General features: G+C 43.5%; 1 protein-coding gene across 1 annotated transcript; it reads left to right on the forward strand.

Annotated features, from left to right (window-relative positions):
* Nucleotides 1-28538: 28538 nt before the first annotated feature.
* LOC126106617 (speckle-type POZ protein-like B) lies at nt 28539-102639 on the forward strand. The gene is made up of 3 exons (XM_049912967.1): nt 28539-28597; nt 69074-69635; nt 100918-102639. Exons 2-3 carry the CDS (start codon nt 69076-69078, stop codon nt 101390-101392), a joined length of 1035 nt encoding a protein of 344 aa, XP_049768924.1. The 5' UTR covers nt 28539-28597; nt 69074-69075; the 3' UTR covers nt 101393-102639.
* Nucleotides 102640-144179: the final 41540 nt, after the last annotated feature.

Consider the following 144179-nt stretch of genomic DNA (forward strand, 5'->3'; position numbering starts at 1 on the left):
GCATCTCTACGATCGTCTCCATGGGAGAATAGCAGCCTGCATTGCTGCGAAAGGTGGATATACACTGTACTAGTGCCGACATTGTGCATGCTCTGTTGCCTGTGTCTATGTGCCTGTGGTTCTGTCAGTTTGATCATGTGATGTATCTGACCCCAGGAATGTGTCAATAAAGTTTCCCCTTCCTGGGACAATGAATTCACGCTGTTCTTATTTCAATTTCCAGGAGTGTATGATTCTGCGTTCAAAGTCTATTAAGGTCCGTCGTGCGGCCATAATCAACTTGGAAACTTTTTCACATTAATCACCAGAATACACGTGAGCTGCACCATTGCACTGCCCTTTCACACCATGTTTATTCGATACTACCGTCGTCTGTGTATGTGTCTATCGCTATTCCATCTGTTTTGTCATCTCAGTGTATAATGGAGATGCGGACCACCGACCACATTGAAAAACTTTACACAACTGAACCGTAAAGCAGTAGTAGAGCGAAGGGACGGGAAGCGACGGAGAGGGGGAGGGGGGAGGCGAGCGGCGTATCATACCCTGGGCACAACTTATAGAGAGGCACCAAATGGTCTCCAAGACAAAGAAGATTTTCCAGAATAATATTATCATTAATTTGCGTATTATATTACTACAGTATATACCAGGTGTTCAAAAAGTCAGTATAAATTTGAGAACTTAATAAACAACGGAATAATGTAGATAGAGAGGTAAAAATTGACACACATGCTTGGAATAACATGGGGTTTTGTTAGAACCACCCCATATTGCTAGACGCGTGAAAGATCTCTTGCGCGCGTCGTTTGGTGATGATCGTGTGCTCAGCCGCCACTTTCGTCATGCTTGGCCTCCCAGGTCCCCAGACCTCAGTCCGTGCGATTATTGGCTTTGGGGTTACCTGAAGTCGCAAGTGTACCGTGATCGACCGACATCTCTAGGGATGCTGAAAGACAACATCCGACGCCAATGCTTCACCATAACTCCGGACATGCTTTACAGTGCTGTTCACAACATTATTCCTCGACTACAGCTATTGTTGAGGAATGATGGTGGACATATTGAGCATTTCCTGTAAAGAACCTCATCTTGGGTTTGTCTTACTTTGTTATGCTAATTATCGCTATTCTGATTAGATGAAGCGCCATCTGTCGGACATTTTTTGAACTTTTGTATATTTTTGGTTCTAATAAAATCCCATGTCATTCCAAGCATGTGTGTCAATTTGTATCTCTGTATCTAAATTATTCCGTGATTTATTCAGTTTTTAAATTTATACTGAATTTATGATCATCCGGTATGTTTCTTGAGGGGGCGGGAGACGCCAATAAAGTGTCTGGGCGCCCATTATGTTCGCTACGGCCGGCCGTAGTGGCCGTGTGGTTCTAGGCGCTACAGTCTGGAACCGAGCGACCGCTACGGTCGCAGGTTCGAATCCTGCCTCGGGCATGGATGTGCGTGATGTCCTTAGGTTGGTTAGGTTTAATTAGTTCTAAGTTCTAGGGGACTGACGACCGCAGAAGTTAAGTCGCATAGTGCTCAGAACCATTTGAACCATTTTATGTTCGCTACGCTCCTGCCGTAAACAAACAAGAGTCTAAAAAATAGGGCGTACAAAGGGATGGTTGAAACATTTCTAGTCAGCATTGCAACTGAGAACCAAAATGTTGAATACTAAAAACAGCCGATACAGTTACTATCCCATCAGTAAATGAAATACAGCAAGCAATAAAGAAATTAAAGAATAACAAGACTTGTGGAGAGGACAAGATATACGCTGAGTTATGAAAGAATGGAGGCCCACAACTGTAAATAGAAATACAGGCGTTAATAGAAACAATTTGGGAGACAGAAACCATTCCTGCAGATTGGAAAACTGCAATTGTGTGCCCCATATTTAAGAAGAATGATCCACTTGTTTGTGATAACTACAGAGGAATTGCCTTACTGGATGTCACCTACAAAATCTTATCGAGCTGCCTGTTAAACAGGCTGATTCCAATAACAGAAGAACTGACTGGGGACTAGCAGTGCGGTTTCTGCAGAAACAGATCCACATTAGTTCACTTATTCATCCTAAGACAAGTAACTGAGAAGGCGTGGGAATTGAATGAAGATGTCTACATATTATTTGCAGATTTTAAAAAGATCTATGATAGCAGACACTGACAGACACTCCTAAATATAATGAACGGATTTAAAATACCATCAAAATTAATCAGATTAGTTAAAATGTGTATAGATGAAACTTTATGTGGCATAAAGACACCGGTAGGAGAAACTGAAGATTTGAAGGTGTAAACTGGACTGAGATAAGGGGATGCCATTTCACCTATTTTATTTAACCTTGTCCTAGAGAAGATCGGTAGAAAATTTTCTAAAACCAGTCCATAAGGGATCCAGATACAGGATGTGAACATTACAAGACTTGCCTATGCAGATGATTTAGCACTAATACGTAGTTCCAAAAGAGAATTAATCAGAATGATGCAAAATTACTACAAAATTGCTGAGAAAACAGGATTACATGTTAAATGAAGAAAAGACAGAATACCTGCCCATAAGTAAGAAAACCAGAAAAGATGCACCTCTGACTGTAGATGGATTCAGTTTCAAGACTGTTGACCACTTCAAGTACCTAGGAAGTCTTGTTAGTAATAACAACAGAACAGATATATCAACAGCAAACAAGACACTTTTTAGTTTCATCAAAATTCTAAGAAAAAGATCACTTAGCAGTAACTTCAAAATCCACTTATATCAATCGACCATTATACCTGTGATGTTATATGGATGTGAAACATTAATATTTAGAAAGGAAGATGAAGAAAAACTGTTAATATTCGAAAGGAAAGTACTAAGGAAAATTTTTGGACCTGTATGCGACGAAAATGACATGGAATGGAAAATAAGAAGAAATGAAGAATTTAGAGGGCTGTACAAACACCGTACCATCGTCGAAGTGCTCAAGAGGAGAAGGTTGAACTGGGCGGGCCACATAGCAAAAATGACAGAGAATATGGCTCAAATGGGGTTCTGAGCACTATGGGACTTAACATCTCAGGTCATCAGTCCCCTCGAACTTAGAACTACTTAGAACTACTAATTAACCTAAAGACATCACACACATCCATGCCCGAGGCAGGATTCGAACCTGCGACCGTAGCGGTCGCGCGGTTCCAGACTGAAGCACCTTGAACCGCTCGGCCACCAGCGGCCGGCGACAGAGAATAGACTAACTAGAATGTCATTCAGCAGAACAATAGATAGACGAGAGGAAGAGGGAGACCCAGAATCAGATTGCGGAATAACATTCGGGAGGACACAACTAGGATGAACAGCAACAGCAAGTGGACAAACAGCGCATTGGACAGGCAGAAGTGGAAGAGGCTCATTGAGCAGTCATATGGTCGATAAGGCCCTTGCCACATGTAAAGTAAAAAGTAAAGTAAAAACAGTGCCAAACGAGGGAATATTTCAAAAACGTGCAGGCAGACGGCGTTTCCTGAAGTGAGCGAAAAACTGGTATAATTCATTGTAAGCAATATCAACATGATTTGTAACGAACTGCTGTAGATACAGAAAGCAAGCCACATTGTAAATATGTTTCATTACAGACCACTGACGCCGCTTTATTTCAATAAAACGAAACGCATTTGGTGACCAAATCACGCATTTTGTTCTAGTTGCAAAGAAGGGTTCGAAATTCCTTCAGCAAATTTCGGAAATAATTGCCGAAAGGTGTAGGTTTCTTGAAAGAAATGTCAAAGAGCGGAGAGGGGAGGGGGGGCGAGAGTTGTATATACCAGCATTACACTGAACGTGAATAAAATGTTGCTTGTACTATGTTCATTCTTGTATGATATTACCCACAACTGTGTTATCTCTATTATTTTATATTTACTAAGAATTACTGTACTTTAAAAATGCTCAAGGGCGTCATGTTCCTACCATACTGAATGTTCATTATTCTCAGAGGAACGACCGTACTCTGGAGCAATGGTTCAAATGGCTCTGAGCACTATGGGACTTACCTTCTGAAGTCATCAGTCCCCTAGAACTTAGAACTACTTAAACCTAACTAACCTAAGGACATCACACACATCCATGCCCCAGGCAGGATTCGAACCTGCGACCGTAGCGGTCGCGCGGTTCCAGACTAAAGCGCCCAGAACTGCTCGGCCACTCCGGCCGGCTACTCTCGATCAAATCTATATAACTTGAATGTGGTCGTTGTGAGATCCACTTCTTGATTTATTTTGTGGGATGCTTCTTTCGAGAAACATGAGAACAAAGTGTACAAACAGCTGACATTTGTCACAGTCAGTGGCTAGGTGCCATTCCGCCAGACACGTTGTCATAGGTTTCGGGTAATTTCATTCAGAGACTACGCCATATTATTGCTACGCATGGTGGATATGTGGAAAATATCGTACTATAGAGTTTCCCAGACCGCAGCGCCATCTGTTGTTGAAAATTGTGACTACTGTCATTTCGAAAGTTTGTCCGCCTGAAAATGTACTGTTGTCCCAAGCATACGGCAACAAACGGTGTATTTCTATCGCTGCTCGTTTAGTTTTTATTGCCGTTTCAAATATACCGGTCATTTTTGAAACACCCTGTATGTGCTGGTATGCAAATAATAGGAACGAAAACCGGTCTTGCAGCGCTCTCTGCATGATAACTAGAAACCAGCGTCAAGTTCTGAAATGACTGTCGGCCGCACTGTGATCAACTCAGAGAAGGGACGCAGCTGTCTATTTTCGACTGCACATGCTCTCTTGTGACGTCATCCCTTCTGGCAGTAAGTGTGCTACATTGCTCACAGCTCTAGGTCTGTGTTTCTCTTTGAAATTGCGGGTAGCGTATTGTGGAAGCATAGACTATGACAACTTTTTTTAATAAACTGCTTTCGTGACGACACTGTGGGCGAATGGCGTAGAGCACAGACTGGTTATTTGTGGACACGGTTTGGATTCCCAATGATACCAATATTTTTTTAAAATTTTATTCCTCCGGATGTTAAACGAGTAACTACAAAATTTAAATACATTCGAAAAGCTCAATTTATGTACATGGTGTTTCCGCAAGGGCGTGCAGAAATAGAAGGCGATAGAGAATGCTCCACTGAGTAATTTGAGGTAGGGAACCTGGGTCGGAGAAGTCAGTTAAAGGAGATAATGGAAGTAAACTTGTCTACCGCTTTGCCTAGCTTTACTGTTTCCCAGCTTCTTTACAACTAACATGCGTACAAGTTTAAACTTACTGTGTTGTTTATTTACATGTGCAGTCTTTATTTCCTGCAGGGAAAGAGTTGGAACTGAGCTGCTGGAGGACTTACTCTTGACTGTTCGAGAGAGGATGTGGTTATAACATAACGGTGCACCTCTTCGCTTGAATGTGGATGTCTGTAACCATATCAGTTATGTATTATCTGATCGCTGGATTGGAAGAGGAGGTCATATTCCATGTCCTGCGAGGTCATCTGACCCGAATCCCCTTGATTATTTTCCATGGGGATATCTAAAGTCACTTGCGTGTCAGACTCCAGTGGATAAGGAGGTGGAATTAGTTGCCAGAATTGTGGCTGCCTGTTATGTGATTCTAAACACACCAGCGATCTTTGTCAGGGTTCGTCACAATTTTGTTCGCCGATGTCATGCTTGTATTGAGGATGATGGCCGTCAGTTTCAGCACATTTTCTAAGATACAGTAGAAATTTGAAACGTCCCCTTACAAAAATTATAAATGACTGTGCTTAAACTGACACACAATATTTTTAGCGCAACGCAATCTGACTTTCAAAAATCTCTACAAAAGAATGGCCCTGACTAACAATAACCTATACCTTTCATGAATCACTTATCTCACAAAAATCTTCGTTACTCAAACTACTGCAATACAGCGAGCGCCACTACTGCCAGTTAAATAAAAGATTCAAACTACTGAAGGCACTAACTACTGATAGGCATAGTTAGCAAATGAAAGATTTTGATAAAGAACAAACAATGTATTTACCTTAATAGTGTTCAAAAGACATATATATATATATATATATATATAAGTTCATGACATCCAGTCTTACAAATTTACTGTCCCTGATGGACACACGTCCAGATCATTCGCTCTCAGAACTCCGCCATCTCTCTCCCCACATCCACCACTGCTGGCGCCTCACCTCCAACTGCGCAACGCTACGCGCTGTTAACAGCCAACTGCCCAACACTACAATAGCAAATTCCAACAATGCAAACCAGCCACAGACTGCACACAGCACAGTCAGTGATTTTCATACAGAGCGCTACGTGGCGTTACCAATATAAAAACCCTACAGCCCTACTTACATAGCCCCCATGCTCCCCACAAAAAATTTTACAAATTGTTTTGGGCACTGGCCAATACATATTTGTTAAATTTTTTTATATTAACGCTAACAAATATATCAAATGCACACACTTATCGATACAATGTTGGTCAAAAGCTAAAATTTTCTCACAGTCCATAAAGACAGTCCTGATCATTCATCACAGTAAAATTGCAGTGTTTTTTTTTTTCTCAAAGTCTGAGCAGTAAAAGAAAATGCACACGGAAGTAGTGGATTTCCACGCAGTCTTGAAGAAGTAGTGTTGTCCTTCCAACGGAAAGACAGTGCTGACTCTTGACATGCAGACAGGTAATAGGCTACAACAGAGCAAACCCACAGCAGAGTCAGTCGAAGCTTTGAAGAATATTGGTAGGCAGGTGATCACAGAGTAGACCCACTGTAGTCCTTGTAGAAATAATGGTTTTGCTGGGCCATCAAAGATGCAGACCCACTGTAGTCCTTGTAGAGACGGCCAGCAGCCATCTGTTGCGACTGTGCAGGTGCACAATCACCATCGAAGAGTCTTGCGGACAATATAGCAAGTCCATGAACCACCACTTGTGCACTCACAAACAATTTTTTTTAAATGTCCTTAGAACCAGCAGTGCTGTTATCCGGTCCCTTGCTGAATTATTAACACTCGTGCAAACACTAACAGTCCCAACTTCTCATATACAGTGCATTACTATGACCAACAGAAATGTGTGCAGCGAAATGTAACTTAATTTAAAGAACTGGTGTCGATACAATTATAAATTTACAACATAAGAATACAATTACAAAGGTACAAAATACATCATAGTGCAGATGACATTTGTAGGAATACCGGCTTTACAAAAGAGTAGAAATAAACATATACATCAGTGTTACAGGAATTTTGCCATAAGTAAATTAAATAATGAGAATAGTTTTCGAAACATTAATTTCACACATGAGCATTGAAACAGAACAGAATTAGTAATGTCTAAACATCTTTACAAAGTAGCACATATGTCCAGATCGTCCGCTCTTAAAATTCTGCCATCTCTCTCCCCACATCCACCTCCAACTGCGCAATGCCACGCGCTGTTCACAGCCAACTGCCCAACACTACAATAGCAAATTCCAATAACGCAAACCAGCCACTCACTGCACACTGCACAGCCAGTGATTTTCATACAGCGCGCTACGTGGCGTTACCAATATAAAAACCTAAACAGCCTACTTACAAATTGTACGTTCATTCTGTCAGTGATGGTATTTGCAGTAAACTGTAACTAATGTAAATAAAAAAGAACACAGCAATGTGATTTTATTCCTACATTCTCCTTCAGCTGGCTCCTCCGACCCCGGGTTCCCTATTTCAAATCATTCAGTGGAGCATCCTCTATATCCTGTTAAATTTTTGCACGCCTGTGTGTAAAATTTATCTATTAATTTACTTGTGATTAATAGTCTTGTAAGTTAAAAGGCTATTGATGGTCGCAAAAAAGCGAGTATATGAGGAACTTCTGTATGAATGTGTTTTCTGTACATAATCTGTAGATAAATCTGCTGAAGAGGGCCTTTTACAGTAGTTGGAGGGGAAAGTGGGATTTAGAGAGTTAGGCAGATATACTTCAGATATAAATCTGACAACAGCCGGGCGTCAGACAAGGCTCGTCAATCTGGCTTACGTAACACTGAAAATTTCGAAATACTTGTAACATATTTTGATCAGCTTCTTAATTGTCCTGAAACAACCCACAAGCTCAAATATTCAAACATTGATGAAAATCTCGCTGGAGATTTAGTCCGAACTATCTAAAAAATTGAAGAAGTTATTAAAACTTTATGAAGCTACTTGAAAGATTCTTTTACAGCAGAACTTTTGAAATGCTCTTTACCAAAAATTAAAAGAAATTAGGTAGGAATTCTCTTTGAGGAACCTTGAGAAACTGAAAAACTCCCAGTATGGTGGAAGGTGGCCTTGGTACATCCACTGTATAAAAAAGGCAATAAACAATATGTTAGTAGCTACAGTGGAATTTCTTTGTAGTCACTTGCTTATAACATATTTCCCGAGATATTACTAAACAGTCCAGAAACAACACTGGAGAATGGTTTAGGTGAATATCAAGGTGGTTTTAGGAAGGGCAGATCATGTTCTGAACAAACATTTAATCTGACGTCAGTCATTTGCCACGGATTACTGAATTCAAAGGATCAGTATTTTTCTTTGAAACTTCGTGTTGTGTGTTGTGCAAGCCTAGAGTATGAGCAGTTTTTGGTGTGCTCTATTGTGAATGAGTGTTCTGAAGCGTAGACTGATAAATCACAGACTCGTGTTCGATTCCTGCAGGTACCAATATTTTTTTATTCCTCACAGTGTTAAATTATTGGTTATAAAATTTAAGTATGTTGAAACAGTTAGTAAATGTCTATATGTAAAATTAATGTACTCAGTTTTCTTACAATTACTACCAGTGTAGGCCAAAAAGCTTTAGACCACCACATCGTAGCACACTGGTATAATTTTGCAGCAGGTACAACAGACGTAGGTGTACCGAAGGTGGTCAGCATCTTGTGCTGACGGATTCCTGGCAAGTGAGTAACTAAGCTTGGTGTGGTCCGAGGCGAACCCAGGTACCGAGACGATGAAGAGCTAGGCACTGGCTCACGCTGAGCGGTCCACCTCAGTGGGCCTAGTTCGATGACCGAGAGGATCAGGCTAACCAACAGGACCACAGCAGCATCTAATAAGAGATGGTATAGACTTTGGAGGCCATCGAAGCTGCAGTGATTCAATAGCTGGAGTTGAAGTAAGGACGGAAGATGAAAGACACCAAGGCGCCGCCCGTAGATTCGTCAGAAGGCCAACATGACATCAGGACTGGACATTTCTTACGCCGGCTGATGTGGCACAAGTCCGTAGCGTATGTGATTTCCTCTGGGCTGGACGACCATATATGGTCATCTGGTAGGCGTTGCGAAAAAAAAAGGAAAAAAAAAAGAATTCCACTCGCTGTCAAATTCGCCTGAAAAGTACCGTCTCCAGGCGATGGTGTGTAGTAACCCAGCCCATTGTAGGTCATCTCATATCCCATATATCAATCATCACAACCTATTTACCTATTCACTCTAAGCGACCTTAATTTCCAGTTAAGGTGTCGTTTGCAAGAGCAATTGTAACAGGTCTACTGGAAGTTTGTTATTTGCATTCCTGGAATTTGTACATACTTTGGATGTCTCAAATCCTAAGCGGCAATTTCGAATCGCTTATTATTCGGCGGCAGTCTTTGGTCAGAGTAGTTGAGTCGCTGAAAGATATGTTTATTTTGTCATCGTTGGTTGGCAGCGAGGAACGCAGGAGTTGTGTCGTTAGAGGAGTAGTGAGACAGACGCCGAGCAGAGCACTCGTGGAAATGTGTTTAAGTAAAATGATTGTGTCTGAATACTTATGGTTTATGTTTGAATATTGTGAAACAGAGGAGGAGGATTTGATTAGTAATTTAGAATGAAAAGAGTATGAAGAGGAATGAAGGTAAGATCTTTATTTACTGGCACTGCAGTGAGGGGTAGTTAGAATCATTGCTGAATGAGACATCCGTATCAGGGAAGTTTATATTTTTCATTAAAGACAGTAATTTTGACTGCAAGGTAGGTTTCATGTTTATTAATGATTTGTCTGACTTTTGTGAGAGTAAGAGTTTGGTATCAATTTTGACCTTTGTCAATGTTAATGAGTGTTGTAACATGAATTTCATACAATTAATAATATATCTGATGGATGAAAAACAGTTCGTTACAGAAATATTTCACCTTAGAGCATTGTCCACACTCAAGTCATTTTAGTTTAAAGAGTGTCTCACTCAATGAGGTGTATAAAATAGTTTACTTGTCTGGAGCATTGTACTAAGTTCGTGGCAACTGTGTTTAGAAGTTCGCAGCTGGCACACTTACGGAAGTAAGCACCGCGTTTCCGAGCAATTACATTACGAGATAAGATTTTTCATTTCAGAATCACTTTGCCACGATAATCATCAGTGCACAGGGACCATTTCATGAACAGCACTATTAGGCAGATCATTAACGCACAGGGACCACATCGTTTAACTAACGAGATTAACAGTAAAATTAATGATTTAATCAGTTTGCACATTTGTGTTAGAAAGATTATAAAACAGGGCCATAATTACGCTGTATTCTCATAAGCGGATATATTTGGTTTCTCTCCAAGTTGGAAATGCACAAAATCACCCAAAGCTAAACAACGGCAAAGTTCCGACCAGCCAGCCTAGCCACTACGAGTTCAAAAAATCAAACGAAAAGAATTAATGAGCCCAGCCAGTACGACTTCAAAAAATCAATCGAAAAGAATTAATAAAAGAAAAGTTTCACAATTAACAAGGCTCATTGACAGACACTCAAGTACGTTGAACTTGATTTATGATGAGAGTGTTTCATATATGGTCAGCTGCATGTTGTCCTTTCGCGGACTGGTAGTTCTGAAAACCAATGCATACACTCACCACACACTATTCACAAAAGGCGAAATGTTTTGCAATTGTATTATGAGCAATTTTTTTTTAAATGTAAGAACATTAAAAACCAAAAACGAATATAGATGAGTCTTTTCCAATCGTGTTGTACATGATTTATTATAATTTCGAGCTCAATATCTTCAAAATGCTCGAAGTCGTAACGAGGAACCGAAATATGGACCCTAGCAATTCCCAACGATATCCCAGATTAGGATGTATATCCAATTCTCCCCCCCCCCCCCCCCCCCATGAACCATGGACCTTGCCGTTGGTGGGGAGGCTTGCGTGCCTCAGCGATACAGATGGCCGTACCGTAGGTGCAACCACAACGGAGGGGTATCTGTTGAGAGGTCAGACAAACATGTGGTTCCTGAAGAGGGGCAGCAGCCTTTTCAGTAGTTGCAGGGGCAACAGTCTGGATGATTGACTGATCTGGCCTTGTAACGTTAACCAAAACGGCCTTGCTGTGCTGGTACTGCGAACGGCTGAAAGCAAGGGGAAACTACAGCCGTAATTTTTCCCGAGGACATGCAGCTCTACTGTATGATTAAATGATGATGGCGTCCTCTTGGGTAAAATATTCCGGAGGTAAAATAGTCCCCCATTCGGATCTCCGGGCGGGGACTACTCAGGAGGACGTCGTTATCAGGAGAAAGAAAACTGGCGTTCTACGGATCGGAGCGTGGAATGTCAGATCCGTTAATCGGGCAGGTAGGTTAGAAAATTTAAAAAGGGAAATGGATAGGTTAAAGTTAGATATAGTGGGAATTAGTGAAGTTCGGTGGCAGGAGGAACAAGACTTTTGGTCAGGTGATTACAGGGTTATAAATACAAAATCAAATAGGGGTAATGCAGGAGTAGGTTTAATAATGAATTAAAAAATAGGAGTGCGGGTTAGCTACTACAAACAGCATAGTGAACGCATTATTGTGGCCAAGATAGACACAAAGCCCATGCCTACTACAGTAGTACAAGTTTATATGCCAACTACCTCAGCAGATGATGAAGAAATAGATGAAATGTATGACGAGATAAAAGAAATTATTCAGGTAGTGAAGGGAGACGAAAATTTAATACTCATGGGTGACTGGAATTCGTCAGTAGGAAAAGGGAGAGAAGGAAACATAGTAGGTGAATATGGATTGGGGGGAAGGAATGAAAGAGGAAGCCGCCTTGTAGAATTTTGCACAGAGCATAACTTAATCATAGCCAACACTTGGTTCAAGAATCATAAAAGAAGGTTGTATACCTGGAAGAATCCTGGAGATACTAAAAGGTATCAGATAGATTATATAATGGTAAGACAGAGATTTAGGAACCAGGTTTTAAATTGTAAGACATTTCCTGGGGCACATGTGGATTCTGACCACAATCTATTGGTTATGAACTGCAGATTGAAACTGAAGAAACTGCAAAAAGGTGAGAATTTAAGGAGATGGGACCTGGATAAACTGAAAGAACCAGAGGTTGTAGAAAGTTTCAGGGAGAGCATAAGGGAACAATTGACAGGAATGGGGGAAAGAAATACAGTAGAAGAAGAATGGGTAGCTCTGAGGGATGAAGTAGTGAAGGCAGCAGAGGATCAAGTAGGTAAAAAGACGAGGGCTAATAGAAATCCTTGGGTAACAGAAGAAATATTGAATTTAATTGATGAAAGGAGAAAATATAAAAATGCAGTAAATGAAGCAGGCAAAAAGGAATACAAACGTCTCAAAAATGATATCGACAGGAAGTGCAAAATGGCTAAGCAGGGATGGCTAGAGGACAAATGTAAGGATGTAGAGGCTTGTCTCACTAGGGGTAAGATAGATACTGCCTACAGGAAAATTAAAGAGACCTTTGGAGAGAAGAGAACCACTTGTATGAATATCAAGAGCTCAGATGGCAACCCAGTTCTAAGCAAAGAAGGGAAGGCAGAAAGGTGGAAGGAGTATATGGAGGGTTTATACAGGGGCGATGTACTTGAGGACAATATTATGGAAATGGAAGAGGATGTAGATGAAGACGAAATGGGAGATAAGATACTGCGTGAAGAGTTTGACAGAGCACTGAAAGACCTGAGTCCAAACAAGGCCCCGGGAGTAGACAACATTCCATTTGAACTACTGATGGCCTCGGGAGAGCTAGTCATGACAAAACTCTACCATCTGGTGAGCACGATGTATGAGACAGGCGAAATACCCTCAGACATCAAGAAGAATATAATAATTCCAATCCCAAAGAAAGCAGGTGTTGACAGATGTGAAAATTACCGAACTATCAGTTTAATAAGTCACAGCTGCAAAATACTAACGCGAATTCTTTACAGACGAATGGAAAAAGTGGTAGAAGCCGACCTCGGGGAAGATCAGTTTGGATTCCGTAGAAATGTTGGAACACGTGAGGCAATACTGACCTTACGACTTATCTTAGAAGAAAGATTAAGAAAAGGCAAACCTACGTTTCTAGCATTTGTAGACTTAGAGAAAGCTTTTGACAATGTTAACTGGAATACTCTCTTTCAAATTCTGAAGGTGGCAGGGGTAAAATACAGGGAGCGAAAGGCTATTTACAGTTTGTACAGAAACCAGATGGCAGTTATAAGAGTCGAGGGGCATGAAAGGGAAGCAGTGGTTGGGAAAGGAGTAAGACAGGGTTGTAGCCTCTCCCCGATGTTATTCAATCTGTATATTGAGCAAGCAGTAAAGGAAACAAAAGAAAAATTCGGAGTAGGTATTAAAATTCATGGAGAAGAAGTAAAAACTTTGAGGTTCGCCGATGACATTGTAATTCTGTCAGAGACAGCAAAGGACTTGGAAGAGCAGTTGAACGGAATGGACAGTGTCTTGAAAGGACGATATAAGATGAACATCAACAAAAGCAAAACGAGGATAATGGAATGTAGTCAAATTAAGTCGGGTGATGCTGAGGGAATTAGATTAGGAAATGAGACACTTAAAGTAGTAAAGGAGTTTTGCTATTTAGGGAGTAAAATAACCGATGATGGTCGAAGTAGAGAGGATAGAAAATGTAGACTGGCAATGGCAAGAAAAGCGTTTCTCAAGAAGAGGAATTTGTTAACATCGAGTATAGATTTAAGTGTCAGGAAGTCGTTTCTGAAAGTATTTGTATGGAGTGTAGCCATGTATGGAAGTGAAACATGGACGATAACTAGTTTGGACAAGAAGAGAATAGAAGCTTTCGAAATGTGGTGCTACAGAAGAATGCTGAAGATAAGGTGGGTAGATTACGTAACTAATGAGGAGGTATTGAATAGGATTGGGGAGAAGAGAAGTTTGTGGCACAACTTGACTAGAAGAAGGGATCGGTTGGTAGGACATGTGTTGAGGCATCAAGGGATCACAAATTTAGCATTGTAGGGCAGTGTGGAGGGTAAAAATCGTAGAGGGAGACCAAGAGATGAATACACTAAGCAGATTCAGAAGGATGTATGTTGCAGTAGGTACTGGGAGATGAAGAAGCTTGCACAGGATAGAGTAGCATGGAGAGCTGCATCAAACCAGTCTCAGGACTGAAGACCGCAACAACAACAACAACAATCCAATTCTCTCACATTCCTAACAATTACGAAGTATTGCTGGATTTGCTAATTTGTAATATATGTAGACTATACCCAGGCCGCTGAAACATGTCACTTCGTTACTCCCCAAGCGCCGTAAAGTTGGCAATATAACTGACAAACAAATGATGAACGCGAGGCGCTGCATCTTCTGAAGTAATCACAGGATCGAACAAAAGCCCGTTCCGGAGTCGACGCTACCACGTTGCCGGCTTCCGTGTAAACATTAAAGTATGTTAGTGCGGGACCGCCCGCTTTAGTGTTGTGTTACCGATTCGACTACAGTTTCTGTTTATGAAACGTCACCAAAACGATGTCGTTCACCAAGCAACAATCCGTTGCGCCGTGGAGTGCCATTAAATAGTTAGGCTTTGGAATTGCTACGGAGAACGTGCGACTTTTACGAGCAAGAAAAACAATGTGTTTCTGTTTGTGGGCATGCGTCGATTCCCTGCGATAAAGTTTTAGAGCGTACCTGGACTCTAGGACTCAGTCAAAGAACAGTTGTAAGGAAAGGGGTGCTACTTCAAGACTTACAAGACACTGAAGTAAACAGTGTGGAAGAAAGTTCCTGTGAGAAAAACAGTGTGTTTTTAAGTACCCCAGAAAGAAAAAAAGCACCCTTGTCCTGTTACACATATTGATTCTTTCCAATCCGATGCAATTCGTCGGCACATATACGGATATTACAGATGGAAAGAATACCCCATAATAGAGGTTGCTAGTTTCTTTAACAGAAAGTGAACTTTTCTTAGTGGGGAAAACGTCACTTTAGATGGCGTTAAAAAGTATAGGCTTCCATTTTAAAATGTTAAATGGACATAAACTGTTACTCAAAGAAGCTCACGTCGTTGCAGCTCGTACCATTTCCTTACACAAAACTGTAGGACAGGACGTACACTCAGTCATATGGTTAGACGAAACCTGGGTCAACGCTGGAGAATCGTTTGTGAAATGCTGAACAGATGCAGCGTTCATCAGCCAACAGGAAGAGGATGCAGATTAATTGTGACCCATACAGAATCTTCAAAACGGCTTTGTGCCTGAAGGACTTATAGTTTTACGATCAAGAAAAACCGGTGACTTTCATGAGAATATGGACCGCTCACGGTTTCTACAGAAGTTTAAAAAATTGTTGCTCCAGTTTAGTGTTCCGACAGTGTTTGCGACGGACAATGCACCATACCATTACGAGATTTTAGTCAAAAATCCCACCTCTAGTGACAGTAAAGAAACTATGGGGCATGACAAAGCTGTTGTTAAACTCGCTCGTAAAACATAATTAGCCTATGACGCCTAAATACGTTGTGGATGAAATTGCAAGCGAACAGGGTCACTTGGTAATTAGGCTATCGCCTCATCACTGTCATTATAATCCAACTGAAGTAGTTTGGAGTGAAGTCAAGGCGTACATTAGTAGCAACATCAAGACTTTTACTATAACAGAAGTGGAAAGACTGCTACGTGAAGGTCTTGCTACTGTTGCGCTACCTCATGGAGGAAGAAAGTAGACCATGTTGGTAAACTCATAAGAGAAGCACAGGCTATAGAGGGGATTATAAATGAAAACAAACAATTAATGATTTCTCTTAATGTTGATGATAACGGTTTTGGCGTCATTCCGATAATAGTGAAGGAGAACTTGATGGAATTGCGCCACTGACATCGTAAGTAGGTGAGTGTAAATGTATACAGAATTAATTCTTTCTCTCTGCAATCGAGTAGGCTATGTGTGTTTTGCTTTACTTATTTCTATGGGTGTAGATAGCGTGTTCTTTGGTATGGTTGGGACTACATTATTATAAGACATTTTGCATGCAGCTATTACGGTAACAATTTGGAACGATTTTTCATAGATATTGTCATTAACTTCGGTTGTTGTTACTTCCCGGTTTCATATACTATCAAACGCTTAGTCTCCGTCGTCGATCCCTCCATTGTTAGAAAAACTTACTTTGTTGTACCTGTTTATAAACATCGCTTTACAAAACGGCTTCGGAGCACCCACTCCACTACTCCACTCCACTCCGCACTCCACTGACACAGTGCTGCTCGAGATGTCGATGACAGAGGATGCTTTACTTGCGAAGGGTGTGGCGGATCGCCGCTCGTCGGGGTCAGCTCAGGCGACTGAGTTGATCCCGGTGGCGGCCCCATCCGGCCCCCCACTTATGACGAACCGGCTTTCGACACCTGACGATGACAGGACTGACTCTCCGGATTATGATGCGCGCGCTCGTGAGCGAGTGTTCATACTTATGAACAAACTCGCCCATGGGGGCCCCTACCCTGGACGAGAGGCCGACGAGGCGGCTATACTCGCCCTCTGTAAAATTCAGACGGCTGCCGCTCTACCGCACACGAGGCAGCAGGTGTCGGGTGTGCCACCGAGAGCCCCGCCGGTCGCATCGCACGTGCTTGCGGTCCCGGCGGTGGCGGCCTCGGCGGGAGTTGCGCCGCTGGCCTCGACCACTCGAGAGGTCGATGTGCCCCCGGTTGCCCCCCTGGCCCCAGAGACACAAGAAGAGCCCGTGGCTGCGCTAGCTGTGGCCACCGAGATGGAGGACATCGACCTGCCCCACGCAAATCTGGTTGAGGCAATTGCCGAGTCCGAGCGCCGTGTCACCGACCCTGACGCTGCCCGCGCGCCCAGAAAGCGCCGGGCTGTGACGAATGACGACTCAGACACTCCCTCTCAGACATCTGACGCAGCGAGGCCGCGGAAGAAGGCCCCTAGGGCCTCCCCCACCTCCACCACAGAGTCTGGGACGACTATCGCGGGCTCCTCCCGGAGCACCGCCACGCAGAAACCGAAGAAGACAGCGCGGCGGTCCACTCGTTCACCTGCCGCCTCCCGGCAGCCAGACGAGGATGGTTTTGTTGCCCCACCCCGGCGGCACACTGCCAGGGCTGCTGCGCTGCAGCAACCGACCCCGCTGCCGACCGCCAACACGTTTGCGGGCGCCAGCGTCGATGCATTGGAAGATGGCGCCGCGCCCCCGGCGCCTGACGCAAAAGAAGCCGCCGCCTATCGTCATCCGATGGGCCGGCGAGTACAAGGAGCTCCAGCACAAACTGGACAGGGTGGCCCCGTCCGCCGCTGTCAAGAACGCTGGCCGTGACAAGGTCACGGTGTCGTCCAACGAGGAGTACCGCGCGGTGATGGACGCCATCTGCAAAGATGGCCTCCCGTGCTACACGCACCCCTCCGAGCCGCTCAAACTTCTGAAGGTGGTATTCCGCCACCTTCCCCTCAAGTTTGGTGCGGACTACCTTCGCGAGGAGCTCGAGGACATGGGCTTCGGCGTCCGGTCCACCGGACTGATGAAGTCCCCGCGCACGCACCGCGACATGCCGCTATACCAGGTTGTCCTCGCTGAGCTCCGATCGCTCTTGCGGTCGTTGAGTCAGCTGCTCTAGCAACTCCCGGTGCTCGTCACCGCGGTCACGTCGGCCCTCCAGGCCGGCGTTGCAACTCCACCGCGCCATGGATAATCGCCATATCCATGGCCTCACCGTTTGCGCATTCAATGCAAACAGTTTGGTCCCCCAACAAGGGGAATTCAGGGAGTTCTTGCGCGACGAGGCGATTGACATCTGCCTCGTGTGCGAGACCTTCCTGAAGCCGTGAATACACGTGAATGTGGCCAACTATCGGTGCTACCGCACCGACAGGTTGACCCACGGTGGCGGGACGGCCATCTATATCAAGGCGTCCCTGAAGCATCATGATGTTCAGCTTCCGCCCCTCGCTGCAATGGAGGCCACTGGGGTGGCTGTCACCACGACGTTGCGGCCTATAGGCCGCCGAGGAGACTACTTCAGGAAGCTGACGTCGACGCCCTGCTGGCACTGCGCGGGAAAGTTTTCATTGCTGGTGACTTGAATGCCAAGCATCAGCAGTGGAACTCTCGCCTCACCAACGCCAGCGGCCGCCGCCTCCTTCGCGCCACACAACGGCATGGCGCTATTGTACTGGGGCCTTATGAGCACACCGTCTTCCCCCATCGTGGCCAGTCAGATGTGCTCGACATCGCCGTGCTCAAAGGTGTTGGGCACTTCACGTCTGCCACCGTTAGATGCGCCATGTCGTCCGATCACCTCCCGGTGATCTTCGACATGGACGTCATCGGTGCATCTATGCAGTCCGACCACCACAACTTCCGAGGCATAGACGAGGCACGCTTTCGTGTCGAGGTCTCTGGCCGCCTCGAGGGCGCGCCCGATCCCGCTGTGCAAGGGGCTGATGCAGCATTGGCCTTCTTCACGCGGCACACACTGGCTGCTGCGGAGGCGGCCACCCCCAGGCGGCCGGGACGACCGCGTGAGATGTCGCGCCAACTCCCGCCGCACATCCTCGAGGCGATCACAAACAAGAATCGCCTCTTCCGGGAGTGGCAGCTTACGCGGCTGCCCGAGACGAAGCGCCGCCTCAACAGGGCGAGGCGTGAGATTCGGGCTGCCATCGATGACCATCGACATAGGGACTGGGCAGGCCTTGTGGCCACCCTAACAACGACGGACGGTAGTGCTTGGCGCACCGCCAAGCGCTTCCTTCGTCGTCGCCAGCGAGTCCCGCCTCTCGATACGGGTGCGAACGTCGTCTGCGAGCCAGATGCGAAAGCCAGCATCCTCGCGGACACGTTCGCGGCAAACTTTCAGCCTGCTGAAGATGCGGTCGATCCCGACCACGTCCGCCTGGTGGAGGACCGCCTGCCGGTCTTCCTCGCTGCACGGGAGGACGACGACTCGATCGAGGAAATCACAGCAGAGGAAGTGGACCTGCAGCTCCGTCGACTCAACCCGAAGAAGGCGGGCGGCACGGATGGTGTCACTAACCGCCTGTTGAGGATGCTTCCGCCGGAGGTGCACCAATCTCTGGCGGACATCTTTAACAGCATCCTCCGCTCTCGGACCTTCCCTTCCGCGTGGAAACACGCGGAAGTGGTTGCCATCCCCAAGAGCGGCAAGGATCCACGCCAGGCCGCGAACTACCGGCCGATCAGTCTGCTCCCGTCCCTCTCAAAAGTGTTTGAGAGGCTGTACGCGGAGCGACTGCTACGCCATGTGACGGAACAGCGACTCATACCCGAGGAGCAGTTTGGTTTCCGGTGCGGCCACTCTACCACGCAGCAGCTGTTGCGCCTCGTGGAGCAGGCGATGCGAGCGCTGGAGACGTGGGAGTACCTGGGGGCGGTGCTTCTCGACGTCTCCAAGGCCTTCGACTGCGTGTGGCACGACGGCCTCGTGTACAAACTTTTTGCACACGGGGTACCGACGTCGCACGTAGTCCTGCTGCGCTCGTATCTCTCGGGACGCACATTCCACGTCCGAGCAGATGGAGGCATTTCCACCGATCGGCCGATTCGAGCAGGAGTACCGCAGGGGTCGGTCCTCGGCCCCCTGTTGTACTCCCTGTACACCGCCGACGCTCCGCGGGTGGCACGCGTGGAGTTGGCACTTTACGCCGACGACACGGCGTTGTTCACCCGCAGCATGAACGCGGCCGAGATGCGCCGTCGCCTCCAGCTCGGATGTGACGTCCTGGGCGCATGGTCCACGAAATGGCGCTTGAAGTTCAACGCTGCCAAGAGTCAGGCTGTAATCTTCAGCAGGAAGAGGCTGCCACCGGACCTACCGCCGGTCACGATCATGGGGGGCCCCATCCCGTGGTCGCGGACCGGCAAATACCTCGGGGTGACGTTAGACAGGCACCTGACGTGGCTGCCACACGTCCGAGACGTCAGAGGGCGGGCAGTGGGGCGCCTTCGTGCGCTTTACCCACTGCTCAACCCTTCATCGCCACTTCCTCCACGCCACGGCCTCACCATGTATCTGTCCCTAGTCCGGCCGGTACTGGAATACGCGGCTGTGGTGTGGGGCAACGCGGCAGCGACGCACATTGCGACGCTCCAACGAGTACAAAATAGAGCGCTGCGACTTGCGCTCCACAAGCCGCCTCGCTATCCGGCGAGGCTGCTTCATGAGGAAGCTGGCATCCCCCTCCTGCGGGATCGCTTCCGGCAAATCGCCAGGGTGTTCTACAGCAATGTAGAACACTCTGGCAACCGCATAATCCGTGGTCTGGGCCGCCAGGTCCACCACAGGCCGACGACTCGTTGGCCAGATCTACTGCGAGAGTAATATCTCGCAGGCTGCTGTCGCAACGAAGGGCGTCACAACAAACGACGCCCAGTGAGGACAGCTCACCCCCTTAGGTCACACTGCAACATAATAGATGACACCGCAGGAACAGCAGCTCCGCTGCTTAAACTGCCCCCACACCTGGCATAGGTAGCCAGAGTTTTTGGTGCGAGTGCGAGTACGGCTTCGGAGTTGTGGGCATGTGCGGTGGCAGCTATTGCAACCTCGCAATCACAGTATAGCCAACTACACGCGAGCTGTCAAGTGACATGTTTCACCGGCCCGGGTATAGCTGCCAAACCTGGCGCTTTCCACTTCTTCATTTTGCCAACTTTCTATTGGAAACAAAACCTTACATACTCTTGGAATAGACTCCGTGTGAGATGATCCTACGTACTCTAGGAGCAGCTGCTTTGGGTGTCTACAACGCAATTTTGTATAAATGTCTCTCTGGCAACTTCTCTTCATAGCCTTGTAGACGTCTGTTGGTTTCGCCTACAGCTGTTTTGCGCTTAGCAGCTGGAAGCTGTCAAAGGGCTGCCAGGTGCCAGGAATTTCCTTAAGCTGACTCGACTGTAGGAGTGTCTTAACTAGTAAAGAACAAATGTTTTAAAACTTCAGGCGTGATGTGGCAATTTTTCACACATCTCTCTGTTTGTGACACCACATCTCTTGAACAATGTGTCGTACAATGCTATCTTTGTGTAGGTACATACAACGGCGTGCTTGGATATCGTCTGCAAAATGTGCTGCGACTACAGTTAGTAGTAACGAAATAATAAATTTAAGCGTCATGTACGATGCGGAAGTTCTTCACACATCTACGTGCTTATGACGTCATATCTGCTGAACTTGTGTGGCTCTGCCATGATGAAATTTCGTAGGTACATGTATCGACGTATGTGGATACAGCCTGCGAAATTTATTGCGAATAGAGTTAGTAGCACAGAAGTAATAAATTTAAACACTTTGCATTATGCGGTAGCTTTTCATGCATCTCACTGTTTAGAAAGTCGTATGCCCTGAACTATGATAATTAGGTGTTACTTACGCTCGCAGCGATTGTTGCTTAACAGTACCGATATGTGTTTCAAGTTTAGCTGAAGTCAGACCAGTGATTTAGGAGGAGATGTGGAAAAAACATGCACACATTTTTACGAGGGTTGTCCAAAAATAATGCACCATATTTTTTACTAAGCCGAAAATAATGCTACGAGTGCGAAACGTTGCGTATGTATTACTTGAGGTCTCTTGAATGAACGCGCCACGTTTCCGTCACTTCCGACGGATGGCGTAGCTGCAGGGCAGTTTCAAAATGGCGTCTGTATGTGATGTACGTTACAAGCATGTAGAGAAAGAAACTGTGGGGAATATTCACAAACACTTGTGCAAAGTATGTGGAGCATCTGGTTTCGACGGAAGTACAGTTAGTCGGTGAACATCCAGATGAGGTAATCAGACGGCGGTGCGGCGGAGCTCCACGATTTGCAGCGGTCGGCAAGACCATCCACGGCTGTCATACCTGACACACCTGACCTAGCTCTCTCGGTCTTCCACTTGTTTGGGCCATTAAAGGATGCCATTCGTGAAACACATTTTGAGGACGACGTGGAGGTGGTTCACATAGTGAAGCACTAGCTCAGCCACCAGGCCAAGGATTGGTACCAATGGGGCATAAACACCCTTGTTTCATGCTGGAGGAAGGCCATAGAACGGGATGGAGATTACGTGAAAAAATAGGGTGTGTAGATAAAGTACCATTCTTTCCTGTGTGTAGTTCTCATAATGTTCAATATAGAATTGTTGAAGAAAAAAATGCGGCGCATTACTTTCTGGGCAACCTCGTATCATATGTATACATTCTGGACAAGGTCGCTACTCTCTGTAATTGTGGCGGCTGTTTATTCCTTTTCTCAACAGATACCGCCTCCTATCTGACCAGCTCGCAGCTCAACAAGATGTCACTCCAAATGCCAATTAAACATGGAACTGATAATTCATTTATTACAGCCTTGTCATTACTATAAGCAACATATTATGTACAGAAACCTTCCTCGTAAGTAAGTCTGTTATTGAAAATGTTATCAAAGTCCTCGCAAAATACCTGGTTTCAGCACATCGACCAAAATTAGATTACCTCGACACAGACTATCAGATAAAATGCGTCGCGCCAGAGGCGTACCACCCGTATGGTGCAAGTGGCTACCGATAAGCGCACAGAGCAGGAATGGCCGAAACTACACCTCTGTGACGTATAACAAATAACAGTAGTCGCGGTATAGGCTGAATATTAAGATAAATGTGCCAGAAACGATTAATGTTAGTTTATCAGAAATGATGTCTTCATTTGATCAGTTGTATATATCAATGCAGAAATGAAAATTGCTGTGATGTGCTTTCTCATTACCTTCAGTTGGTACGCTTGATAATGTTTTTGAATCTAGGTACACACGAAGTTGTGCAAAAAACAGATGTTTGTGGAAATCGTATTTGTAGGCAGTTTCATAAGTTTGACTATTTTTTTAAACAAAGTCTCAGTATCCTATATCTCCATAAAAATTGTGGACCCACCTTATGTTAGGAAATTTAAATTAATATCTAGAATTACTATGATTAATGTTAATTCACTAAGATATCATATTTCCTCTAGTGACAATAACGTCTTTTTGACAATTGAGAAGTTTGTGATTAATGTGAAACTAGAATCAAAATATAAATAACAGATACTAAATCTACCATACTCACAGTTATGACCCTTCCCAACACTTCATAGCACTCGTGATCATCATTTACATTAAGCACATTCTCCAACTTGAGGTCCAGATAAAACTGTCTGCTCGCTTCAGGCATGAAATCTGGTCGCTATGTTAAATTTACATGATTCAAGTTCCATCAAGTAGTTTTGTTAAGTCTTTGTCAAGGTTGATATTTGCATTCCATCTACTTATTTGGGCGCTATATCTTTTGCAAGGCATCTACAGGTTGTGGCGAAATGACAGACTGTGGTCTGTCTCGACGTGACTTGCAGAAAATGACGGCCTCCCACGACCTCAATGGAGACTATGTTACTTTAAATGACAGTTTAAGGCAACTTGCTGAAAACTTCATTGTTTTAATATTTCTGAGATTATTACCTTATTATTTCTGAGATTATTACCTTATAGTTTCGTAGTTAGTCCTCAGCGTCCACTGTACAGACTGGAATGCTGGAACCATGGAACGTGAGGTTCTCTGGTGGGGCATTCCTCCGAGAACTTCCAGCTTTCGTGAAGAAATGGCCGTCAGTATGGCCAGCGAGCATTCCTGTGGCAATGAAAATGTGTGCTTTGGGTCCATATAGAATTGAATATCAGAGAAATCTGTGAGACAGCTTTTTACAAAGGAATATAAAGCTGGTTCGCCGTAACATCAACATATGTCAGCAATGTGCACACATACTATAATCTCAAAATCGATAACGAGGTTCTTCGAGCCATTGTATTCCTCAGTGCTTCTATTTTGTTGCTGTTGCCACACTGGCGTGACTGTTTCAATATGATCCCTATGTTAAGATCGGCAGTCAGTGTCACTGCGAAAATTTACAGCGCACACTGAAGTTGTGAGAAAACAGTCTGCCACTTATTTGTGATGTATTCAAGGAAAATAAATAAAGTTTGTTGACACGGAACAGTGATCTAAGTGGCAACTAAAAAGTAAACGGTGCGTGGACTGAAAACGGAGCTATAGTCAGAGATCAATTGTACCACTGCCATAGTGGGAGGTACGCATAAAACATCATCCGAAATTGTGCTAAACGTATTCTCTGAGAATTATTTCGAGCAGTTAGTTTATGTTCCCACGCGAATGGTAAATGGTTGTGAAAACACACTTGACGTCTTAGCAACAAATAATCCTGAGTTAATAACGAGCATCAGGACGGATACAGGATTAGTGAACACATGGTTGTCGTAGCGAGATTGAATATTGTAACCCCAAAATCCCCCAAAAATAAACGGAAAATATACCTATTCAAAAAAGCAGATAAAATTCACTTGGCGCCTTCCTGAGAGACAATCTCCACTACTCCCGAATTAATGATATAATGTAGACCAGATGTGGCTTGAATTCAGAGAAATAGTATCGGCAATAATTGAGAGATTTATACCAAATAAATTAACAAACGACGGTGCTGATCCTCCTTGGTACACACAACGGCTCAGAACACTGTTGCAGAAACAATGAAACACGCTAGCTAAATTTAAACGGACGCAAAATCCCCAAGATTTACAGAATCTCGGAATCCGAGATGCTTATAACAGTTTTCACAGCGAAACATTGTCTCGAAACTTGGCAAAAATCCAAAGAGATTCTGGTAGTATGTGAAGTATGTTAGCGGCAAGAAACAATCATTGCCTTCTCTGCGCGATAGCAATGGAGTTACTACATAAGACAGTGCTGCCAAAGCAGAGTTACTAAACACAGCCTTCCGAAATGCCTTCACAAAAGAAGACGAATTAAATATTCCAGAATTCGAATCAAGAACAGCTGCCAACATAAGAAACGTGGAAGTAAATATCCTCGGAGTAGTGAAGCAACTTAAATCACTTAATAAAAGCAAGTCTTCTGGTCCAGACTCTATACCAATTAGGTTCCTTTCAGAGTATGCTGATGCATTAGCTCCATACTTGACAATAATATAAAACCGTTCCCTCGACGAAAGATCCGTACCCAAACACTGGAAAGTTGCACAGGTCACACCAATTTTCAAGAAAGATACCGGTAGTAGGAAAGATCCACTTAATTACAGGCCCATATCATTAAAGTCGATATCCAGCTTGATTCTGGACCATATATTGTGTTCGAATATTATGAATTACCTCGAAGAAAACGGTCTATTGACGCACAGCCAACATGGGTTTTCTAAAAACATCGTTCTTGTGAAACACAACTAGCTCTTTATTCGCATGAAGTGTTGAGTGCTGTTGACAAGGGATTTCAGATCGATTTTGTATCTCTGGATTTCCAGAAGGCTTTTGACACTGTACCACACAAGCGGCTTATAGTGAAATTGCAGGCTTATGGAATATCATCTCAGTTGTGTGACTTCCTGTAATAGAGGTCACAGTTCATAGTAATTGACAGAAAGTCAAACAGAAGTGATTTCTGGCGTTCCCCAAGGTAGTGTTATAGGCCCTTTGCTTTTCCTTATCTATATAAACGATTTGGGAGACAATCTGAGCAGTCGACTTAGGTTGTTTGTAGATGATGCTGTCGTTATCGACTAACAAAGCCATCAGAAGATCAAAACAAACTGCAAAACGATTTAGAAACGATATCTGAATGGTGCGAAAATTGGCAGTTGACCCTAAACAACGAAAAGTGTGAGCTCATCCACATGAGTGCTAAAAGGAATCCGTTAAACTTCGGTTACACGATTAATCAGTCAAATCTAAAGGCCGTAAATTCAACTAAATACCTAGGAATTACGAAACAACTTCAATTGGAAGGAACATGTAGAAAATGTTTTGGGGAAGGCTAACCAAAGGCTGCGGTTTTATTGGCAGGACACTGAGAAAATGTAAGGAGACTGCCTACACTACGCTTGTCCTCCCTCTTTCAGAATACTTTTGCGCGGTGTGGGATCCTTATCAGGTGGGACTGACTCAGTACATCTAGAAAGTTCAAAGAAGGGCAGCACGTTTTGTATTATCGCGAAATATGGGCGAGAGTGCCACTGAAATGATACAGGATTAGGGCTGACCATCGTTAAAAGAAAGGCGTTTTTCGTTGCGATGCAATCTTCTCACGAAATTCCAATCACAAACTTTCTCCCCCGAATGCGAAAATATTTTGTTGACAGCGACCTATATAGGCAGGAACGATCACCACGATAAAATAAGGGAAATCAGAGCTCGTGCGGAAAGGTATAGGTGTTCGTTCTTTCCGCTCGCTATACGAGATTGGGATAATAAGAGAATTGTGAAAGTGGGTCGATGAACCCTCTGATTTGATGTGATTTGCAGAGTATCCATGTAGATGTAGATGCAGAATTTATCCGTCTTGCGTATCACCTGGCAATGAAGTGTCACGTTGTGCTGACTGATGTTGTTGTTGTTGTGGTCTTCAGTCCTGAGACTGGTTTGATGCAGCTCTCCATGCTACTCTATCCTGTGCAAGCTGCTTCATCTCCCAGTACCTACTGCAACCTACATCCTTCTGAATCTGCTTAGTGTATTCATCTCTTGGTCTCCCTCTACGATTTTTACCCTCCACGCTGCCCTCCGATGCTAAATTTGTGATCCCTTGATGCCTCAGAACATGTCCTACCAACCGATCCCTTCTTCTAGTCAAGTTGTGCCACAAACTTCTCTTCTCCCCAATCATATTCAATACCTCCTCATTAGTTACGTGATCTACCCACCTTATCTTCAGCATTGTTCTGTAGCACCACATTTCGAAAGCTTCTATTCTCTTCTTGTCCAAACTAGTTATCGTCCATGTTTCACTTCAATACATGGCTACACTCCATACAAATACTTTCAGAAACGACTTCCTGACACTTAAATCTATACTCGATGTTAACAAATTCCTCTTCTTGAGAAACGCTTTCCTTGCCATTGCCAGTCTACATTTTATATCCTCTCTACTTCGACCATCATCGGTTATTTTACTCCCTAAATAGCAAAACTCCTTTACTACTTTAAGTGTCTCATTTCCTAATCTAATTCCCTCAGCATCACCCGACTTAATTTGACTACATTCCATTATCCTCGTTTTGCTTTTGTTGATGTTCATCTTATATCCTCCTTTCAAGACACTGTCCATTCCCTTCAACTGCTCTTCCAAGTCCTTTGCTGTCTCTGACAGAATTACAATGTCATCGGCGAACCTCAAAGTTTTTACTTCTTCTCCATGAATTTTAATACATACTCCGAATTTTTCGTTTGTTTCCTTTACTGCTTGCTCAATATACAGATTGAATAACATCGGGGAGAGGCTACAACCCTGTCTTACTCCTTTCCCAACCACTGCTTCCCTTTCATGCCCCTCGACTCTTATAACTGCCATCTGGTTTCTGTACAAACTGTAAATAGCCTTTCGTTCCCTGTATTTTACCCCTGCCACCTTCAGAGTTTGAAAGAGAGTATTCCAGTTGACATTGTCAAAAGCTTTCTCTAAGTCTACAAATGCTAGAAACGTAGGTTTGCCTTTTCTTAATCTTTCTTCTAAGATAAGTCGTAAGGTCAGTATTGCCTCACGTGTTCACACATTTCTACGGAATCCAAACTGATCTTCCCCGAGGTCGGCTTCTACCAGTTTTTCCACTCGTCTGTAAAGAATTCGCGTTAGTATTTTGCAGCTGTGACTTATTAAACTGATTGTTCGGTAATTTTCACGTCTGTCAACACCTGCTTTCTTTGGGATTGGAATTATTATATTCTTCTTGAAGTCTGAGGGTATTTCGCCTGTCTCATACATCTTGCTCACCAGATGGTAGAGTTTTGTCATGACTGGCTCTCCCGAGGCCATCTGTAGTTCAAATGGAATGTTGTCTACTCCCGGGGCCTTGTTTGGACTCAGGTCTTTCAGTGCTCTGTCAAACTCTTCACGCAGTATCTTATCTCCCATTTCGTCTTCATCTACATCCTCTTCCATTTCCATAATATTGTCCTCAAGTACATCGCCCTTGTATAAACCCTCTATATACTCCTTCCACGTTTCTGCCTTCCCTTCTTTGCTTAGAACTGGGTTGCCATCTGAGCTCTTGATATTCATACAAGTGGTTCTCTTCTCTCCAAAGGTCTCTTTAATTTTCCTGTAGGCTGACTGATACACGCCTTTAAATGCCTCGTAGGCGAGTATACAAGAGAGAACAGGAACGGGATGTGCGATATGACAAGATGTGAAGAGGTGACGAAACTGCGTAAGCATCCAGATAAGCTAGCGAGCCAGATACTGCATGTGGGAACATTTACTGTACTTTAAAGTGCAACAGTAAGCAGCAGTTGGCGTAAGCGCTTGGAAGACGGCCCGCTGAAGAACGTGGTAAGGTGAACGTGCCTAGGATTTTATAGTGCTTGTCTCAGAAAGGGCACACTGTTTACATCGCATGTGTGAACGGCTGCAAGTACGTGTCATGATCTAACATTCTGAACGTGCGAAGTAGCGTTTTTTCTCGAAAGTTATATTATTCGCTGTATAGGTGCTACATCCATGCGAGTATATTACACTAAAGGGCTTCATCCTATGGCGAAGATAACAAATCTTAAGAGTGACGAATAGAAGACAGTGGTGCTAGCTCCACTGTTTTATTTATTTTTAATTTGCTTGGCAACCAGCGCTAAATTCCGTCAGTTTAACGCTAGAGCGTAATATTTGCCGTATTGTTCGTCGTTTTCTGGAAGTAACACTTGCATATATACAGGGTTATTACAAATGATTGAAGCGATTTCACAGCTCTACAATAACTTTATTATTTGAGATCTTTTCACAATGCTTTACACACACATACAAAAACTCAAAAAGTTTTTTTAGGCATTCACAAATGTTCGATATGTGCCCCTTTAGTGATTCGGCAGACATCAACCCGATAATCAATTCCTCCCACACTCGGCACAGCATGTCCCCATCAATGAGTTCGAAAGCATCGTTGATGCGAGTTCGCAGTTCTGGCACGTTTCTTGGTAGAGGAGCTTTAAACACTGAATCTTTCACATAACCCCATCACTTCATCACTGAAAACAAGTTTCGCACTGAACGCATCCTCTTCCATGAGCTGTTGCAACCGCGCCGAAAATTCAAAGCGTTTGACTTTTTCAGGGCTTGTAGCAATAGTAAACGGTAAGGCTTCTGCTTTAGCCTTTCCCGTAAGATTTTCCAAACCGTCGGCTGTGGTACGTTTAGCTCCTTGCTTGCTTTATTCGTCGACTTCCGCGGGCTACGCGTGAAACTTGCCCGCACGCGTTCAACCGTTTCTTCGCTCACTGCAGGCCGACCCGTTGATTTCCCCTTACAGAGGCATCCAGAAGCTTTAAACTGCGCATATCATCGCCGAATGGAGTTAGCAGTTGATGGATCTTTGTTGAACTTCGTCCTGAAGTGTCGTTGCACTGTTATGACTGACTGGTGTGAGTGCATTTCAAGCACGACATACGCTTTCTCGGCTCCTGTCGCCATTTTGTCTCACTGCGCTCTCGAGCGCTCTGGCGGCAGAAACCTGAAGTGCGGCTTCAGCCGAACAAAACTTTATGAGTTTTTCTACGTATCTGTAGTGTGTCATGACCATATGTCAATGAATGGAGCTACAGTGAATTTATGAAATCGCTTCAATCATTTGTAATAGCCCTGTACATATGCATGCCTGGTTTGAGTACATACACCATAAGCATCTGGTTTCAGACCTCAGTTTCCTGTCTTGTGCAAGAAGGTAGTTAAGTGTTACGATGATTTATAAGAAGTAATTACTTCATCGCGCCCTTCTTTACCATTCAACGCACTCAGAGTGGAGGAATAGGACTTTAGAGACTTCCAGACTACTGCTGATACAGTTATCAGCACAACTAATCTACACATCAGTTCTGCTGCATAAATTAAAATAATTCGGAACAGCGCATATCAAAAGGACATTATGGAGAACGTTCATTTTTGTTTTGTTTGCGTGTCTTAAGATATTTATAATTATGTATGTTTTGTCAAACAGTGTACCATGAAATATCTGTTGGACTTAACATATTTTGTCTGAATAATGTAATGGCTAAGACACCGTCTGCTCTGAAGATTTTAATTTTCTTTTTCTGGACAATTCAATGCAATTTTCTACCCTCTTGCATTATAGTATATATTTCCTGGATAGTAATAAACGTTTAATATTAATAACTTGAATACACATTATTAATGTTCCACAACAATGTTTATTTATCAGTACATTATGAACCCGCTTTCCGCTCCTTCGGCCATCGTCTGATACCTTAATACTAAATAAATAGTCTACACAACTTCAGCGAGAATTCATAGCTATTCAAAGATTCCAACACAATGATATATGATATGTTATGGCGATATCGAAACGAAACACAAACATAACGTAACACATAAAGAGGCTCAAAACAAATAAATCTTGTATTATAGTATATTCAAATATTAAAACTATATGACTGTGCAAGCCAAAAATGTTCTATAAGTGAATAGTGGCAGAAGATACTGTATCATATGGACGAGTTGGTAAATATAGCGAACCGACCAAAGAAAGGGGAGGGGTGGGAGGGGAAGAAGTGGATGGAATGTGGGGAAACAGTTACAACAAGCTTATTATCTACTGGTCAGAGAAATCGCAAGTGGTGGCTCTTACTTAAATAAGAGTGAATAATGCAACTGTGTTGGTCATTAAGGACCAGGTCAGGATTCTTTGGTTGCTATTGATAAATGGCTAGAATTTTAAGTAAAGTTAGTTTCTGCTTTTAGTTCCTTTATGGAGAACATTACATTTCACATCATATGAATGACATTCATTTAGATTTAGTTTAGCAAAGGTGGAATCTTTCTGTTTCAGTCTCCAACCCATTTCATGTTCAGTCATTATAGTAGTTACAGCCCTATCTGACTGATCTAGATACAATTTGCTATACAGATTGCAGGAAATTCTATAAATTCCACTCTGTCCTAAGGATGGGATCTTATCTCTTCTGTTGAGCGCAGGTGGGAAAAAGTATTCTTAGTGCAAAAAGTTGGAGTATATTTCCCGAGTTTTAGTTTCCTGGCAAGAATCTGTGAAGTCCTAACCATATATAATGTGGTGGCCTATTTTTTATCAGTGTGGTTTTGTGACGTCTGAGGTGGATAAAGGAGTGCTGTTATCCGCCGGCCGGTGTGGCCGTGCGGTTCTAGGCGCTTCAGTCTGGAACCGCGTGACCGCTACGGTCGCAGGTTCGAGTCCTGCTTCGGGCATGCATGTGTGTGCTCTCCTTAGGTTAGGTTAGGTTTAAGTAGTTCTAAGTTCTAGGGGACTGATGATCTCAGATGTTAAGTCCCATAGTGCTCAGAGCCATTTTTTTGCTGTTATCTTCTGTCTCTTCTTTTTGTCGAGTATATTGTCAGTTGGTGTAGGACTACAACGATTGTTGTGTGCCATTTCTATATTTTCAATTAATTTTTCAAAATCTGATGTTGTTTGTTTTATAGATGGTAGATAGTGCAGCATGGAATGAGAGGCTGCATGTTTGTGGGTTATGGGATGCTGGAAACTTGCCGGTATTACTGTGGAGGTTTCTTTCCTGATTTTGGCTTATACATTCGTATAGTTTTAGTATTTGAATATACTGTAATATAAGATTTATTCCTTCAGAGCCTTCTTTAGATATTATTTATGCTTGTGTTTTGTATCTACATCGTCATAAAATATCGTATATCTTTTTATTACAATGAAATCTCGCCGAATTCTCGATGAAACTGTGTGAACTATCTGTGTAGTATACAGCATCATCTGCAAACAAGAAGGCTGCTCAGATTGTCTCCCAAATTGCTTGTATTGATAAGGGACAGCAAAGAGCCTATAACACTATCATGGGGAACGCCGGAAATCGCTTCTGTTTTACTCGATGACTTTCCGTCAATTCATACGAACTGTGATCTCACTGACAAGAGAGATTCGATCAACTCTTCGTTCCATGGATCCATATTAAGGAGATCCGTGTGGATGTTGAAAACGTCACATTTTTAAAACATTATATGATATTAATAAAAGGATACAAAATAATAATAATGGTAGTAGTAGTAGAAGTAGCACATTCAATACATGCTTATGTTTAGAAATTCGTTTGGAGTAGATGGATTTTGTCACAACAAAGTTTTTCAGGTTGCTCGTATACTAAATCTTGTTTGTAGCTTAACTGTTTCTGGTCGCTGGCAAGTTCTTGAAAATGTGTGTTGCTGAGCTGTGGACTCCTTTTCTTGACTACAGTAAGTGCCTTGTTGCTAGTATTGATTTTGTGAACTGGTTTATTTGCTGTAAATAGTTTATGTTATTTACAACAAATTTCATTAAGGACTAAGTACACTGATAAACACTAGCTAATATACCCATTTTCTTGAGGAGGCTTCGTCAAGATGTTCGTGAATTCACAAAGCAGACAGTGCATATTACACGCTTTAGGATTCTGAAAACTTTTGTTTGACTTACAGAGTTATTCCATAATGTGATACCGCGTGATATTATGGGAAGAAAGTAAGCAAGTTAAGCGAATTCTTTTATTTTTATGTCACCTATGTCCGATAACATCCGCACTGCAGCTAAGGACTTGTTTACGCGTTTCTGCAGTTCTGTAGTATGCTCTTTTCAACTGTATTTATTAAGAAGTCTTAATTCCAGGAATTTAGTTCCTAACCTCTTCTATCTACGCTTCCCCACATTTTCTTCGTTTGCTGGGTGGAAATGTCTTACGTGTTCTGAACCGCATGTAATGAGTCTCTTCAATATTTAATGTCAGTGACTTTGCTTTAAGCCGTTTATTAATGACCATGAAAGTGTCACTACCAGTCATTTCTAAAACCATGCTCAAGCAGCTTTTCATTGCAAAGCTTCTATCGTCTGCAAACAAAACAAGTTCAGCGTCTGGCAATGTCACAGATGAGAGGTCATTAGTGTTCACAAGAGAAAGCAATGGCTTCATGATGGACTCTTGTGGGACACCACATGTAATTACTATGCAATGTGATGACAGGTGACAGATCAATTCACTGGTCTCCTGTATCTCTTGTTCGCGATGTATGGCTATAATCACTTTTCAGCATTTCTGCAGTGTTCTTAGCCCTTTCGTTCCTCACGATTGAGACTGGTAAAACAACATGATTAACTGCCTTCTATTAACAGTTCTATGACGAGTGTTACTATTAGTTCTGTAACTACTGCTGTTTTACGTGTTTCTTTCATTTTGCCATTTCGTATATCTTAATTTTATTGTTCTACATCTACATTTATACTCCGCAAGCCACCCAACGGTGTGTGGCGGAGGGCACTTTATGTGCCACTTTCATTACCTCCCTTTCCTGTTCCAGTCGCGTATGGTTCGCGGGAAGAACGACTGTCTGAAAGCCTCTGTGCGTGCTCTAATCTCTCTAATTTTACATTCGTGATCTCCTCGGAAGGTATAAGTAGAGGGAAGCAATATATTCGATACCTCATCCAGAAACGCACCCTCTCGAAACCTGGCGAGCAAGCTACACCGCGATGCAGAGCGCCTCTCTTGCAGAGTCTGCCACTTGAGTTTGCTAAACATCTCCGTAACGCTATCACGGTTACCAAATAACCCTGTGACGAAACGCGCCGCTCTTCTTTGGATCTTCTCTATCTCCTCCGTCAACCCGATCTGGTACGGATCCCACACTGATGAGCAATACTCAAGTATAGGTCGAACGAGTGTTTTGTAAGCCACCTCCTTTGTTGATGGACTACATTTTCTAAGGACTCTCCCAATGAATCTCAACCCGGTACCCGCCTTACCAACAATTAATTTTATATGATCATTCCACTTCAAATCGTTCCGCACGCATACTCCCAGATATTTTACAGAAGTAACTGCTACCAGTGTTTGTTCCGCTATCATATAATCATACAATAAAGGATCCTTCTTTCTATATATTCGCAGTACATTACATTTGTCTATGTTAAGGGTCAGTTGCCACTCCCTGCACCAAGTGCCTATCCGCTGCAGATCTTCCTGCATTTCGCTACAATTTTCTAATGCTGCAACTTCTCTGTATACTACAGCATCATCCGCGGAAAGCCGCATGGAACTTCCGACACTATCTACTAGGTCATTTATATATATTGTGAAAAGCAATGGTCCCACAACACTCCCCTGTGGCACGCCAGAGGTCACTTTAACGTCTGTAGACGTCTCTCCATTGATAACAACATGCTGTGTTCTGTTTGCTAAAAACTCTTCAATCCAGCCACACAGCTGGTCTGATATTCCGTAGGCTCTTACTTTGTTTATCAGGCGACAGTGCGGAACTGTATCGAACGCCCTCCGGAAGTTAAGAAAAATAGCATCTACCTGGGAGCCTGTATCTAATATTTTCTGGGTCTCATGAACAAATAAGGCGAGTTAGGTCTCACACGATCGCTGTTTCCGGAATCCATGTTGATTCCTACATAGTAGATTCTGGGTTTCCAAAAACGACATGATACTCGAGCAAAAAACATGTTCTAAAATTCTACAACAGATCGACGTCAGAGATATAGGTCTATAGTTTTGCGCATCTGCTCGTTTCGTTTCAATTCTCTGCATGTTATGATGTGCTATATGATATTGTTTCACTGATACAGATGGTGGTTTTAACATAAATTAAACAAACGTAATAAATAAAGCAACAGAGAGAAGCAGGTACGCAATTCAAGTGCAATAGGAAGGATAGGGCTCACAATCAAAACTTACAGGAAACCATACAATGTATTCAATTCGTTAGACAGATTTTTCTTTTATGTTCTCTGAAAGTCGTAGGAGACCATTCTGCTCTTATTTCAAAGAACGAGCTACGAAACCTGACGGAACTTCCTGTATGAGAGTTAACGCTAATCTGCGAATACTCGTTTATCTTGCTTATCAACTGCTTATCGGCGAGTATAGTGGGTAGTCCCCGACAATAATCAGCCATTCCACTTCGACCGAGAAAAACACTTGAACGACAGCTTATACTGTCCTTGAGTGTGAACTCAGCTTCTGACATGAATAGTCCATTTGGGACTATGTGTGTATACAAGTGTTTTTATTGTTTTAACTTACATTTACTGCACTGAAAATGGCCACACAGTGACCGAATTCTAGATGTGGAATAAACATAATTGCGACTGATTGCTGTACTCTTTACTAATTGAAACGAATACACTTGCTGGGCACAACTGTTTACCTATAGAATTAAACATGATGAATTTAACTGTTAGGAAGGCTGTTCTCGAGGTATTCGTCTGGAGTGTAGCCCTGTACAGAAGTGAAACATAGATGCTAAGCAGTTCAGACAAAAAGAGAATAGAAGCTTTTGAAATGTGTAGATTGGGTAACTACTGAAGTTCTGACAGAACTAAGGAAAAAAGTAAATTACTTCACAACAACAATGTGACGTCTTCTATGACAATGTGTCACTAACATGCACGGTGTTAGGGGTATAAGTGAAGGTATTGTTATTGGTGACTGAGAACAGTGTACTGAACAATACTACATCAGTATTTACTTCATTTACAGACTAATGTTTGTAGCTATTAGGAGTAGTATGTTTTTAGACTGGTTAGTACCTGCAAGTACATGTGGCAAGAGCCAATAATGCTTATTTTCCGTAGGGCAGCAGGTCAGTTGCTGAAGTGCAGACACAAGGCCGAAAAACGGTTATCTATACTGACAGGCGTAGCCTGCTTAATAGCGTAATTGCAACTGTGCAGAAAACATTGGGTAGTAAATTACGTTACATGTTTCAGGGAGGACTGTGAGATGCAGATAAAAATAACCAACACACGGACGTTGGTACCTGTTAAGACACCAGTGGTCGCAATATTTGCACATAATCCCCTAAGACCCTGAATGTGACTTCTTCTTCTTAATTGGCGCTTTGGCCTGGGAGACCACATATGTTCTATACCGTCTCTCCACCAATCGTTTCTGTTCCTGACTTTCGTGGTCCACTCTCCTTTCCTCAGACACATCGCCTCCATATCCCTGTTGATATCATCTGTCAATCGTGTTTGCGGCCTTCCTTGGCACCTTCTTCTCTCCAAGGATTCTGAGTATGCTCCTGTCCGACCATAACTCTACATCTACATCTACATCCGTACTCCGCAAGCCACCTGACGGTATGTGGCGGAGGGTACCTTGAGTACCCCTATCGGTTCTCCCTTCTATTCCAGTCTCGTATTGTTCGTGGAAAGGAGGATTGTCGGTATGCTTCTGTGTGGGCTCTGATCTCTCTGATTTTATCCTCATGGTCTCTTCGCGAGATATACGTAAGAGGGAGCAATATACTGCTCGACTCCTCGGTGAAGGTATGTTCTCGAAACTTCAATAAAAGCCCGTACCGAGCTACTGAGCGTCTCTCGTGCAGAGTCTTCCACTGGAGTTTATCTATCATCTCCGTAACGCTTTCGCGATTACTAAATGATCCTGTAACGAAGCGCGCTGCTCTCCGTTGGATCTTCTCTATCTCTTCTATCAACCCTATCTGGTACGGATCCCACAGTGCTGAGCAGTATTCAAGCAGTGGGCGAACAAGCGTACTGTAATCTAATTAGGTGTCCTGCCCACATAAACATTCTTTTCTTCATCCTACTGCCAAAATGAGTCTGTGGATATCTACCAATTCCTGGTTGCTTAATATACTCTGACTAGCAGTCCCTATTGGGGGAAATTATTTTTCTTAATGCATTTCTCTGGAAGACTATGAGTGTTTTGTTCATCTGTCTTGCTTAATGTAGATGTTTCAGACCCACATAGGTTACCAGGAGAATTACACTCTGGTATAGTCTGACTTTAAGACATTGCTCTGGTATAGTCTGATTTATTTAAGACTTCTCACAACTGCTATACTTCACAGCACATTCTATAGCCAAAACTATTCTCTATTTACCACCGCGATCCTTGCTTTAATCTCAATTTCCATTCTATTCTGCTCGTTAAGGGGCTCCGGAAAGGCTCAAAATCATGAAAAGTTCAATTTTTACTTTTTTGCGTTTTCTGAGTCTGCAGACTATTACCTTTTAATAGATATATAATTTATTCAATTCCGAAGACTACAACTATTTTTAAATTTTTTTTGAAATGTGTTCTACATGGGCGTGACCCACTGTGGCGCTGTTAAACTGCTGTCAAATGGTGTTATTATTAACGTCCGTGTTCATCAGGTACTGAGATAAAGTATGTGTTGTGGCTAATCTGTGATGGTTCAATATATATCGCTGGTGTGATTTTCGATTGTTTCATGTTTATTTACTCTGTCGTTATCTCGAAAATATTCGTAATTAATTCTGTTTCTTGAGTCTCTGTTTTGTTGAAGTATAATAATGAGTAAAAGTAAAGTTGTTGTTGCGACTTTCTATGATGGCAACATTGTAAGGTGCAAGGTATTTAGAAATATGGGAATGAAGATAGGTTCTAACATGGTACGAGCGATGCTTGCTTTAGACAAGGAACGCCTTCGGGCTGCAGACAGGGCTGTAAAGAGTCTAGAAATACAAGCAAGAGTAAACAGGAGGAGGAACAAGAGGAAGCTGGAGGAGGAGTTTGCAGAGGATGATGATAATCCATCCTATGGACCTGGAATGCACTAAAAAGTTAATCCAATCTTTGTCGCTCGATTCCCAAAACTTTTATTTTCTCATACTAATTACATGTTTTCTAAGGATCTTCCAAACATATTTGTTTCAAACTTTCAGTAAACGTTACACAGTACCTTCTGCATAATTTAACACAGCCTTTTTCCAAAAAACTGTATATTTTTGAATATATAAATAAAAAATTGCAAAAAAATGTTGTGAATTTTCATTACAATTGAAAAAAAAAATCATCTTTAATAACTGAAATAAAATTTTGTAAAATCCCTGTGTTAAGTTGTAGCCCATATTCCAATAAATAATCTGTAAAAAGTTCAACTTCCTACCTCAAATACTTTGTGAGGAAAGATGTAATTTATAAGCGTTATTTTAACATTGCAAGTATAGGGCGTTCCGGAGCCCCTTAAAAATGCTGCCAAATATTTAAATACCTCTATGTATATGACTAGAATAATAAAAATCAAATTAGTGTAATAAATAAATTACTTAGAAGGAGCAATTACACTTAGGTAACAAAAGTCATGGGATACCTCCTAACATTGTGTCGCACCTCATTTTGCCCGGCACAATGCAGCAACTGGACGTGGCATTGACTCAAGAAGCTGCTGAAAGTCCACAGCATCAAATACTGCGCCTGTTGCCTCTATATCCGTCCATAGTGTTGCTGGTGCAGGATTTTGTGCACGAACCGACCTCTTGATTATGTCCCATAAATGTTCGATGGGATTCATATTGGGCGATGTGGGTGGCCAAGTCATTCACTCAAATTGTCCAGAATGTTCTTCAGACTAATCACAACAGTTACGGCCCATCACCACGAAGCACTGTCTTCCATAAAAATTCCATCGTTTTTTTGGCATAAGATGGTCTCCAAGTAGAAGAACATAGCCATTTTCGTTCACTGATCGGTTCTGTTGGACCAGAGGACCCAGTCCATTCCATGTAAACACAGCGCGCACCATTACGGAGCCAGCACCAGTTGCACAGTGCGTTGTTGACGACTCGGTTCCATGTCTTCATAGGGTCTGCGCCACACTCGAACCCCACCATCAGCTCCTACAAACTGAAATCGGGTCTAATCTGACCACGGCACACTTTTGGACCATAGACGTATGGTCCAACCGATACGGTCGCGAGCCCTAGGAGAGGCACTGCAAATGATGTCGTGCTTTTTGAAGAGGCACTAACGTCGGTCATCGGCTGCCATAGCTCATTTACGCCCAGATTTCTCCGCACTGTCCTAACGGATGCATTGTTGCTTGTCCATTAACACTGACACCTCTACGCAAACGCCGTAGTTCAGTGAAGGCCGTCGGCCACTACGTTGTTTGTGCTGAGACGTAATGCCTGAAATTCGGTATTCTCGAAACACTATTGACACTGTGGATGTCGCAATACTGAATTTCCTAACGATTTCAGAAATGGAATGCCCCTGCTTGCAGTTCCAACTACCATTGTGCTTTCAACGTCTGTTAATTCCCGTCGTGCGGCCATAATCACGTCGGAAACCTTTTCACATGAATCATCTGAGTGCAAATGACAGTTCCGCCAACGCACTGCACTTGTATACCTTGTGTACACGATACTGTCGTCAGTATATGTGCATATCTCAATACCACCAGTTGTCAACTCAGTGCAACTTAACTGCAGTAATGGGAGCCTCACAAATGTACAGGGCTATTACAAATGATTGAAGCGATTTCATAAATTCACTGTAGCTCCATTCATTGACATATGGTCACAACACACTACAGATACGTAGAAAAACTCATAAAGTTTTGTTCGGCTGAAGCCGCACTTCAGGTTTCTGCTGTCAGAGCACTCGAGAGCGCAGTGAGACAAAATGGCGACAGGAGCCGAGAAAGCGTATGTCGTGCTTGAAATGCACTCACATCAGTCAGTCATAACAGTGCAACGACACTTCAGGACCAAGTTCAACAAAGATCCACCAACTGCTAACTCCATTCGGCGATGGTATGCGCAGTTTAAAGCTTCTGGATGCCTCTGTAAGGGGAAATCAACGGGTCGCCCTGCAGTGAGCGAAGAAACGGTTGAACGCGTGCGGGCAAGTTTCACGCGTAGCCCGCGGAAAATTGGCTCGTGCCACAACTAGAGACCGACAGCGCCGACTTCATCTTTCAACAGGATGGTGCTCCACCGCACTTCCATCATGATGTTCGGCATTGCTTAAACAGGAGATTGGAAAACCGATGGATCGGTCGTGGTGGAGATCATGATCAGCAATTCATGTCCTGGCCTCCACGCTCTCCCGACTTAAACCCATGCGATTTCTTTCTGTGGGGTTATGTGAAAGATTCAGTGTTTAAACCTCCTCTACCAAGAAACGTGCCAGAACTGCGAGCTCGCATCAACGATGCTTTCGAACTCATTGATGGGGACATGCTGCGCCGAGTGTGGGAGGAACTTGATTATCGGCTTGATGTCTGCCGAATCACTAAAGGGGCACATATCGAACATTTGTGAATGCCTAAAAAAACTTTTTGAGTTTTTGTATGTGTGTGCAAAGCATTGTGAAAATATCTCAAATAATAAAGTTATTGTAGAACTGTGAAATCGCTTCAATCATTTGTAATAACCCTGTACTCTTTGGAGCGCCCACATGTTTGAACAACCGCTTGAAATAATATATTGTATAAGAAAAGCTCTTCTTTGATATTCTCCGAAAGCCACAAACTATTACTCTGATGTGATGTATTCGAAGAACTGGTTTTAAAGCTGATAAAAGTTAGAGTATGAGACCTAACTTGAATAATTTATCTTAGTTATCAGTCTCTTATCTCTGAGGTAAACAGGTGATCCCCCATTCCATTGCGACTGAGAAAACACTTGAAGGACAATTGATAGTGGGTTAACACTTGAGATTGACTTAAGCGCAGTAGAATTTCAGCCTACACTGACATAAAGTACGAGCTGAACCATTGTACAGCTAGCACTGGAATGGATGTTTTTACTACTGAATCTTTTGTGACGTCTCGTTTTCACTGTAGGCTTGTACAATGGGGAGCAAGGACAGAATGTTGGTGGTAGCTGGTATCCTCTTTCTATAACACAACTGCTCGCATGTATTAACAGGTTTCTTTATTAACTCAAACATGGAGCTACTTAAGATAGTCCAGGTGTTGTGACACAAGCTCTTCCTTAATAACCCACATTAGCCTCATTGCTGGTGAAGTACAAGTCCTGTTATGTACACTACTCTGATGCTAGGTGCTGACTGACTGAGCTAGAGGCTACGCTGTGACAGCGATTCCCACTGGGCTGGGCTGGATGACTGGCTGGGGCCTCTGGTCCGTGGCAACGATTTAAATACTGGCAGCCGAGAGGGTGTTGGCAGCACGTTTCTTGCGAGTTTGTCTTTGGTCTCTGTCCCGATAATGTCGCTTGCTTCAGTGCCTGCTATCAATCTTCTTGAAATCTCTTTGCTACCTGGTGTGTGGACGACAGCTTATGCCAGCATATTCCTCCCCCCCCCCCCTCTCCAAAATGCTGCACTGTTGTCGTGTAGTGAGGCTGTGAACGACACTGGAGAGGGAGGCAGGACTATGAACGTAGAGATGATCTGGGAGGCTGTAACCTCCCCCTCACTTTTCGACCTTAATGACAGCGAAAAATTAAACCGCGTGTACCTAATGGAAATTTGGGAAAAAGCAATCGTCACCGAAGTTAATCTGTCGGTAAAGAGGGAGGAAAGGGTTACATCTAAATGAAAGGAAAAATGCAAATGAAACTGGTGGAAATTAATTTTGAAAGGGGGTAAAGTTAATAAAGAAAGTAAATGTGTGGCCATTACGTTAACAATTAACTAGCGGTAATTAGATATTTGAGATTTGTGGGAAATTATGGTCGCCAGTCCTAAGGACAATTACTATAGTAACTGAAAAAGAAAGGTTATTACACATATAATTAGCACTAGAAGCGTGGCAACTGAAGGTTGACACGTGTAGTGTGAAAACTGAAAGTTTGTCAGAAGTAATAAATTTCGCTACACTCTGACTTAATTTAGCAAAAGAATTAATAAAACCGGAAAATCGAAAGTTAATTTAGTGACTGAAGTTAATAGTGAGCTTTCTTTCTGAAGCAAATCGATATTCAGTAAAATACGGTTAGTCTTGGACTACCTCAACAATCATTTCAAAAGCTACTTGAAGCTACGTAATTTAGAAATAAGAGATTTAACTTTGAACTTGAATTAAATGATTCTGAACAATTAACAATAGTAAAATTTAGTACGTACCAAGCTGAGCTGTAGTCACAGGTAAGCTAAAATACGGTAACAAAACTCGCACTCATAATTTGTGCTTGTGTAATCTAAATATTGTAGCCAGCTATGAATACTTTAACTGAACTTTGAAATTAAAGCAGTGGAATCGAATGATTCTGGCGTTTGAATTTCAACGACACTCGGGTTCATTCCAGAAAAGGAAGGGACCCTGCTTAGTAATGCAATTGGAACAATGAGCAACAAAGGTTCATGCTACGTTGCTGTCATTTAGTTATGAAAATGGATCAGTTTGAAAAGCTGAGGTCTGCCATACAGTTCTAAAACTTTACGTGCTTCCAGTCTTCCTTGTTGCTTGCTTGAAGGTTTGAAGCCGTCGATCGAGGAGGTGGCGACAGTCACTCATTGTCTGCCGTCGCTGTTGCAGAAGCTGGATGTTGGCGCGCCTTCTTCTGGACACGGTCACCAAGCGAAACGGGCTCTTGATGTGCGCCAGCTAATGCTTCCTGTCCGCGACACCGTGTCAGAAACTATCATGGCAAGTCGAGCGCAATTACATGCTGCCCAATCCCAGAAGCGCGGCAACTCGCGGGAGCGTCACACAACACACCTGCTCCACTGCACCACCCCAGCCAGACTCTCTCTCTCAGCCCGCGCTCCACGCGACAGAGTTAACACTACCAAAGATCCTAAACACTTTGGTTCTCCACACGACCTATCGATGTATTCGTTCGATAGCATAGTTTTCCCTAGGCCAGACCCAGTGTATAAATACAAATAATATTCACAAAACAAACCAATTATAAATCGACATAAATGCATATATATACAAATAGTAAAACAATTACAATATATAAAGACACAGAAATGTTATATCTTCAGGTAACAAAATGAAAAATCTATAGTACAATAGATGGAAATAGAAGGACATGCATTTCCGGCGTTACAAGGCGTAGCTTTGGAAGACAGCGTACTCTGACTGTACACCGCCATCTGGGTTGTGAGGCAACAGGAACATCCTCTGGAAAAGTGCTCACGGCACACGTCCAGGCCTGAGGGCGTGTCATGGGGCGATGACGGCGACGGCGACAGAAATGGCGCCTCTAGGTCCATTGGGTCAGCGAGCAGCGACGGCACGGGCAAGGGGGCGTCGTCCATCCGCTCCTCTTGGGGTGTTCTGGTGGCACCAGCGGGTGGCTGTGAAGGCCACGTGGTCCCCTGAGGCCATGAATTTGTGGGAAGGAAAGCAGCAGAATCATGGGGCAAATGACATGCGCGAATCTGGTTCTAGTGGTGGCGCTACAAACCATCAGGACCTGCAATGAAATACGTATAAGAACCAATCTGTTCTTGGATCATGGCTCTTCGCAGCGCCCATGGTTCCCATAAACACTTTAAAAATCAAGATCCTGTTACGCAAAGTGGTACTTGGGGATCAATGGCAGTGCCAGATGCTGTGGTGGGTGTAGTGAGTGTAGTAGCATCCAATGGTGGCAGTCATGCATAAGTTCCGTGTTGTGGGTGGGAGATATAGGAGGAGAGAATGAGTGCAGCGCCTGTTCTCGTGTGTGGGTGGTGTGAAGCTTGGCCGTCTGTTGCTTGAAAGTGCATATGAAGCGTTCTGCTTCTCTGTTGGACTGCGGGTGAAATGGAGCACTTGTTAGATGACGAATGCCCTTTCATTCACAAAACTGTTCAGTCGCGTGAAGAGAACTGTGGTCCATTGCCTGACACAAGCTCGCAAACCTTCTATGCAAAATATGGAGGAGAATACTTGAATGGTGCTAGATGTTATGGTAGAAGCCATAGGCACCGCAAATGAAAATTTGCTAAGAGAGTCTACCACTTCGAGCCAACGAGTGTTCTAAAATGGTTCTGCAAAGTGACTCTGCACTACTTTCCATGGCCATCGAGTCTTAGGCCAAGCTGAGAATGTTTGTGGTGGAGCGGATTGGTTCTCTGCATATGCGTGACGCTGTGTTAGCATCTGTTCAATTGTGGGGACCATGCCCTGCCAAGTACAGTACTTGCTCGCTAACTGTTTAGTGCGAACAATTCCCCAATGTCCTTGGTAGAGCAACTGCAACACACCCTGTTCCACCACTTTGAGAATAACCACATGGAATTATCCACTGTATTTTGAACTAGAATCACGCCGACGAGCAAAGTATCGGCGCACAGCTGAGTTCTGGATACTGTTCAATGAACGAGGCCGAGACTTGCGAACGTAAAGCAACAAAAACTTGAGATCTGGGTCTGCTTCCGTGGCCTGTGCAATTTTTTTTGTACTGCAAGGGAAAAGTTTCCAGCACTTCAGTGTCCTGTGCATCGACTTGGCAACAAGATGCGGCAGCTGCATCAAAATCAGAGTCTGAGCCAATCAGAAGTCGAGATAGTGCGTCCACATTGCCACTCTTTGGCCTAGGTCAGTACACAATTTCATACTGATACTGCGAAAGCAACGAAGCCCAGTGTTGCAATTTTTGAGCAGTGCGCGTTGAAACCGGCTTTGATGGATGGAACAAGGACTGCAAAAGCTTGTGATTTGTCGCTAAATAGAACTTGCGACCATACAAATAATTATGGAACTTGGTTACACAATAGTGAGAGCCTCTTTTTCTATTTGAGAGTAATTGCACTCAGTTTGAGTTAACAACTTGAAGGCAAAAGCAATAGGTCTGTCCCGTGCAGCAATTCTGTGCGAAAGCACAGCGCCGATTCCGTAGGATGAAGCGTCGACTTGCACAACCACTGGCTTTGCAGGATCAAAATGCACTAAACATCTGTCGCAAAGCAAAGCTTTTTTTAGTTTCTGAAATGCGTCTTGACAGCGTTTAGTCCACACGAAAGCTACATTTTTGCGACGTAAGCGATGCAATGGAGTCGCTATTTGGGCGGTATTCGGTATGATCCGAATGTAGTTTGTCATTTTGCATATTACTGACTACAGTTCAGACACATTGCGAGGAACAGGCAGGTCACGGATTGCAAGCAAATGAGATTGGAGGGGGTGCACACCCTGACTGTTTATCACATGACCTGTTGTTCAGTTTGAAAAAAAAAAAAGGTCACAATTTTCGAGATGACACTTTAGCCCTGCTTCTGACAACACTCGAAAAACAGTACGCAAATTGGCTATGTGTTCCTCTGGTCTGCGACCTGAGACGACGATATCATCAAGATAGTTTGAACAAAATGGCACTTTTGCAGTCAGCAGTTGCAAGTAACGTTGAAAATTGGCGGGTGCGGAAGCTCTGCCGAAGAGCAAAAGCAAATACTCGAACAATCCTAAGTGTGTATTTGCAACAAACACCTTCTGAGATTCTTCATCGAATGGAATTTGCAAGAAGGCGTCACGCAAATCTGTCTTAGAAAAGTAACGTCCTGCACCAAGCCTGTTCATGAGTTATGTCGTCCTGAGGGGGTGAGGTAAAGGGTAAGTGTCAACTATTGTCTGTGGGTTGACTGTAGACTTGAAGTCAATACAAATGCGAATGCGACCAGAAGGCTTAGACAACACAACGAGGGAACTTGTCCATTGACTCGATGAATGGGAACAATTACACCATTATCTTGCCATTCTTTCAATTCACTGGCTTTTCCCATTCCTTCTGAAAACTTTTCAGAAAATTCTTTAAGGATGCAGGATACCTATAAATGGTGCAAAAATCGAATTTTTTGTGACTTTATTAAATTCTATAGTCTTTCCTGATTACATTGATGTATACATTACAGGGTTTCAAATGGGAAATCTCCTATATATAACATATTTTAAAGTTACCGTCATGTATGCCACCATGCCCGCTTCATTTCTGTTACAGAAACCAGTATTACTTCGAAAATAACTGAGTTTCCTGTTTCCAGAGATTATACGTATGATACATTGTATATGTTGGTAACACTGCATGTTCTAATGTCTGTAAATGATTATCTTTGCTAGTATTTACTTTTGTTTCACTGAAGCAGTTTCTCCACGTGTTACTGAATGTTTGTTGCCCAAGTGCTACTTATATTTGTGGAAATACATATCCTTTAGTGTGCAATAAACACGAACTATGCCACGCATCAAGAAATTCAATAAAAGGAAATTTCGTGGTAATCAGTTCACAAACAAAGCAAGCCACACTGTTGAAAATAACCTATGTATCAGTTCTTAAGGGAAGAACCTCCCACATGGCACGCCTCCTGGTTATTCAAATTTTTGTGTTAACAACGATGCTGTTGTAGTGGATTTGTTGTTGTAGATATGGGCACCTTATCTTCTTCGATAAAGGAAGTGGCGAAATGTAAACAATGTGATGGTGTAGGCTGCCTGAAAATAACTAAACAACAAAGTAACAGGAAGGGTTTAGCGTCAAAATTAGTTGTTCTGTGCAGATCCTGCAATAAATCTGCCTCGAATATGACGTGGAACATTGTGCATAATTTATATGATTAGGGTTCCATACAAACTTTGTTATGTACGATGATTGGAAGTTAGTGGCAACTATTTATTCACAACCGATACAAAGGAGTTACATGTTTTCACCTGTTTCTGTTCTTCAAAGTAGTCACCAGCGTTGTGTAGAACCCGTTGACAGCGATGTGGAAGGCGTAGTATAGCGTTAGCAAAGCCTGTTCTGTTGACGGTGCGAATGGAGCGGTCTACTTACTGCCCGTCGAATCTCTGGAACAGTTCTGAAGCGAATGCCACGAAGTGGTTCCTTCATCTTTGAAATCTAATCAAAGTCAAAAGGACTTAAGTCCGCGGAGTACGGAGGATGGTACAGTACTTCCCAGGTCCATCGACTGAACAGAGCAGCCACAGCTTGCGCTGTATGCGCTCGCGAATTGTCGTGCAAAATGATGGGCGGGATGCTTAGAAAGTGTCGCCGCTTCTTTCGCGAAGCTGGTCGCAGTTGATGCTCCAAAAACCACCTCTGGCACATTCAATCTTGATGCAACTCCGTTGTTCCCGTTTAGAAAACATAGTGACGCCGTTACGTTAGACCGCTCACTCACAAGCGACTGTGTTTCTCTAGATTATGCGCACGCCGGTGACGTGGGACGGGCGAGTGCATTTGCTCGGAGGTAAGGTAGGCATGTCAACAACGTATGCTATCAGCTACAATAGTAGGTTCCATTGCATAGTGTCTCCACAGCAGTGTTGCCACTATTTAAGTTCCAAACTACTTATATAGACAGTTCACCCATTCACAGAAACCAAGAATATCGATGATTTTTTACTATTATCGACACTGGTACTGTCAAGTTTTAATTTTAAGTTTGAAGTCGCATAACAAACTACCAAAGAAATATTTTTTCGTGTGGTATAATTACAAATTAACAATTTCAGTATTGTTTCCTCTACTTCTATTGCGAAACCTTGCTTCTTCAAAATTTCATGATTGTACGTGAACGGGTAGCGCCATGTAGATTTTAATGAGCGACTTCGCGAGCATCTAAATATGTGACATAAATGGCGGTATCTTTTGACTCCGTTGACTTAGAAGCTTAAGGTTTTTCTACCACTAAGAAGCCACAGATTTTAGTATGTCACATAAATTTCAACTTCATAGCTCCATGCGTTCCTGAGAGAAAGTCGTCTTAACAGATGTACTGACAGAGAGACGGTCGGACGAAAAACGACAATTTTTCGCTAATATAATTACAAATTATCAGTTTCGGGTTTTTTCCTTTACCGGGACTGTTACATCTTACTTCTTGTCTGATTTCATGATTCTAGCTCAATGGGAAGTACCATATAGATTTTTCTGTGTGAAATTGCGATTAGCAAAGTAATTGACGTATATGACAGTATCTTCTGATTTCATTGCCTTAGAAGTTTAAGTTTTTTAGACCGCCAAGGGACCAAAGGCCTTAGTGTGTGGACATAAACTTTAAATTGTTACGTATATCCGTTCCTGAGTAAAGATGTCTTAACAGACGGAAAGACCACGAGTTGGAAAATAAGTGTTCCGTTTTTACTGTTTGAGGTACAGACCCTTAAATGAAAGAAAAATAGAAAAGAAGACTCAGTGTACGGTAAATTAATAACACAGTGATTTTCAAACGTTCAGAAATGAAGCTCTTGCCAGACTCGACTACACGATATAAAGCCGTCTATTATCTGACTTTTTCATCTTAAGCTTACTGCCGTTTAAGAGTTCATATGGTTCAAATGGCTCTGAGCACTATGGGACTTAACTTCTGAGGTCATGAGTCCCCTAGAACTTACAACTACCTAAACCTAACTAACCTAAGGACATCACACACATCCATGCCCGAGGCAGGATTCGAACCTGCGACCGTACTGGTCGCGCCGTTTAAAAGTCTTTTACATCGCAGGCACTTCGCTTTTACATACAAGCCATCATTAGTGACCGTTCTGTAAGTGTGTTGGACATAGTACACACTGAATAGTATAGCCTGATATTTTTGTAATGTACAAACAGCAAACTGTAAAAACGCATTATTTTCAGATCGACCACTACGGAGTACGGACGCCATGGAATAACCGTGTTCGTTAGCGCGCCGCTTCTCGCGCTCGGGGAGGTGGTTTTGGCGGTTTCTCACATCTAAGTAGGTGAATAACAGAATGGTAACGACGTTCCGCTTCAGTTACACGATTCGTAAGCATTTCGAAAACATTTTTAAGTTTTCGCATGGGCCACATCCGACCGACTTCTACCACTAACACTACAAAACCCAGATTAACATGTCAAAGCTGAGAACATTCGGGGTAAGGCCAGAAGAAAGAAGAAGATTCTGGAAGATATGGAAACCTTTTCGTTGGATTCTAAACGGTTTCCAAACCCAAACTTGTTCTGATGCGGAAATAGATGGAAGTCCGAGGTAGATATTCCAATTAATGTAGGTTAATTCTTACAAAGAACAAAACAGCAACCAGCCACTATTAATACTGCTATTTATTTAGGTAAATAGCGCCGTCACCGATTTTGAACTGGCAAGTTGCAGAATTGTATTTTTCGCAACTTCGCAACAAAATCGCGCGGAATTTTCGACGGCAACAACACACCAAAAATACTTCGCCGCAGTAGAATAATAAAAATCGAAAACGGACGATAACGTAAAATGTATCTAGAAAATCATGTGAACAGCGGTCTGATGATGAACTTGCCAGTTCGAAACCGGTAACGCCGCTATTTACATAAATAAATATCAGTGGCTGGTTGCTGTTTTCTTCTTTGTAAGAAGGGCTAGTAGAAACCCTTGGGTAACAGAAGAAATATTGAATTTAATTGATGAAAGGAGAAAATATAAAAATGCAGTAAATGAAGCAGGCAAAAAGGAATACAAACGTCTCAAAAATGAGATCGACAGGAAGTGCAAAATGGCTAAGCAGGGATGGCTAGAGGACAAATGTAAGGATGTAGAGGCTTATCTCACTAGGGGTAAGATAGATACTGCCTACAGGAAAATTAAAGAGACCTTTGGAGATAAGAGAACCACTTGTATGAACATCAAGAGCTCAGATGGAAACCCAGTTCTAAGCAAAGAAGGGAAAGCAGAAAGGTGGAAGGAGTATATAGAGGGTCTATACAAGGGCAATGTACTTGAGGACAATATTATGGAAATGCAAGAGGATGTAGATGAAGATGAAATGGGAGATACGATACTGCGTGAAGAGTTTGACAGAGCAGTGCAAGACCTGAGTCGAAACAAGTCCCCCGGAGTAGACAACATTCCATTGGAACTACTGACGGCCTTGGGAGAGCCAATCCTGACAAAACTCTACCATCTGGTGAGCAAGATGTATGAAACAGGCGAAATACACTCAGACTTCAAGAAGAATATAATAATTCCAATCCCAAAGAAAGCAGGTGTTGACAGATGTGAAAATTACCGAACAATCAGTTTAATAAGCCACAGCTGCAAAATACTAACACGAATTCTTTACAGACGAATGGAAAAACTAGTAGAAGCCGACCTCGGGGAAGATCAGTTTGGATTCCGTAGAAATACTGGAACACGTGAGGCAATACTGACCTTACGATTTATCTTAGAAGAAAGATTAAGGAAAGGCAAACCTACGTTTCTAGCATTTGTAGACTTAGAGAAAGCTTTTGACAATGTTGACTGGAATACTCTCTTTCAAATTCTAAAGGTGGCAGGGGTAAAATACAGGGAGCGAAAGGCTATTTACAATTTGTACAGATACCAGATGGCAGTTATAAGAGTCGAGGGACATGAAAGGGAAGCAGTGGTTAGGAAGGGAGTAAGACAGAGTTGTAGCCTCTCCCCGATGTTATTCAATCTGTATATTGAGCAAGCAGTAAAGGAAACAAAAGAAAAATTTGGAGTAGGTATTAAAATCCACGGAGAAGAAATAAAAACGTTGGGGTTCGCCGATGACATTGTAATTCTGTCAGAGACAGCAAAGGACTTGGAAGAGCAGTTGGATGGAATGGCAATGTCTTGAAAGGAGGATATAAGATGAACATCAACAAAAGCAAAACGAGGATAATGGAATGTAGTCGAATTAAGTCGGGTGATGTTGAGGGTATTAGATTAGGAAACGAGACACTTAAAGTAGTAAAGGAGTTTTCCTATTTGGGGAGCAAAATAACTGATGATGGTCGAAGTAGAGAGGATATAAAATGTAGACTGGCAATGGCAAGGAAAGCGTTTCTGAAGAAGAGAAATTTGTTAACATCGAGTATAGATTTAAGTGTCAGGAAGTCATTTCTGAAAGTATTTGTATGGAGTGTAGCCATGTATGGAAGTGAAACATGGACGATAAATAGTTTGGGCAAGAAGAGAATAGAAGCTTTCGAAGTGTGGTGCTACAGAAGAATGCTGAAGATTAGATGGGTGGATCACATAACTAATGAGGAAGTATTGAATAGGATTGGGGAGAAGAGAAGTTTGTGGCACAACTTGACCAGAGGAAGGGATCGGTTGGTAGGACATGTTCTGAGGCATCAAGGGATCACCAATTTAGTATTGAGGGCAGCGTGGAGGGTAAAAATCGTAGAGGGAGACCAAGAGATGAATACACTAAGCAGATTCAGAAGGATGTAGGTTGCAGTAGGTACTGGGAGATGAAGAAGCTTGCACAGGATAGAGTAGCATGGAGAGCTGCATCAAACCAGTCTCAGGACTGAAGACCACAACAACAACAAAGAATTAACCTACAATAATTGTACACAGCCACGGTCCCACCATGTCAGTTTTAGACAAAATAGCATGAGATATTCCAATTATTCATACCTAACACCATTCAGTTTCTCGAATGGCGAAGCATTTCATTTGCTGGGTACGTTTGTAATGAAACAATGCGCGTTACCCATTGCTTACTCCGGTGCACCTTTGCATGCAGCCTGTACAGAATACTAACGTGATATGTGATTGCTGGTGATATACAGTTTGAGAAGGAAAAATATAAGAGGAACTTCTTATAGGTCACAAAAAAATATTGACTACAACCGTCCCTTGATACAAATCCTACTGCAAGCTAATGTTCTACAGAGATTCCGCTCACAGTTCGATTGCTCTTGAATTTCCAGAGGGAAGTGGTGCGCCCAGGTCTCAATTTGATCACAAAATCAAAACTCTTTATCTACAGTTACATCATCAACGAATAATATTAAGGAGCTAAAAACATCACCTGTAGGACCATCAATATAAAAGGCCATTTCCAGACTGATTACCTCGTCACCGCCCAGATTAAACCACTACGGATAGAAACTTGAAATTTTGAGAGGCGTCGTTCAAAAAGCGATTTTTCGAAATTCCGCCCCTAAGGGCGTGAAATAAGGAATGAAAGGTGTTTTGAAAAAGCTATTAAGGCAATTTTGATGCTAGATCTCATAAAATTGCTATTTGGTTTCTCGATCATAAATAAATACATTTCAGAACTTTTGGAAATGGAGCCCCTACGGGGATGAAATAGTGGCTCAAAATCTGTTTGACAATCAAACATTATTAAAGAACGACTAAAGTGTTTTTAAGGCTAACCCTACCAAAATCGGCATTTGAATTTCCGGTCCCAACGAAAAAATACGAGTTTCAGTGTTTTTGAAAATAGAACTCCCTAAAAGAGTAAAATAGAGATGAAAAGTTTTATGAAATTATTTCATTATATAAGCATTTTCAAAGATAAATCTATGGAAATTAGTATTTCACTTCACGATTTGATGTAAAGAAATATGTCTTAGAGGATGAAAGTTTCTATAGAAATATCGTCAGAAGAACGCGAAAGGCATGATTAACAAAAGTCTTTGACTCCAGCTGCCAGAATCGCTTTTTCATTAGACGCGCTTTCAGGAAAGACCATGCTTCTACGGTCTTAATTAGCGTGAGAAGTTTAAAAGGTGTTGCAATTTCTGAACAACACAAAAATTCGACTGAAGAAAAACAAAATAAAAAAAATCCATCCAAATCATACAGTTTACAGGAGCGAAGCAGTGGGCGTTAAGCTAGTCTGTACAGAGGCATCCAGAAGAATATACACACTTTGATGTTTTTGTTGTTGTGGTCTTCAGTCCACACACTGGTTTGATGTAGCTCACCACGCTACAAGCCTCTTCATCACCGAATAACTACTGCAGCCTACAGCCTTTTGAATCTGCTTAATGTATTCATCTCTTGGTCTCCCTGTACGGCTTTTACCCTCCACGGTCCCCTCCGATACTAAATTGGCTATCCCTTGATGCCTCAGAACATGTCCTACCAACCGATCCCCTCTTATAGTCAGTTTGTGCCACAAATTTCTCTTCTCCCTAATTCTGTTCAGTACTTCCTCATTAGCTATGTGATCTACCCATCTAATCTTCAGCATTCTTCTGTAGCACCACATTTCGAAAGCTTCTATCCTCTTCCTGTCTAAACTATTTATTGTCCATGATTCACTTCCGTACATGGCTACACTCCACACAAATACTTTCAGAAAAGACTTCCTCACACTTAAATCTATACTCAATGTTAACAAATTTCTCTTCTTCACGAAACACTTTCCTTGCCATTGCAAGCCTGCATTTTATATCCTTTCTACTTCGACCGTCATCAGTTATTTTGCTTCCCAATTAGCAAAACTCATCTACTACTTTAAATGTTCATTTCATAATCTAGTTCCCTCAGCATCAACTGATTTTATTTAACTACATTCCCTTATTCTCGTTATGCTTTTTTCTATGTTCATGTAATATCCTCCTTTCAAGACATTATCCAATCCGTTCAACTGCTCTTCCAGGTCCTTTGCTGTCTCTGACAGAATTACAATGTCATCGACAAACGTCAAAGTTATTAGTCTTCTCCATGGATTTTAATTCCTACTTCAATTTTTTTTGTTTCCTTTTGCTGCTTGCTCAATATACAGATTGAATAATATCGGGGAGAGACTACAACCCTGTCTCACTCCCTTCTCAACCACTGCTTCCCTTTCATGTCCCTCGACTCTTACAACTGCAGCCTGGGTTCTGTACAAATTGTAAATAGCCTTTCGCTCCCTATATTTGACCGCTGCCACCTTCAGAATTTGAAAGAGAGTATTCCAGTTAACACTGTGAAAAACTTTACTTAAGTCTACAAGTCTACAAATGCTAGAAACGTAGGTTTTGCCTTTCCTTAATCTATCTTCTAAGGTACGTCGTAGGGTCAGTATTGCCTCGCGTGTTCCAACATTTCTACGGAATTCAAACTGACCTTCCCGGAGGTTAGCTTCGACCAGTTTTCCCATTCGTCTGTAGATAATTCGTGTTAGTATTTTGCACCCATGACTTATTAAACAGTTCGATAATTTTAACACCTATCGACACATGATTTCTTTGGGATTGGAATTTTATTCTTCTTGAAGTCTGATAGTCAATATTAATTGAACAATATGATACACCGTTACAGTTTTTGAAAGGGGGGGGGGGAACTTAATTCTGTGTGTTCAAAGCGACTCCCATTAGCGGCCAAACAACATCGAGACGGCTGAACTGTTGACCGAACTACGGCTGTCAGTCTTGCCGGTGTGACAGCTACGTAGGACGCGTCGATGACTTCTCGTAACTCTTTCAGTGTTGCTGACTTCTATTGATGAACGTCATTTTTCAAAGTCTCCCATAGGCAGAAGTCAAGAGGTTTAAGGGCTGGAGATCAAAGTGCGTACTCAACAGCTCCTCTTCGAACCATCCATTGTCCAGGTAGATGTTCATCCAAGTAGGCTCTGACGTCTCTGTGGTAGTGAAGCGGAAAGATATCTTGTTGTAGGTAAAATCTTTCATTTCCAAACAGCTCTAGGATGGCAGGTAAAGTCGATGTTTGCAGTATATGAAGATACCCCTTCCCAGTTACGGTACCTTGAAAGAAGAATGGGTCCAATCAAACAGCGCGATGACAGACCACAACACACATTAACACCCGGTAGATTAACATTTTTGTCCATGTAAACATTGGAATTTTCAGAACCCAGTGCACGCAGCCGCGGCGGTTTGCATTACCGTTCAGTTCGAACTGCGCCTCGTCAGACCAGATAACCATCTCTACAAATCGTTCATCCTCGCGAAGCGCGCCTTTAAACCACTCGCAGTGCTCCATCATTCGATCCGTATCGTCCTCGTTCAGAGCGTGCAGTGATCTTGGAATGTACACTTTCCACTTTGCAGCCTTCAGAATTCGTCGTACGCTTGATCGGATTACTCCTCTTTCACGTACACCCTGCTTTGCAGATTTTTCTAGGTGACCTAGTAAAATATTGCAACACAGCGTCGCTGGAAGCTGGACTTGCTGATGTTTTCCGCCGGCCGACCTATAGCTATGCGCATCCTGAACAGTAACGTCAACTTCGAATTTATCCCAAATACGACAAACTGTTGTACGTGTTGGTGGCTGAGTTCCGTACACATTAAGCCATTGCCGTTGTACCTCCGTCATGATTTTCGTACTTCCAGTACCACATCAATATAGCCTTGCATTGCTCAGACGACCATCTTATTTCATCCACTGCTGCACTGTCTTCTGCTGGAAAAGTTATTATGATTTTGAACTTTTCCTCATTACAGAGGCTTATCTCCAACACAATAATTTACTTGGAAATTACAATACAAACAATAAATGTTCTTAAACTATAATCTCAAAATATTTCTCCATGTGTTTCGATCTTGTGTGTCCTCTTCCTCTGCGCCCATTCTCCTCATTGTGTGCTGTACATTTTGGAGCCAGGTTGTCATAGGTCGTCCTCTTCTTCTTCTCCCCTCCGGTTCCCACTCCAGTATCAATTTTGGTATTCTGGTTTTCTCCATTCGTCGTACATGCCCGTACCACTGTAATTTCTTCCTATCCATTACGTCATATATTCTTTGTTTTATTTCCATTCTCCTTATTACTTCGGTGTTCCTTATCTTTTCTTTCCTGGAGATTCTTGCCGATCTTCTCCAAAAGTCCATCTCTAGAGCTTGTAATTTTTTAATGTGCTTCATGTTAATTGTCCAGGTCTCCGTTCCATACAGAACCACACTCTCTAATATGGATTTGTATATTAATTTTTGAGTTCTGCTCATTACATTCCTGCTCCATAAGACTGAGTTAAGCATCCCAATGACCCTCCGTGCGCTACTAATTCTTTTATTGATTTCTGACTCTGATTTTCCCTCGATTTCTAAAATGGATCCCAAATAACAGAAAGTGTTTATCTTTTTGATTTTCTTTCCTTCAATGTACAGCTCATCTGAATCATTAGTCAAGGATTCTGTTTTTTGGTAATTAATCTTCAAACCCCAAGTTTTGTATGCTACTGCTAGTTGATTGCACATATAGTTAGCATCCTCCCCATCTTGTGCTACGACTACTTGATCATCAGCAAATAATAAACGATGTAGGTAAACTCCATCTCTTATTTCTAATCCCATACTATTACATTTACGAGACCATGTTCTAAGGCTAATATCTATATAGATTTTAAATAATGATGGTGACATGGGACAGCCCTGTAAAAGGCCTTTGCTTGTTCTAAATTTCTGTGAAAGTTTATTACCAACTTTCACTTGGCAAATGTTATCTTTATACATCTGTTGTATTATTTTAATCAAGGGAGGGTATATGTTTGCCATATGTAGTGCTCTCCAAAGTAATTTTCTTGGAACAGTATCATATGCTTTTTCTATATCTATGAAAATTAATCCTATATTTTTTGATTTTTCTCTATGTTTCTCCAAAATCTGTTGTAATGTGAAAATATGGTCTACACATGATCTCCCAGCCGTGAATCCACATTGTTCTTCTTGGGTTCTAAAATTTTTTTCCAGTTCGTTTTTAATTACTTTCTGGAAAACATTTTCTATAAAAAATGAAATGAGCGTATGGTATCGTTGACTGGGAGGTACCATCCGGGAAAGTTCGGCCACCAAGTGCAAGTCTTATTTCAGTCGACGCCGCATTGGGCGACTTGCGCGCCGGTGATGAGGATGAAATGATGATGAAGACAACACAACACCCAGTCACCGAGCGGAGAAAATCTCCAACCCGGCCGGGAATCGAACCCGGGCCACCTTGAATGCGAGACGAGCACATTACCACCCAGCTAAGCAGGCGGACAAAGCTTTCCACGATCTGTTGGGATAACAATGTACTACGCTACGGTGCAAAATTGCAACGATATCTCATTTTGTTCCAAAGATATTCACTACCAAAGAGTGTCTATATTTTTCTGGACCCCTCTGTGCATATTCCTGATCAAAAAAGTGCTACCAGCCGCTGTGGCCGAGCGGTTCTAGGGACTTCAGTCCGGAACCACGCGGCTGCTACGGTCGCAGGTTCGAATCCTGCCTCGGGCATGGATGTATGTGATGTCATTAGGTTAGTTAGGTTTATGTAGTTCTAAGTCTAGGTGATTGATGACCTCAGATGTTAAGTCCCATAGTGCTCAGAGCCATTTTTGAAAAAAAAAAGTACTATACAACTTACTTTTACATATCTGTATCATCGTTTGAAAATGAAAACACGAACAGCAGTGTTTGATATTGGACTGCGTGAATGCAGAAGTGACACTGAATGTGAAAAAGTGGATTTACTCACATGTGTATATTTTTCTATTCCAGTTTCTTACATAATCCGACACCTTGTAACCTCCCAACAGTAAAAAATATAATTATATCATTCACATTCAGTGTAACCTAGCAACAGTTTGTTATTCAGTAACCACGCAATAATAACGTGACTAACCTCTCAATAATATTGTGGCTCACTTATAACCTTTCAATAATTAACTGACTGTGAATCTTAACTGGTAAATTTGGACATTAGCAGTGCTGCGTCATGGCCCTGAAAGATCATTCGGAATAAACTGATAATTCTTACCTCAATGAAGTCTGCTCCTATAAGAAATTTTCCCGGCACAGCCCAGTGCAATGCTGGCCGATAGATTTGTCGTGTATAAAAAGAAACAACTGATTTTTCTTTACAATAATCGGGATGACCATGCATTGAAGAAATTAGTAAATTCTTTAAATTGAGTTGAATGATTGTCAAAAGTTAATTTTTATAAGAAAGATTATTATTAAGAGATTTTTTTTAAAAATGGGACTTGATATAACAATAGTGCATATGCGCGAGGCTGCTTTTACCTTATACTACATCGCTGAGGCACCGCCATCGCTTCCCACGACCGGCCCAGCCAACTCCACACACCAGACTGCTACCCACTACTTACTACTACTGCCACACAGTTCCTACTGCATCCAACAGTGCTCTCTGGTCTGAGATTCTCTTATAGCTTACATATCGCAGGCAGCGCGTGAGCAATCCATCGAAATTACATCCGCTCGAGTGCGCTAGCAGTAAAATTCCTTAGTTATGGACGTCTTACAACCTTCACTCTGAAGACTAAATAGCTGTGCAACGCTGTCAGGTTACTGGAAAATGTTTGCTGTTCAAATGTGCTTCTTTCAAGCAGATAGAAATACAACAGTTAGTCGTGACACTGAAATATGTGTTGTTTCCGTCTGCACTGACATCAATACTCGGCAAGCCACCTTCCGGTGCGTGGCAGGGGATACTGTATGGATCGCTGTCACTTTCCCCCCTTCCCCTTCCAATCCTAGTGGAATGGAATCTCTCTAATTTTACCTCTTTTCGCGAGATAGACACTGAAAAGCCAAAACCACTGCCCATCCCGACGTTGGATGCCAGCCGCCTGGTGGCGTTGGGGCCGTGTGACGCGGTAACAGTAATGTCTAAGTGGAACAGACACAGATGTGGGACCACTCTAACGAAGATATGGGCTGCAAATGGGGAAATCCATTGACACAAGCAACGTTGACAAAGGGCAGATTATTATTACACATAACCTGTGAACAAGCACCTCGTGGCGGTGTGGCCGAGCGGTTATAGGCGCTTCAGTCTGAAACCGCGCGACCGCTACGGTCGCAGGTTCGAATCCTGCCTCGGGCATGGATGTGTGTGATGTCCTTAGGTTAGTTAGGTTTAAGTCAGGGGCGGGCAGGAATCCTGCACATGTGCGGTGCACTTGCACGCGTGCAGTTAACAGGTGTTCCACGTGCACACAGGGGCAAGCTGGCTACCCGCTTATCTCCCATCCCCACCATACCTTCTGTCCGCTCCTTCCTCTGTAATGCGTTTTGTTTCCTAGCTTATTTTATTGAGTGAATCAATAAGGTTAGTAGGAGTGCTTGAAAGAAATCATGGTTTGAAAGAGTACCTATTACCTACGATATGTTTTATTTAATTATCACAGGTGGAGTTTACAATACGTTTAATATCTGGAACAAAATTTCTACATACAGACAAACACAAACAGTTACGTAAATTTTCATCACTGATGTTTGCTCTTAACCGAGACTGATTAATTCAGCAAATGGTTTTCCAGCTCTCGCTATATTAAGCGCAGTCTTATAACTTGCACATACCGCTGGGCTATTATTGTTGTCGTCCTGAAAACTTGAAAACAGTGCTCCATAAAATGTTAGATCAGTTAGATGAGAGACATGACGAGAGAAAGTCGCAGATCTCTCGTGACAACAGCAACTACGACAAATTCAAATGGCTCTGAGCACTATGGGACTTACCTGCTGTGGTCATCAGTCCCCTAGAACTTAGAACTACTTAAACCTGACTAACCTAAGGACATCACACACATCCATGCTCGAGGCAGGATTCGAACCTGCGACCATAGCGGTCGCGCGGTTCCAGACTGTAGTGCCTAGAACCGCTCGGCCACTCCGGCCGGCCAACTACGACAGATTCATCTGGTATCGTCAGATCGGTCTTCTTAAGCTCAGTCAATTCCCCATGCGCTCAGGATCAGACAATAAATTGTACTCGTCCTTGTGAAATTTATTATAATGGCCTTCAATACTAAACTTCCGTTGACCAGCGAGAATACTGCCACATATTAAACATTTCGAATTTTCACGGTTTTGCACAAAGAAAAAATGATTCTCCCATTACTTTTTAAAAGATAGCAAATCTCCACTTCTCCGTTTCTTGAAATACAACGTTCACTACATAGTACTCGCTTCGCATCAACGTCCGCAACTTAGCCTGGCACTACACTGCCGCAACCTAATAACACTATTACTGTGATTTGCTTGATTTGTTGCATAGTTATCAGAGAAAGCAGCATCCTTTAGGCACCCTATAAGCGACAGGACCCCACAGGACCTATCCCCAGTTCCATTCTGTGTGAAGAGGGAATTTAATTTGATGAAACTTCCGGAGGGCTGTCTAATTTTCAAGATTGCATCGGCTGGTTAAAACACTTCAAGTCAAGTCACGACATTCCTGAGACTTAGACATTGGCAGAAAAACTGGCTGCTGACTCTTTCAAAATCAAACTGAGGGTGTGTTGAGGGAAGAGGATTACGCAATCGAAAACATTTACAATGCTGACAAAACTAGGCTCAATTGGAAAGATTGACTGCACGCGAGCAGCACACGTGCAGCGCTGTGCGCTCATGAGCCGCGTGCAACGTTTGCCCGCCCCTGGTTTAAGTAGTTCTAAGTTCTAGGGGACTGATGACCTCAGCTGTTAAGTCTAATAGTGCTCAGAGCCATTTTTTTTAGCACCTCGAAAACGGCGAAGCTGGAGGAATGGTCAATTGCTACCGTCGCGAGCATCTAGGAAAAGAGGTAACTCAGTCAAACAACCACTTGGCGCTAAATGGTTCAGCGTCTACGACTCTTCACGGAAAGTGGGGTTTGGGGACTTGTCTGCTCTGTAAAGTAGGATAGGTGGCGATCTGTGGCATCTCTGCCGAAACAGCACAATGCCGGTGCACGCAGAATTTTTTTCGGAGCACACTCTTCATCGTACATTGTTGAGCATGGAGCTCCGCAGCAGACCAGCCTTGTGTGTTCACAAGTTGACTCAATGACATCGCCAATCACGACCGCAGTGGACACGGAACCATCGGCATTCGACTGTGGATCAATGGGAAAGCATCTCCATAAAATCCGTCGTCGAGGTGAATGGCGGCTCGACACGTGCAGCGCCGCCAAGGACGCAGGAGGGTGGAAACAGTATTACGCTACGGGAGACATTCTCCTGCTCTCGCGTGGGACCTGTGGTACTAATACACTCCTGGAAATGGAAAAAAGAACACATTGACACCGGTGTGTCAGACCCACCATACTTGCTCCGGACACTGCGAGAGGGCTGTACAAGCAATGATCACACGCACGGCACAGCGGACACACCAGGAACCGCGGTGTTGGCCGTCGACAGGCGCTAGCTGCGCAGCATTTGTGCAACCGCCGCCGTCAGTGTCAGCCAGTTTGCCGTGGCATACGGAGCTCCATCGCAGTCTTTAACACTGGTAGCATGCCGCGACAGCGTGGACGTGAACCGTATGTGCAGTTGACGGACTTTGAGCGAGGGCGTACAGTGGGCATGCGGGAGGCCGGGTGGACGTACCGCCGAATTGCTCAACACGTGGGGCGTGAGGTCTCCACAGTACATCGATGTTGTCGCCAGTGGTCGGCGGAAGGTGCACGTGCCCGTCGACCTGGGACCGGACCGCAGCGACGCACGGATGCACGCCAAGACCGTAGGATCCTACGCAGTGCCGTAGGGGACCGCACCGCCACTTCCCAGCAAATTAGGGACACTGTTGCTCCCGGGGTATCGGCAAGGACCATTCGCAACCGTCTCCATGAAGCTGGGCTACGGTCCCGCACACCGTTAGGCCGTCTTCCGCTCACGCCCCAACATCGTGCAGCCCGCCTCCAGTGGTGTCGCGACAGGCGTGAATGGAGGGACGAATGGAGACGTGTCGTCTTCAGCGATGAGAGTCGCTTCTGCCTTGGTGCCAATGATGGTCGTATGCGTGTTTGGCGCCGTGCAGGTGAGCGCCACAATCAGGACTGCATACGACCGAGGCACACAGGGCCAACACCTGGCATCATGGTGTGGGGAGCGATCTCCTACACTGGCCGCACACCACTGGTGATCGTCGAGGGGACACTGAATAGTGCACGGTACATCCAAACCGTCATCGAACCCATCGTTCTACCATTCCTAGACCGACAAGGGAACTTGCTGTTTCAACAGGACAATGCACGTCCGCATGTATCCCGTGCCACCCAACGTGCTCTATAAGGTGTAAGTCAAGTACCCTGGCCAGCAAGATCTCCGGATCTGTCCCCCATTGAGCATGTTTGGGACTGGATGAAGCGTCGTCTCACGCGGTCTGCACGTCCAGCACGAACGCTGGTCCAACTCAGGCGCCAGGTGGAAATGGCATGGCAAGCCGTTCCACAGGACTACATCCAGCATCTCTACGATCGTCTCCATGGGAGAATAGCAGCCTGCATTGCTGCGAAAGGTGGATATACACTGTACTAGTGCCGACATTGTGCATGCTCTGTCGCCTGTGTCTATGTGCCTGTGGTTCTGTCAGTGTGATCATGTGATGTATCTGACCCCAGTAATGTGTCAATAAAGTTTCCCCTTCCTGGGACAATGAATTCACGGTGTTCTTATTTCAATTTCCAGGAGTTTAGAAGACACCCCGACAGCTGCGAACCATCTGCATCACTTCATGCTTGATGTCTTCCCTGATGGCGATGTCATCTTTCAGCAGTACAACCGTCCGTGTCTCGTAGCCAGAACCGTGCTACAGATGTTTGAGGAGCATTTTAGTGAACATACGTTGATACACTATGTGATCAAAAGTATCCAGACACCCTCGGATCATACGTATTTCATATTAAGTGCATCGTGCTGCCACCTACTGCCAGGTACTTCATATCAGCGACCTCGGTAGTCATTAGACATCGTGAGAGAGTAGAATGGGGCGCTCCGTGGAACTCACGGACTTTGAATGTGGTCAGGTGATTGGACGTCACTTGAGTCATACGTCTATACGCGAGATTTCCACACTACTAAACATCCGTAGGTCCACTGTTTCCGATCAACTAGTGAAGTCGAAACGTGAAGGGACACGTACAGCACAAAAGTGTACAGGTCGACCTCGTCTGTTGACTGACAGAGACCGCGGACAGTTTTAAGAGAGTCGTAAGGTTTAATTGACAGACAATTATCCAGACCGTTACATAGGAATTACAAACTGCATCAAGTTCCACTGCAAGTACTATGACAGTTAGACAGGAAGTGAGAAAACTTGGATTACATGGTCGAGCGGCTGCTCATAAGCCATGTATCACGGCGGTAAATGTCAAAAACGACGCCTCGCTTGGTGTAAGGAGCGTAAACATTGCACGATTGAACAGTGGGAAAACGTTGTTTGGAGTGACGAATCACGGTACACAATGTGGTGATCCGATGGCAGGGTGTGGGTATGGCGAATGGTCTGGTGAACGACATCTGCCATCGTGTGTAGTGCCAACAGTAAAATTCGGGTTTATTGTGTGGTCGTGTTTATCGTGAAGGGGGCTTGCACCCTTTCACTATCACAGCACAAGCCTACACTGATGTTTTAAGCACCTTCTTGCTTCCCACTGTTGAAGAGCAATTCGGAGATGGCCATTGCTTGTTTCGTTCTTGCCAAACATTAATTTGGCCAGCAAGGTCGCCGGATCTCTCTTTAATTGAGAACGTTTGGGGCATTGTGGCCATCGCTTCCCAACCAGAGGGGGGGGGGGGCATTTTGACGATCGGACGCGACAGTTGGACAGAATTTGGCACGATGTCCCTCAGGAGGACATCCATCAACTATCAATGAGTACCAAGCCGAATACCTGGTTGTAAAGGGCCAGAATTGAATCAACGTGCTATTGACTTGCTCCATTTGCGAAGCTCTTTCTACTGAATGAATGATCCTTTTTTTTTTTTTTTTTTTACACTGTAAACCCTTATTCGGCTGTACATGTACATCACATCTATGTTTTTCGTCTCATTCCTTCATGATGCACATTTTATTTTTTTTAATTCTTTTCCTAGAGTCTATTTATAATAACATGCATCTGTTCTATTATTCTGAAGTTAAGTACCGTAGGAAAGTATGTAGTGCAGCCTAGCAATCAAAACATATGTCATGTGTAAGCATTTTGCTTGCACAGCACATATGTGCAGAACTACCGCTTAAAAATCCTTTACTCTGGTCTGTCTAAGGAAGCCTTCCTGCTTTCGAGCAGCTACGTCACGCTAATTTTTCTGGACAGTTATCTGATACTGGTCACTTTCATCTTGAACTTCAAACCGTAACTACATCTAAACATGCAAATGTTTCAGAAGCAAAAAGTAGGTTTTATCGTCATTTTCTAGACCACCAGCGGATGAGACGGTGCCGGCGTCAGCTTTTTCAGTAACGAGTTTTACAGTTTCCTTATCCAGTATGATTTGGTGCTCTGGGTCTGCATCGTTGACACTCATCCGTTCTCCAACATTTTTTTCATCAAATTCATCGCAATTGAGTTCTTTTAGTATACTGAGTATTTTGGGTACATCATTCTGTTGGTCATTTTCAGGTAGATTTTAAGAACGCTCCATCATTGCCGGAATTGCACTCCAGGCTTTTTCCATATTCTGTTCCTTTATAGTAACCTATGTTGCTCTGATCATGTATGACGCATATTTCAAACCAATATTTTATTATTTCTGGACAGACTTCCTTCTCTCTGCTGTTCTGTTTCCAACAATAATTTATGTAACAATTCTTTTCTGTCATACCGTTTGAAAGTATCAATAACGCCTTGATTGCGTTGGTATAATAAAGACCTTACGTTAGGTGTAAGGAATATCACTTTCATGAATTCGTCCTTTTCGTTTAGCCGAATTGTTTTCTCCCTTTTGCCTTTCTTTAATTGGTGAACTTTAACAGAAGGTACAAAAACTTCCATAAACCATTCCATGAAAATCGTACTATTCATCCAGGCGCTCTTTTTCTGGGGTGTAAACAATAGACATCGCAGATATATTAACGCATATGAAACAACGTGGCTCCTTAGTTGTCGCAATGACGAGCGTAGGCAGTCGGTATTCACCAGAAGAATAAGCACACACTGAAGCAGTTATAGGATCTTTGCTTGCTTTAGAATTAGGTACTGCGAATTCACGACGCGAAGCAGTTGTTTGTCTTCACAAATCTTTCCAATTGAGCCTAGTTTTGTCAGCATTGTAAATGTTTTCGATAGCGTAATCCTCTTCCGTCAACACACCCTCAGTTTGATTTTGAAAGAGTCAGCAGCCAGTTTTTCTGCCAGTGTCTAAGTCTCAGGAATGTCGTGTCTTGACTTGAAGTGTTTTAACCAGCCGATGCAATCTTGGAAAATTAGACAGCCCTCCGGAAGTTTCATCAAATTGTATTCCCTCTTCACACAGAATGGAACTGGGGATAGCTCCTGTGGGGTCCTGTCGCTTATAGGGTGCCTAAAGGATGCTGCTTTCTCTGATAACTATGCAACAATTCAATCAAATCACAATAATAGTGTTATTACAATAAAGAAGATTGACAATACTTAACTTTGAATTTACAACAGTGTCGCAAGCGATGGGCGACATGCAAACAGTCAATGTCTTTCGCTGTGGAGAATGTCCATACAAGCAATGGATATGGATCACTAATAACTGTTATCATAGCACTTTCTGCTAGGTCGGGTCTAGTACTGTATGGCTGAAGTTGGTTTTTTTTTTTTCTCGTTATTGTGATTTCATTCCCCTGCCCCCTATGGGCAGGGGAGGGATGTCAGTGGCACAATCCGGCGCTCTTCAGCCGAGTCACATGACAACTAGGACAAGAATAAAATGTTACACACATAAGGCGATAAAAAAGGGGGACATAAAACAGAGTAATGGGAGATCATGGAGGTAAAAATATACTGACATGGAGACGTTCATGGGGGGACAATTAAAAAAGTCGACATAAAGTTAAAAAAAACACATTTGGCGACTCTTAAAACACAAAGAAGACACTGAAGGCACACGCAGGTTAAAAGTCGGCCACAGTATTAAAAACAATCTAGAACAGCACACTTAAAACCCACTTGGAGCACACACGATGAAGAATAAAACTGCCAGGTGGGACCTGCCGGAGCGAGAGGCCAGAGAGGATGGAAAAGGAGGGGAGAGCAAAGGGCAGCAGGGCAGGGGCCGGGTTTGGCAGGAGTGGCGCTTATACTCACTTTCTGTAGAGACCGCTCCTGTCGCGGTGCGGTCCTAGTCAGTGTGCTATTGGCTGAAGTCGTCTCACCGCCTTCTCTGCTCTTGATTTCTTCGTCTTCGTGCCAGCGCTTGTGGTTAGGCCGGAACAGCTTCTCCCTGCCATGTGTTTTGTGTAAGGCTGTAAACAGCATCATCTAGATCTGTGTACATGGCGAACTCCACTATTTAACAACTTACCAATCCCTCAGCAGACTCGAGCTTAGATAAAAAATTTGTGATGCTTGGCTTTTATTTTTCATATCAGTGATAGTCGACTTACCAACCGTATACTGGTTAGATGACATAGTTGCAGATTCACCTTCCTCTGACCTTTCATCAATCTCAAATGCATTTCTCGTAGAAACGAGAACACGTTTATGATTAGGCATTTTATATCGCAAGTTTACTCTACGCGGCAAAGTCGTTGGTGGTGATCATAACATAGCACAAACAGTTACTATGAGGGGCCATTAAAAAGTAATGCAACGTATTTTTTTCTCAGACAGTTTCGTTTGAAAAATGTAGAACTTGTTGTGATACATCGTGAAATATTCCCGCTTTGGCCCCTATAGTTTAGTGAAACTCCGATTGGTGCAGGCGCTGTATGTAGCCTTCAAAATGGCGTCTGTAACAGAGAAGCGTTTCCAAGCAGAGAATTGTCACTTTCTTTTGGAGGAAAAACCAGAGCATTTCAGACATTCAAAGGCGCTTGAACAATGTCTACAAAGAAATAGCAGTCAATAAAAGCACGACGAGTCGTTGGGCAAGGAGTCTGTCATCTCGCAACAAGTCACAGCGAGATCTCCAGTGTGCTGGCCTGCTGCACACAGGCGTGACTCCAGCAGTGCTGTAATGTGCAGACACTACTTCAGCGTATTCGTCGCCACAAAAATGCAAACATATTGCTCTTTCCGCTGACATTGCAGAGCGTCGTGCAGGCCTGCACACCCGAGAGGAGCTCACAGAACTTCATTGGGCTGTTCTTCTCATCCACCCTATAGCCCGGATCTCGCATCTTCCGACCCCTGTCTGCCCTGCAAAAGGCTGGACTCTGTGGGAAGCAGTACGTGGATGATGGGGAGGTTTCTGATGCAGCAAAGTGTAGCATCCGATGTCGATAAGCAGAGTGTGTAAGGGATCCGTGATCCCACGAACAGATATCAGTATCCGACACTCGGGTCGGTAGCAGACAGGAGTCGATTGTCGAGCGTAGCGGGAGGCAGTGAGACGAGTGTCGAGTGAGCAGCAGTACTGAGAGACGGGCAAGAATGGTGTTCGAGTGAGTAGTAAACGGTAAATTCACCGGAGTATGACAAATGAGCGCGTCTCCCAGATCGTCGTGGGATTGACCATCATCGATACCGGTTCACGAGTGATATAAAACCCAAAGTGACAAGTGCCGAATTACGTGTTTCGCGTCAACCGTGTCGTCCAGCAACAACCATGGATTGCAGTGAGGATTGTTGTGAATTTCAACCATCATCATTGCGTGTGACGAAGTACTTAAAATCAGCAACCAATAAAAGATATAACCGTAATTACACGTGTAAGGTGAAGGTAGCAACTGCCTGAGTTCTTGCTTGTTAGTAGAAAATACATATCAGTTAGTACATCGCAACCTTTGTGGTCTTTAATAATAGACAAACTTTCAATCATTAACTATTCCGTCTCAGAACAGCTGTACTCGGTTGAAATACCCCTGAAACCACAGCAGAAAAACCGATAGCCTTTCATCCATTAAGCACACACTCATATAATCATAATAATTAACTGTTTGCCGGCCTTGGTAAATCACACAAACTCCAATGAAGGACAAAACGGGGGTGTTTCAAGTGGTAATATGCAGGTATACAGGACTTCCACCAAGGTGTAAGGTCGTCACATTGAATGCTGAATATGTTAAAAAATATACTTTTGTAGCTAAAATAGTGGGGAATAATGTGGTATTTTGGAATCCTCAAAAACGGTTCAAATGGCTCTGAGCACTATGGGACTTAACTGCTGAGGTCATCAGTCCCCTAGAACTTAGAACTACTTAAACCTAACTAACCTAAGGACATCACACACACCCATGCCCAAGGCAGGATTCGAACTTGCGACCGTAGCGGTCGCGCGGTTCCCGACTGAAGCGCCTAGAACCGCTCGGCCACATCGGTCGGCTTGGAATCCTCAATAAAACCAAATGGCGCAGTGGTTAGCGCACTAGGCTCGCATTCCGGAGGACAGAGGTTCAAACTCACACCCAGTAATCCTGATTTAGGTTTTCTGTGGTTCTCCTAAATCGCTTCGGACCAATGCCACGATGGTTCCTCTGAAAGGGCATGGCCGACTTCCTTCCCAGTCAAATGGTTCAAATGGCCCTGAGCACTATGGGACTTGACATCTTAGGTCATCAGTCCCCTAGAACTTAGAACTACTTAAACCTAACTAACCTAAGGACACCACACACATCCATGCCCGAGGCAGGATTCGAACCTGCGACCGTAGCAGCCCCGTGGTTCAGGACTGTAGCGCCTAGAACCACACGACCACCGCGGCCGGCCCCTTCCCAGTCCTTCCCTAATTCAATGAGACCGATGACCTCGTTATTTGGTCCCTCCCCCGAATCAACCAACCAACCAGTAAAGTCAATAAGCTTCCAGAAAAAGAAAGTCTTGCATTACTTAGTGTGTGCAGCTCGTACTGTAGACTACTTGGGGGGTGAGCGAATAGAACTTCAGATAATTGTCGCTTTACTGCATATTCTAAGCACACTTTTATGCAGTTCTCAGCATTCAAGGTCAACCACTTCCCTTGCTAGTGTGAATCATTGGTAGTTGGACTGACTGTCGTTGTACTTTGGTTACACAGATGGCTGGGTCAAAGCTGCGGAGGGGCACTGTGGTCGCCGACTTCGCAGCACTGCTGGAGTCTAGCTATGACTCTGATGTTGTACTTTGATTCCAGAGATGGCCGGGTCGAAGCTGTGGAGCGGCACTGTGGTGGGCGACTTGGCAGCGCTGCTGGAGTCTGGCTATGACTCTGACATTGTACTTTCGTCCCAGAGATGGTTGGTTCGAAGCTGCAGATTGGCGCTGTGGTTGGAGACTTCGCAAAACTGCTGGAGTCTGGCTACGACTCTGACGTTTGGTTCCAGATATGGCCGGGTGGAAGCTGCGAAGCGGCACTGTGGTCGGAGACTTCGCAGCACTGCTGGAGTCTGGCTATGACTCTGACGTTCTACTTTGGTTTCCAGATATGGCCGGGTCAAAGCTGCGGAGCGGCACTGTGGTCGGAGACTTCGCAGCACTGCTGGAGTCTGGCTATGACTCTGACGTTGTTGTTTGGTTCCAGAGATGGCCGGGTCGAAGCTGCAGAGCGGCACTGTGGTCGGAGACTTCGCAGCACTGCAGAAGTCTGGCTAAGACTGACGTTGGACTTTGGTTCCAGAGATGGCCGGGTCAAAGCTACGGAGCGGCACTGTGGTGGGAGACTTGGCAGCACTGCTGGAGTCCGGCTACGACTCTGACGTCACCCTGGTGGCCGGCGAGGCAAGAATCGAGGCGCACAGGCTGATACTGTCCGCCCGGAGCCCTGTCTTCGCTGCCATACTGCGGCGCCACCAGCGCGAAGCCTCCCTCGAGATCCCAGACACGGAGAAGGACGTCCTACGCCAACTGCTGACCTTCATCTACACCGACGAGGCGCCCGAGCTGGTCAGGATGGCCCCACAGCTGCTCATCGCGGCAGACAAATACGACCTGCAGATTCTCAAGGACCGGTGCGAACAGCAGCTGATCCGGGACCTAAATGTGGAGAATGCAGCAGACAGCGCCGTCCTGGCAGTCGAGCGGTGCTGTCCAGAGCTGAGGCGGGCCGTCGTCAGCTTCATCAGGAGCCACTCTCTCAGCGTCATGGGCACACGCGGCTGGAGCGACGCCCTGCACAGCCACCCCAAAGCCCTTTCGCAGGTCTCGCGCCTGGTTTCAGCCCCAGCACAAACGGAAAGCAGGTCAGAGTATTACAACTCTACTCTGTGGACGTGCAAGAACTCTGCTTGTTGCTCATGTGTGGTGTTCGTCAGCCCCAGATCTACGATGTTTCCGAGCTGGGGCAAAACTTGATAGTGGCGCCCCCTCCCCCCCACCCTCCCGCCTCCTCCTCTAGCGTTTCAGACAGGACGGTAAAAATTTTAAAATATCGATTTTTCAAAAATATGTTAATTTTGTAGCACACATATTTCTGAAGAGTTTTATATAAAAAATTTGGAAATACGGAAGCGTCCGATCCCGCCCGTCTGCTTTGACCCATGACGTTACAAATATGGCGGAAACAAAAACACAAACACACACACTTTCCACAAGAAGCCTAATGACACTAACGGGACAAGCGCGGGAAATGGGTTGTTTTGGGTGGGGGGGGGGGGGGGGCAAACTAAATATAAACAAATTTAGACGCCTTGCGTAGCTACAACGTTTAAGTGAAGACAGCCATGCATGAATACCCACCCACCTCCCTCCCCAGGGGTCGTAACCCCTGCAACCCATAGACGATAAAGATGCTTCAGTAGCTGATTAGTGTTATTTGTCTTTTTAAAAAAAAATCTCACGAGATAAAACGAACAGATCAGAAAGATAAATATAATAAACTAAAACAGAAATTGGAGGAAACAGATAATTAAAATAAGTAATAAGCGTTTTTAAATTTAAAAAAAATCTCACGAGATAGAACGAACAGATCAGAAAAGTAAACAAAATAAGATAAAACAGAACTGGAGACAGCCACACTCAAACCAAACTCCGCGCCGTCATGACGTCACACACGACCTACACCCTTACGTCACGGGTCAAAGCCGTCGCGTGGGATCGGACGCTTCTGTCGACCCAAAAATTTAAACGTTTATTTGATACTACAATAGTGAAGCCATATTCACAGTACATAATTTTTTTTTCTTAAAAAAAGGAGCGGTTTCAGCGAACTACGTCAGCATTTATAAATGTAAAACATCAGTTGGAGAATATATAATGGGAATTGTGACCATACATCTGACAACAGTTACGAAAAATAATGAGACAAGGCAACTGAGGCAAAGGGCATAACTAAGTCGCTGCCAGCTATGCCCATGCCTACCCAACCGTTCATTCCATGTCCTAATGTAGAGCAAATGAAAGCTACACCAAGGTAAAATCTGCCAAGGATTTGTCCTGCTGTGACACGACGATCGTGTAGCTGATATGAATTCACAAATCGTGAGATCATCAAGCACAGTAAGCTTCCAAATTATGTACTGCTTTCCCTATGGAAGTTTGCTGTATTTGATACACTTGTGAATTTATATCAGCCATACAAGTGTTGTGTCACAGCTGGGCACATTGCAAGAATCTCTGCTAATTTTTACCCTGGTGTAGCTTTCATCTATTCTGCATTAGGACATGGAACGAATGGTTGGGCAAGCACGGGCATAAATTGCAGCTACTTAGTTATGCTCTTTCCCTCGATTGTCTGGTCTCATTATTTTTCGTAATTGTTGTCAGATGTATGGCCACAATTCCCATTATACTGGGTGAGTCACTAACTATTGCCACCAAGAATAACTCGGAAAGTATGATAGGAGCCGAAAAGTTTGTGGGACAACGGGGGCCATAATATGACATTAGTTTTCTTTTTGCTAGATGGGGTCGCGTCAGAGATACGAAATTCACTTGCTTTTTTTAATTTTTTTAATGGGCTGCTATAGTTTGGTAATTATTTTCTCATAGTGGCTATCGAGACGAATTCAATGATGTGAAACAGTAAGGTCTTTGGGAATGAGATTTTCACTCTGCAGCGGAGTGTGCGCTGACATGAAACTTCCTGGCAGATTAAAACTGTGTGCCCGACCGAGACTCGAACTCGGGACCCGAGTTCGAGTCTCGGTCGGGCACACAGTTTTAATCTGCCAGGAAGTTTCAGTAAGGTTTTTGAAGGTCAACGATGGTCAATAAGGTGGCACGAACGTCCGTTTACAGAAGGTGTTCGAAGTGATGACCTTTAGTATCAAAGCGGTGCTGCAATCTTCTTATCATGAATTGAGTGGTATTCCTTATCACATCGGCACTTATCGAAGAACGTACTCTGACAAGTCTCTCTTGCATATATTCAGGTGTAGTTGGAACGTCTTAATAAATAATGTCTTTTACGAATCCCCACAAGAAAAAATCCAGAGGTGTCACGTCTGGCTATCGAGCTGGCCATGACACATCTCCTCCGCGTCCAATCCAACGATTTGGGAATTGTCTCTGAAACTCATTTCTAGCCATCAGCGAAAAATGTGCAGGGTACCCATCGTATTGATACTACATTCTGTTCCTTGTTCCTAAAGGTATTTCTTCCAATAACAGACCTAATGTTTCTTGCAGGAATGGTGTGCTTCCTACCACTAAGATTTCCTTCGATGAAACAGGGGCCTATAATTCTGTCCTCCAGAATCTCACACCATACATTCAACGATCACAGTTTTTGGTGTGCAGCTTGGCGCAGCCAACATGGATTTTCAGTTGCTCAGTAATGCGTGTTATGCAAATTAACATTTCCATGGTTCGTGAATGTAGCCTAGTCAGTAAATAAAATCAGATTAAGAAATGTATCACCCCTCTGCATCTGAAGTTGAGCCCATCGGCAGAATTCAATGCGGCGCATACAATCCGTACAAGTTAACTCTTGATGGAGACTGATATGATAAGGATGATACTTATGGCGATGCAGAACACGAACAACACTACTCTGGCGCATGCCAGATTCCCTTGCGATTTGACGCGAACTAACACAGGGATCTCGAACCACAGTGGCAAAGGTACTAATTTCCGTTTCCTCGTTAGTAACTTTGGTACAAATGGCTCTGAGCACTATGGGACTTCAGTCCCCTAGAACTTAGAACTACTTAAACCTAACTAACCTAAGGACATCACACACATCCATGCCCGAAGCAGGATTCGAACCTGCTACCGTAGCGGTCGCGCGGCTCCAGACTGTAGCGCCTAGAACCGCACGGCCACTCCGGCCGGCGTTAGTAACTTGCCTTTGCCAGATATGTTTCTGATCCGTTAAAGATTCAGTTTTCCTCAATTTATCATACACGTATTTAAATGTACGACTTGTAGGTTGAGTATGTTGAGGATATCTTTCAGCGTAGAAGTCTCTAGCTCTCACTGAATTTCGTTGGCTTTCTCTGTGAATGAGAAGCATATCGATTTGTTCTTCGAAGGAACACATCATTCTCATTCGTGTGATTCGACTATATTAATCGTACCGTTACTATTTGTGTTGTATTGCGAAACCGTCGAAAGTGTTTACATGTCAGTGACTCGTTAGATTGATATGCCGTATTCGGCGAATATTTACTATTTGCACGATACACGAGAGAGAATTGTCAGAGCACGTGCTTCGATAAGTGCCGAAGTGAAAAGGAATACCACTCAATCCATGATAAGAAGATTGCAGCACTGCATTGATACCAATGGTCATCACTTTGAACACCTTCTGTAAATGGACGTGACCTTCGTTGACCTTCAAAAACCTTACTGTTACACATCATTGGATTCGTCTCGTTAGCCGCTATCAGAAAATCAAACTATAGCATCCCATTTAAAAAACAAATCTCTGACGCGACCCCACCTAGCAACAAAAAACCAACGTCATATTATGGCCCCCGTAGTCACATACAACATTTGTCCCACAAACTTTTCAGCTACTGTCATACTTTCGGAGTTATTCTAGCTGGCAATAGTTAGTGATTCATCCTGTACATTCTCCAACTGATGTTTTACTTTTAGAAATGCTGACGTAATTCGTTGAAAACCGGTTCATAACCCCATTTTTTTAAGAAAAAAATTTATGTACTGAGACTATGATTTCACTATTGTAGTGTCAAATAAACATTTAACTTATATGACATCTTGGGTTGTCGGGTGTTCTGCCGGATATCAGCGTCGTACTTGCACGATATTTCGGTCACGTAGCTCGTGGCCTTCATCAGGTGCGACCTGAGACTGCTCCTCGAGTGGACCTGGTCCAGTATTTATGCCTATGGCCTTCCCCCTCCACCAACGGCTGCAGGCGCTTCCTCTGTGGTCCGCGCCCATTCCCTGCGACCTGCTGGAGCGTTGCTGCTCCGTTTTCCGTCCGCGGCAACGCTCCAACAGGTCGTGGTGAGCGGGCGCGGACCGCAGGGGGAACGCTTGGTACCCCAGACCGTAGATGAAACCCCCAGGAGCGGGTTTGGTGGGCGCGGACCGCAGAGGGAACACCTAGAACCGCAGCGGACGGAAAACGGAGCAGCAACGCTCCATCAGGTCGCAGGGAATGGGCGCGGACCACAGAGGAAGCGCCTGCAGCCGTTGGTGGAGGGGGAAGGCCATAGGCATAAATACTGGACCAGGTCCACTCGAGGAGCAGTCTCAGGTCGCACCTGATGGTCACGAGCTACGTGACCGAAATATCGTGCAAGTACGACGCTGATATCCGGCAGAACACCCGACAACCCATGATGTCATTAGATCGCCGGGAAAGCCTGAAGAGTTACATTTAACTTATATTATAGTCACACTCCTTTACGACAGTTATGTCGTAATATAGAAAGACGTGTAAAACATACACGTTCGAGGAAATGTAAGACATGTTATTTGGTGATAAGTGTACAAAAGTGGAGTGCCGTGCCTCCTCACACACCATTATTCTATCGCACTTCACTGTATTTCGCTCGAATTCAAACGTGTATATTTTGTAATGGAAGCCATCAAGCTTGTATTCAGGACACTGGAAATTAAAATGTGCTATAGTGCCTCTCCTCCTCCCAGTCGGCCAGCTTGACATCCTACTATCCTTAATGCCTATTGCCTATGAACTTTTTCTTTTGTGTGGCATAAAATTAAATACAGGAAACATAAAACACGTAAAGACAAGGGACCAGCAAGGCAGTACGCAGTTCCTCAACCGTTAGGTCCCAGAATTCTTTTCTCTCTGCTCTTGCTACAAATTTCACGACATGCTTTTCTTTCTGCGAAAGAATCTATTACCTCATCAAACTTCGTCATGAAAAATAAAAATGTTGTTGTATAATACTGAAAAAGCTGTCAATATGAATAGTACTCGAAACTGGTGTGGTTTCTCGATCTGATTACATTTTGTCACTGTCTACCATGTTGTTGATGTGGTCTTCAGTCCAGAGACTGGTTTGATGCAGCTTTCCATGCTACTCTGTCCTGTGCAAGTTTCTTCATCTTCCAGTACCTACTGCAAGCTACATCCTTATGTATTCATCTCTTGGTCTCCCTCTACGATTTTTACCCTCCACGCTGCCCTCCAATACTAAATTGGTGATCCCTTGATGCCTCAAAATATGTCCTACCAACCGATCCCTTCTTCTAGTCAAGTTGTGCCACAAATTTCTCTTCTCCCCAGTTCTGTTCAATATCTCCTCGTTAGTTACGTGATCTACCCATCTAATCTTCAGCATTCTTCTGTAGCACCACTTTTCGAAGCTTCTATTCTCTTCTTGTCTAAACTATATATCGTCCACGTTTCACTTCCATACATGGCTACACTCCATACAAATACTTCCAGAAACGACTTCTTCGGAAACGACTTCCTGACACTTAAATCTATACTCGATGTTAACTGTCTACCATGTAAAACGAAATAGGCCTTTCTAATATTGCAGCAGTTGTAATCAATGCCAAATAAGCGAAAGTGTTTTGGCACAAATGGTCATTTTATGTTATGTTATGTTATGTTATGTTATGTTATAAATAACACGACAGAAGATAATTCACGAAGTAACAATCTCAATTACATATTATGCCTACTACAACCAGAAAGCTTAGGAAATAGTGTCATGTTTCATTCAGACGCTCACTTTCTCAAGCATGAGATCGAAAAGTAGTAGTAAAACTTTTTTTATATAAATTCGGAATCTTAATATTCTTCCACAAAATTCCCCCCCTTCCCATTTCTAACAAACAATCTTGTCAATTCTGTAACTACTCCTGCCATTGTCAAAATTTATTCTCGGATTAACTTTACTAACCCTGCCAGAACCACAGGTTCGTTTATCCCGCGTTTATACTCCGGTTAGGCGTTATTCCATGCTCGTACAATGCGTTTTCCGGACTATTCCGAGAACAGAACTTAAAGCAGATGATAACCGGGTAGCGTTGCCATCTGGCAAAAATTTTCTGTCAAAATTTCGTTTTTTTGGATACACCAAGAAGATAAAATGTAACCTTTCTTACCTGTTAGTCGTTCATTTTCCACTCTGGTAGTCTGAATCCATGGATTTCGCTAATAGCTATAACATCGCGGATCACTCGCACACCTAATCAACCGCATAAAGAAAGAGCGATTGACATTCACCCGTTCGTGTTTATTCGGCTCAGCCCGCATCTCGTAGTCGTGCGGTAGCGTTCTCGCTTCCCACGCCCGGGTTCGCGGGTTCGATTCCCGGCGGGGTCAGGGATTTTCTCTGCCTCGTGATGGCTGGGTGTTGTGTGCTGTCCGTAGGTTAGTTAGGTTTAAGTAGTTCTAAGTTCGAGGGGACTTATGACCACAGCAGTTGAGTCCCATAGTGCTCAGAGCCATTTGAACCATTTTTATTCGGCTCAGCTCGTACAGCCCCATACTCTTTTCTCTGCGAGAAAGTTTTTTATTTCTAGAGGCGAAGGGTATTCACCTGGCTGAGACATCACGTATGCACTGATTCAAAAATCAACTTATGATTCGTTCAGAAATAAACTTAGAATGTGATACCCCAGTTTGCCCCCCTCGCCTGCCCCCCCTACATCCGGGCCCTCGTAATTCCTCGTCTATCGCGTCACACTGCCTTAGCGGGAAGAGGACGAAGGGGAGAACTGCGAAAGTCCTTATGTGACATAAGATGTTGTTCCATATTTCGCATTTCTCAACAACATACATGGCCCAGTCACATCAATGTCACCACTGCCTATCTCAACGTCAACATGCAATAAACACTCACTGATGGCATCTGGCAGCACTAGCAGTAGATGATACATAAAGCATGTCAGGGGGATGCGGAAAATAGTGCAGTTGTTGTCGTAATGTGAAAACAGAGCGATTTATCTGACGTCCAAAAGGGCACGATGGTTAGTTTTCGGTAGATGGGTGGAAGCATTTCCGAAAAGGGTAACTCAGTAAACTGTTCACATGCCACCGTGGTTAAAATATACCGTGCGTGGCAAACTGGTGCCAAGGCAACTATGACACACCATGGGCCGAAGATGATAGTAGGAACGAGACCTCGTGAGATGGTTTTGAGTGAATAGATGTTCAACTGTTGACCACCTGACCACCTGAATGAACCAAAGGTCTACCAACAGCGCCTCTTCTCAGCTATTGTCCAGTGAAAGTGCTCTACCACTTGCCCGCGAAAGGCAAAGGTCCCGAGTCCGAGTCTCGGTCCGGCACACAGTTTTAATCTGCCAGGAAGTTTCATGTCAGCGCACACTCCGCTGCAGAGTGAAAATCTCATTCTGGAAACATCCCCCAGGCTGTGGCTAAGCCATGTCTCCGAAATATACTTTCTTTGAGGAGTGATAGTTCTGCAGGGTTCGCAGGAGAGCTTGTGTAAAGTTTGGAAGGTAGGAGAGGAGGTACTGGCGGAAGTAAAGCTGTGAGGACGCGGCGTGAGTCGTGCTTCAGGAAGCTAGTTCGCCGGCGGACGGCGTGGAGGTAGGACGTAGTGTGGCGTGCGCTGCGCCGTCTGTGCTTCCGCCTGGTAAGTCTCGCGCTTGCTGCAGCTTAAAGCTCTGTTTATCGAACACTTTGACTCTCGATATGCCAGACCTAAGTCGTTTGAAGTAGAGAATTGGTCAGAAGAAGATGTGAAGCTCTCCTTTAATGATATAATCGGGATCCACCTGTCGATTGTAGCTTGTGTCGTGTTTGTTAAAATGCGTAGTTCCGAGTTGTGCGAGAAAATACACTCCTGGAAATTGAAATAAGAACACCGTGAATTCATTGTCCCAGGAAGGGGAAACTTTATTGACACATTCCTGGGATCAGATACATCACATGATCACACTGACAGAACCACAGGCACATAGACACAGGCAACAGAGCATGCACAATGTCGGCACTAGTACAGTGTATATCCACCTTTCGCAGCAATGCAGGCTGCTATTCTGCCATGGAGACGATCGTAGAGATGCTGGATGTAGTCCTGTGGAACGGCTTGCCATGCCATTTCCACCTGGCGCCTCAGTTGGACCAGCGTTCGTGGTGGACGTGCAGACCGCGTGAGACGACGCTTCATCCAGTCCCAAACATGCTCAATGGGGGACAGATCCGGAGATCTTGCTGGCCAGGGTAGTTGACTTACACCTTCTAGAGCACGTTGGGTGGCACGGGATACATGCGCACGTGCATTGTCCTGTTGGAACAGCAAGTTCCCTTGCCGGTCTAGGAATGGTAGAACGATGGGTTCGATGACGGTTTGGATGTACCGTGCACTATTCAGTGTCCCCTCGACGATCACCAGTGGTGTACGGCCAGTGTAGGAGATCGCTCCCCACACCATGATGCCGGGTGTTGGCCCTGTGTGCCTCGGTCGTATGCAGTCCTGATTGTGGCGCTCACCTGCACGGCGCCAAACACGCATACGACCATCATTGGCACCAAGGCAGAAGCGACTCTCATCGCTGAAGACGACACGTCTCCATTCGTCCCTCCATTCACGCCTGTCGCGACACCACTGGAGGCGGGCTGCACGATGTTGGGGCGTGAGCGGAAGACGGCCTAACGGTGTGCGGGACCGTAGCCCAGCTTCATGGAGACGGTTGCGAATGGTCCTCGCCGATACCCCAGGAGCAACAGTGTCCCTAATTTGCTGGCAAATGGCGGTGCGGTCCCCTACGGCACTGCGTACGATCCTACGGTCTTGGCGTGCATCCGTGCGTCGCTGCGGTCCGGTCCCAGGTCGACGGGCACGTGCACCTTCCGGCGACCACTGGCGACAACATCGATGTACTGTGAAGACCTCACGCCCCACGTGTTGAGCAATTCGGCGGTACGTCCACCCGGCCTCCCGCATGCCCACTATACGCCCTCGCTCAAAGTCCGTCAACTGCACATACGGTTCACGTCCACGCTGTCGCGGCATGCTACCAGTGTTAAAGACTGCGATGGAGCTCCGTATGCCACGGCAAACTGGCTGACACTGACGGCGGCGGTGCACAAATGCTGCGCAGCTAGCGCCATTCGACGGCCAACACCGCGGTTCCTGGTGTGTCCGCTGTGCCGTGCGTGTGATCATTGCTTGTACAGCCCTCTCGCAGTGTCCGGAGCAAGTATGGTGGGTCTGACACACCGGCGTCAATGTGTTCTTTTTTCCATTTCCAGGAGTGTAGTTGAGTCTTCCGGAGGTGTCATGAAATTTAAGCACTCAGATGGAAACGTTCGTGAAGTCACCGTTGCACATGCTGGTTTTGGCATTCGCACAGTTTGAATCTTCGAGTTGCCTTCTGAGATTACAACAGACCAAATGAATGCCGTAATTTCACCCTTCGGGAAAGTGCTCAGCAACTTTACCGAGAAATGATCAAGCGCGCATAAATTCCCAGTACTAAACGGAGTACGGCAGCTTCGAGTAGAGTTACAAAAGCACATCCCGTCGTACATCAGTGTCTGCGGATATATAGGGATTGTAATTTATGACGACCAACCGCGAACCTGTGCCGCCTGTAACAAGCCTGGGCACGTTCGCGCAGGATGTACGAGGGCAGTTCAATAAGTAATGCAACACATTTTTTTTCTGAAACAGGGGTTGTTTTATTCAGCATTGAAATACACCAGGTTATTCCCCAATCTTTTAGCTACACAACACTATTTTTCAACGTAATCTCCATTCAATGCTACGGCCTTACGCCACCTTGAAATGAGGGCCTGTATGCCTGCACGGTACCATTCAACTGGTCGATGTCGGAGCCAACGTCGTACTGCATCAATAACTTCTTCATCATCCGCGTAGTGCCTCCCACGGATTGCGTCCTTCATTGGGCCAAACATATGGAAATCCGACGGTGCGAGATCGGGGCTGTAGGGTGCATGAGGAAGAACAGTCCACTGAAGTTTTGTGAGCTCCTCTCGGGTGCGAAGACTTGTGTGAGGTCTTGCGTTGTCATGAAGAAGGAGAAGTTCGTTCAGATTTTTGTGCCTACGAACACGCTGAAGTCGTTTCTTCAATTTCTGAAGAGTAGCACAATACACTTCAGAGTTGAGCGTTTGACCGTGGGGAAGGACATCGAACAGAATAACCCCTTCAGCGTCCCAGAAGACTGTAACCATGACTTTACCGGCTGAGGGTATGGCATTAAACTTTTTCTTGGTAGGGGAGTGGGTGTGGCGCCACTCCATTGATTGCCGTTTTGTTTCAGGTTGGAAGTGATGAACGCATGTTTCATCGCCTGTAACAATCTTTGACAAGAAATTGTCACCCTCAGCCACATGACGAGCAAGCAATTCCGCACAGATGGTTCTCCTTTGCTCTTTATGGTGTTCGGTTAGACAACGAGGGACCCAGCGGGAACAAACCTTTGAATATCCCAACTGGTGAACAATTGTGACAGCACTACCAACAGAGATGTCAAGTTGAGCACTGAGTTGTTTGATGGTGATCCGTCGATCATCTCGAACGAGTGTGTTCGCACGCTCCGCCATTGCAGGAGTCACAGCTGTGCACGGCCGGCCCGCACGCGGGAGATCAGACAGTCTCGCTTGACCTTGCGGCGATGATGACACACGCTTTGCCCAACGACTCACCGTGCTTTTGTACACTGCCAGATCACCGTAGACATTCTGCAAGCGCCTATGAATATCTGAGATGCCCTGGTTTTCCGCCAAAAGAAACTCGATCGCTGCCCGCTGTTTGCAACGCACATCCGTTACAGACGCCATTTTAACAGCTCCGTACAGCGCTGCCACCTGTCGCAAGTCAATGAAACTATACGAGACGAAGCGGGAATGTTTGAAAATATTCCACAAGTAATTTCCGGTTTTTTCAACCAAAATTGGCCGAGAAAAAAAATGTGTTGCATTACTTATTGAACTGCCCTCGTATACAGCGGCGCGTTGCACAGCTGCCGGCCGGCGAGGCCGACAGCCCCACCTGCGATGACAACGCTGCCAGGGACTTAAACGCCGCCGTGTCACGCGAACGGCCGACTGCTTCCTCAGCCCCTGAATCGTGTGCAAATACAAATTCTCCAGACACTGAAATTCCGATGGATGTCAGTGCCGTCATAGCTGACGACCTACACAAGAGTCCCACCAACCTACGAAAACAGTTGAAGTTCCACCGAAACCGGCACCTGCAACTGTTAAGGCAGCAGATCCGCCGGAAGTTGAAGACCGACACACCTTGCAGGAAAGCGAAACTAACTTCGATACTGAAGAAAGTCCGTCGAGAGGCAATTCTTCAAAAAAAAAAAAAAGGAAAAAAAAAAAAAACGCCGGCTGGCGCGCAAAGATGCAGAGAAGACAGCTCCTACACTCCGAAAAAAAGGAAAGGACATAGGTAGTAGCAGGCAACACGAAAGCGACACCAGTTTCTGAGGAGCGTTCCCCTTCTGCGCTGGAAAAACGGGAGGTCCAAAGAAAGCTAACAAAGAAAGCAAGCACCCACCCTCAAGAAGCGAATCACTCTCCTGAAGATTCACACACGACGACAACGTCAACCGGCTGGGCAGACGAAAGCAATCATAACAATGCGGATGAAGAAATGACAGAAGTTTCAGAAACAGAAACAGACTGCACTCCAGCCCCAAATGTGGCTGATTTCTTCAACGAAGACGTCTCCGTGAACGAACTTTCTAAAGAACAAGGACACACCACTGAAACATTTGCTACCGGTGAATATTATTAAAATGAGTTTTAAAGCTGACGCTTACGAGACAAAACGGAAGAATACTGTTTAAAGTTTAATCAAGTAGAACGACCAATGTCGGACATACAAGCGTACAAGATCGCTACAGTAAACCTCAATAAGATTCATAGTTCCTTTAAATTACAGAACTTAAAAGATTTTATATATGCTTCTGACAGTGACATTATACTTTTACAAGAAGTGACAGACATTGAGCTCGGTAACGTACCTGGCTTCAACGCCATAATAAACCCAGAGCATGCAACGGAAATGGGCACAGCTCTGCTCGCAAAGGAGGGCATAGTAGTCCAAGATGTGGTAACACTACCAAACAGTAAAGGCATAGCGGCCACAATAAACAAAATACGAGTCATTAACGTATATGCCCCTTCAGGATCCAGCAACAGGCGCCGCAGAGCGGATTTCTTTAAATAAGAAGTTGTCCCACTCTTTGGAACTCGATATGAACACCTTATCCTGGGAGGAGATTTTAACTGTGTTTTGCATGCTAAAGACCAAACTCCCAATTTCAACAAGTGTACTGAACTGGAACGTATAGTTAATGACCTAAGACCAATTGGCTTCACCCACACCACAAGTCACTCCTCATTTTGCAGTCCGAAATATGGCGTACCGTTTTCTCGGATCATGCTGCGTACATATGCACAATCAATGTGACAAAACAAGGGACCTACCGAGGTAGATGCACATGGAAGCTCAACGTGTCACATCTGGAAGACCAAGCTTGTCAGGAGGCATTTTACAAGTTGTGGAGAGAGTGTGAAAGCAAATTTAGCTCGTACAACTCTGGTACTGACTGGTGGCTGAATCATGCCAAACCTAAAATACGGAGGTTTTTCATAAATTACTCAAAAGACAAAAACTTTTGGTACAAATCAACTATAGAAAAAATGGTTCAAATGGCTCTGAGCACTATGCGACTTAACTTCAGAGGTCATCAGTCGCCTAGAACTTAGAACTACTTAAACCGGAGGTTTTTCATAAATTACTCAAAAGACAAAAACTTTTGATACAAATCAACTATAGAAAAAATGGTTCAAATAGCTCTGAGCACTATGCGACTTAACTTCAGAGGTCATCAGTCGCCTAGAACTTAGAACTACTTAAACCTAACTAACCTAAGGACATCACACACATCCATGCCCGAGGCAGGATTCGAACCTGCGACCGTAGCGGTCGCTCGGTTCCAGACTGTAGCGCCTAGAACCGCACGGCCACTCCGGCCGGCAATCAACTATAGAATTCTACTTTCAGTGTCTAAGGGATTTGTACAAGTCCGATGCAACAGTTGTGGAAAACTACGAAAGAATTAACAAAATTAAAGCAAAAATTTTGGCTCTTCGGCGTAAACAACTGAAAGGTTACGAAATACCGTCGCGTGCCCAGAATATAGCACAGCACGAGGTCACTTCCATTTATCATGTCATTCGCGAAAGCAAAAGGGCGTCTCGCAAGATATTTTCTGAAATATGATGGAAGGAAGCTGACGAAGCAAAGAGAGATTAAAGAGGCAATCGTACAGCATTTCGAATCCTTAATGTCTAGTCAACCAGTTGACGAACAGCTTCAAGACGAGTTAATGATCAACCTCCAGGGCAAAGTATGCCACGCGGAAGCACAAACTCTCATCTCGGAAGTGACTGAAGAAGATGTCGGAGAAGCTATAAATGGAAGCATGAAAAATAAGGCTCCGGGAGCAGACGAAATTCCGGCAGAATTTATCGCAAATTTAGTGACCTCGTAAAAGCCAAGTTAACTCTCATCTGCAACGAACTCCTAAACCCTGAAAATGACACCCCGAAAGAATTTCGTGAGGGACTGGTAGTGTTAGTGCCAAAAACCACCAACTCGAAAACTGTAAGCGCTCTGAGGCCAATTACGCTTTTAAACAGCGACTACAAAATATTTGGCCGCATCGTCGCTCGCAGGCTGAAAACCACAGTGACCAGCGTCACTGGCCCTTATCAAACAAGTGTGGGCAAAGACAGGAGAATTCTCCAGCCCCTCTGTGATTACAGGGACCTAATCTCAACGGCCGACGACTGCAAAAGAAAATGTGCACTCATCTCACTCGATTTTTGATAAAGCATTCGACAGGGTAAATCATCGTTTTCTCCTTCGGACCATGGGCGCGCAGTGGGCTTCCCTCCTAGATTCACTGCAGTAGTAAGAAATACATTAACAAACAACTCAGCCAGATTTGTCATCAATGGGCACATTAGCCGCCCGATTGACGTCACCAGCTCCATTAGGCAAGGGTGTCCAATGTCAATGGCACTCTTCGCCATCGCCATCGAGCCCCTGCTTGCCTCCCTTATGAAACATCTACAAGGGCTACAAATACATGGAGAAAAGATCGTGTGCAAGGCGTACGCTGATGATGTTGGCTTCCTAGTCGTGAATGGCACTGAAGTAGAGAGCGCACTATAAATACACTGCTGGCCACCGTAAATGCAACACCAAGAAAGACAAGAGGTAGCACATCAAAATTTATTTTGTAGATAACATGTTGACCAAGTATCAAATGATTACGTTTACAGACGTCTGTGACAGGTGGTTCCTGCCAGAATCAGTAGCCAGAGTAGCCCGCCATTGTTGGAGATCACCGCTGCCACACGTCTCGGCATTGAGTCAAAGAGACGTTGGATGTGTTCCTGGGGTACAGCAGCCCAAGCAGCTTCCGCACGTTGCCAAAGATCATCTGGTGTGGCAGCTGGGGATGTAATCTGGGTCACTCGTTGAGCAACCGTGGACCACATGTTTTCTATCGGCGAAAGATCCGGAGAGCGAGCCGGCCAGGGAAGCAATTCAATCTGGTTATTGACGAAGAACCTTTGGACAATGCGTGCCACGTGTGGTCGCGCATTATCCTGTTGAAATATGGCTGTGGCCGAGCCCTGAAGGTAAGGAAGGACAACTGGCTCCAGCACCTCGGATATGTAGCGCCGGCTATTTAAAGTACCGGCAATGCGTACTAGAGGCGTGCGCGAGTAATATCCAATACCGCCCCATACCATAATACCCGGTGCAAGACCAGTGTGGCGGTGCATAATGCAGCTGTCCAGCATCCTCTCTCCACGGTGTCTCCACACTCGAATCCGACCATCGTGGTGCTGCAGACAGAAGCGTGCCTCGTCAGTAAAGACAACGTCATTCCATTCTGCCGTCCACATCCGTCTGTCATGACACCATTGGCGACGGAGACGTCTGTGGTTCTGCGTCAATGGTAGACGAAGCAATGGACGTCTTGCGGACAGACCACTCTGCTGTAAACGGCGTCGAATGGTACGCGCAGACACTGGATGATGCGTTACAGACGCAATGTGCTGTGCTATGGTTCGGGATGTCACTGAGCGATCCGTCACTGTCATGCGCACAATTTGCCTATCAGCACGTGCAGTGGTGCACCGAGGTGAATGCGATCGACCACGTCGGTCCGTCGTACCATCCTGCATCCAACGGTCACATATCCGCATTACAGTTGTTTGGTTTCGTCCAACACGACTAGCGATTTCTCTGTATGATAATCCACAATCTCGGAAAGCCACTATCCTTCCTCTGTCGAACTCGGATACTTGATCAAAAGATGTTCGCTGTTTTCTACGAGGCATAACTGATCGTCTTGTGAAACAACCACAAGGTAAACACACGTGCCGAACGTACACTCGTCGAAATCGCCAAGCCTTAAATGGCGCTATGAGGTGGCGCCACAGGCGCGCGTGATGTGCGTCTGCGCTGAAATTCTAATCAGTTGCATATCTCATCGCTGCAAACTCATGGTGTAAATTTCACTTGATTCGGATGCTTCCTTCAGGGTGTTGCATTTACGGTGGCCAGCAGTGTAGTAACAAAATATGAACAGGCATCTGGTGCAAAACTTAATAGAACAAAGTCGGGGATTTTCAACATCGGCCGTGGAATTGGGACGCAACGCAAACGCTGGGTCTGTTACGCGAGCTTGTAACCATGAAATGTCTCGGCATAGATTTTAAAAGAAATATCAAGCACACTATTGCTGCGAATTATCGAAAATTACTTAACAGCATACGCGCCTCTGTACAAGCACATGGTATTAGGAAACTCGATGAACTTCAGAAAGTAATAGTGGCAAATGTATATATCACATCCAAAGTTAATTACGTAGCACAAGTTCTGCCACCACCTGCGCCTTTGTCGAAAAGTACCGCATCTGCACTAGGACATTTTGTCAGCCGCGGACATATTCCCAAAGTCAAATATGACATTCTGATGCTCCCTACGAAATGTGGTGGGTTAAATCTGACCGATATCAGCAAAAAAGCGCAAGCCTTATACCTTTCAACCACATACAAACAATGGAAAGAACGACGTGGCACCCTTGCTGCACATTTGTTAAATGAAATAGCTCGTGCTGCCGTCAGTGCACCTATAAATGTCCAACACATACCCAACGGACTATACCACTTGAAATATTTTTCAGTGGAATTCAGCTACATACAGGCAAGAATCCCTGAAAAAGACATCATGAAAGTGAAAGAACTTTACAATAACTTGATGAAAGACCAACCCAGAAACGACGTAGAACAAAAGTATCCTTGTTATAACTGGGAAACAATATGGCAAAATATTCACTGCCGGAACCTGCCAACGGATGTCAGATCGACCTGGTACTATGCTGTAAACAGGAAAATTACGACGAACTCTAAACTTCACTCTATTCGATTGGCTGAGTCACCGCTGTGTACATTATGTAATATACCAGATACCGAAGAGCATAGATTGTTGTGTGACAAGGTAAAAGACATACGGCTCTACATAAGACAAAAGAGCGTCAGCAGAACTACACCCAACGCCGTTACGCCTGATGAATTTTTAAACCCTGACAGTATGCCTTACCCTAAAACAAAACGAAACGCAATCAACTGGTTGAAAGGCCAAAAGATGCATTACATACTAACAAAAGAATCAAGCAATAGGGAGGACTTCTGGGTATAAATTACGACTGAGCACCAAAAGTTGATGTGTACTAAAAAGTACAAAGATAACTACGCAAATTTTTTAATTTTTTTTTTATTCGTGTCGGAAGCACCATGGATACAGGATTTAAAAAAAATAAATAGCACACAGAAAAAAATTAATTACAGCCATATGAATATATATATATATATATATATATATATATATATATATACAAATATGTGTGCACAGAAACAAAATGTTATAGGCATTTGGCCCATAAGCGGGCAACGTCGACAGCATTTGGGGTTGCCAACATCAGATCCTCTAAAGTGCAGGGTGAAGGACATTCAGGGCAGTTATACATGTGCTGGGTCGTCTGCACCTCTCCACAGTCGCAGGGCTTAGATGTAGTAGAATATCCCCACTTCAGAAGGTTATCTCTTGACCGTGCAGTGTTGGTGCGTAGCCTGTTTAGTGATCTCCAGACCACCCAGTCATCGTAACCTGGTGCCAATTCTTCCTTTGGTTCCATCCAGTGCCCTTCTCCCGACCGCTTCCATCTCTCCACCCTAGATCCAGGTTGGTCGCTAAAATCTTCGGTTGCTCTGAGAAAACTGCGTGTCTAGCGCATCCGTGAGCTTTGTCTCAACATCCTCAAAGGCGTCACCCTGTACGGCCATAGCACGGTCATCGGCGTAGATATAGTTTTCCGTACCAGCTGGCAGTAGTTGATCGTTGGTGTATATGTTAAAAAGTAAGGGTGCCAGTACGGTGCCCTGAGGGAGACCATTTTTCTGGGCCCGCCACCTGCTATGCATCCCTTGGAATTCCACAGAGAACCTACGGTTCTCTAACAGACTTCTAACTGTGGATGTGAATTTAAAGTCCCTGGTAATGGCATACAGCTTCTTCATTAGCAGATGTAAGTTGACGGTGTCATATGCGGCTGTCAAGTCTATAAAGGCGACACCGGTTATTTTCCTGTTCTCATAGCCGTCTTCAATCAGCTGCGTGAGGTTAATTACCTGAGATGTAGTGCTTTTCCCTGGGCGGAAACCTGCTTGTTGGGGGATTAGGTAGGGTTCTATGGCACTGGAGAGGCGATCCTGGAGTATTCTTTCAAAGATTTTAAAGATATGGCAGAGAAGTGATACGGGTCGGAAATTTCTGGGGTCATCAGCATTTTTGCCTGGTTTTAAAATGGCAATAACTTTAGCCTTCCTCCAGATTGTGGGAATCTGACATGTTTCCATGCAATTGTTAAACAGTTTCAGTAGCCATTGTTTAACGTTGGGACCAAAGTGTTTAATCTGTTCAACAAAAATCCCGTGCAGGCCCGGGGCCTTCCTTAGCTTGCATTTCACTATGGCTTTGTCCAGATCTGCCATTGTGAGAGGGGTGGTCAGAGTTGAATTTTCTTGGTGTTCAATCCTGTCTATTTTGGTCTCCGACTTCCTGATTTTGGTGTCGGGTTTCCCATTCTTGAGAAGCTGGTGGGCTATTTGGTCGGCTGTGACGGGAGCATGTCCTGGAGAGAAAGTCGGGTTATTGTTGAGACGTTTAAGGAGTGTCCAGGCTTTCTGACTGCTCCTTTTCATGTCCAATTCCCCTATTGTCTTCAGCCGTTTCTCTCTCTTGGTTTTAGCTAGTGACTCGGTTAGCTGCTAAATAAAACAATACTGTAACCAATAGAAGTATGTAATTTACATTATCCATTGAAGCATTTCGTATATTAGACGAATGCTTTGTGGTACAAGGTCGCACATCACGTAGCAAGAGGAGGACATCTAACAGCAATTAATCAGAGAAGATCATAAATATAAACCAGTTAAGCCTATATGTATATATTACTTTGTTTTGAGGGAAGCATACGACACAGTGGTGAAACTGGTATCTACCCTTTATTTAGTTTCTTTCTTTCATTCCTTCTTTTCACAGGAAGACATATTTATGTTATTTATGTGTAAAACCAAGCAGCAGAACCCTACTTTAATTCATTACCTTTCTGAAGAAGAGAATATTACTTATCAGCAATAATGAGTTTGCTTCTTTCCGTTTTTCCACGCACGAAGAAAGAAAGTTATAGTTGCAGTTACGTTTCCATAACAATTATGTGAAAGCCTTCTCAATGGAATTTACATTTATTTTTATTCAAGCCATGTTGCAAACAAAGGCAACAGAAGGGGCAAACTTTGCCCGCGAAAGGCAAAGGTCCCGAGTTCGAGTCTCGGTCCGGCATACAGTTTCAATCTGTCAGGAAGTTTCATATCAGCGCACACTCCGCTGCAGAGTGAAAATCTCAATCTGGAAACATCCCCCAGGCTGTGGTTAAGCCATGTCTCCGCAATATCCCTTCTTTCAGGAGTGCTAGTTCTGCAGGGTTCGCAGGAGAGCTTCTGTAAAGTTTGGAAGGTAGGAGACGAGGTACTGGCAGAAGTAAAGCTGTGAGGACGGGGCGTGAGTAGGTCAGTTGGTAGAGCACTTGCCCGCGAAAAGCAAAGGTCCCGAGTTCGAGTCTCGGTCCGGCACACAGTTTTAATCTGCCAGTAAGTTTCATTAATTGAATTTCTTGTCGTACTTCTTGATATATTGAGACGTTTAACATCGAAACTATTCACATTACTTATTTTGGCTCAAAAATGGCTCTGAGCACTATGGGACTTAACTTCTAAGGTCATCAGTCCCCTAGAACTTAGAACTACTTAAACCTAACTAACCTAAGGACATCACACACATCCATGCCCAAGGCAGGATTCGAACCTGCGACCGTAGCGGTCGCGCGGTTCCAGACTGTAGCGCCTAGAACCGCTCGGCCACAACGGCCGGCTTACTTATTTTGAGTTATAATGAAATGTAATAACGTGCGTCTACACATACAGACAGACAAAACATAAATGGTACAGGATTTAGTACGCATTTTGTTTTCACATTGTATCTCATGTTTTGTTTCACCGAGGTCGGACTTAAAAATATCTTTGGCCGCTTTTGAGTGTATCGGATAGCAATAGTAATATTTGGCGCTCTGCGCCAGAGCGGGTCACGTCATATCACACGACTTTTACGATTTCACTCAGTCATTCATTCTCTGGAGAACTTATTCAATAACATTCGCTCGATGGACACACATATGTTACAAATCCCAACATTTAGCCATATTATTTGTAATGCACAATCACATTTGCGACACTAAAGTAATATTTGAACATCAGTATCAACCTTGACAGCACAAAGGTTTACATTTACATCGTAAATGAAATGTAGTATGCAATGCGTCGGCTCTTAATTGCAAAACCTGGCACACGTGGTAACTGTCGATTACACAGCCCTCTATCACGAATGTGATAGAGTCGTTTGAGTAAACTGTGCATATTATTTGATATATAACCCAAATAAGCAATAAATATGGGAGGAGGAAGGGTTCCGATTTGCAAATACAACGTTGACCCACGCAGGAGGGAGTGTTTATCATACGACGTGTCGTTTTCGAGATATTTTAAAACAAACACAATACACTACTGGCCATTAAAATTGCTACAACACGAAGATGACGTGCTACAGACGCGAAATTTAACCGACAGGACGAAGATGCTGTGATGCAAATTATTAGCTTTTCATAGCATTCACACAAGGTTGGCAACGGTGGCGACACCTACAACGTGCTGACATGGGGAAAGTTTCCAACCGTTTTCTCATACACTAACAGCAGTTGACCGGCGTTGCTTGGTGAAACGTTGTTGTGATGCCTCGTGTAAGGAGGAGAAATGCGTACCATCACATTTCCGACTTTGATAAAAGTCGGATTGTAGCCTATCGCGATTGCGACACTGCTCCTCACGTTGGTCAACGTTCAATGACTGTTGCAGAATATGGAATCGGTGGGTTCACGAGGGTAACACGGAACGCCATGCTGGATCCCATTGCCCTCGAATCACTAGCAGTCGAGATGACAGGCATGTTATCCGCATGGCTGTAGCGGATCGTGCAGCCACGTCTCGATCCCTGAGTCAACAGATGGGGACGTTTGCAAGACAACAACCATCTGCACGAACAGTTCGACGACGTTTGCAGCAGCATGGAGACCATGGCTGCGGTTACCCTTGACGCTGCATCACAGACAGGAGCGCCTGTGATAGTGTACTCAGCGACGAACCTGGGTGCACGAATGGCAAAACGTCATTTTTTCGGATGAATCCAGATTCTGTTTGCAGCACCATGTTGGTCGCATCCGTGTTTGGCGACATCGCGGTGAACGCACATTGGAAGCGTGTATTCGACATCGCCGTAGTGCCGTATCACCCGGTGTGATGGTATGAGGTGCCATTGGTTACACGTCTCGGTCACCTCTTGTTCGCATTTACGGTACTTTGAACAGTGGACGTTACATTTCAGATGTGTTACGACCTGTGGCTCTACCCTTCATTCGATCCCTGCGAAACACTACATTTCAGCAGGATAATGCACGACCGCATGTTGCAGGTCCTGTACAGGACTTTCTGGATACAGAAAATGTTCGACTGCTGCCCCAGCCAGCACATTCTCCAGATCTCTCACCAATTGAAAATGTCTGGTCAACGGTGGCCGAGCAACTGGCTCGTCACAATACGCCAGTCACTACTCTTGATGAACTGTGGTATCGTGTTGAAGCTGCATGGGCAGCTGTACCTGTACACGCCATCCAAACTCTGTTTGACTCAATGCCCAGGCGTATGAAGGCTGTTATTACGGCCAGAGGTGGTTCTGGGCACTGATTTCTCAGTATCTATTCACCCAAATTGCGTGAAAATGTAATTACATGTCAGTTCCAGTATAATACATTTGCCCAATGAATACCCGTTTATCATCTGCATTTAGCTGTCTGAATGTCGACAACGCCACAGAAACTGCAGCCAACGCCTCGCTTTTCTCCTGCGACAATCTGTGGGACCGTGCGGTCCTTTTCATCAAGCGCAACCTCTACCAGGTGATGCGCACTCCTGGAGACCATATCCACGCACCCGGAAGCCATACGGCGTATCAGCGAGCTAATGGCACAAGAGGGAGAGACTTCTGAATCTGAACCTGAGCTCTGACAAGGGGAATATCAGACTCTTTAGGCAGGGGAACCTGTTGTCTGGATTTACCCTAAAAAGAGACCAACTTTTCCTCCCTATGACAACAGATATATAACCATGTGTGGCCTGAGATTCACCCCCTCTAGTTTCATAAATCAGCTGTACTACCCTTCCCAGTCCTGTTTAGGAGCTGGCCATGCCTAGTGAAACCCCATCTGTTGATAGTTCCGACGGGAATCAGAGAGACATGAGCAAAGTGGGCTGTCCTCAGAGCTGTCCCTAACCCCACATTGATTCGCCTCACAGCTCCACCAAGGTGCGGTCGATCATGACACCGGAACCGCTCAACAAAGTGTACGTTGGTGCCATGTATCAGGGAAGCTATCTTGCCCAAATCACCATCTATGTCATATGCCTCATCCTGGTCCAAACTGTTTCCCACCCCATCCACAATCACTACATGGTCTTCTTTTGTAAAGTCCTTACATAAAGACCCTAGGTCCTCTATCTGTTAATCACGGATTTTGATGAGTCTTAGGTGTTTGTAGAGGGACCGGCGCTGAGTTGCAGGCTAGTGGTTTTTAGAGCGACGGCGCCTAATTTAAAAGAAAACGGATGTTCAAGTTATACAGACGTTTCACAGTTGATGTTACACGCTTCTAGATGTTGTGGAGACATAGGTCAAGTTTTACTCAGGAACCTATGTCCAGAATCGTTATCCAGCGACGCTACACAGCGTCAGAGTCAGAGACTCCGGCGCCTGTAATTGTACCTTTGTACAGGGTGATACCGTGATGATGTTACAAACTTTCAGGGACAAATGTATCAGTTTGAGGTAAAGTTCCCTGAACCAGAACGAACGAGTCGAAGGGCATAAGCGAAAACCGTTTTGATACCTCTGACAATGGAATACATGCACTAGTACAGTTGTTGCTAAGATTGTGCGGTAGGAAACTTTCTGAGGCGGTAGTATGGACCAAAACAAGAGGAAAAGTCCGGTAAACATGATCTCTAAAATGCATACCTTAAGAGCTGTTAGCATTTATTCAATGGAGGAGATGTGTTTCACAGTAGCGAAGATGAACAAGTGATCATAGTTCCTCAGGTATGCATTACAGAACATATGTTTACTAGACATTTTTTCGTGTCTTGTCCATACTACCACACTACCACCCTGAAAGATGCCTACCCTACAATCTTAGCAACAGCAATACCAGTACATGTATTTCTCAATGAGTGATATCAGAATGATTTTAGCTTACAACTTACGACTTGTTCATTTCCGAGCCAGAAGCCTTCACTCAAATTTATACATTTGTCCTTCTCCATCATCCTTATGAGTTTGTAACATCATGACGGTATCATCTTTATTTATTTTATTTACACGTCAAATTCCGTAAGACTAAATTGAAGAGCAAATCTCCAAGGTCCTGGAACGTGTCAGTACATGAGATTACAATATAAAAGTAATAATAGATAAAAATAAAATATTTATGAACCCGAAAAAAGTCAAGCCATAACCTTAAGTAAACGCGAATAATAATACAACAAGAATCAGGTTTGGTTGTGTTTTAGAAACTGTAAAAACTGAGTCTTACTGTGATTTAGCATTAGTATAACTACAAGCTATGAACTTATGTCGTGAACTGCACTATTTGAAAGTGAGCCAATGTTGTACACACCATCGTTTACTACCAAGCTAGTGTCATCAGCCAACAAAAATATTTTAGTTATCTGTAATACAAGAGGGCACATCATTTATATAAATAAGATACAGGAGTGGCCCCAACACTGATCCCTGGGGCACTCCCCCATTTGACCATATCCCACTCAGACCCACTCTCAACACTGTGGATAATGACCTTTTGCTATCTGTGGCTCAAGTAAGAGGTGAACCAATTGTGAGCTACTCCCCGTTTTACGTAATTGTCCAACTTATGGAGTATATACATACATTTACAGGCGCTGGTGCCCATAATATTCACGCTCTGTAGCGTCACTGGATGACGTTTCTGAACATAGTTTCCTACGTAAAACTTGATCTACTAAGTCCCGTATGCAACCTGCAGAAGTGTGTAGCATTTATCGTTAAAACATCTTCTATGTACTTTGCGTACATGTATCGATGCTTCGATCACGCGGGAGTAGTGCAGTGCCTAAAGATTAAAAAAAATGTACATGGCTACCGTACTCGCAGTAAGGGCACAAATCCCGACTTTTTGCTTTCTTTTTGTTTCTTTTAGTACAGAATATCGCTAAATAGTAGGCGTATATCTTATTCTAGGTACAGGCGAATATATCCATCTCTAAATCTGATCTCGATTGTGTAATCAATACCGATGGAACCGGCCGTCAGTATCAATTGACGTACAATAGATCTCGTGCTGAGCAGGGAACGAAAACAGATTTGAAAAAGACTAGTCGTTCCATCAGAGTACAGCGCACTTGAACTGAAATGGCAAAAATATTCGTGTATGTTTTCTTATGAAAACAAGAACCGTCCGGAAAGATTGGTCTTATTGTCCAAAAAAGAGTTGACTCTAAGTCAGTAAAACCAGATGTGACCTGCACGAAATCACTGAAGTTCACTACAGAACTATACGAACAGTTTTTAACATGTGCCATTTCGGCTGTAGGTGTGACAAGAAAAATCTCTTCACCTTATTGGTTCGCGGGGAGGGCAGACTGATCAGACACATATGCTATCGAATTTTTGTAGACGAAAGAAAAGCCTGCAACACCACCATAACAATTATCCCAGAAAAATGTAGTCCACTTTACCAGAGACAAGTTAAAATTTTCACGAAAAAATTCAAACTGCCCCTGAGTTGCTGAAGGCTAATAGAGAAATCGCTTCGAGGGAAGATTGCATAAAAATACATGCTTCAATTCTGCTTCAGTTTAGCGCTTTCACAGGAATGATCAAATTACCGTCGTAAGTATCGAAGGTGGGCTAAGAGAGAACAGTCTTTCTGTACTGAAACATCCCTTGTCTTGTAGTGCTGCTTTTGGAAAATCCGTGTGCCTGCAACGCACTAGCTTTCATTAAACATGCATGATGCTTTACGAATTTGCGATCCTGTCGCTTCTACGGCAAATACCATCCGCAATTCAGTTCTGGCAAGTTCTGGAAGTGATGGCCAGTAAAACGATTCGGTAGTCTAATCTGCAACAAAAGTTATACATATTTGAAGACGGTTTGCTGTAATGGCTGATTTATTAATGAAACCAGAAAACCGGGCAATGCTTCGCAGTTGCTTTATACACTAATGGCCATTAAAATTGCTACTCCACAAAGTTGACGTGCTACAGACGCGAAATTTAACCGACGGGAAGAAGACGCTTTTCAGAGCATTTACACAAGGTTGGCGCCGGTGGCGACACCTACAACGTGCTGACATGAGGAAGGTTTCCAACCGATTACTCACACACAAACAGCAGTTGACCGGCGTTGCCTGGTGAAACGTTGTTGCGATGCCTCGTGTAAGGAGGACAAATGCGTACCATCACGTTTCCGAATTGTCGGATTGTAGCCTATCGCGATTACGGTTTATCGTATCGTGACATTACTCGCGTTGGTCGAGATCCAATGACTGTTAGCAGAACGTGGAATCGGTAGGTTCAGGAGGGTAATACGGAACGCCGTGCTGGATCCCAACGGCCTCGTATCACTAGCAGTCGAGATGACAGGCATCTTATCTACATGGCTGTAACGGATCTTGCAGCCACGTCTCGATCCCTGAGTGAACAGATGGGGACGTTTGCAAGACAACAACCATCTGCATGAAGAATTCGACGACGTTTGCAGCAGCATGGACTATCAACTCGGAGACCATGGCTGCGGTTACACTTGACGCTGCATCACAGCCAGGAGCGCCTGCGATGGTGTACTCAACGACGAACCTGGGTGCACGAATGGTAAAACGTCATTTTTTCGGATGAATCCAGGTTCTGTTTACAGCATCATGATGGTCGCATCCGTGTTTGGCGACATCACGGTGAACGAACATTGGAAGCGTGTATTCATCATCGCCATACTGGCGTATCACCCAGCGTGATGGTATTGGGTGGATCTTGTTCGCATTTACGGCACTTTGAACAGTGTACGTTACATTTCAGATGTGTTACGACCCGTGGCTCTACCCTTCATTCGATCCCTGCGAAACACTACATTTCAGCAGGATAATGCACGACCATGTTGCGGGTCCTGTACGGGCATTTCTGGATACAGAAAACTTTCGACTGCTGCCCTGGCCAGCACGTTCTCCAGATCTCTCACCAGCTGAAAACGTCTGGTCAATGGTGGCCGAGCGTCGTCACAATACGCCAGTCACTACACTTGATGAACTGTGGTGTCGCGTTGAAGCTGCATGGGCAGCTGTACCTGTACACGCCATCCAAGATCTGTTTGACTCAATGCTCAGGCGTATCAAGGCCGTTATTACGGCCAGAGGTGGTTGTTCTGGGCACTGATTTCTCAGGATCTATGCACCCAAATTGAGTGAAAATGTAATCACATGTCAGTTCTAGTGTAATATATTTGTCCAATGGATACCCGTTTATCATCTGCATTTGTTCTTGGTGTAGCAATTTCAATGGCCTGTAGTGTATACAGGGTGGTCCATCTGAAGTTTCAGATGAGATTATCGCGAAAACTATACATGGGATAAAAATAATGGTTTAGACAAGTCCGTAAGCTCAAAGGGGGACATCAAGTGATACTACAAGTGCCCCCCAGCCCCCACCTGCTTGGGTGGGGCAGGGGGCAACTTTTAAATCTTAAATGGAAACCCCCATTTTTCATTGCCGACTCGGATTCTCCATTAAAAAAGTAATCAAGTTTTGTCTGAAACTCTTTTTTAAACCATAGACAGATGGCACTGAAAGCGAGAAAAATTAAAATTGGGGAAGAACTCTGAGATGTTTATATTTTCCCACCTCCTCGTTGCAAATGTCTAGAGTGAAATGCCCAGTCGACGCTCTGTTGTTTTCACGTCAATTCTACCAACATTGCGAGTTGTTTAGTTCTCGGGGTTTTGTAAAACTCCCGGATTCATGTCTCGTCGCTGTGCAGCCTATGAAAAGGATTGCGGAAGACTCCCAAATAAATTCCAAAGTACAGTGCAGTTTTAATACCAATATATTTCCAGGACTCTATTTAATTTGCTGTAGTAATTTTATGTGCTATGTGCTACATTTCTTTCGATTAGTTACAGTATCAATGTCACATTTATATCATGTTTCTCACATAAGAACAATGTTAATCAGCAAAGCATCGTTTTAGAATTATATGTATACTGAAATAGTGGTTATTTTTGTATGTAGTTGGAAACAGGTCACTTTACAATTGGGCAGTTAGGACTGGTGTTTATCTTTAATGCTCTCCGAGGGGTTCTGATAGGTAGCAATGAGATACAGTAATATTTCAACTCCGATTTGTTAAGAATATTCCGAGAAGGACGCATCAAACGATACGAAATGTGCACCAATATTTTCATTACGCCAAATTAAGCCATTTTTTTACAAAATGTATCCTACCCGCTGCAGATTTTGATGGTTGGAGGTGGAATGGATTAAAATCTCGTTAGTGAACTCTTCACAACTGCATTCCTCACCCGACTGCGGCACTACAGTGGCTAAACTGTGAACTGTGGCTCAGAATAAAGGTCGGTGCAATGCGATCAGACGTCACTTCACTTTCAGATTGCGAACCGTAAACATCAACTGACGAAAGTAAATTATTCTTTAGCGACACATGGCTAACTATCCTCCTACAGAGACTGTTGGCCGGCCGGCGTGGCCGAGCGGTTCTAGGCGCTGCAGTCTGGAGCCGCAGGACAGCTACGGTCGCAGGTTCGAATCCTGCCTCGGGCATGGATGTGTGTGATGTCCTTAGGTTAGTTAGGTTTAAGTAGTTCTAAGTTCTAGGGGACTGATGGCCTTAGAAGTTAAGTCCCATAGCGCTCAGAGCCATTTTTTAGAGATTGTTGATTGATGTTAATTTTAGGTGAATACCATAACAATTACGCTGCAGCTGCGCAGTTGTATGCGGATCGTTTCCCAAACAGACGACATCCAAGCGAAAACATTATTCGAAATTACACTCAACGAACTCGAAATGGATACATGCACTGCCCACCTCGTCATCGCGAATACAATGAAAATGACGCGCGTACCGTCTCGCCTGTACGATCCCGAAATTAGTAGTCGTGCGGTTCAGAGACAAACCAGAATACCGGAATCAACTGTTTTGAGGATTATGAAGGCACATAATTATCATATGTATCATATCACACTGACACAGGGATTAACGCCAAAGATACGCAAAAACGCGTGCATTTCTGCCAATGGGCCTTGGAAATGATAAGAGGTGACAATGATTTTTTTAGTTACGTTATGTTCACGGATGAAGCTACATTCAAAAGTAGTGACGAATTAAATCGTCGTGATTGTCATTATTGGTCCCCTGTCAATCCACACTGACACAGACATGTTGACAATCAACACAAGTGGTCGTTAATTGTCTGGTGTGGAATTTTAAACGGTTATTTGATAGGACCGCATTTTTTTGACCGAAATGTTACTGGGGAATCTTATTTACAACTTTTCCGTGATGGTTTGTTGGAGCTAATGGAAGATGTTGATTTAGAAACTAGGCAACGAATGTGGTTGCAACGGGACGGATCAGTTCCCCATTATGCTGACAATGTGCAGAACGTTTTAAATTTACGGTACCGTGGTCGGTGGATAGGACGCGGCGGACCAATACAGAGCGGCTTCCACGTTCACCAGACCTAACATATCCTTATTTTTTCTTGTGGGGTTATTTAAAAAATGAAAGACAGCCCACAACCTGAAACGACATGGAGCAACGCATTCGAAGGGCGTATGCAGCCATACCACGGGATGTGCTGCTCAAAACCGTGCACAACTTTAGCAGACGATTGACTTTATGCATTGAAGCAAATGGGGATAATTTTGAACAATTTATTCGTGGCTAATGTCATTAACTAAGCACCCCAAATTGTGAAAGGCAAGGGGATTCGCAATAGTGAAGCACCCTAACATGTGAGAGGCAAGGCGACTTACACTAATGAAGCACCCCATGGGAACATAATTCTACTACGTCCATGTCGTTGTTCCTGGGTAACGCTTAAAGTACAAAAATAGCTTAATTTGGTGTAACGAAAGAATTAGTGCACATTTTTTTGTCGATTTGATGCGTCTTCCTCGGATAATTTTAAATGAATCATAGTTCTTCCCCAATTTTACATTTTTCTCGATTTCAGCACCATCTATCAAAGGTTTAAAAAAATGTTTCAGACAAAACATGATTACTTTTCTATGGACAACCCGAATCTGCAATAAAAAATGGGTGTTTCCATTTAAAATTTAGAAGTTGTCCCCCGCCCCACCCAAGGGGGCGGAGGCTGAAGGTCACGTGTAGTATCATTTGATGTCCCCATTTGAGCTGGCGAACTTGTCTTACCCACTACTTTTACCTCATGTATAGTTTTCGATATAATCTCATCCGAAACTTCAGATGCACCACCCATACATACATACATATATACACTCCTGGAAATTGAAATAACACCGTGAATTCATTGTCCCAGGAAGGGGAAACTTTATTGACACATTCCTGGGGTCAGATACATCACATGATCACACTGACAGATATATATATATATATATATATATATATATATATATATATATATATATATATATATATACACTCCTGCAAATCACATTGACACCGGTGTGTCAGACCCACCATACTTGCTCCGGACACTGCGAGAGGGCTGTACAAGCAATGATCACACGCACGGCACAGCGGACACACCAGGAACCGCGGTGTTGGCCGTCGAATGGCGCTAGCTGCGCAGCATTTGTGCACCGCCGCCGTCAGTGTCAGCCAGTTTGCCGTGGCATACGGAGCTCCATCGCAGTCTTTAACACTGGTAGCATGCCGCGACAGCGTGGACGTGATCCGTATGTGCAGTTGACGGACTTTGAGCGAGGGCGTATAGTGGGCATGCGGGAGGCCGGGTGGACGTACCGCCGAATTGCTCAACACGTGGGGCGTGAGGTCTCCACAGTACATCGATGTTGTCGCCAGTGGTCGGCGGAAGGTGCACGTGCCCGTCGACCTGGGACCGGACCGCAGCGACGCACGGGTGCACGCCAAGACCGTAGGATCCTACGCAGTGCCGTAGGGGACCGCACCGCCACTTCCCAGCAAATTAGGGACACTGTTGCTCCTGGGGTATCGGCGAGGACCATTCGCAACCGTCTCCATGAAGCTGGGCTACGGTCCCGCACACCGTTAGGCCGTCTTCCGCTCACGCCCCAACATCGTGCAGCCCGCCTCCAGTGGTGTCGTGACAGGCGTGAATGGAGGGACGAATGGAGACGTGTCGTCTTCAGCGATGAGAGTCGCTTCTGCCTTGGTGCCAATGATGGTCGTATGCGTGTTTGGCGCCGTGCAGGTGAGCGCCACAATCAGGACTGCATACGACCGAGGCACACAGGGCCAACACCCGGCATCATGGTGTGGGGAGCGATCTCCTACACTGGCCGTACACCACTGGTGATCGTCGAGGGGACACTGAATAGTGCACGGTACATCCAAACCGTCATCGAACCCATCGTTCTACCATTCCTAGACCGGCAAGGGAACTTGCTGTTCCAACAGGACAATGCACGTCCGCATGTATCCCGTGCCACCCAACGTGCTCTAGAAGGTGTAAGTCAACTACCCTGGCCAGCAAGATCTCCGGATCTGTCCCCCATCGAGCATGTTTGGGACTGGATGAAGCGTCGTCTCACGCGGTCTGCACGTCCAGCACGAACGCTGGTCCAACTGAGGCGCCAGGTGGAAATGGCATGGCAAGCCGTTCCACAGGACTACATCCAGCATCTCTACGATCGTCTCCATGGGAGAATAGCAGCCTGCATTGCTGCGAAAGGTGGATATACACTGTACTAGTGCCGACATTGTGCATGCTCTGTTGCCTGTGTCTATGTGCCTGTGGTTCTGTCAGTGTGATCATGTGATGTATCTGACCCCAGGAATGTGTCAATAAAGTTTCCCCTTCCTGGGACAATGAATTCACGGTGTTCTTATTTCAATTTCCAGGAGTATATATATATATATATATATATATATATATATATATATATGTGTGTGTGTGTGTGTGTGTGTGTGTGTGTGTGTGTGTGTGTGTGTGTATGCATGCTTTTCCCTTTAGGCTAACACATGATAATAAGGCTTCGGTGTTATTTAAATTTGAATTGTGTGTGTGTGTGTGTGTTTTTGTAGGGTTTGGAAACTGTATTTCATCACAGTATCATGATGCTCTGCTTTTCAGGACTCCACTCCAGCGTGTGGGAAGCGCCCAGGAAACCTACAGAGCCCCCAGGGGTCCTGAGGATCTGGCCAGTAGGCGCAGTCCAGGATTGGTGAGATCCAAATCCAGATCTCATTTGGATGGCCTTGACCTTACGGAGGGGCCCCAAAGTCCGAACGACTTAGGCTCAAGAGAAAAGTCTGAATCCAGTACTGCCGACTGGTTTGCCATGCGAATGACCAAAGCAACTGGAGCCAAGTCTGGTCCACTTTCTCCACACTCTCAGACACCAGCACAAGAATCACAATCCTCTGGCAAGTCTTCTTCAGCTGAGGACAGGCCAGAGACCAGTAATAAACCTGATCTAGATAATTATCCGTGGTGGTACGTACCATCTCAAAGACAGAAATATAAGACAGAGTCCAGTGAGTCTTCCAAGAAGTCAACATCAACTGGAGACAGAACAGCTAATGATGATTTACCGTGGTGGTATTAAATAGATGAAGACAAAAATATACAACACATTAGCAGGTTATTCCTCCATCCTCATTTGTTCCATAGTCTCAGATGCGATGCGAGGTAGCATTTTTTTCCATGAAACTGAATACATCTCTGGCTACTACTGTATAAAAAATAGTATTTGCCTGCTGCAACATTCCATCTCTGAAGACGAAAATGTGACGCCAAACTGGTGCTCAAAGTAAGCGCAGGCCACTTCCACACTTGTTCTAAATACGAAATGAGGAATTGTAGTCTTACCAGGCGCCACAACTTGTGAAACTGCCAGAGTTAAATAACAACCTCAGCTAGCAGATGTAAATCACCACAATTACACTCTCTTTAGAGGTACCTTCAGTTTCTACACATACAGATGCTCACGGCAGTATCAAACTACTTCTGCCCTAATTCAAAACTCAAAGCAGGTGCCACAGTCATTTGTAATGGCGTCGAATCACTGTAGAATTCAAAAGTCCAATAGCAAATCTACACAAGAAGATGAAGCCAGTAAACCATTTAAGTCTATAACTCCTTCCAAGTCACCTTCAATATGTGAATACGCAAACGAGTACGTTTATTCCATTTTAGCCATAGTCTCAGCTTTTGACATGCATGCCACAGTCTATTGCGGATTCGCCTCCAACTGAGGAGAGACCAGAGACTAGAATTTGGCCAGTAGATTAAAAGATTTCCATTTAAGAAACGTCTATTCTGTGAATAAAAAAACAGTATAGTTATTTATTTTTGCCTTTACACCAATTGTCTATGCATCTAATATTACAAATATCTTTGCACTACTCACTGTTTTTGTTTCAAATACCTGCTGCGCCACCTACTTCCGTTATTTTGTACTAACAGCAATAATTTCATTACCTCCCTGGTTTCTACTTAGTATGTCAGTTGTCTTTCAACCTTCTTACAGGCTCTCAGGCTTGTGTGGCACCAGCTGTGAAGAGAGCTTTTGGCAGCAGTGATTTCAATCGAAAAATGCCAATTCTACACAGATATCTTAATATTTCAAAATAAACCTGCAATGCTGAATTAACACTGTTTGTTTTTGCTTCTTATTAACGCCCAATTTTCTTCTGGCGTAATCTAAGTTTACCTAGATCATTAGGTGTTGGAGAAATACTACGTTTTAGTATATCCATAGTGGATGACGAACCGCGACTGTGATTTAAATTGGCTATTTATCTTGTAATAAATTGCCAGTACTACGTTTTTAAAGACAGGTCTAAAGTCACCCTAAATGACAGTGTGTTTTGTACCAGTATTAAAACAGAAATTTTACTCTAATAGGGTATAGTTAGAGTACGTTTTCGTTTTCCTAAACACTCAGTAACCACAGATACAAAATGTTACAATCTCCGTAGCGATGTGTAACTTACGCTGCGTCCAGTATGATCAAATAATGGAACAAAGTTACCCCAGTTGAGTGTAATTTTGTTACGTTTTCACTGCTAAACCACTGAACCGATTTGGTGTGGGGATAGCCTGAAACCTGAAAAAAAAAACAGGGCCTACTTTGGAAAGTGTATAGTACCAGATGCTCGTTTATTTGAAGAGTCTTAAGCGAACTAGGCAAAAATGTTTACTCTACGAAAATCTCTTGGCTCTTTCATCAAAAATTGCAGTCTGTTTGGCTTACATCACCTACCATAGACAGCTGTACTGACATTTAAGACCAACTACTATGTTTAAAATTGATCCATTTGTGTAAGAGGCTACTGGAAAAGAGCTTTTTTTATTTGCAGCGACGTATTTAAGTTTGTTTACAAAACTACCTTATCATCTTTAAACTACTTGTCACATCACATTAATAGATTTGTGTAGTAGGATAATTCATGGTGTTGGAAACATTGTTTATACATATCTACATCGATGTGTGACAGCTAGCCCTCTGTTTTTCTCTGGATCACTTATACTCCTCTGGGTCAGTGCTCTTCCATGCCTCTCTTTACGTTCAGAAACAAGAAGAGCATCTCTTAGTTTCTATTTTTCTATGGCAGCTACTAGTTGTTCTCATTTTTCCTTGTTTCCTCTTTCTCTACACCTGGTTATTGTAAGACTTCGTTCAGTATGTTATTTTATCACACTTAGTTTTTATTTTTAGAATTTAAATGTTGTAGAAAATTATGTAAAAGCTGTTGACATATTTCTACAGCATATCTCCATTAATGGACACTTATTGCTTTACTACTTTGGTATCCCTGAAGTAAACAACCTCTTGATGAGAATATGAATCACACACTTATTATGGATAAAAATTTAAAGAGTGTTTTAACAAGATTTTGTGTATATTAATGCAGTGTGTCAGATTTAAAATGATTGATCTTTCTGGTGAATTAGTTTTCTTTTGTCTTAAATGTAAGTAATTGTCCTAGAAATATACTAATAATATGATGATTTGCCGACATTCTGTAGAAGTGATAGAAAGATTGTGAATCTGAAATATGAATTTTGTCTGCCTCAAATGTATTCAGTCAAACATATAATCGTAATACATGAAGCATTCCTTTGACCGACTGACTATTATTTCACTTCTTCTGAATACATTCAAAAATATCATCCCCTTTCAGATGTACCATATTTGTCAACTGTGAATCAGAGAAAATACTATTTTTGATCGCAATATTTTGCTTAACTTCCAATATATGTTTGAAATTAAATCACTAATAGGTTCTCATAACAGGCTTGGTCAGATTTTTCTTATGCAAGAACATGTTATTTGGAATTCCCTCCATCCCTATCTTGCCCCCTGTTTCATAGATTAGTTGGTATTCCTTGTGATTTTTTAAGATTTTCTAATAATTAAATATAACTTATGTGATTGTGGAAATTGGTTATGTTCGCTCTTTTTAAATAAATACTACATAGATATCCCTCTGTAATAAGAAATCAATTTCTGAATTACATTGTAGTGCTAAATATAAGAAGAAACAGTTCGACTTTATTTAAGATGATACCCAAGATCTCTAAATTACTCGTATTTTAGTGCAAGGAGAAAGACCTGAACCGGTCATATCATTTTAGCTTCAATAAAACAAAAGTGCTGTCTATTGAACTGAATGGAAAAATGAGGTGCATAAGGGCCAACGAAAAAGGTCCAAGAAGACTTGTATAAAAAAAAGTAGACGATTGCATGTTGTTATTAATATAGAAAGAAAGCCTCTGAAACGTTGCACTTCCGTATTCCCAAGCTTAGCTCTCTAATAAAAGTACATAAGAATGCTAACGCAATTCATCCTATTGTAAATAACAGATCACGCCCTAGTTATAAACTTAATAAAATGTTAGCTGTAAAACTGGAAGTAGCATACACATTTCACTGATAAATCAGGCTTCAGAAGAGTTTCGAATTCGCTAGTGCTATTGACAGATATAAACATTCCCACTGATGCAATTTTGACATCACTCAACATAAAATTAGTGAAAACAGTCCAGATCACAATGGTTATTTTATTTCAAATGACCACTTTCGGCCTAGTCTTAGGCCATCTTCAGAATAGCACCATCAGCTGAAGTTAACAATGTCCAGAACACTCACCAGAAACTCAGTCGAGAGCAGTTTCAGCGACTGAGATCTACTGACTGTTCTGAACAACATCAACTGCAGGTGACAGTGCTATTCTGAAGAAGGCCTAAGTCTATACCAAAACTGATTATTATAAATAAATTAACCATTACGATCTAGACTGTTTTTTACTAATTTCATATAGCTTACAAGATCACTGTTCGCCAAAAATGTTACAAAAAGTTTTGGTCGCTCAGTATACCTAAACTCTATACCAATGTTCCCATTAACGAAACTTCTGAGATTATCAAATGTAATCTGATATCTCTAAGAAAATTAGAACATCAGAAACCATTAAGCTCCTTGAAATACTTGGACTGGTGTTTTACTGTAACTGCTCCACTTTTAATATTAGTAATAAAATATATTTCCAAAGATAAGGCCTTGATAAGGAAAACAGCTTAGCTGGCACACTGGCTGATACATGTATTAATGACTTCGAAAAAAAAACTAATAAATTCCCAGGCTTTAAAGATCAGGTTGTAACCTCCTAACAATTAAAATTATCTCCGTAACCTCGCAATAAATGAGTGACTAACCTCTCAATAAAATTGTGGCTCGCTTATAACCTTTCAATAATTAATTGACTGTGAATCTAAACTGGCAAATCTGGACGTCAGCAATGCTGCGTCATGGCCCTGAAAGATCATTCTGAATAAACTGAAAATTCTTCATTGGAGTCGCCGGATAACGCGTATATATCTGCTCCTATAAGAAATTTTTCTGGCACAGCCCAGTGCAATGCTGGCCGCTAGATTTGTCATGTATAAAAAGAAACAACTGATTTTTCTTTACGATAAACTGGATGACCAAGGATAGGAGTAATTAGTAACAACTTTAAATTCAGATGAATGATTGTCAAAAGTTAATTTTATAAGAAAGATTACTATTAAAAGATTTTTTAAAAACATTTACATCGGACTTGACATAACAATAGTACAAAATCAGTTGTTACAAATTACATATGCGCGCGTCTGCTTTTACCTTATACTACATGGAAAAGAAAATCGAGAGTGCGCTAGGTGACGATCAATTTGGCTTTAGGAAAAGTAAAGAGACGAGAGAGGCAATTCTGACGTTACAGCTAATAATGGAAGCAAGGCTAAAGAAAAATCAAGACACTTTCATAGGATTTGTCGACCTGGAAAAAGCGTTCGACAATATAAAATGGTGCAAGCTGTTGGAGATTCTGAAAAAAGTAGGGGTAAGCTATAGGGAGAGACGGGTCATATACAATATGTACAACAACCAAGAGGGAATAATAAGAGTGGACGATGAAGAACGAAGTGCTCGTATTAAGAAGGGTGTAAGACAAGGCTGTAGCCTTTCGCCCCTACTCTTCAATCTGTACATCGAGGAAGCAATGATGGAAATAAAAGAAAGGTTCAGGAGTGGAATTAAAATACAAGGTGAAAGGATATCAATAATACGATTCGCTGATGACATTGCTATCCTGAGTGAAAGTGAAGAAGAATTAAATGATCTGCTGAACGGAATGAACAGTCTAATGAGTACCCAGTACGGTTTGAGTAAATCGGAGAAAGACGAAGGTAATAAGAAGCAGTAGAAATGAGAACTGCGAGAAACTTAACATCAGGATTGGTGGTCACGACGTCAATGAAGTTAAGGAATTCTGCTACCTAGGCAGTAAAATAACCAATGACGGACGGAGCAAGGAGGACATCAAAAGCAGACTCGCTATGGCAAAAAAGGCATTTCTGGCCAAGAGAAGTCTACTAATATCAAATACCGGCCTTAATTTGAGGAAGAAATTTCTGAGGATGTACATCTGGAGTACAGCATTGTATGGTAGTGAAACATGGACTGTGGGAAAACCGGAACAGAAGAGAATCGAAGCGTTTGAGATGTGGTGCTATAGACGAATGTTGAAAATTTGGTGGACTGATAAGGCAAGGAATAAGGAGGTTCTACGCGGAATAGGAGAGGAAAGGAACATGTGGAAAACACTGATAAGGAGAAGGGACAGGATGATAGGACATCTGCTAAGACATGAGGGAATGACTTCCATGGTACTAGAGGGAGCTGTAGAGGGCAGAAACTGTAGAGGAAGACAGAGATTGGAATACATCAAGCAAATAATTGAGGACGTTGGTTGCAAGTGCTACTCTGAGATGAAGAGGTTAGCACAGGAGAGGAATTCGTGGCGAGCCGCATCAAACCAGTCAGTAGACTGATGGCCAAAAAAAAAACTACATCGCTTAGGCACCGCCATCGCTCCCCAAGACTGGCCAAACCAACCGACTGCGAGCTACTACTGCTGCTGCTGCTGCTGCTGCCGAGACTGCTTTCTGGTCTGCGATTCTATTGTAGCACACATATCGCACGTGAGCAGTCCATCGAAGTTACATCTGCTCGAGTGCGCCAGCAACAAATTCCTTAATCATGGACCTCTTACAAGGTCATTTATTATATATGTAATGGGCACTGGTGTCCAAAATTAAAGCAACAAACCGCTATTACCCCGTCCTGTGTCTAATTCACGATACAATCATACACACTGGCAGTAGATGTCTGAACGATCGCGTTCTGCACGAAAGACGGCAATTCGGTCGACGGACAACCACAGCAACGATGAAGTCAGGGCACCAATCAAATGGTGTAGTTTTTGCCGTGTAATCCCACATCACATCACATGACCTGGGTGACAATCTGAGCAGTTCTCTTAGGTTGTTCGCAGATGATGCTGTAATTTACCGTCTAGTAAGGTCATCCGAAGACCAGTATCAGTTGCAAAGCGATTTAGAAAAGATTGCTGTATGGTGTGGCAGGTGGCAGTTGGTGCTTAATAACGAAAAGTGTGAGGTGATCCACACGAGATCCAAAAGAAATCGGTTGGAATTCGATTACTCGATAAATAGTACAATTCTCAAGGCTGTCAATTCAACTAAGTACCTGGGTGTTAAAATTACGAACAACTTCAGTTGGAAAGACCACATAGATAATATTGTGGGGAAGGCGAGCCAAAGGTTGCGTTTCATTGGCAGGACACTTAGAAGATGCAACAAGTCCACTAAAGAGACAGCTTACACTACACTCGTTCGTCCTCTGTTAGAATATCGCTGCGCGGTGTGGGATCCTGACCAGGCGGGATTGAAGGAGGACATCGAAAGGGTGCAAAAAAGGGCAGCTCGTTTTGTATTATCACGTAATAGGGGAGAGAGTGTGGCAGATATGATACGCGAGTTGGTATGGAAGTCATTAAAGCAAAGACGGTTTTCGTCGCGGCGAGGTCTATTTAAGAAATTTCAGTCACCAACTTTCTCTTCCGAATGCGAAAATATTTTGTTGAGCCCAACCTACATAGGTAGGAATGATCATCAAAACAAAATAAGAGAAATCAGAGCTCGAACAGAAAGGTTTAGGTGTTCGTTTTTCCCGCACGCTCTTCGGGAGTGGAATGGTAGAGAGATAGTATGATTGTGGTTCGATGAACCCTCTGCCAAGCAGTTAAATGTGAATTGCAGTGTAATCATGTAGATGTAGACAGACGGTGCAGTACAGCACAGAGAAGACGCCTACCAAGGTCTCTACGATGGAATTTCATAGGAAGAATGCAAGCAGGATAGTCGCAAATTGATATGTCCTGATACCTTAACGTGGATTGTTCTGTTGTTTCTCGGATGTGGTGACAGTTTATAGAGACCGAAACTTTATTCCCAAGACCAGAGCAGTGCCGACCACGTATGACATCAGAAAGTGACGACTGTTATTTGGCTTCGGTAGACAGGTCTTTGCTGTCGGAGACCTGCTGTATGTGTACCTCTGACGCGTCTCCACAGAAGGGAGCGTCTAGAGTCGAATTGTTCACATGCCACCTGGACGGTCGAACAGTGGGCCAGTGTTCTCTACACAGATGAGTCCCGATTTGACCTAGAAAGCGATTCTCGACGGGTTTGCACTTCGCGACCCAAACATAGTGTAAAGAGACCGATATCGAGGAAGATCGCTAATAGTGTGAGCAGGGATAATGTTGACCACTTGTACGCATCGTCATGTAATCGTACAGGCGAATCGGCATGGTTTAATTGCTGTCAGGTATCGTGACGAGATACTGGGACCTCATGTGCGGTTACTGCGAGGTGCTGTGGACCAAGAGGTTGTGTTAATGAACGATAATGCTCGACTTCGTAGAGCACAGGGGGTTGACGTTTTCTTGGAAGCAAAAGACATTGCACGCAGGGTGTCACCTGCTCCCTCTCCCAATTTGAATCCCATAGAGAACATCTGGGGTCCACGTGGGAGACAGGTGGACCACGTCACCATCCACTAACCACTCTCCAAGACTTGCGAACAGCTGTGTGTAAAGAATTGGTGTTATTGCGTCAATATGAGACTGATGACATCATTCACAGCGTGCCTGTCTTTGTAAGGCCTATATTGCTGCCGGAGGTAGTCAAACTCCATACTGAATGGTTCAAATGGCTCAGAGCACTATGGGACTTAACTTCTGAGGTCATCAGTCCCCTAGAACTTAGAACTACTTAAACCTAACTAACCTAAGGACATCACACACATCCATGCCCGTGGCAGGATTCGAACCTGCGACCGTAGCGGTCGCAGACTGTAGCGCCTAGAACCGATCGGCCACCCCGGCCGGCCCCATACTGAGACTATTAACCAGCTGTGAGCAAATCCGTTAAGTTGGAAAAAACGAAGAAATTTTTTTGTCTTCTGTTATGCATGCTGCAGTTGTTAACATTCTGTATTTTTTACATTGTCTTTTAGTTCACTATCACCTGTTTACACTGTTTTGTGGCAAAATAAACACAACCTTGCAAAATTTCCGTTTGTTGCTTTAATTACAGACACCAGCATAGATGACATCTTGGTGGTGGAAATGATGTCAGCGTCTTTGTGAAATGGTTGTGTTCCACATACCCCTAAAACAACTTTACCAGCAAAACAGAGAACAATCACTCTATTAATTATTTGGACCTCAAGATCACTACAGCTAAAAATAGATGTACGTTCAACATTTACAGAAAATCAGCATGCACCACCAGCTCTATTCAGTGCTGTATAAAAAAACATTTTTTACTTCAATGGTACACTGAATTATTTGCTTGCCATTAGACAGCCAAGAAGCATGTAAAGAATTAATGTGTATCATTATTAATAATGGTTTGAAAATCATTTCAGATTCAGTTAAATTTTTTCAATCAGTTTTGTTCACAGGATTCGGTTAATTTTTTTTCTAGTAGTATGTGATATTTTGGGGTTGTTCCACTTTATCATAATCAGTTGAAAATCAATGATTTCATAGAGGGGCAAGACCGCTAAATGTCACCTCTACTCTGGAATATTAGGTTAATGGAGCGTAAAATTAAACTACACTGTCTGGAAAGTTTATTTGAAAACAACTTACCCTGTGTTACTGGAAGAGGTAAATAGCACTGAACTAAAGGTTTAGTATAATTATCAAACTAAAATCGCAGATAATGTATTGGTCTGTCAGTAAGATGAAAATATCCTATGAAGTAACAATAATTATGGAAGCAATTAAGTGTGGAACTGAGAATGGGAATTATAACTAACTCTAGGAGTGCTCTGGAACAAATTAGAACTCGAAAGTGAAAAGCTGATATGAGCTGTTTCTATGACGTGGTGAAATTATTAATGAAAGACACAATGAAAAGAAATCCCTTCAGCTGTAGGTAAAGAGGTACTTAGGTATTTGGCATAACATAAGATGGTCTCACAAAACAGAGTGTAAAAGAAGGAGACCCACTATTTAAACAGCTTCCATAAACTGACTTTCTCCATGTATCAAAAAGAAAACAGGCATGTGATGAAACGGAACAACAGTGCCCAATATCTCAGTAGAAAAACGGTTCATTCAAAAATTTTAACCAAATATGAAAATGTTTGAAAACCAGTGAATCATAAAATTTCAACTGAATAAAAAAGTCACATGCATGAAAAGAACATAAAAATATAAACTTTAGAAATATAACGCTAAAAATTAAAAAAAACTAAATGTAATAAATGAACATTTTTGCATTACAACAAAAACAAAATATGAGGAACTGGAAGAAGACTGAAATAGAATCGAAAATTAATAAACAATAATTAGAAAAAATGAATTTAGAAGAAATAGACTCAAAGCTTAATAAGGAATTAGAATCAAAAATTAATAAAGAAGTAGAATCAAAAACTAGTAAATGTGAATTACAAACAGAAAAAAATTAATAATGAATTAGAATGAAGAATTAATAAACACGAATTAAAAGTAGAATCAAAAATTATTAACAAATAAATTTAGGAGAAATACAATCAAAAATTAATACAAAAGTTAATATACATATTTTAGCTAAAAAAATTGAAAATGCAATGAGAGAAATTAATAAATAATAAATAAAACTTAAAAGAAATGTATGTCTTTACTTCATATGGGAAGCAAATGTAGTGACTGTTTATTTGTAGGTGCCACTTATCGTTTTGGGAATTCAGCGTTATTCTGTTTTTTTATTGTTTCTTGTGTAAGTTGCAAACAATGTCTGCTTCATTTTTGGAATTTTAATTTATGAGTATAGAGTGTTACTGCTATTACACACTGGAGGTATTACAGTACTTCTGATAAATTAGTTTCAACTCTTCAGCGCTCTCTTTGTAATATGATACACCTCACTCTAGCAGGAAACACTTTTATTCTTTTTTGTACTAAACGGTGCTAAAGTAAACTAGTCTTCAACACTGCATAATTACATTTAAGAGTTAAATTTATTCTCTGTACCATCTTCTAGCTCATCCCATAAATTTTAAGTAAATATTTTTCAAATGTACTCATTTATTACTCAGTGTTTTTATTTCATGGATTGAACACAATCGATCAGCAAATTATGTTGTTAAGATTTGGCAATCATGTTTGAGCCAGTTAACTATTAATATTTTTACGTTGAAATCACCAAAAGTACTTGGGTCTTACAGTATGTTTTATTGGCTGTTGCTATGCAATTCTTTCAAGAACTTTGTCTGAATTTTTTTTTTGGAATCACTGCAAATCGGTGGGATTATTTTGATGATACAGAATGGTTTGGGGAATTAACTATGCCACTAGACGTAGTAGATATCTTTAGATGTAGAATGAGCTGCTTACTTTTCCTGATAACTCAACTTTTTCAGTTCGACTTCCATGAACATTCTTGTACACGCTGCGATCTAATGAACAAACATGTATGAAATCATCCCTTAGTTATTGTTTTCTTGCTATAATTAACCAATATACTGTGTACTGCTTTGTTTAATTTTAAATATGACTAATGAGATTGTTCCCCTGCTACTTTGAATGCAACAGTCATTCCAATGTGAAATAGGCTATTGCATAGTAAGACAATCGATTTTATATTTTAGCATTTATCATAATTGTATTTGCAAATATTTTTCTACTTATTTCCGCAAAGAAATGAATGTAAACATTGGCGGTTTCTGATGACTTGCTAAACTTAAATGATATATATAGGGAGTATGGAACTGGAGTTTTCTCTCAGTAGCTGGTTTGGCCACACTGTTCACACAATCTTGTAGCACAGTAATGAGCAGGCAGGATAACTAGATACATACTGAATTAACGTTAGCCCGCAGCTGGTGAATAATAAAACATTTCATTTGAAGGGCTAACATGACTGAATCTGGTAGAATCTGACAATGATAGTACTCACCTGGTGTACTCACTTTGATAACGTGTCATCAGGGATGGCTGTTATCACTGACGCAATCGGTTTTTCGTTGTAGCTTTTTTTTCAATGCCAGTTTCAAGATACATAGAATCGAAATATCTGATTAAATAGGCAAATAAAAGAAAACTTAATCAGCCCACAAATCTCTGCTTTCCTCGAAACGTGGTAAGGGGTTAACTACTACAAAAATTCACCAGTATTTTCCTATTGATTCCGATTTTTAGAAATTCTCAAAAATCATATTGTAATCGGAGACCATAGCACTATTTGGACATTACGAGTAGGCAGTTCTAAAAGCCGAAACTGAGGTTGATGAAGTTTATTTTTAATGTTGATTTGTCCGTTTTCAAGCGCTACTAGCATATAAAGGCATGTTACATGGACGCACATAGCAAATCAGCTGCTATCTAGTTTTATTGTAACTGTGAAGTAACAGTTTGAATTTTTCTCCTCAAATTATGTCACTAGTCTATTGCGGCCTCTCCCGTTTTTAATGGAGCATTGTATTTCATTGCTATCGCACTTGGTAAAGTACTTCCAGGCTAGGGAAGATGCCATTCTGTAAGACAACTGATGTCCGACGGTGACAATGGGAAACTAGCATAAAGATCAAAAGGAGCAGGTCTTGCACATTGCATGTACATGCATGCCATCTAATAGGTCAAAACACACGGCAATAGGTTACCCAATTATCAGTAAAAAATAAAAACACCTGTTATTACTGAGACGAATCAACGAGAAATCAGTCAAATCTAAAGGTCATCAACTGAACTAAATACCTAGGAATCACAATTACGAACAATTTAAATTGGAATGAACACACAGAAAATGTTGTGGGGAAGGCAAATTAAAGACTGCGTTTTATTGGCAGTACATTTTGAAAATGTGACAGATGTACTAAAGAGACTGCCTACACTATGCTTGTCTGTCCTCTTTTGGACTACCACTGCGCACTCTGGGATCCTTAGAAGATATGGTTAACGGAGTTCATCGAGAAAGTTCAAAGAAGAGCAGCACATTTTGTATTACCGCGAAACAGGGGAGAGAGTTTCACTAACACGATACAGGATATGGGGTGGACACTATTAAAACAAAGGTGTTTCCCATTGCGGAGGGATCTTCTCACGGAATTTTAATCGCCAAAACGTTCTTCTCCAAATGCAAAAATATTTTGTTGACACCGACCTACATAGGGAGAAATGATCATCGTAATAAAATAAGGGAAATCAGAGCTCGCACGCGAAGATATAGGTGTTTTCCCCGCACGCTGTCCGAGATTGGAATAATAGAGAATTATTATGGAGGTGATTCGATGAACCCCTGCCATGCAATTAAGTGCGATTTGCAGAGTATCCGTGTAGATGTTGATGAACATGGTTTCTAGTCGATCACCTCGCTGCATTCCAGCAACTTTTTGGCCTGCAGCTAATTATTCCATGAGAATGAAATCAAACTAGCGGTCTCTTACGGAATATCTTAGGCAATAGGAAAAAAGCAAAGAACCAATACTTTCTAATTTTATGATTACATGTTTTCTTTCCTTATCGGTAATGTGATGTATCCTTGCACATGAATAATTTTAAAATAATACAACTCATACTGGGAAAGTAAGGTGACACATTACAAACGATCTGATGTAGTGACAGAAGATAAAATGAGCTGAGGTACTATTAAGTCCCCCTGTAACAACTAAAATCTACTTTATTCTCGTTTTAGCCACAAGTAAAGAATATCATAAATCTGAATTCTCTACATTTACTTATTGTGTAGTTACAATCCTATAGTTAGGCAATATAAATACATTTTAGAAAATAAAATAGCGATGCTTCAGTCGGAAGACCAGTTAACTGTTCAATCAGGACCAATATCAGACAACTTCATTAATTTTCTTAAGTTTTACAAAATAACATCGCAGAGCAAAACAGAGATGGAGAAATTGGAATCACAGCAACGAGCATAAAACGATTCAAATAAATTATAACATTAAAAGAAATAATCACCAAAGGTGTTTTATGTTCATTAGCAAATATTACAACAATACACGTTCTTCATGTGCAGAACTTAAGTCATCTGAGTACAGTATTCGACAACATATTCTTAACATCACCTTGATAACGCACTCTTTTGCGAAGTTCCATGTATTAAGGAAATAACTCTTCCTGATGTGTTCCAATATTCAACTGCCATTGGCTACATTTCTAGTTTATTACATAGTAATGCATTCCTGGTATTCCTAGAAAAGAATTACAGGAGTATCCTGCTTGTCTTCTTCGAATTCTGCTACTTCTGTTTGCCTTCCGTTGATGCTATAATTCGATAGCTTCTGTTCTAGATAATAGTATTAGTTTTCATGGATTTAGTTGACTGTGCCTCGCAGAAATGTAGTACAAACATTTCTGTGCATTTCATCTTTGGAAGAATTCAAAGTATTAGTCTGGTCTGTCTGCTGCTGCTGCTGTGTGTAATGTGGTGTAATCCAACAAGCGTTTTAACATAGAGTGAGGCATGAGGAAAAAAAAGCCTACTGAAGGAAAATTCTAAATTACATCTTAAAAATAATTGCTAAGTTATATACATTCCAAAGTATGGCTACTGCGAGGTTGGTGAGGCACAATTGCAGCCATTCAAGTCGTATCGATATTGGGAACCAAAAAGGTATGGACATATTTAGCTTGGTCATATGGGTAGTTTTAAACAGGGTGTTCGGAAATCGGCGTTACAAGCTTCTAGGACTTGTAGAGGGGAGTGAGTACACTAGTATAATATTTTGAATGGGAAGCCATGTATGGAAACGTAGCATTTCCATGCTACAGACGATTGAAAACATGTTTGTTAGGTAGCTAAGCGACATGGTGGTCATGGTCGTTACGTCTGATCGGCTGATGTCATCTCTGACCATCTTATTCACGTGTCTACACCCACATGATCGTTCTGAATTGCGAAGTTCACAATAATTGGACAGCTGCTCGTTATCTTTACCATGATCGTTGTCCACAACGTCCGACTCCATCGCATACCCTTTTCGCCACAATTAAGCAACAGCTTCAATAAAGACTACCTTCACCACCAGCAGACTGCGGTGCTCCAAGGAGACGCCGCTCTCCCGAAATGGAAGAGGGCATACTGAATCACGTTGAAGACAACCCGTCAACGAGTACATGAGCAATTTCCTTGGTTATTGAGTGGAACTGTGAAACACGTGATGTACTGGGTCACGCCTAACCAATTACCTATAAAAGTGGTCGCCTTACCAACACGGCTTCAAATGGTTGTACAACGGAAACGGTACGTTTCCGGACATGGATTCCAGTTCAAAATTTTATCTACACACTCCATTCTACAAGTCCTAGAGGTTTTTAACGAGAATTTTCGAACACCCTGTAGATAAATGAACTGGATGACGAATTTATCAGTGCAGCACTTGTGAAGGCATTACTTTTAAGGTACTTCAACGACTAAACTGGAATAATTGTGCGGAAATTGGAAATTTGTGGTAGGGTCTTATGGGACCAAACTGCTACAGTCATCGGTCCCTAAGCCTACACATTACTTAATCTAACTTAAACTAACTTACGCTATGGACGACACCCACACCCACGCCCGAGGGAGGACTCGAACCTTCGACGGGAAGGGGGAGGGGGGAGAGGGAGGCGCATGAACCGTGACAAGGCGCCTTAGACCGAGCGGCTACCCGAGTGGCAATAATTGTGTGGAATCCGAGTGAGGTGAAGTGCATTTGACATCAAGAGTAGACAAAAAGGAAACAGTATTAATTGGGAAAGGCTAGTTTGCCAGAGGAGAGGATAAAAAGTTTCAACTCCATGTTCTAAGAAATATCTTGCTGAATCTAGGTAGATAATTCTAAGAATGTCTATATACTTTAATACCTTCCACATTAAGTCTGTAAAGACCAAAAAGGCAAAATTAGACTAACAGGTCTGGCAGAGTCACGCAACCGGGTGACGATGTTCCACTCCAGCGGAGTGACACGTAATGGGCCCACTGTGTACGGTTAAACAAAAATAGCCTAGTGTTTCTTACATTAAACTGATACACTGTGTGTAGATGAAAATGTTGATGTTTTATCCCAGTCTAAGGTTTCTGGAAGCGTCACATCTATGTCAGAAAAGATTTATGCCAGTCTTCCGTTTCGACAACATAAATTCATCTTCCATCATGTGGTTCCTAGAGACTATTTATACAACGCCTGGTTTGCACTTCATAAAACAATAAACACGTTCAACACTGGACATGCTACACATCTCATTAAAGTGCTTAACTCATTGTGTGACCAGATAAATACGCTACTAACAGACACGGAAGCCAACGGCCTTGCCGCAGTCGTAACTATCCAGCGAACGGTCCGGACACTTGGATGATGTCGTCCAGGATACCGAGCAGCATACACAGCACACGCCCGTTGGGCATTTTGATCACAATAGCCATACATCAACACGATATCGACCTTTCCCGCAATTGGTAAACGGTCCAGTTTAACACGGATAATCTATCACGATGCAAATACCGTCCGCACTGACGGTATGTTATTTTTTTTTCCTTTATTGGGTTCCGATTCCCCCTAAAGGGGGCGGGCTGGCAGCAGCTTATTACGCCGCTCTTCAGCCTACAGAATTTTTTAAAAAGATCAAGATAATACACTCCTGGAAATTGAAATAAGAACACCGTGAATTCATTGTCCCAGGAAGGGGAAACTTTATTGACACATTCCTGGGGTCAGATACATCACATGATCACACTGACAGAACCACAGGCACATAGACACAGGCAACACAGCATGCACAATGTCGGCACTAGTACAGTGTATATCCACCTTTCGCAGCAATGCAGGCTGCTATTCTCCCATGGAGACGATCGTAGAGATGCTGGATGTAGTCCTGTGGAACGGCTTGCCATGCCATTTCCACCTGGCGCCTCAGTTGGACCAGCGTTGGTACTGGACGTGCAGACCGCGTGAGACGACGCTTCATCCAGTCCCAAACATGCTCAATGGGGGACAGATCCGGAGATCTTGCTGGCCAGGGTAGTTGACTTACACCTTCTAGAGCACGTTGGGTGGCACGGGATACATGCGGACGTGCATTGTCCTGTTGGAACAGCAAGTTCCCTTGCCGGTCTAGGAATGGTAGAACGATGGGTTCGATGACGGTTTGGATGTACCGTGCACTATTCAGTGTCCCCTCGACGATCACCAGTGGTGTACGGCCAGTGTAGGAGATCGCTCCCCACACCATGATGCCGGGTGTTGGCCCTGTGTGCCTCGGTCGTATGCAGTCCTGATTGTGGCGCTCACCTGCACGGCGCCAAACACGCATACGACCATCATTGGCACCAAGGCAGAAGCGACTCTCATCGCTGAAGACGACACGTCTCCATTCGTCCCTCCATTCACGCCTGTCGCGACACCACTGGAGGCGGGCTGCACGATGTTGGGGCGTGAGCGGAAGACGGCCTAACGGTGTGCGGGACCGTAGCCCAGCTTCATGGAGACGGTTGCGAATGGTCCTCGCCGATACCCCAGGAGCAACAGTGTCCCTAATTTGCTGGGAAGTGGCGGTGCGGTCCCCTACGGCACTGCGTGGGATCCTACGGTCTTGGCGTGCATCCGTGCGTCGCTGCGGTCCGGTCCCAGGTCGACGGGCACGTGCACCTTCCGCCGACCACTGGCGACAACATCGATGTACTGTGGAGACCTCACGCCCCACGTGTTGAGCAATTCGGCGGTACGTCCACCCGGCCTCCCGCATGCCCACTATACGCCCTCGCTCAAAGTCCGTCAACTGCACATACGGTTCACGTCCACGCTGTCGCGGCATGCTACCAGTGTTAAAGACTGCGATGGAGCTCCGTATGCCACGGCAAACTGGCTGACACTGACGGCGGCGGTGCACAAATGCTGCGCAGCTAGCGCCATTCGACGGCCAACACCGCGGTTCCTGGTGTGTCCGCTGTGCCGTGCGTGTGATCATTGCTTGTACAGCCCTCTCGCAGTGTCCGGAGCAAGTATGGTGGGTCTGACACACCGGTGTCAATGTGTTCTTTTTCCGTTTCCAGGAGTGTAAAAAATAATAACAGTTGGCGATAAAATCGGTGACTTAAAGGTAAAAATGGCAGAAAATTCTGGAGCGTAAAATATAAAACACAGGGTCGATGAAGCTAATAAAACACACCGGAAGCAGAAAAACAATAGACAGACAATTAAAAAAACACGGCGACAGTCTGGGTTCTGTTCGCAAGAGATATAAAAAGCACACCCAGCGACAGTACGATTTCTGTTCGCAACACTGTGGAAGGACGCACAATACCGAACACTCACAGAAACACATCGCTAAAAGTTGGCACAAATACGACATACCACACCCGAGAGCAGGTGGGGGAAACTGGTCAGATGACGGGAAAAAAAAGGGGGGGGGGGGAAGGAGAGGAAAAGTGAAGGGGGAGGGGGACGGAATGTTACGTGATACCACGTACTTATACGTTTGTGACTATTAGAGCGCCATCTACCCCAAAGCGAAAAAAGTAGGCCAACTAAAACATTCATATTTCTTTACGTACTACACGAATATGTAATAAAAAATGGGAGTTCCTATTTAGAAAAACGCATTTGATATCCGTTTGACCTATGGCAGCGCCATCCAGCGGGCCAACCATAGCGCCATCTGGTTTCCCCCTTCAAGCTAGACAAGTTCCGTTCTTTGTAGTTTTTTCGTTTGACGCTTATTTCGTGAGATATTTGGCCCGGTCACGATCAGTGGACCACCCTGTATATCCTACTGTGCTATTGCTGCCACCTACCGTCTGCGAGTGGTTACTGCACATTGACGACGAACATAGGTGGTGGTCACATTAATGTGACTGGACCGCGTATGTCACAACTGAGTGCTAGAGTGGAGCTAAGGCATGGACACCAGCATTTTATGGGTAGAGCACTTGGTTACCTACTAAAATACCGAAATTAAGCCCTCATATACACAAAACTACATATTGCTACAGACTTACCGAAAATTTTTAAAAAAATGTAATTGTTCTACCGCACATTAGAAAACAGTTACCATATCAAATGCGCCATGATGTTGTAACGTGGCAATGTGCTGTGCACGAATGACCACACTTCAGATAAGAAATAGTTCTAAGAACTTCATTCGATAGCTAAGAACGTGAGGTGGCTTTAGAAAGAAAGGACCATGAAACTAAATTTCTAGCATTTTTAATTAAGCGAGCGCCGATTAGAATGCAGCGGGATGGCAGCCAGATGATGCCACGGGATGACAGGAAGAAGATGCTGTGATATGCAAATGATTAGCTTTTCAGAGCATTCACACAAGGTTGGCGCCGGCGGCGACACCTACAACATGCTGACATGAGGAAAGTTTCCAACCTATTTTTCATATACAAACAGCATTTGACCGGCGTTGACTGGTGAAACATTGTTGTTATGCCTCGTGTAAAAAGGAGAAACGCGTACCATCACGTTTCCGACTTTGATAAAGGTCGGATTGTAGCCTATCGCGATTGCGGTTTATCGTATCGCGACATTGCTGCTCGCGTTGGTCGAGATCCAATGACTGTTAGCAGAATATGGAGTCGCTCGGTTCAGGGGGGTAATACGGAACGCCGTGCCGGATCCCAACGGCCTCGTATCACTGGCAGTCGAGATGACAGTCATCTTATCCGCATGGCTGTAACGGATCGTGCAGCCACGTCTCGATCCCTGAGTCAACAGATGGCGACGTTTGCAAGACGACAACCATCTGCACGAACAGTTCGACGAAGTTTGCAGCAGCATGGACTATCAGCTCGGAGACTATGGCTGCGTTTACCCTTGACGTTGCATCACAGACAGCAGGGCCTGCGATGGTGTACTCAACGACGAACCTTGGTGTACGAATGGCAAAACGTCATTTTTTCGGATGAATCCAGGTTCTGTTTACAGCATCATGATGGTCGCATCCGTGTTTGGCGACGTGGTTACACGTCTCGGTCACCTCTTGTTCGCATTGACGGCACTTTGAACAGTGGACGTTACATTTCAGATGTGTTTACGACCCGTGGCTCTACCCTAGATTCGATCCCTGAGGAACCCTACATTTCAGGAGGATCTTGCACGACCGCATGTTGCAGGTCCTGCACGTGCCTTTCTGGATACAGAAAATGTTCGACTGCTGCCCTGGCCAGCACATTCTCCAGATCTCTCACCAATTGAAAACGTCTGGTCAATGGTGGCCGAGCAACTGGCTCGTCACAATACGCCACTCACTACTCTTGATGAACTGTGGTATCGTGTTGAAGCTGCATGGGCAGCTGTACCTGTACACGCCATCCAAGCTCTTTTTGATTTAATGCCCAGGCATATCAAGGCCGTTATTACGGCCAGAGGTGGTTGTTCTGGGTACTGATTTCTCAGGATCTATGCAACCAAATTGCGTGAAAATGTAATCACATGTCAGTTCTAGTAGAATATATTTGTCCAATGAATGCCCGTCTATCATCTGCATTTCTTCTGGGTGTAGCAATTTTAATGGCCAGTAGTGTAAATTATATCAAAGGATTTTGAGGCCAACGTGTCTCTAGAATATGATTGCTTGTATCAGAGCTGCGTTGCTCTATTTGGCAGCACCGGAATTCCTCTCCAAAACCTCACTTCTACGTATGTGCTAAGTTCAGAATCCACAGGGTGCCGAATAACGTACGAGTGGCTGAACTGCAGGTAAGAGCAGGTAAGACTACAGGTCGAGAAAATACGGAGGCTGACTACTTTGCCACCGCGCAGGTAAGTCACAAAGAGGACCTGCCACGCACCCCTGTAAATCTACCGCTTACCGTACCAGACAGTCCAAGGGGTCGAGTACGTTATAAGTTACGGTTTGTCATTCCGCAGAGGGGATGCTACAAGGTGGTGCATCGGCCTAGGGAATGTTACAATGTAAGAGCTGATTGGATTTTCCACGGCAGTACGATGCTTCTTTGAATTTATTATTTACTGTCCGTTACTGTAGAAAGAGAGAAAATGAAATTAAGAAGGAACATCTCTACATCATCGTAGGATTAGCTCACAACAGTTAATAAATTTTGGTGAATAGTACTCAGCATTTTACTGTTCTTAAGGTAGATTTTTGATATGGGGCTCAGGGTGGAGACAAAATCCAAACCACTACTTAATTTGGTAAGTCAGATGAACTTCTTTAGCAAATTACTTGACTGCCAGAAAGTAGCTCACTGGAATTTAGTTATGCGTTGTGTGAAAATAGTGCGCCCAAGAAATGAACATGTTGTGAAGTAGCTGTCAATGGTGTTGGGAAAAGATGCATCAAAGTTTCGATAGTTTCAAAAATTTTGAGGTAATTCTACAATCTGACAAAAAAGGGAAATACCACATACCGCTGCGGGAATGTAGTGATTATTATGGATATCAGCCAGCTACACCGCTCTTTAAATGGTTCTTGTTTTATAAATCACTCCCGATGGGACCATTTCAGCACATTGTCGTCATCAGGTGTTCTCTAAATACATAAGTAGATGATGAAATGCACTCATGATGAGTGAGTTATGAAATAGAACGCATTTAAAGAGACTGATATTCATAATAATCATGTCATTAGAGGACATGTTTTGCTCTGGAAGCCCTAAAGGACAAAAAGTAAATGATTAGAGCTGATGACGACGATGATGATGATGATGAAATGATGAGAACAACAAAAACACCCAGTCCCTGGGCAGAGAAAGTTCCCAACCCATGATTAGAACTGCAGTTATCATGACAGTTGGCATGGCCACCAGAGTCCATTAGTATTGGTCGTACTTAAGAGTTGTTATCAGGCCTGGTAGCATAAATACATTATGTGATCAAAAGTATCCGGACACCTGGCTGAAAACGACATACAAGTTTGTGGTGTCCTCTATCGGTAATCCTGGAATCCAATACGGTGTTGACCCACCCTTAGCCTTGATGGCAGCTTCCACTCTCGCAGGTATAAAATCAGTCAGGTGCTGGAAGGTTTCTTGGGAAATGGAAGCCTATTCTTCACGGAGTACTGCACTCAGGAGAGATATCGATGTCGGTCGGTGAGGCCTGGCACGAAATCGGCGTTCCAAGACATCCCAAAAGTGTTCTGTAGGATTCACGTCAGGACTCTATGGCGGCCAGTCCATTACAGAGATGTTATTGTCGTGCAACCACTCCGCCACATGCCGTGTGTTATGCACAGGTACTCGATCGTATTGAAACATGCAAACGCTCTCCAACAGTGGGAGCAAGAAGGTGCTTAATACATCAATGTAGGCCTGTGCTGTGATAGTTCCACGCAAAACAACATGGGATGCAAACCCTCTCCATGAGAAACACGACGACACCATAACACCAGCGACTCAGAATTTTACTGTTGCCACTACAGACTCTGGCAGATGACGTTCACCGGGCATTCAGTATACCCACATCCTGCCATCGGATCGCCACATTGTGTACCGTGATTCGTTACACCACACAACGCTTTTCCACTGTTCAGTCGTCCAATGTTTATGCTCCTTACACCAAGCGAGGAGTCATTTGGCATTTACTAGCATCATGTGTGGCTTATGAGCAGCCGCTAGACAATGAAATCCAAGTTTTCCTCACCTCCCGCCTAACTGTCATAGTATTTGCAGTGAATCCTGATGCAGTTTGGAATTCCTGTGTCATGGTCTGGATAGATGTATGCCCATTACACATTAGACCCTTTTCGACTGTCGCCGGTCTCTGTCAGTCAAAAGACGACGTCGGCCTGTACGCTTTTGTGCTGTCACTACCACATCGGAAACAGTGGACCTAGGGATGTTTAAGAGTGTGGAAATCTCGCGTGCAGACGTATGACACAAGTGACACCCAATCACCTGACCACATTCGAAGTCTGTTAGTTCTGCGGAGCGCCCCATTCTGCTCTCTCACGACGTCTAATAACTACAGAGGTCGCTGATATGAAGTTCCTGGAAGTAGGTGGCAGCACAATGCGCCTGATACGAAAAACGTATGAATTTGGGGGTGTCCGGATAGTTTTGATCACATAGTGTAAGAGGTGCGAACAGAGACAGTGTGATCACTGAAGGATCCTGAATGCTGCATACTCGTGCCAGACATGATGTTCAGCACCTCACAAAGTCAGAAAGGGCTCTCACTGTCTTCATTTGACCATCTGGTCGCGTTGTACGATATTCTGATTTGCAAAGCATTTGGAGGTCACGGTGACCCAGTTTTGGACAGCATGGGAACGTAAAGGCAGGCAGGCACACTCACCGTCAAGGCTCCAGTCGATCGCGGCTGACCACCACAGTGGATGATCGCCATTTTGTACGCCCAGTACGCCGTAACCCCTTCATGTCTGGACCTTGAAACATTCTCAGTCATCCTGTACGACTGGTCTGGGACAATGGACTATGGAATTAACGTTCCATACATAGAAAGCCGTTGACACCACAACAAAAATGGAATGGTGCTGTGAGCGAAAAGAATGAACTGGTGACGAATGGCGTCGCATTGTGCTCTGTGGTCTCAGTTTTACACTACGCTGGACCACTGTCGTCGCCAAGTGTAGTGACGATCTGGGGAGAGGTTCCATACTTCTGGTCTTTTGAAGAGACACATCGGCGTTACTGCTGACGTCTTGCTGTGAAGCCCCATGGCGTATGACTTCAGCTCATGGCTGGTAGCGACTGAGGCTACTCTGCTGGTACAAAGGTGTTGAAACGTCCCCTTAGAACAATTTATACACGACTGTGCTTAACCTGACACACAATATTATTTAGCGCAACGCAATCTGACTTTCAGAAATCCCTACAAAAGAATGGCCCTGACTAACATTAACCTATACCTTTCACAAATCACTTACCTCACAAAAATCTTCGTTACTGAAACTACTGCAATACAGCGAGCGCCACTACTGCCAGCTAAATAAAAGATTCAAACTACTGAAGGCACTAACTACTGATAGGGATAGTTAGCAAATGAAAGATTTTAATAGAGAACAAACACTGTATTTACCTTAATATCATCAAAAGTCATAATATATGTAATTTGAAAACTCCGCCATTTCCTTCCACACATCCACCACTGCTGGCGGCTCACCTCTAACTGCGCAACGCTACGCGCTGTTCACATCCAGCTGCCGCTGCCCAACACTACAATGGCAGACAACAATGCAAACTAGCCACAGGCTGCACACAGCACAGCCAGTGATTTTCATACAGAGCGCTACGTAACGTTGCCAATAAGAAAATATAAACAGCCTACTTACAGTGTGTCAAGGACATCTGGCTTCTTCATGTGTCATGTCTCATGGAAAAAAATAAGTAGTCATCCACATATGGCACATGTCTTTATGAACTGTTTGGGAGATGTTGAGGTACTCCCACGGCCAGCATGAGCCGCAGCTCTGCCCTACCATAGATCGTGTGTGATCAGCTTGGACATAAACTCCATCACAGTGCCAGTATCCCAGATTGTTGTTGTTGTGGTCTTCAGTCTCCATGCTACTCTATCCTTTGCAAGCTTCTTCATCTCCCAGTACTTGCTGCAACCTACGTCCTTCTGAATCTGCTTAGTGTATTCATCTCTTTCTCTCCCTCTACGATTTTTACCCTGCACGCTGCCCTCCAATGCTAAATTTGTGATCCCTTGATACCACAGAACATGTCCTACCAACCGGTCCCTTGTTCTTGTCAAGTTGTGCCACAAACTCCTCCCCAATCCTATTCAATACCACCTCATTAGTTATGTGATCTACCCACCTAATCTTCAGCATTCTTCTGTAGCACCACATTTCGAAAGCTTCTATTCTCTACTTGTCCGAACTGTTTATCGTCCATGTTTCACTTCCATACATTCCTACACTCCATACAAATACTTTCAGAAACGACTTCCTGACACTTACATCTATACTCGATGTTAACAAATTTTATATCCTCTCTACATCGACCATCATCAGTTATTTTGCTCCCTAAATACCAAACTCCTTTACTACCTTAAGTGTCTCATTTCCTAATCTAATTCCCTCAGCATCACCCGACTTAATTCGACTACATTCCATTATCCTCGTTTTGCGTTTGTTGATGTTCATCTTATATCCTCCTTTCAAGACTCTGTCCATTCCGTTCAACTGCTGTCTCTGACAGAATTACAATGTCATCGGCGAACCTCAAAGTTTTTATTTCTTCTCCATCCAAGATATCAAGAGCCAATCACAACAGTTGAGAGTCAGCTTTCATCAGGAGAAGAAACAACCTCTTTAAGACACCCTTCCTACCCAAATCAGTGCATGCATCCGGCCCATAGGGGGTTGCAACGTTATACTAATAAATAGGCTTATACTGCCACGTCCTTTGTAAATCTGAATCGATTTTATTTCCCACTCAATCCCTGAAATTTCATTTCTTTTCCCCTCCCCTTCTGGGGCCTTCACACTTTTTATCAGGGAGGGTATATTTTTAGATTCCGTTCCGAGCGAAATTTGTTTCGGGCACAGCAGCACAGGCGTGAAATTTTTCGAGAAATTGAAACGGCTAACTGAACCCCTTATTGCTGCATTTGCTCATTGCAAGAAATAAATATGGAAACTTTGATAACCCAACAAAATTCAGAAAGTTTACACACTTTCAGCAGTCATGTAAATGAAGCAGCAAAGGTTACGTGACACAAGACTCCTGTCAGGAAACATTCTATATTTTCTGTACTGATCTTGGCTGCACCTCAATTCGTCTCACAAACTGCTCTAAATGGGACACATTTGACCCTGACCGCTCGAAACAGCACGAAACCTTGATAGATTAGTAGTCGATCATAAAAACGAATATAGTCGTGTTATTTCCATGCAAAACTCCGCAGTTGTCTGCTAGCGCCATCAGACAGTGGAATATTGTAGCCGCATTACCAAGAGCTCGAGTTGAGTGAATGTTATAGCTGCAGTACGAATGCGTCTCTTGGAGTTTTTGCATGCAGGTTACTGAGTTAACCGTGTGAAGTTACAGCATGAAGGGGAACAAAAAGATTTTTACGGCCTAAGTTTACGGAGTCTATTTAGATACATACGATGTTGAAGTACTTAACCTATAAATGATTTTGTTTGAATAGACTGTGGTTCTCATGGGAACCGTTCTATAAAAAATACACGTTTTTTTTACTAATCTACCCTGATGAACGTGTCTTTTTCGAAGTAAGGTAACTGTACTAAATATGGTCAGTGACTCAGTATGGCCTAGTGCCTTTACCATGCTAACTATGACAGGAATCCAACAATGGCACCTCATGCGCATTTAGCAAACTACGTTAACAATCTGCTTCTCACAGAGAGTGCCGAGACTATCAGCCATTTCACAGGTGAGCTTTTGTTTTTTGCCATTCAGTCGTTATTATTTTGTGCATGTTACTAAAAAAATGGTTCAAATGGCTCTGAGCATTATGGGACTCAACTGCTGTGGTCATAAGTCCCCTAGAACTTAGAACTACTTAAACCTAACTAACCTAAGGACATGACACACATCCATGCCCGAGGCAGGATTCGAACCTGCGACCGTAGCGGTCGTGCGGCTCCAGACTGTAGCGCCTTTAACCGCTCGGCCACTCCGGCCGGCTGTCCATGTTACTCATTAGTTACAATTTTTCTACAGACGTGTGACTGTGTCAATTACTTCATGCAACTGCCCTGTTGGGCGTTTTTGTTACAGAAAGTATGAGCTTTTCACGGAAGTCCTGTGCTAATAACACAGATAATTTCTGCTACATATGTCGTAAATATTGTCAAGAAAGGCAACGATAAAATAAAAATGATTTTGTAAAACAAAGCTATCGGTCGTATTTTGGAAAACTGCCTGGACAACAAAATAAACGTTGGGCCCCACACAATGTTTGTAAAACTTGATTGGAATCATTTCGATACTGGAATCATGGAGGACGAAAAGTGATTCCGTTTGGAATACCAGTGACATGGACAGAGGCAAGAAACCACCTCGATGATTGCCTCTTTTGTTCTGGGAATGTAAAAGATAAAAATCGATATAAAAAGCGCTCTTTTGTTTGCCCAAACGTATAATGTGCTATCCCACCAATGTTGCATAGTGAAGATTCGCCAGTACCATTATTTACGTCCTTATCAGGCGAACACTGTGATGGTGCCGAGATGTTAGACAGTTGGAGTGAAAGCAATAGTGAAAGTGAATTCCAAGAATTATAGTCGTACACTGCAAGGCTTTTCTTAGGGCGAGCTAAAGTACTTGATTCGCGTTTTGAATTTATCTAAGAAAGCAGCTGAGCTCCTTGAGTCCAGACTGAAAGAAAAATATTGCCTTCAGCCTAGCGTATCAGTAACATCCTACAAGCGAGAGAGTGCGACATTCTTCGTTATTTTAACGAGACGAATGAAATCGTATATTGTAGTGATATTTCTGGGGTTTTAAATTTATGGGTCTTCCAGTTGTAACGGAACATATTAAATGCTTTACTGTACCGAAGTATGCGATACCCTCCAAATTCAACCAGTTTAATGAGTATTTATGATTATAGCAAAGGTATGGTGTATGTTAACAATGATTGCATAACATGTCTGCATAAACAGTCAACCCATTAAATTATACTGAATAACTGACCCACACAAAAGTTTATATCACTTGATCACTGATACAGCAAATGTCATCATGTAAAAACACTAAGTTCATCTTAAATAATTAATATGAAGTACGAAAAATAGTGGCCAACTTAGGTATTTTGGATCTCCTTAAATAAAAATCATCCAGTGAAACCTATTTGTTCACTAGGAGCGTTTTCACTCAGTATTCACGAAATCAATCCTATTTTAGACGAAAACCAATGTAATTCTTAATAATTCATGTTATTTACTTATTTATGCAAATTAGAGAAGTCAATTGACAAACTTCTAAAAAACGGCCTTTTTGTAACAAAGAATTATTCTGTCAAGTCAACAAATCTGTCTGTCATTTTAATAACATGTTAAATTATGTCACTCGATGCAAATTAATAACTTTTCTGTACAAATTATGATAACAGATGTGCATGTGACTTGTAAACTATATCTCTTTTTAGTAGTTCTTTGACAATGTTATAAATACAAGCAGCAAGAACGGTCGAGAGGCAGTCGGAATGTCACTTTGATAAAGTGTGTTTGTGTGTTATTGTCTGAGGTGGATAAACAATGCAAAGAACATGTAACGGAAATACTACTTTGTGTTGTGTCATGGTCTTTGGTGGACAGTGGAATTAAGAAGGCCACCAGAGTAAAAAATATTTGAAGTTTACATATTTGTTGGTTTCGCTCGTTCTTTATCATCAAAAGCACATAAAAAACACGGGACCTCATGTTTTTAACCCTAGACAACCAGATGTAGAGCCAGCATCAGCAGCGAGAGACAGCAGCGATCCAGCAAGTAGCAGCGATTACTACAACACAATGCATTTTAATGGCGCCAACCTAACATCAAGTGCTAGCAAGCTCCGTAAATGGGAGTGAAATAGTGCGATTATAGCAATTAGCTATATTTACGACTAGGCGACCATTACACAGTATACCAACCAACACATTGGTGATTCTTCCTAGATAGCTTAAAAAAGTTTTCAATATATATTACTGCATAATGGAAATAAATTAGCTTCGATACTGAAATACAGTTTACTAATCTACCCTCTTGAACGTGTCTTAAGGAAGAATGTCAAAATTTTAAACTTGTTTCAGAGACAATTTCCTTTTATTAACATCAGTAGTCAGTGTGTGTAGATTTAAATATGGTGAATTTTTTATTGGGTCAGCAAAGTGGATGCACTAAACATCATTGTTTTCTTTGTCTGTTGGACAGTCGTGCAAAAAATGAAGATTGGAGCAGGAAAGACTAGCGACCGAGATGAGCCTGATTACAGGAAAAGATAACATCCATAGTCAGTCGGTAAAAAATCATTCTTCCGCCACTACATATTACACTTGGGCTTATAAAACATTTTGTTAATGCTTTAGATAGGAATGGTGATTGTTTCAAATATATTTGTCAGTCATTTCCTGGTCTCAGTATAGAAAAGTTAAAAGTACGAATTTTTGATAGGCCGCAAATCCGTACTCTTATAAACAATGATTGATTTCACGAACAACATTACTCAAGCTGAAATGGAAGCAAGTACAACCTTGGTATGAAAGGACTGACTACATTAGCCTTCTGCAAAAAGCAAATAAAAATTCTTTAGCAGCTGGCTTCGCACAGTGGGGAAAAAGTATTTATACATACAAAGAAATTACAATGTACATAAATATAATGACAATGTTAATATTTTGTAGTCATTCCTCTCCTATGTATCACATCTGCTAACCTCTTTGGCGTGGAATGAACCAGTTTTTTTTTTGTTGTCTCTGAGGTTATATTTTCCCATTCTTCTTGAAGACATTGTTGCAGGCCCGTCTTACTTCACATGTCATGTTTTATGAACATTCTTTCAATCGTACGTCAAAGACGTTCCACCGAATTAAGGTATGTACTATGTGCTGGAAACTTGAGAACATGGGGAGTATGGTACACCTCCCACAGGCGAACAGTTTCCGCTGTATGCTTAGCGCCATTGTCTTGTCGAAAGTAGTAATCTGTATATAAACTCAAGCTATCAGCACTTTTTGCAGATTCTCCTGAAACACTGAAATCTATGCATGTTCCTTCAACAAAAAACAAGCTGCCCAACCCCAGATGCAGCCATACATCCCCATACGTAGTTCGTCCCCCCCCCCCCCCCTGTGCTTTACCATGTGTTGAATGTGTTTGGAATGTATCTCAGTATGTGGTAGTCTTCACACCAAAATTCTACTGTCATGACAATTATCTACATCTACATCCATACTCCGCAAGCCACCTGACGGCTTGTGGCGGAGGGTACCTTGAGTACCTCTATCGGTTCTCCCTTCTATTCCAGTCTCGTATTGTTCGTGGAAAGAAGGATTGTCGGTATGCCTCTGTGTGGGTTCTAATCTCTCTGATTTTATCCTCATGGTCTCTTCGCGAGATATACGTAGGAGGGAGCAATATACTGCTTGGCTCCTCGGTGAAGGTATGTTCTCGAAACTTCAACAAAAGCCCGTACCGAGCTACTGAGCGTCTCTCCTGCAGAGTCTTACACTAGAGTTTATCTATCATCTCTGTAACGCTTTCGCGATTACTAAATGATCCTGTAACGAAGCGCGCTGCTCTCCGTTGGATCTTCTCTATATCTTCTATCAACCCTATCTGGTACGGATCCCACACTGCTGAGCAGTATTCAAACAGTGGGCGAACAAGCGTACTGTAACCTACTTCCTTTGTTTTCGGATTGCATTTCTTTAGGATTCTTCCAATGAATCTCAGTCTGGCATCTGCTTTACCGACGATCAACATTATATGATCATTCCATTTTAAATCACTCCTAATGCGTACTCTCAGATAACTTATGGTATTAACCGCTTCCAGTTGCTGACCTGCTATTTTGTAGCTAAATGATAAGGGATCTATCTTTCTGTGTATTCGCAGCACATTACACTTGTCTACATTGAGATTCAATTGCCATTCCCTGCACCATGCGTCAGTTCGCTGCAGATCCTCCTGCATTTCAGTACAATTTTCCATTGTTACAACCTCTCGATACACCACAGCATCATCTGCAAAAAGCCTCAGTGAACAGTGTTAATATTACTTTCATCTGTGAACAGCACCTTGTCGCAGAAACTTGTGTGCCTACTTATATAGGCCTACTCTCGATGAAATTCAATTCTCAATTTCTTGTTCTTTTCGCTGATGTTTGGTTTTCTTCTAGGCGCTATAGCTCCATAACCTGCGCTGCTTAAAATACGAGGGTTGGAACTTAAGCAGTGGCAACTATTTATTCACGACCGATACAAAAGAGTTACATGTTTGTACCTGTTCCTTTCCTTAAAAGTAGTCACCAGCTTTGTGTAGAACCCGTTGCCAGCGATGTGGAAGGCGTAGTATACCGTTAGCAGAGCCTGTTCTGTTGACGGTGCGAATGGAGCGGACTATTGCCTGTCGAATCTCTGGAACAGTTCTGAAACGAATGCCACGAAACCAAAACCGAAACGCCAGTCCAACGAATGGCGTCATTATGGGTCGCCGCGAAAGTCGAAAGTGCGTCAGAGCCCCAGTATGGTGAAAGTTATGGTGATTCTCGTGTACGACTGTGGTGGTTTTATCCTCACGCATTACGTTCCTCCACGCCAGACCATCAATGCACAGTATTACTATTCGTTTTTGCAGCATCACCTGCGACCAGCTTTCCGAAAGAAGCGGCGACACTTTCTGCGCAACCCACCCAACATTTTGCACGACAATGCGCAAGCTCTGTTCGCTCGATGGGACTGGGAAGTACTGTACCATCCACCATACTCCCCAGTCTTAAGTCCTTGTGACTTTGATTTGATTCCGAAGATGAAGGAACCACTTCGTCGACAGGCAGTAGACCACTCCATTCGCACCGTCAACACAACAGGCTCTGCTAATGGTATACTACGCCTTCCACATTGCTGGCAACGGGTTCTCCACCACGCTGATACTACTTTGAAGGACAATAACAGGTGCCAACATGTAACTCTTTTGTATCGGTTGTGAAAAAATAGTTGCCACAATTTGAGTTCCAACCCTCGTATAACGAGCAGCCCTTGGTGTGATTTCCTTCCCGAACTGAGCAGACAGAGCAGAAGTTATCAATTTAGGGTCTTTTTTTTACGATAGCTTATGTCGTCGACCTCTTCTTTCGCTATTAATGAGAGTATTTCTCTCTGTAAGTCGCGATATTATGGTCTGCGCAGCTACCAGCTTCTTCCAACAATGTCAGCTATTTTTGAAAGTGATTTTCCCTTCCATATTGGGGGATAACTAAGTACCTTTCCTCTACAGTTTTTTCCTTCCGTTTGCGGGATATTTTGCTCTTGCACGGCATTCACCGTGTATCAGAACCAACACGCGCAAGGTGCAGCTTGCCACTGAAGACGTTCCTTTCTGCAAACGGTTCGTTAGTCGTTTCTATGTTTGCATTTATAGTAAGGTATTAATATTTTTTTTCTCCAATGTGGGAAGCGGGCTGGTACGGAATTTTTATTTACTTCTGGCAGAAAGCTAATTTAGGTAATCCTTTTGTATGTAAGAACTAGGAAGGTAACACCGTACTGTTTGTTTACCAATTAACATCTCTGGTTGTGATCTCTAATTGTAATACACAAAGTTATACTACACGAACATCGTTATAAGAATACTTCTTTCCCATGGCTGTACCTTGTTCCTATTCCTCCCCTCGTGTCCGTCCACCATTACTTAAATCATGAGCCGAGCCGTTGCTCACTGTTGCGGTTGTGTGCGTGAGCCATCTCGCACGAGCATATCGGTGAGCAGCCCCGGTACTGTATGGATGGAAACAGCCCGTCAGTCACCTACGAAAAGCCAGCGCGCAGAGCCGTAGTTTGTGTGTCGCGACCGTCAGCTGTCTCTGATCGCTAAGAGGTAGGTCTTCAACTTACGTGTCTCGTGACAGCAGTCGCTCTTCAAGACATACTGACATAAACAAGGTACACAAGTCCTATTGAAATACAATGAAAATGTGGGTCTTCTTTTGTTTCCATTCCACATACATAGCTGTGACGTGGTGGGAAAGAGGTTTCGAATAAAAAATACATAATGTACACAACCGATGATGGTGTTTGTGCTGTTTACACCAGTGTTGAAAACGTAAGCATAATCAGTTACAGTAATAGCAGACAGCCAGATAGCCAACTGGACAGGTCGAAGAACGTCTGCAGACAATGCGAAATATACCACTAATACAAAAAAATCGATTTTTTTAGGATATGTCTAGATACAAAAATGAAAAAAAAAGCATATGGCATAATACAGGGCGATTCAGGTGGCAGGACCGATTCGTTTTATGCAATTCGCATTACGTCTTTACGAGGAACAATATCCAGACAGGCGACAGCTACGTAATCAATATAAGTTCCCTCTCAGAGCTTTGGACGACTCTCAGCAAACAGAAACACACTGTAAAAGATACAAGTGAGGACTGGCCATGAGTTACACGGTATTTTTGGGTCAAGACATACCTTACATCTGCTGTACTTTTCCATGCGCTTCCAGTCTTTCATTTTGTAATTAGCGGTGCAGTCGCTTGGCTTCTGATGTCTCTGTAAGCTCATTCCTTTTATAGTAAGAAACAATACGATTTAAAAAAGAAAAATCACATATGTATAAACAGAACAATAAATAACAGTTTGTATATAAGGACACCACCAATTGTAAATTTACACTCACAGAAGAGCAATCACAAACAAACGTCCAGCTTAGATAATATATAGTCAAAAATGGTTCAAATGGCTCTGAGCACTATGGGACTCAACTGCTGCGGTCATAAGTCCCCTAGAACTTAGAACTACTTAAACCTAACTAACCTAAGGACGTCACACACATCCATGCCCGAGGCAGGATTCGAACCTGCGACCGTAGCGGTCGCGCGGTTCCAGACTGTAGCGCCTTTAACCGCGCGGCCACTCCGGCCGGCTAATATATAGTCGATTGCCTCTTGGGTCGCCATTAGGAAATTTGTGGGTCACCCTCATATGCCCTTAGTGGGCATTCCTGCACGATGTGTTTGACCGTCTGTCTCTCAGCGCTACAGTCGCAAGCGGCCGAAGGAAGTTTACCCCATCTGTGTAAGGAGTCGGCGCATCTCCCACAGTTGCTCCTGATGCGATTAAGAGTTGACCAAACTTTGCGAGGGCAATCAAATCCTTTTTTGGTTTACTAAAGATGCATGGCATACTGTGGCAGTTTACTGCTGTTCTGCTCTCCCATTCCTCTTTCCATCGGTCATTTATTTTAAAGTTGGTATGGTGCAGCGCCTGTGCGGTCTTCAGTGGAGGATTCCTAGGCCGGTGTCGGTTTCCTTGGATGTCGTGAGTATCTTCATGGATTTGTAATTGAGGGTTGGTCACGATTGTTTGAAATTCTCTAACCAGAGCGTGTTCTCGGCGCAGGTTAGGAGGGGCTATGTTACTGAGAACGGGCAGCCACACTGTAGGAGTTGGCCTGATTGTGCCTGATTTAATACGCATGTTGCATTAAGTTGGCTATCTACCATGTGTGTGTGTTTGCTGTTGAGCCACACTGGGACACAGTATTCTGCCACTGGATACACCAAACCAAGTGCGGATGTTCTTACGGTAGATGCTGTTGAGCCCCAAGTCGTGCCACAGAGCTTCTGCAATATGTTGTTGCGTGTTTTAAATTTCGCTGCAGTTTTCGTCAGGTGTTCTTTGAATGTTAGTGTCCTATCTAGGGTAACCCCAAGGTACTTTGGGTGTTTGTTGTGATTTAGTATTTTCCCGTCAAAATATACATGTAGTTCACTGTTGGCCATTTTGTTGTTCGAATGGAAGGCAGATACTTCCGTCTTTGTAGCACTAGGTTGTAGCCTCCATTTTCTAAAGTACTCGCTGAGAATCCCTACGTCACTCGTAAGGATATCTTCGGCAGTTTCTATATTTCTGTGGGCTGTTGCCAGAGCCCAGTCGTCAGCATAACCAAATTTGCGCGATCTGGTTGCAGACATGTCAGCGATGTAAAGGCTGAAAAGAAGGGGCGCGAGGACAGAGCCTTGTGGGAGTCCATTATTGAGTTTCATCTGTTTACTTCTCTCATTCCCCATTATTACTTGGAAGGTTCTATTTGACAGACCGAACGAAGAATTCCTGCGCCACATCACAGTGAAACAGAACGACAGACAAAGCTCTATAGTACTTAATCTTTGGCCGGCCGGTGTGGCCGTGCGGTTAAAGGCGCTTCAGTCTGGAACCGCGTGACCGCTACGGTCGCAGGTTCGAATCCTGCCTCGGGCATGGATGTGTGTGATGTCCTTAGGTTAGTTAGGTTTAATTAGTTCTAAGTTCTAGGCGACTGATGACCTCAGAAGTTAAGTCGCATAGTGCTCAGAGCCATTGAACCATTTGAACCAACTTAATCTTTCATAAATGGTTTAGAAACGTTGCTATAAGAATTTTACAATACATAACCTCTAAACGTTGCTATAACAATTTTACAGTGCATAACCTCGAAACCATTACATACTATACACAGAATAAACTTACAGGAACATCCAAGACGTGTGTGGCCATACCACTACTTACACAGAGAAATAAGAGGAACAAATGGATAAGTACGACAGAAGTAAAGTATGTCTTGGTCCAAAAAGACTGTTAACTTATGGCCAAACCTCACTTGTACTTTTTACAGTGTGGTTCTTTTAACTAACAGTCGCCCAAAGTTCTGATTACGTGGCTATCGCCCTTCTGGATACCAGTACTGGTATGGACATAGTGCAGGTTGCATAAAACGAATCGGTAGGTGCAGTTGAATCACCACATGTACACTGAGGCGACAAAAGTCATGCTATACCTCCTAATATCGTTCCAAACCCCCTTTTGCCCAGCAACTGGATGTACTTTGACTCAACAAGTCGTTAGACCTCCGCTGAAGAAATGCTGAGCCATGTTGTCTCTATAGCCAGTCACAATTGCAGAAGTGTTACCGCTGTAGTATTTTGTGCACGACCCGATGTCTCAATTACGTCCCATAAATGTTCGATAGGATTCATGGTGGGCGATCTTGCTGGATAAATCATTGGCCCTAACTGTCCAAATGGCCTTAAAATCAATTGCGAACAGTTGTGGCCCAGTGACACAGCCCATTGTCATGCATAAAAATTCCGTCGTTGTTTGGGAACATGAAGTCTCCAAGTAGCTAAACATAACCACTTGCAGTCAATGGCCGATTCCGTTTTACCAGAGGGCCCGGTCCATTCCATGTAAACACAGCCCATACCATTATGGAGCCAACACCAGCTTGCGTCCATGACTTTCTGCACCACACTGGAACCCTACCATCAGCTCTTACCACCTGAAAGCGGGACCCATCTGACCAGGCCACAGTTTTCCAATCGTCCAAGGTCCAGCCAATATGGTCACGAGCCTAGGAGAAGCACTCATTTAGGTCGTCTGCAGCCATAGCCCATTAACGCCAAATTTCGCTGCACTCTCCTACTGCGGTTATTTCATGCAGCGTTGCTTGTCTGTTAGCACTCACAACTCTGCGCTGCTCTCGGTCGTTAAGTGAAGACCGTCAGCCACTGTGTTATCCGTGGTGAGAGTTGATGTCTGAAATTCGGTACTCCCGGCACACTTTTGACACTGTGGATCTCGGAATATTGAATTCCCAAACGATTTCCGAAACTGAATGTCCCATGCATCTAGCTCCAACTATCATTCCGTGTTAAAAGTCTGTTAATTCCCACTGTGCACCATAATCACGTCGGAAACCTTTTCACATGAATCACCAGAGTACAAATGACAGCTCCAGCAATGCGCTGCCCTTTTATACGTTGTGTACGCGATACTGACACCATCTCTATACGGGCATATCATTATCCCATGACTTTTGTAACTTCCGTGTATAATTTTAAAATAAAAAGAACATATCAAGAAATGCAAAGGTAAGGGAAATCAGATTGCCTCTATGTAAGTGACAAAGTACGAGGGCCACTCCAAAAGAAATAATGCACACTATTTTTGTAAAAATACAGTTTTCATTCTGTATGTGAAAGTTTTACAGCGTGTAGATAAATCCTTCCCGCTTGTTTAAACTTAGTCCACCTCCACCAAAACCACCTCCTCCCAAACACCCAATGTGGCTTTCGACCTTCCTTCTCTGCTGATGACCAACTCCTCCGCCTCACTCATCTCCTCTCCCTCCAGCTTAACTCCCGTTGCTCAGCCATTTTTGTCTCACTTGACCTCGAAAAGGCCTACGACCGTGTCTGGCATCCCGGTCTCCTGTTTAAACTCCAAACCTACGCCCTTCCTATCAACTACATCCGTCTGATGGCCTCCTTCCTCTCTCACCGCCCCTCCTATGTTACCATCCATAATGCCAATTCCCACACCTTCTACCCCTCTGCAGGTGTGCCCCAGGGCTCTGTCCTCTCCCCTCTCCTCTACCTCCCGTACACGGCAGATATGCCCCAGCCCCCCCTCCAGTACACCTCTTGCAATATGCTGATGACACCGCATTCCTCGCCCTTGCTCCTACCCTCCAACGGTCCCAACGCCTTCTCCAGAATCACCTTGACCTTTTTGCTGCATGGTGTAACCAGTGGCTCCTGAAACTCATTCCTTCCAAAACCCAGGTAATCATTGTAGGTCGTACCACTCGCTCCTTCCGGCTCCTGGATTTCTCCCTTACTGTCTGCGCACGTCCTGTCTGCCTCGCCCCCACCCTCACCTACCTTGGCCTCACCATTGATCGTCACCTCACCTGGATCCCTCATCTCCGCTCCATCCAATCCAAAGCCTACATCCGCCTCCGACTCCTCAAACTCCTCTCTGGCCGGACGTGGGGGTTGCACCCCTCTACCACCCTCCACACCTACAAATCCTTAATCCGTCCCATCCTCTGTTATGCCAGTCCTGCCTGGATATCTGCCCCCCCCCCCCAAATTCTATAAGTCCCTCCAAATCCTTGAGCGTCATGCACTCCGCCTCGCCTTCCATATACGATTCTCTTCCCCCACGTGGATCCTCTATGATCTCATTCCTTTCCCCCATCTGCTCCTATTCCTCGAACATATCCGCATCCTCTACACCTCCCGCCGTCTTGAACCCCCTCACCCCCTAGTTGCTCCTCTCCTCTCCCCTCCCCGCCCCCTGCCACATCTTCCCCGTTGTGTCCCCCCTACCCTCCATCTCTACACCCTACATCTCCTTTCCCAAGGTGGCTTCCATCAGCTCCCCCTCCCGGATGATGCCCTCTCTCCCTCCATTTATCCTTCCTATCAACTCTGATCCTCAACCCCCTCCTTTCCTCCGTCCTTTCCCTGGGCTCCCTCTTCCTCCCCCCTTCCATCCTGTGTTTTCTCCCCGCCTATTATCTCCTTTCTCTCCCCCCTCCCCCCCCCCCCGAGTCCTTTTGTACTCCCCTCCTCTGCCTTCCCCAATCCCTGGACCGTCTGCTCAGCACCCCCCACCCCTCTTATGGATCCTCCTCTTCCATTGGCTCCTTTCCTCCCTCCTTCACTTTTCCTCTCCTTCCCTCCCCCCTTTCTTTTCCTGTCATCTGACCAGTTTCCCCCCACCTGCTCTCGGGTGTGGTATGTCGTATTTGTGCCGACTTTTAGCGCAGTGTTTAAGTGAGTGTTCGGTGTTGTGCGTCCTTCCACAGTGTTGCGAACAGAAATCATGCTGTCGCTGGGTGTGCTTTTTATATCTCTTGCGAAAAGAACCCAGACTGTCACTGTGTTTTTTTAATTGTCTGTCTATTGTTAATCTGCTTCCTGTGTGTTTTATTAGCTTCATCAACCCTGTGTTTTATGTTTTACGCTCCAGAATTTTCTGCCATTTTTACCTTTAAGTCACCGATTTTATCGCCAACTGTTATTATTTTTTATCTTCATCTTTTTAAAACAAATTCTGTAGGCTGAAGAGCGGCGTAATAAGCTGCTGCCAGCCCGCCCCCTTTAGGGGGAATCGAAACCCAATAAAGGAAAAAAAAATTAAACTTAGTTCAACCTGTTCCCGTGAGTGCCGCCGCCACAGCATGTCTTCAAGATGGCTCCTACACTTGACGCTCGTCAGAAGCAACGTGCTGTCATAGAATTCTTGTGCTGTGAAAATGAGACAGTGGGAAACATCCACAGGAGGTTGAAAAACGTTTATGGACATGCTGCTGTCGATCGCAGTACAGTTAGTCGGTGGGCAAGCAGGTTACGTGGTAAAAGCGTGCACGGTAATATTGAGGATTGTCCTCGCAGCGGCAGGCCTCGTACTGCGCACACTCCAGACAATGTGCAGAGAGTTAACGAATTGGTGACTGCTGACAGACGCATCATAGTGAACGAATTGTCACATTACGTTGGGATAGGAGAAGAAAGTGTTTGCAGAATACTGAAAGTGTTGGCGTTAAAAAAGGTTCGTGCCAGGTGGGTTCCCAGGATGTTGGCAGTGGCTCACAAAGAAACAGAGGAAACGGTATGCAGCGAACTTTTGGAACAGTACAAGAATGGTGGAGATGAATTTCTTGGAAGAATTGTGACAGGTGATGAAACATGGCTCCATCATTTTTCGCCAGAGACGAAGAGGCAATCAATGGAGTGGCATCATGCAATTTCACGCAAGAAAAAAAAAATTGAAAACCACATTTTCTGCTGGAAAAGTTATGTCTACGGTGTTTTTCGATTCCGAAGGACTCTTCCTTGTGGACATTATGCCAAGTGGAACCACCATAAATCCTGATGCATATGTGACGACACTGAAGAAACTTCAAGCTCGACTGAGTCGTGTTCGACCACATCGGCAAAAGCAGGATATTTTGCTGGTGTAAGACAATGCACGGCCACATGTCAGTCAAAAAACCATGGAAGCGATCACAAAACTCGGATGGACAACATTGGAACACTTGCCTTACAGTCCTGAACTGGCTCCATGTGACTATCATCTCTTTGGGCAACTGAAAGACTCTCATCATGGAACAAGGTTTGAAAATTATGAGTCCCTTATGCACGCTGCCAAACAGTGGCTCCAACAGGTTAGTCCAGAATTTTACCGCGCAGGTATACAGGCGCTGGTTCCAAGATGGTGTAAGGCAGTTGAGAGGGATGGAAATTATATAGAGAAATAAAAATATTGTTCCTAAAGGATGTATCTACACACTGTAAAACTTTCAAACATGTAGAATGAAAGATGGATTTTAAAAAAATAGTGTGCATTTCTTTTGGAGTGACCCTTGTAGAAATATTATAAGATGTGCGGAATAGGTCAGTTTCAAAAAGAAACAATGGCGGAATATTTCAAAATATATAAAAAGAACAGAGTAGTAAGGAAAAAGACAATGACTTCCATGCATGATCAGTGACAATTGGCGTCCAAAACAGATCTTCAAATATCTATGGGAAAATAAATGTACAACAAACTGGATTAATTATGTTTAAAAAAACACTCAGTAATAAAGAACATAAAAGCATAACAAGCAGCAGAAAAAGATATATTTCAGAAGCAAATTTTGTAATATTTCAAGGCAGAACCAGTTGAAGGACAAGCGTGAAGTGGTCTGAAGAAACAAAAGAGACATGGAGTAAAGATAGCAAATTAGAAGCAATTTAAAATGTTACATTGTCCCTAGTTAGGCAAAGTGGAAGAAACAAACATACGATTTCACAGCCACTGTCGGATAAAGACCACCTCCAGACACCAACAGAGAAGAGGGTAAGACATCATGGATTGTGGAGGGACGGAAAGCTAACTGTGCTGCGTGCTAACAGCGGAAATGTTAACATCTTTCTCTTAATGCTGCTAAGTGAGTCAGGAGAGCAACACACAGTCTGTTAATTGGTCATCAGCATTTCGTAAACGTTTATTGTATTCTTAATAAATCTCACGTTAAAACACTCACAGGCCTCTGACACTGTACCACACAAGCGGCTTGTAGTGAAATTGCTAGCTTATGGAATATCGTCTCGGTTATGCGACTGGATTCGCGATTTCCTGTCACAGTTCCTAGTAATTGATGGAAAGTCATCGAATAAAACAGATGTGATTTCTGGCGTTCCTCAAGGTAGTGATAGGTCGTCTCCTGTTCCTTATCCATATAAATGATTTTGGAGACAATCTCAACAGCCGTCGTAGGTTTGCCGATGACGCTGTCGTTTATCGACTAGTAAAGTCATCAAAAGATCAAAACAAACTGCAGAACGATTTAGAAAAAATATCTGTACGGTGCAAAAATTGGCAATTGACCCTACGTAACGAAAAGTGTGACGTCATCCACTTGAGTGCAAAATGGAATCCGTTAGACTTCGGTTGCACGATAAATCAGTCAAATCTTAAGGCCGCAAATTCAACTAAATACCTAAGAACTATAGTTATGAACAACTTAAATCGGAAGGAACACACAGAAAATGTTGTGGACAAGGCTAATCAAAGACATTTAGGAAATGTAACATAGGTGTTCATTCTTTCCGCGCACTATACGAAATTGGAATAATAGAAAATTGTGAAGGTGGTTCGATGAACCCTCTGCCAAGCGCTTAAATGTGATTTGCAGAGTATCATGCTGATTGGCGTCCCCCTGACGGTTAAAGAATATTTGCTTGAAATATTTTGTAATTTGCATCTGGACAAATAGTTATTTCTGGTGGTCAAGATAAATGCGACACCCTGTATACTACAGATAATACCTCACAGCAAACACAGTACTTTTATGGTAAAAATGTGCAAACGGAACGTTCTGAGCCTGTCAGAACGAGAAGAACACCAGAGCACAACTTTCTTAAAGGATGAGTGCTTGGCCTAACAGCCAAAAGTCGAAGTTTGGAACAAAGTCCTACTAAATCTCAAATGTGGGAGAATTTATTTGATGATGACATGATAGATGAAATAGTTTTACACACAAACGTGAAATTGAATACAATAAGGGAAATTTTGCATGAAACAACTAATCCGTCCAATTACAGAGATTCTGACAACGTTGAAATCAAAACTTTCATAGGCCTTCTAATGATGACATCAGTATTCAGATCGTCTGATGAAGATATGTTGTCTCTTTTCGAAAAGGATCTGACCGGTCGTCCTGTGTTTGTGGTGACAATGTCGGCAAAGCGCTTTGAAATACTTCTAAGCAGCCTGAGACTTGACGATGCGACTACCAGAGACGAAAGAAAGAAGTCCGATCGCGCAGCTACAATATCAAACATTTTTGAGGAATTCATTTTCAATTTTCAGTAATTATACTGTGTAAAAGGTAAGGTTACAGTGGATGAAATGTTGGTACCATTCAGGGGGAAATGTCCTACCGCGTTTATATGCCTAGCAAAACCAGCCAAATACGGCATAAAAATTATGTGCCTTGCAGACTCTGCAAGCGCTTACCTCCTCAATGCCTACATATATTCAGGGAAAGATAATGATGTATGTGGCCTGGCAGAAGAAGAGAAAAGCCTTGCCAAACAAACTCAGGCTGTTTTACGTCTGTGCAAACCAGTAGAAGGAAGTAACAGAAATATTACCGCTGCCAACTGGTTTACATCTATAGAACTCATTCGTGAGTTGAGAAAGAGAGGACTAACATACGTAGGAACAGTCAGAAAGAACAAACTCGAAATTATTCAAGAGTTTTTGGCTGATAAAACTAGGCCAGCTGGGTCAGCATTATTTGGATTCTCTGAGAATACAACACTGGTTTCATTTGTTCCTAAGAGAAACAAGGCAGTAATTCTTGTGTCTTCAATGTATAATTCCACTGAAAAGGATACCATAAAAAATGAGCCAGAAATTATTTGTTACTACAATGCAACGAAATCTGGAGTAGATTTTCTTGAAATTAAATGTGCCAATTATTCGTCAAAAGACGTTCAAGGTGCTGGCCAATGGCAGTAAACACCAATTGCGTGAACAGTTTTGTTCTCTATTTTTTCTACAGAGGAAACACCATACTAACTCGTCTCAAATTCACCTAAAGTCTGGCCATGGAGCTGATAGGGCCACATCTAAGAAGACGCCCGGAAATTCAAAATTTACCTAGAAACATCAAGAAAATGCTCCACAAAGTTCTGGGAGACACTCAGCAATCAAGCGAAAGCACACCAAGTGATAGAATGGATGTATATGAAGTGTCCTGCGTCCAAGAAGAGGAAAACGGTGTAAAAGTGCATCAAATGTGGTAACCCAGTGTGCCTGGAATGCAGCAGAAAGATGTGTGTCGACTGTGCAAAAGAGATGTGATATAATATTTCAGTACAGTTGATTATTATCTTTTTTTACATTTTCTGCAATATTTCATTTATATGTAGGAATATATTGTCTGGTATAATAGTGGTGAAAATCATATGAAATCTGACACTGAATGGCTGCATGTATTTGTGATATTTCGTGTTTATTTTATGTAATTTAAACAACAAAGTGTTTATATGGGCTAAAAAGTATTAAATTTACTTATAACATGAATTAACTGACTACTTGATTTCTGTTAACTTATGTTGAGTCCTGTGATATAAAATATTTGGTGGTCTGAGAGATCGCATGTTTGTAGTTACACACATTTCAGAGATGTTTTGGGTTAAGGGTTAAATCAGAACTACGGAACGATGTTGGTAATGGACATTCCAGTCTTCTTATAGATGAATCTGTGGTGTCACCGCCAGACACCACACTTGCTAGGTGGTAGCCTTTAAATCGGCCGCGGTCCGTTAGTATACTTCGGACCCGCGTGTCGCCACTATCAGTGATTGCAGACCGAGCGCCGCCACACAGCAAGTCTAGTCCAGAGAGACTCCGTAGCACTCGCCCAGTTGTACAGCCGACTTTGCTAGCGATGGTTCACTGTCTACATACGCTCTCATTTGCCGAGACGACAGTGTAGCATAGCCTTCAGCTACGTCATTTGCTACGACCTAGCAAGGCGCCATATTCAGTTAC

The sequence above is a fragment of the Schistocerca cancellata genome, chromosome 10 (assembly GCF_023864275.1).
Source record: "Schistocerca cancellata isolate TAMUIC-IGC-003103 chromosome 10, iqSchCanc2.1, whole genome shotgun sequence".
Taxonomy (NCBI): Eukaryota; Metazoa; Arthropoda; class Insecta; order Orthoptera; family Acrididae; genus Schistocerca; species Schistocerca cancellata.

Bases quoted from the DNA above. Each gene is read 5' to 3' on its own strand.
- LOC126106617 (XM_049912967.1), top strand. From the start codon at position 69,076: ATGGCCGGGTCAAAGCTACGGAGCGGCACTGTGGTGGGAGACTTGGCA. The intron at 69,636-100,917 runs GTCAGAGTATTA...TCTGCTTTTCAG, and splicing joins CCAGCACAAACGGAAAGCAG to GACTCCACTCCAGCGTGTGG.